We start from the raw sequence: 144179 nt of genomic DNA on the forward strand, positions 1-144179 counted from the left end.
GGTGGAAAGCATGGCCAGCCGTAGCAAAATGCTTGTTGAAATTCTCGATGATTGTAGATTTATCGGTGGTGATAGTGTTTCCTAGCCTCAGTGCAGTGGGCAGGTGGGAGGAAGTGCTCTTATTCTCCATGGACTTTACAGTGTCCCAAAACTTTTTGGAGTTAGTGCTACAGGATGCAAATTTCTGTTTGAAAAAGTTAGCCTTTGCTTTCCTAACTGCTTGTGTATATTGGTTCCTAACTTCCCTGAAAAGTTGCTTATCGCGGGGGCTATTTGATGCTAATGCAGTACGCCACAGGATGTTTTTGTGCTGGTCAAGGGCAGTCAAGTCTGAGGAGAACCAGGGGCTATATCTGTTCTTAGTTCTGTATTTTTGAATGGGGCATGTTTATTTAAGATTGAGAGGAAATTACTTTTAAAGAACAACCAGGCATCCTCTACTGACGGAATGAGATCTATATCCATCCAGGATACCTGGGCCAGGTCAATTAGGAAGGCCTGCTCGCTGAAGTGTTTTAGGGAGCGTTTGACAGTGATGAGGGGTGGTCGTTTGACCGCGGACCCGTTACGGACGCAGGCAATAAGGCAGTGATCGCTGAGATCCTGGTTGAAGACAGCGGAGGTGTATTTAGAGGGTAAGTTAGTCAGGATGATATCTATGAGGGTTCCCCATGTTTACGGATTTAGGGTTGTACCTGGTAGGTTCGTTGATAATTTGTGTGAGATTGAGGGCATCTAGTTTAGATTGTAGGATGGCCGGGGTGTTAAGCATATCCCAATTTAGGTCACCAAGCAGTACGAACTCTGAGGATAGATGGGGGGCAATACATTCACATATGGTGTCCAGGGCACAGCTGGGGGCTGAGGGGGGTCTGTAGCAAGCGGCAACAGTGAGAGACTTATTTCTGGAAAGGTGGATTTTAGAAGTAGAAGCTCAAACTGTTTGGGCACAGACCTGGATAGTATGATAGAGCTCTGCAGGAGATTGCAACTCCACCCCCTTTGGCAGTTCTATCTAGACGGAAAATGTTATAGTTGGGGATGGAAATTTCAGAATTTTTGGTGGCCTTCCTAAGCCAGGATTCAGACACTGCTAGAACATCAGGGTTGGCGGAGTGTGCTAACGCAGTGAATAACTCAAACTTAGGAAGGAGGCTTCTGATATTTACGTGCAGAAAACCAAGGCTTTTACGGTTACAGAAGTCAACAAATGATAGCTCCTGGGGAGTAGGAGTGATATTGGGGGCTGCAGGGCCTGGGTTAGCCTCTACATCACCAGAGGAACAGAGGAGGAGTAGAATAAGGATATGACTAAAGGCTTTAAGTACTGGTCTTCTAGCGCGTCCAAATATCATTGGATACTACTGTAAATCGAAAAACATTGCAATTACAATATATTTTCAGTAGTGGGAGCCACTTCACGCCTAACACAATATGTAAATCATTTTAGGCCACCAATAGAACACGCCTACATTTACAGACTGGTAGAGGAACCAATCACAATGCATTCTCTGATACTTGTAAAATGCCTAAGCCAATTAAATTGGAGAGGCACATGCTTTTCTTTGTACTGGGCGGAGCTAGTGTATTATCGACAGATTTTGGTCTGGGAATTTCAATTTTAGGAGGTTCGCCAGAGCACATTTTCACTGGACCACGTTGTAAAAGTGTTTCTTATTTCATCTGAACTGCATCAGGTAAGTTGATTATGGTGCTACCTAATTTGCACACAATTGGTAGATTGATAAGTGAGGTTAACAAATCAGTGCTTTTAAAACGCTATTTACATCATTGTAGCCTGCTAGATAGTTAGCAATGCTATGTGGTAAAGTCATAAAACATTTCAAAATGCTTTTCGCTGGTATGAATTAGTTAACTGGTAAGCTAGCAAGCCATGCAGCTAAAAAACTCAATTTATGTGGTAAGTATTGGAGCATCTCCATCTGTTCCTTGTCGAATAGGCATTTTTTCGGTTGCTTGTTAATGTTTATATAGTCCGACCCTTTCTGGAAGTTTATACTGGCCGTAACTGGAGTAAATTAAGATACTAGTTGTTGTCCAGCGAAACTGCATATAACGCGTGCAGAACTGGAGAATGGGAGTTTGAATCGGAACTTTCTTTCTGGGCGTTAGAGGTTTCATGCAGAGATACGTTACTGGTTCAGTTAGCTGGCTGATTTAAAATCAATGACTGTCAATTAGCTACTTGGTTCTCTCAAGTGCCACCTAACATTTTACAAAAGACAGCTGGCTTGCTCGCTAAATTTGACTCTGTGAAACATGCATGCCGTAACTATATAAACAAGGGGTAGCTAATCATCAACCCTTTTCTATAACCATGTGTGTGCGTGCATTGGCTGCAGGAGCTTCCATTTGTTGGAAGCTCCTGCAAGTTTCTCTAGTTAATGTTAGTTATCGACGTCATTAGCTATGTGTTTCAGGATATGCCCAGCTATATTTTGGTTTGCTAGGGTAAATTATACCAACTATATAGCTTGCAGAGAACACTAAAGCGAGAGAGTGCCAATGTTAGCAGCACAACTCACGAGCGAATACTGCACCATCGATAATTGATGAGATGGCTGATTGAGAATTGTTGTTAGCTAGCCAATGTTAACTACAATCATCGTAAAAAGTTGTCATTGTTAGACATACCGCAATGAATAAACTTATCTATCCGTTACTTGGCTTTCTTTACAGTGACTCACTCAAATCCTGATACAAGCTTTCGAAAGGAGTCATGAGTGCAGAAACGGCACGTGCGGTCAGCGACCCACTGCCACAGTTTGTTTGTTTGATTTCATTAGCAAAGCAGAAAGCTAGCGGATAACAAACGCTATGCTTTCTAAAATGTCCATGTGTTTTGTTTCAACATTGCTATACACGTTTGTGCCCCCTCCTGGCTCCATCTTTCTTTTGTTGTGGCTGTAGGATGGACGGTCACTAAAAATTAAAGTAGTAGCTATGATGTTTTGGAACTTGGTAAGGTCATGAATCTGGAACGTTGAGTATTATTTTCTCTCTCCCATCCCTCTCTGGTCTCTCTGTGTTGTATCTGTGTGACACTTCCAACCAAATCCATAGCATACAGATGGCTTGCCTTCACCTCAAGGGAACGCTTCACGTGTAGACTTGTGGCAGGACAAGCTGCATTGGAGGAGAGCCAAGTGTAATTAAAACTTCACCCAAAGCATAACTATAGTGGTAGCCCCCACCCGCCCCTCCCTTTAACCTAAACCATAATCCATGTGTTTGTCAATTCCTGCAGTAAAGAAATGGCATTGAGTTTTAAACTCCCTTGTAGCCCACACAGTTGCAACAACTTATATTTGAATACATTATATCATGGTCAGAAAACTATGCTAATGTTGCAGTTATTTAGTTATTCCCTGAATCATATTGGTTTAATTAGAGGCTGACATGTTGCCTATAGTTACCCATCCACATGACCAATCGTTTTAATTTGGATCCACTGAATGAAATGGATAAAACAATGGCAATCCTAACAATCCAGACTACGGGTAATCCGCTTTGAGATGTGCTGCCCATCAGTACATGTTGATGTGTCATCAGGTGACCAAGTGTACTCTGAGTCATACATTAAACTTTACGTGTTTGCAGGAGGAGAGTGTTGGATGTTAAATGGTGCTCTGTAATGCCAGCAAGCATTGGGCCTAAACATCATTTAGAGTATACTCATGACATTTATGATGAGATGCAATGCTAAGTTATGCTTCATGACTTGTCAATACTTCCGCCTGCAAATTACTTGCAAGTTCACTTGTTTGAAAGGATGAAAGTGAACACAGTGCCTCATTGTGGCTTGTTGTGTCAGACGGCCTAATGAGACATGGTTAATTGTTAGGGGGGTTGCTTATCACATAATTACAGACAGTGGGTAGCATGGCAGTACACTGGACAGTGAGTTATTGTGTGAAGCTACTGGTGCCTTGTCAGAGTGCAGTAGGTTTGGTAGTTGGCCTATTGAGTGTAGGTGGGTTCCCTGGTTGAATTGTTGAACAGCCAGCTATTCTAGTTTATTGTGCTTTATTAGTAAATGGGTCTAGGGATAGGCTAGGCCACTTTTACTAGAAAGAATGCTATGTTCCTGTGGCACAGAGTTGAACAAGGTCTTTAAGACACACTTAATTGTTAAATATTTCAGTGGGAAGTTATGGTACAACAAATCCTGGGTTTTGTGTCTGGGGCTTTTGGGCCACGCCGGACACACAATCTATGGGAATGACAGCCTTGCTTGAGATATCTTGGGCTCTAGTTTGAATCCCGGAGCCGACAAGGGAAACATCTGCCGATGTGCCCTTGAGCAAGGCACTTAACCCTAATTGCTCCAGGGTCACCGTTGATGATGGTAGACCCTGGCTGTGACCCCACTATCCAAGGGTGTCTCAGGGAGAGTTGGGATATGCAAAAAACAGATTTCCAATTCACACATGAATACACACTTGTACATGTGTGAAATAGGACAAATATAAGCGGCCACCATAGGGTATTCGTTAGGCTACTTCAGGCAAAAGCTGATGCTATCTCTTTCAAGTTACAACGAGGTGGCATGTGTCCCCTTTCCTCTGTTCAGGACCTCAGAAGTACTGGAAACTTGTTCCATCTTCTGTGTACTTTAGCATGAATGACATTGTGTGTAGTCCTCATATGTGCAGGCCTCTTCACCGACCCTGCCCCTCCCCCACATGTTAGTGGTGGTTGGACTTATCTGTGTTGTAGGCTTTCAACTTTACTTTCTCAGAGTAGACTCACTAACCATTAAAATGCTTCATATTGCCACCATTGCCAGCTGTCAGATCAAAAACTGATATGCCAATTCTAAATTGTTGCAAAGGAGGAAGAAATACCAGAGCTCTGAAATGTCAACCTCATACTGTCACTACAGGTAAGTACCTCAGATTGTGATTGGACAAAAGTGAGGTGGGGATTTACTCCAACATTGGGTCTTGTGGTGAGCTTACTGTTGGAACAGACCACTCTACGTGTCACTCAGTCTCCTAATTCTGCTGCTCACTGTGAGAGAGATTGCTTAACCATTCGGAAGGGTTATGGGAACATCCCGCTTTTAGAGTACTGTGTTCCCGACATCCTGCCTTGGCCACTGTTTTTCCACAGGGATTGTCACAATGGTTTAGGCTCTTATGGAATCACTCAACAAATAAAGATCACACACTCTGTGGAACACCAACTCTGTTGATTCTCAGTTTCATATTGAGCATTTTTCAAAGATGACCTTTCCAATCCAACACAAGGCTTTTGATTCAGTTACCTTCAAAACTCCACACAATTCTCTCAACTGAACTTGGTTGCAACAAGCTGGGTTCATTGCTGTAGCTAAACAAAAGTCAACCGTGACCAGAAATTACTTGCTCTAGTAGTAAGCCACCATGTCGAAGTGCAGCTTCTGAGAAAATCTATCAGCCCTTTGAATGGCACAATAAATGCCATTTTCTGCTCATTACTGGGGAAAGGGGGAGTTTGCCATCTCCTAGCAATTGTCCTGCTTTGAAACAGATAGGATGAAAAAGAGGTTGTTCCCCTTAGCTTGGGTTCCTGTGGCTTGGAACCTTCCCAAACATAGTTAAAAAGAGATTATCTGCAGGAGTCCGATTTTGCAGCAAGGGCTTTCCATGTCAATTAAAAGCAAAGTAATTACTTAATAAATCATACATGTTGTTTTCTAGGATTTTTGTTTTAGATTCCGTCTCTCACAGTTGAAGTGTACCTATGATAAAAATTACAGACCTCTACATGCTTTGTAAGTAGGAAAACCTGCAAAATCGGCAGTGTATCAAATACTTGTTCTCCCCACTGTACACAGAATGAGAAAATGGATACAAAAATGTAGATACGGAAAACATAGATCGCTGCAATATAACTGGAGGGATATTTAAGAGGAAACTAATGTGGATACTGATAGGGGAAAACAGTGTGTGGTCGAATAAACCAAGGCTAAATGGACCACTGGGAAAATATCTAAGAACAGGAGAGCAAGAGTGGTTCCTTAATGGGAGATGAAATAAGGGAACAAAGAATACAAATAATACTAAAAGAAACACAGGAGAAGTGGCCATATGTGGAGTAGGCCGGGATAGTAGGAAGGAACTGGAAAGTACAAAAAATTGGAAAAACTCTTGAAGAGCTAGCAGATCAAAAAGGGCTATACTTTCTAGTAATACCAATAGACAAGTTGAACCTTGGCTGGCATTGGGAGAAGAATATGGTTTTGAGAGAGGAAAGGACAGACAGGAAAAATTAGAGTAGTATTAAGAGAAGTCCAGTGGTTTATTCCAAAACGAGCAAAAATACTAAAAGAACAAACAGAAGAGAAAAACAAAGAAAATACTACTAAACCTTACATCCTGATAGGGACACTGAGACAAAATTGAGACTAGCGGTAGGAAGACCAAGAATAGAAGGAATAGAAATGGCAGGAACACCAATAGAAGTAATAAAGAAAAGGTTCTCATTGAATAAAGAAGAGATTGGAAAAATCTCTGGAAAATGGGGAAAGATAACCTGGCATCAAAATGGCCAAAAGAAGGGACGTTTGATGTGGCAGTGTGAGGAAATGGATACAGTAATAAACTATAAAGCAGGAGATGATAAAGGGAAGAAAAGAAAGAAGAGAGGAAAAAGAGATTTTGAAAATGTTTTGGGAGGAAGGCAAGGGGTGGAGAGAAAGCATGGCTAAAGTTAGAATGATATTAATAGAAAAAGAGAAGTAAAAATTAATTGCACCCCCACCATACATTCAAGGGGCACAATACCCTCAGGTTACAGGACTGGTGGAAATAAAATGAGATGTAAAGATGGAAGGAAATGTGAAGCAGCAGGCCTCCACCCCAATAGAAAAAAGAGAACAAAAACTAGATATGGACTGCTATGGAGAACTGAGGGGCATGTTAGCAGAACTGGAAAACTATGGAAAAAATGGACGAGATTATGACGGGCAAAGTGAGTGGGATGATGTAATGATGAAGAATTAAAAAATTGTGCTGCCTCTGAACAAGAGTAGAGGGGGCTAGAGAAACAATTAAAAAAGCAGGAAGAAAAAGCAGGGAACAAATCCATAGTGACAACTAAGCGAGGTAGTACTTGCTCACATGGAGAAATCAGAAAAAAGATTAAGGGACAGAGACAATAAAAAAACTGAAAGATACAAGGCTCAATACCCTATTTTGATAAAAGGGACAAAAGTGTGCCCTGGCCATTATGTGCCCTGGGGATCTCAGGACCTGGAAGGCTTGGTGACTAGACTGCCCAACATGCATGAAGGAGCAGAAAAATTGATTAGAATGTTTTGAAGAACAAACAATGGGGAAACTGCTGGCGACGGGAGACCTGAAGGCATTGTTGCCCAGGGTGGTGGGGGTGGCCAAAATGGAGGACATGATGTTTGCTGGGGGTGCAATCAATCAGGACATAGAAGAAGGAATTGTCCTACCAACCCGTTGCTGCCTAGGCTACCACAGCAGGACAATTGGCGAAGAAATGGCACCAGCTCAGATGCATGGCAGCAGTCTCAGACACAGGCTCCACAGGACCCAGTGAACCCATGGAGGACCGAATCAGGGATACTAAGGATGCCCAGGGATCTGATATTATACAGAACTGGTTTCAGATAATAGGAACAGAACCTCACATAACACTTCTAGTGACTGAGGGATATCAGGCAAAAGACCTAGGACCAATGATGAAAAAGGCTGAGAGTACAATGGGAAAATACAGAAAATCCATAGATTTTCCAGTCTGCTGACAACCTGATAAAAGTCCTCTGCTTTGCAGAAATGATGGGGGAACCACAAGTGGAAGTAACCGAAGAGAAACAAATGCAGGTAGTCAAGGAAGAGACAAAGCAGGAAAAGCTAAAGAGAGAAATGGAAAGTATGATCCCAGAACAAGTATCGTCAAAGCATGACACGGATGTGGGCTTGGGTAACATCAGCCAATCCGATTTGCATTAAAGTAAAAGCAAATAAAAAAAACCTCAGTGGAAACACCAATATCAGATGAAACTGGAATCAGGAATTCAGGCTACAATAAAGGGACTGATCGAGGCAGGAGTACTGGTTGAGACCCAGAGTGACTGTAATACACCACTACTACCAGTACTTAAAGCAGACAAACAGAAATGGAGGCTTGTCCACGACCTGAGAGCGGTTAATGAGGTCGTGCAGGACTACCAATCAGAGGTACCAAATCCACACACACTTAACCATTTGGCATCTGGTGGAATATTTGTTTTCAGTAATAGACTTATGTGGGGCATTTTTTAGTGTGCCCCTAGCAGAAGAAAGTAGGCATTTATTTGCGTTTACATACAAAAATCAGCAATATACGTATACACGAATTCCAGTGATTTAAGCACTAGCCTCATTTATTTAATCAGGTATTGCGAGCTGATCTAGAAGATCTAACACTGGAAGGAACACTGATACAGTATGTGGACGACCTACTGGTATGTGCAACCACGATAGAACAGTGTCATCAGGATACTGAAAAAACTAGCAGAAGGATTAAGTATTGCAGAAAAAACTTCAGTATTGCCAATCACAGGCGGAATACCTGGGAAGAACTATAGCCCAACAGACTAAAGCAATAGCGCCCTCACAACTGGAAGGGTTAAGTAAAGCCTCAATACCGCAGACAGTGGGACAAATGGTGACGTTTCTAGGAACGACAGAATTTAGTTTGGATTGGGTAGAAGCCTATGCAGAAAAACAGCCCCTTTTTTAAGAGGGAATAAGAGTTGAGGGCAAGGATAAAATGGAATGGTGATGCATTAGAAACAATTAAACAAGAAATGCAAATGGTCCCAGCATTAGAGACTCCAGACTATACGGAACCTTTATTTTTATATGCAGCCAACCGTTGTCAGGGATTTGCAACCACAGTACTAATACAAGAGACATGTAGGGTGGCGAAGGCAGCCAATAGCTTTTTATAGTACCAAATTAGATTCAGTAGCACAGGGTTACCCACCATGCTACCAAGGGTTGGCAGCTGTACAATATGCATATGATATAGCATCTACGATTACAATGGGATACCCGGTGGTAATCTATACTCATCATAAAATAACTGAATTAATCGAACAAGGCAAGTTTTGTGCTGACCAATGCCAGGCTATTCGAACATCTGACGCTGTTAACCTATCCAGACATAACCATAAAACGGTGTACTATAGTTAACCCGGCAGAAAGAATCCCAATAGAAACAGAAGGAGACCCACACGATTGTATAGCAGAATCCCTGACATTTACCAAATTACGACCAGATTTAATGTCAATTCCGATTTTGGGAGCTACAGAAGAATTGTTTATGGATGGATCCTGTTTCAGGGATTATGAATGCAATCATGCTGGTTATGCAATAGTAAGGAAAGGAGTAGATAACCAATTTTACACCATAGACAGTGAATGTTGTGACCAACCATGCTCTGCTCAACTAGCAGAACTAAAAGCACTAACGGCAGCATGCAACAAAGGGAAAGATAAAGAAGTAAAGATTTATACAGATTCAGCATATGCACACAGGGTATGCCACCTATTTTGAGCAGTATGGAATCAAAGGGGATTTAGAAAGACAGATGGTAGCCCAATTTTGCACTTTGAACAAATGCAAGAACTAATGAACGCGCTACTGTTGCCAAAACGAATAGCAATTGTTAAATTTCAATCACACAAGAAAGGGAATGATTATGTTACCAGAGGAAATAATGCGGCAGATGAAGCAGCAAAAATAGCATTCAAATGCAAGGTGGCAATCCAAACCCCACTCATTCTAATAGAAGCAGCCCCGGAAATAGATGATATAATCAAAATACAAGACAGAGCTGGATTATATGAGCACACCATGTGGGAGAAAAGAGGGGCTACGAAGACATACATAAATGATGGAGATCACATGATGGACAAATTGTGGCTCCCACCACCTTATTGAACTTACTTATAGCAAATGCGCATGGTTTTGACCATTGCGCAAGGGGGAAGTAATAAGAAAAATAAAATAAAAACAAGGTTTTTGGTCTCCATACATACATGCAAGCAACTGTAGACACAAGGCTAGCAGAGTGTGAAGCGTGCACAAAATAATATTAGGAAAGGAATAACGACAACAATAGGACACATCCCAGTACCAGAAGGACCATTTAAGCACCTAGTAATAGACTGTGGATATGATAAGACCAGTTAATAGTAAAAGATACATGTTAGTAGTAATATATTCAGCAGATGGGTGGAAGCAGTCCCGTCCAAGGACCATGGGTCAGGAACAGTAATAACAATTGATGAGAAGTAATGCCATGATTTGGAATTCCGACAGAGATCAGTTCAGAGAATGGTAAAACTAGTGATGCAACTGCTGCGCATAAAACAAAGACTGGGCTGTGTATATCATCCCCAGTCTCAGGGAATGGTAGAAAGAGTAAATTGGACTATAAAAGCAAACATTTGTAAAATATGTGCCAGCGCGAAATTGAACTGGGTAGATGCCCTACCTAAGGCACTAATGAGTTATCGCATGCATGCTAACAGAATAACGCACCTAACACCACATGAAATGCTTACGGGTTGACCTATGCCGGTACCCGTCCTTTAGAGGACCATATGGCGGCCCACCTCTAGGGCAATTAGAAATGGAGCTAAAAGAGTACATTAGACAACTAAGTGCTATACATGAAGTTACAGACAGCTGGTGTAACTGAGTCAGGTTTGTAGGACTCCTTGCTCGCACACGCCTTTTCAGTTCTGCCCCCACACATGTTCTATAGGATTGAGGTCAGGGCTTTGTGATGGCCACTCCAATACCTTGACTTTGTTGTCCTTATGCCATTTTGCCACAACTTTGGAAGTATGCTTGGGGTCATTGTTCATTTGGAAGACCCATTTGCGACCAAGCTTTAACTTCCTGACTGATGTCTAGAGATGTTGCTTCAATATATCCACATAATTTTCCTTCCTCATGATGCCATCTATTTTGTGAAGTGCACCAGTCCCTCCTGCAGCAAAGCACCCCCACAGCATGATGCTGCCACCCCCGTTCTTCACGGTTGGGATGGTGTTCTTCGGCTTGCAAGGCCCCCCTTTTTCCTCCAAACATAACGATGGTCATTATGGCCAAACAGTTCTATTTTAGTTTAATCAGACCAGAGGATATTTCTAAAAAAAAGTACCATCTTTGTCCCCATGTGCAGTTGCAAACCGTAGTCTGGCTTTTTATGGCAGTTTTGGAGCAGTGGCTTCTTCCTTGCTGAGCGGCCTTTCCGGTTATGTCGATATAGGACTCGTTTTACTGTGAATATAGATACTTTTGTACCTGTTTCCTCCAGCATCTTCACAAGGTCCTTTTGCTGTTGTTCTGGGATTGATTTGCACTTTTCGCACCAAAGTAAGTTCATCTCTAGGAGACAGAACGCGTCTCCTTCCTGAGCTGTATGATGGCTGCGTGGTCCCATGGTGTTTATACTTGCGTACTACTGTTTGTACAGATGAACGTGGTACGTTCAGGCATTTGGAATTTGCTCCCAAGGATGAACGAGACTTGTGGAGATCTACGATTTTTTTTCTGAGGTCTTGGCTGATTTCTTTTGATTTTCCCATGATGTCAAGCAAAGAGGCACTGAGTTTGAAGGTAGGCCTTGAAATACATCCACAGGTACACCTCCAATTGACTCAAATGATGTCAATTAGCCTATCAGAAGCTTCTAAAGCCATGACATTTTCTGGAATTTTCCAAGCTGTTTAAAGGCACAGTCAACTTAGTGTATGTAAACTTCTGATCCACTTGAATTGTGATACAGTGAATTATAAGTGAAATAATCTGTCTGTAAACAATTGTTTGAAAGAGTACTTGTGTCATGCACAAAGTAGATGTCCTAACTGACTTGCCAAAACTATAGTTTGTTAACAAGACATTTGTGGAGTGGTTGCAAAACGAGTTTTAATGACTCCAACCTAAATGAATGTAAACTTCCGACTTCAACTGTATCTATCAACAGGAGAAAAGCAGGGTTCCAGAACCAGAGGTGGACCCACCACGAGCAGTGGAACCAGGGGACAAGATCTACGTCAGGGTCTTCCGGAGAAAGTGGAACGAGCCAAGAGAAGAGGGGCCCTACACCGTCACCCAGGCCACACCAACAGCTGTACAGATAGAGGGAAGCACGACTTGGTACCACCTAAACCATTGCACCAGAGTACCACAAAGGGAACGGCGACTTGGAGATGAGGAAACTGAGGATGCTGAAACATCCGATAGGGAAGAAGAGGCAACAGGAACAGAAGGAGAGGGGATGGAAACTCAAAACAGAATCCCCACTCCCTGCTGAAGACAGCCAAAATCAAAGGGTGGAGGGAGGTGGCAGCGGGAATGCTGTTGATGAGTTACATGCTCTGGTTGATTCCCTTAGTCGAGGGACAGACCTTCCAAACCCCCAAGACCTTCCAGACCTCCAGAACCCCCAGACTTCCCCACGATTTACTTCTCTGCCTTTGACTGGATCCAGTAACGAGCACTGGAGGCCGGAGCAGAGAGAAGAGCCTCCCACCAGTATTAGCACACCAGCAGTGAAAAAGACGAGAAGGATCCTTTGCTGATGCTATGAATAAACTTAAAGGACTTAGACAGTTAAGGACAATGCTGGGCATGATGCTGACACCTGGGACTGGCTGGACTTAACTCTGGGAAAGTGTTTGCAAATATGGCAATCATAATGATAGGCGTAACACTGGTGGTAATGGGAATGGTCTTTTGCTGCATACTGCCTATGGTGAAATCACGCCTGATCGAAGCCACGATAAAAGAAATGACTGTGAGAAAAATGACTGTAAGGAACAGAACCGAATGTGGCAAGAACTTGACAGAGGTGATCCCAGTCCCAGGGAAACCAGGACATTATGCAAATGCTAGTGGGAAGCCCTGCAACATCAAAGGAGGACCACTTGACTGCCCTTATGAAAACCCAGAATGTCTATATCGGTTAGTGGCAGGAGGAGGATGGGCTTGTCATGACTACAAGGACCAGCAACAGCTGAAGGGAACAGGAGTAGGCGATATCAATCTCCCAGACTTACAGTGAGGGGGAAAAAAGTATTTGATCCCCTGCTGATTTTGTACATTTGCCCACTGACAAAGAAATTATCAGTCTATAATTTTAATGGTAGGTTTATTTGAACAGTGAGAGACAAAAGAACAACAAAAGAATCAAGAAAAACGCATGTCAAAAATGTTATTTTGCATTTTAATGAGGGAAATAAGTATTTGACCCCTCTGCAAAACATGACTTAGTACTTGGTGGCAAAACCCTTGTTGGCAATCACGGAGGTCAGACGTTTCTTGTAGTTGGCCAACAGGTTTGCACACATCTCAGGAGGGATTTTGTCCCACTCCTCTTTGCAGATCTTCTCCAAGTCATTAAGATTTCGAGGCTGACGTTTGGCAACTCGAACCTTCAGCTCCCTGCACAGATTTTCTATGGGATTAAGGTCTGGAGACTGGCTAGGCCACTCCAGGACCTTAATGTGCGTCTTCTTGAGCCACTCCTTTGTTGCCTTGGCCGTGTGTTTTGGGTCATTGTCATGCTGGAATACCCATCCACAACCCATTTTCAATGCCCTGGCTGAGGGAAGGAGGTTCTCACCCAAGAGTTGACGGTACATGGCCCTGTCCATCGTCCCTTTGATGCGGTGAAGTTATTCTGTCCCCTTATCAGAAAAACACCCCCAAAGCATAACGTTTCCACCTCCATGTTTGACGGTGGGGATGGTGTTCTTGGGGTCATAGGCAGCATTCCTCCTCTTCCAAACACGGCGAGTTGAGTTGATGCCAAAGAGCTCCATTTTGGTCTGATCTGACCACAACACTTTCACCCAGTTATCCTCTGAATCATTCAGATGTTCATTGACAAACCTTAAAAGGGCGTGTATATGTGCTTTCTTGAGCAGGGGGACCTTGCGGGCGCTGCAGGATTTCAGTCCTTCATGGCGTAGTGTTACCAATTGTTTTCTTGGTGACTATGGATGGTCCCAGCTGCCTTGAGATCATTGACAAGATCCTCCCGTGTAGTTCTGGGCTGATTCCTCACCGTTCTCATGATCATTGCAACTCCATAAGGTGAGATCTTGCATGGAGCCCCAGGCCGAGGGAGATTGACAGTTATTTTGTGTTTCTTCCATTTGCGAATAATCGCACCAACTGTTGTTACCTTCTCACCAAGCTGCTTGGCGATGGTCTTGTAGCCCATTCCAGCCTTGTGTAGGTCTACAATCTTGTCCCTGACATCCTTGGAGAGCTCTTTGGTCTTGTCCATGGTGGAGAGTTTGGAATCTGATTGATTGATTGCTTCTGTGGACAGGTGTCTTTTATACAGATAACAAGCTGAGATTAGGGGCACTCCCTTTAAGAGTGTGCTCCTAATCTCAGCTCATTACCTGTATAAAAGACACCTGGGAGCCAGAAATCTTTCTGATTGAGAGTGGGTCAAATACTTATTTCCCTCATTAAAATGCAAATCAATTTATAACATTTTTGACATGCGTTTTTCTGGATTTTTTTGTTGTTATTCTGTCTCTCACTGTTCAAATAAACCTACCATTTAAAATTATAGACTGATCATTTCTTTGTCAGTGGGCAAACGTACAAAATCAGCAGGGGATCAAATACTTTTTTCCCTCACTGTGTATCCTGTTCCATATTACATTAGTGATGATGAAGACCCTAGAGGTTCCAGTCTGCTAGAAAGACCAGTTTAAATAGGTTATGAAAACCAGATAACAATGGATAAGTGAAGTTAGGCCTCCCTATTGTATTACCTAAGTAGCATATGTATATAGCAGAGGGAGTCCGGTTACAAGTGTCTACGGACATGGCTCTTAATCCCCTAAACAGGTTCTGCTTTGACTCAGAAAAAGTTGTCAGGGAGGTGTCCGCAAGGGAGAGCACACATGGCTAGACCTAGTAAAACAGTAGGGATGGGGTATTAGGAATATAAATGGGAACAGCTACTTTTTGATAATATAATTTGACTGAATAGGGGCTATGGAAAGAAGATTTAAAACCTATTGAATCATATGTTAGTCACTATATACATCTGTGTGCCTGTATAATTTGTGTGTGTAATGATGTGGGACCTATAAAGTCCCAAACCAATTATATGAATCATGCATGCTGTAGAATGAAACGCCTATACACTACCGTTCAAAAGTTTGGGGTCACTTAGAAATGTCCTTGTTTTTGAAAGAAAAGCAATTTTTCTTGTCCATTTTTAAAATTACATCAAATTGATCAGAAATACAGTGTAGACATTGTTAATGTTGTAAATGGCTATTGTAGCTGGAAAAGACTGATATAAAAATAGGAATATCTACATAGGCGTACAGAGCCCCATTATCAGCAACCATCAGTCCTGTGTTCCAATGGCACGTTGTGTTTGCTAAGTTTATCATTTTAAAAGGCTAATTGATCATTAGAAAACCCTTTTGCAATTACGTTAGCACAGCTGAAAACTGTTGTGCTGATTTAAAGAAGCAATAAAACTGGCCTTCTTGACACTAGTTGAATATCTGGAGTATCAGCAATTGTGGGTTCGATTACAGGCTCAAAATGGCCAGATACAAATAACTTTCTTCTGAAACTCGTCAGTCTATTCTTTTTCTGAGAAATGAAGGCTATTCCATGCGAGAAATTGCCAAGAAACTGAAGATCTCGTACAACGCTGTGTACTACTCCCTTCACAGAACAGCGTAAACGGGCTCTAACCAGAATAGAAAGAGGAGTGGGAGGCCCCGGTGCACAACTGAGCAACAGGACAAATACATTAGTGTCTATATTGAGAATCATACGCCTCACAGGTCCTCAACTGGCAGCTTCATTAAATAGTACCCGCAAAACACCAGTCTCAACGTCAACAGTGAAAAGGCGACACCGGGATGCTGACCTTCTAGGCAGAGTTGCAAAGAAAAAGCCATATCTCAGACTGCCCATGTTAATCTTTTATTTTTATTGGCTAGTCTGAGATATGGCTTTTAAAAACCTCCAGACTACCCTCATAACTGTCAATTTATTGGGGAAAAAAGAATGAATTACAGGGGGCAGTTTCGAAAAAAACAAAACCCGTCCGAATCGTCTCCTGGAATAACGGACATTCTGGTGTAATAATTACATAACAAATGTTATCTCGTAATACTAGTCCAGTGCGAATAGGTCTTTGGTCACATGCATGCAATGCATACATGTGTCACGTAAAGACAGCAAGGGTTGAGGGAATAGGGAATGTTTTTCCTAAACAAATGAGGGATTTCGGTAACAGTACTTTTCAGTAATCATGTTTGTCTTCAGCAACACGGACAGCGCGATAAACACTTTGATGTTCTGTGGTGGTCGCTGCAGCAGGGAGGAGAGGGAGACAGAGCTGGTGCTAGTCAGTCACTCGCTGTCTTTTTGTTTTGCGCAGTAAGTCTGAGCCCGGCCTGGCACAATCAAATAAATTGCTGGTCGGACTCCCTCTAGTCATTTGTTTGTCTTTAATTATTTAATCAAACTGTGTGCTTAAAGCATCAGACAAGCTCAGCGAATATAGAAGATTTCCAGCCTTCCCAGAAGTGGAGGCTGTTGGTCATGCCCCTATATGTTGGTGTAGCCTACATGGTGGAGCAGTGATAAAACCCCAAGCTGTATTACATTTACATTTGAGTCATTTAGCAGACGCTCTTATCCAGAGCGACTTACAGTTAGTGAGTGCATACATTTTCATACAGGCACCCCGTGGGAAACGAACCCACAACCCTGGCGTTGCAAGCGCCATGCTCTACCAACTGAGCTACAGGGGACTACATCATGTCCAAATGTATCTCAAATTGATTTGAACATGATACTGTATAAACAAGATGTGTAGGCAGTGCAGCCCCTCTATTTACTGGAAAATCATGAATGCCCTGTGTCGCTTCCCACTTTTCCCATCAGGAAAATGTCTGCGCCACTGATTTCCACTTCCGTAGGGTGATGCCAGTGATGATCACCGCAAAGACTTTATCCTTCCGAGGGTCCTCTCTTGCTGGCTGAAATGTGTCCGTCCCCACTGTGGAATACTAATTGGAGCCGTGTTCAGAACCCCTTGTTGTATCCTCCACTGCTACAAGTAGCCTGTGCCAAACGGAGGGATCCTCAAGATCTTTAATCCACTATTAGGAGATCGCTTTAGTAAACCGAGGAGGCTATTGCCCCTAATCATCTCTTTTGGACCGCTATCTTTCTTAGCCCCAGCTAAAGAGAAATAGAAGGAAGTTCTTGACTGCTCTCATTTGCCCACAGATTTAGCTGGATTGATTCTTGTAAGGAACTTGATTAAGCTGCTGAAGGATTTCAGTTTGTGTAGTGTGGAAATGTGAGTTTGCGTGTCAAAAGATAAAGCTTTGAATTTCCTTCAAAAGGTTAACACAGCTTGGACTCCCCATAAGCCATGATAAAAGAAATCAAAGTAAATCACACCGTGAGGATGTTCTTTTGTAAACTGCATAGTTCTGGTTTCCATACCCTTTAGTGAGACAAAAAGGCCCTTGTGTTCATGCTGGAGAGGGAGAGATAAAGGGATGGGGATTAGTGGAGGAGACTGAGGAAACAGCCAGGCCTGAATGGGAAGGATGGAGTGTGTCACCACGTCAGACTTCCTGTTACCCCGGGCCTGCTCTGCGGGGGCAAAGGTCACGGGGCTGTTTAGGGCAGATTGCAGGAGGTGCTGATGGCTCCTTCTCTGGAAAACAAACATGGCCCCTAACTATCACGACTATGGCAGAGCTGGCCTGGCGGAACAGGCTGCTGCTCTGCTGCTGTCCTGTCTCCTCTCTCTCATACAGTCACACACTGAGTGTTATGAATGCTTACTTTGTGTCATGCCAAAAACAGGGATGTCCCGCAAAGACTGCTGGTGAAGAGCTAAGTGTATAGTAAAACAGATCATGGGAACATTTTCAGTTTGGTGATTTACTGTCATCAGAGCCAAGAACAAGTCTAAACACCTGATTTTTAAATGATTCATATCATTACTGTAGTAGTAGTGCTAGTTGGCATTACCTGCACTAAAACTCCAGTATTTTTCCTTCATAGCTCATTCTCCATTCTTCTTTTTAAAAATAGGGAGACAATTTTATTTCCATGACTGATCAAAACTTTTCTCATGGCTCTCTCTTGTCCTTTTGTAGCAGACATACAGTGCATTCGTAAAGTTTTCAGACCCCTTGACTTTTTCCAAATTTTGTTACCTTACAGCCTTATTCTAAAATGGATAAAATAAAATAAAAAATCTTCCTCAATCTACACATAATACCCCGTAATGACAAAGCGAAAACAGGTTTTTAGAAATACCCCCATAGTAGAAAAGTTAAGTGGGCTAGATCAGCTTTAATATTGCAGATTGTGTCTTCTATCAATGTAAAATGTAAACGCAACATGCAACAATTTTATTGATTTCATGACAGTGAAAACGTAAAAATTATTTTCAACTTTATTAAAAATGAAATACAGAAATATTTAATTTGCCTAAGTATTCACACCTCTTAGTTAATACCTTGTAGAAGAACCCTTGGCAGTGATTTAACGTTCCACACCTGGATTGTACAACATTTGCCCATTTTATTATTTTCAAAATTCTTCAAGCTATTTCAAATGGGTTGTTGATCATTGCTAGATAAGCATATTCAGGTCTTGCCATAGATTTTCAAGTAGATTTAAGTCAAAACTGTAACTCAGCCACTCAGGAACATTCACTGTCTTCTTGGTAAGCAACTCCAGTGTAGGTTTGGCCTTGTGTTAAGACTAACTACCATGTCCCATTGCTGCAACTCCCGTACGGACTCGGGAGAGGCGAAGATCGAGAGCCATGCGTCCTCTGAAACATGACCCTGCCAAGCCGCACTGCTTCTTACACACTGCTCGCTTAACCCGGAAGCCAGCCGCACCAATGTGTTGGAGGAAACGTCGTACAACTGGCGACCGAAGTCATCTTGCAAGCGCCCGGCTCACCACAACGAGTCGCTAGAGCGCGATGGGACAAGGACATCCCGGCCAGCCAAACCCTCCCCTAACCCGGACAATGCTGGGCCAATTGTGCGCCGCCGACTGGGTCTCCCTGTCACGGCCAGCTGTCACATAACCTTGGATCGAACCCGGGTCTGTAGTGCCGCCTCAAGCATTGCGATGCAGTGCCTTAGACCGCTGCGCCATTCAGGAGGCCAGTCCGTAATGATCATAAGCATACCCATAACATGATGCAGCCACCAAATATGCTTGAAAGTATGGAGAGTAGTTCTCAGTAATGTGTTGTGTTGGGAGAGCCGAAGGTCGAGAGCCATGTGTCCTCCGAAACACGACCCTGCCAAGCCGCACTGTTTCTTGACACACTGCTCGCAGCGGTCTAAGGCACTGCATCGCAGTGCTTGAGGTGGCACTACAGACCCGGGTTCGATCCAAGGTTGTGTGACAGACGGTGCCCCCTGTATATAGCCTCGCTATTGTTATTTTACTATTGTTATTTTACAGCTGCTCTTTAATGATTTGTTACTTGTATTTGTAAAAAAAAAAATAATAACGTATTCTTTCTTAAAACTGCATTGTTGGTTAAGGGCTTGAAAGTTTGCATTTCACTGTAAGGTCTACACCTGTTGTATTCGGCGCATGTGACAAATAACATTTGAACCTCTGGCTCCAGAATCCAGTCTGTTGTGGGTGGGTGGGACTCCGGGGCGGAACGTGGTCAGTGCTCTAGAACCCAGATGTGTTCCCTCAGGAGGTCCATTCCAGGGCTGGGCCCACGGAATAAAAGACATGACATCACCAGTCCGTCATTCCCCAGACTTTAATCCACAATAACAACTCCACCAGACTCAACAGCTGTCTGGATTAAATGGGTGTTATTCTGGGTTTGATTAAGCTGTATGATAATGCCTCTGTACTGTATGTAGTGTTGTTTTCTGTGTCATCAATATCAGAGGAATGTAAAAATCTGATGTCTGATGGAATTTGAGCCTAAATCTTTTGGCAGCATCTTTGTCAGTTTACAGAAAATGCTAGGAATTTTGACAGGCTCATTATAAAACTTTTAGTTTTCCTGCCCAGATTCTTTTACATGAGATTCCACAAAAAAAGTTATCATTCAAGCTAAGCACATCATGAAGAAGGGCTCAATATGAATCTGTTTTGCAATCCTTCTGGAGCGTTTGGTGTGGGCTCCCAGAGCAGGCTGACGAAATCCAGCCCTGGCTGGAGCAGGGGTTGAAGCTGGGACTGAGGCTGAAGCTAGCGCTCTGGACGGGGGTTAAGTGATATGCCCTGATTCTGGATTTCTGCCCCTCGCCACAGCAAAGTCTGCAGTGCTGCAGCCAAGAGCTTATTTTTATCTCTGGGAAGAAGAACAGTTGAGGACGCGAGGAAAAATAGGACTCTCACAATGCTATATTTGGCATGTGTCTAAGTCGGTCTTGATATCAGCATTATCAAGTCTGAACTTGGCGTTTCTGTGCTTTACCCCCTTGGCTCCCTTGGTTGTGTGCTCATGTCATGGGATAGGCTCTAGCTCATGTGTACTTACTACTGTCTATTTTACCTTTCTCTCTGATGTAATATGTAGATCCGACTAATATTAGCCTGAACCAACAGTAAACCCTATTGTCTCTGTACAGTTTGTGACATGATAAAGATCATCCCGTCATCAACAAACTGCTTTCACTTGCAAATCCTAGAGCCACATTTGATGCCCTTCATTTTTACTGTTAACTAGCTGCAGCATTCTCTGGTGTCCAAAGCAGGTAAAGAAGCATGGTTAGCTGCCTGTGTGTGTGTGTGGCTGGAGATGAACTGAATGCAATTTAGATCATGTAACTGATGGGAATGAGAGGAGTTAATCTAGGGGCCTAAATCTCTCCTTCAAAGACACTATCTAAACCAGTGACTCATGGATTCTCAGTTAAAAGAAACACAAGTTAACTCTAAGACTCCTATCTCTATATTATCTTTCCCTTCAAGCCACCATAAATGGCTTACCACTTAGTCCTTCAGTGCTCAACCAGGCCCTGTGAGAGCCAGACAGAAGGGCTGTTGTAGTGTGTGGTGAGTGTGTGTGAGGGAGATTGTTAGTGCTGGGCTGTTGGTGTAACAGTGGGGCACAGTAGCCCAGCGGCTGACAGTGATTGATCACGGGATTGTTGTGCACTCACAGGCAGCAGGTCATTGTAGAGGAGACTACGTTGGTCTCGCAGTCACTGCCTCAGGGATGGATGGTGACTATCGGAGGACTTCATAGACCACAAAGGAGATTACTATGCAAACAAGGATGTCGAGATGAGAGAGAATAGGAATTGAGGTTACGTTAGGTGTAGGTGGCTCAGTACGCATACAAGTGGGTTTTAACACATGGGATAAAGCTACTAGGTCTTGATAAACTCTAAATTCGCAACCTCATAAGTGAAGATATTTGAGTTTACTGGTATTGACCAACAAATCTTCTGCCTAAATATCCAAGTAAAATTGTTCCAGCATCTCATAACATGATTTTCTCATTTAACATCAACACTTTAATTAGAGCAATTTGTTCTACACCACGGAGTCTGAGGCACTGCACACTTAAAATTTCCCCATGTTGTGGAGTTTCTCAGCAGTGTCAGAACCAGTGTATGTGAGCAGAGTTGAGCGGTCAGAAATCCCGTTAATCGCTCAAGCACCATTTTAACCAACACCTATTTTTTCGGTGGGATCGATTAACCAAAATTGGAGGATCCTGCATCATTTATATCTCCAGTTCTATGAACATTTTGGCGTCACAGTCGATTACAACAGGGATGGACCAAGAGTTATACTGAAGAAAAATATAAATGCAACAATTTCATAGATTTTACTGAGTTACAGTTCATATAAGGAAATCTGTATTTTTTAAAAAATAAATTCATTAGGCCCTACCTACTTAATGGATTTCGCATGCCTGGGAATATAGATATGCATCTGTTGGTCACAAATACAGTTTAAAAAAAACTTTGCAGCCTCCTTGAATTGTGTACAGATCCTTGCGACATGGGGCCGTGCATTATCATACTGAAACATGAGGTGATGACGGCGGATGAATGGCATGACAATGGGCCTCAGCATCTCGTCACGGTATCTCTGTGCATTCAAATTGCTAACAATAAAATGCAATTGTGTTCATTGTCCGTAGCTTATGCCTGCCCATACCATAACCCCACTGCCACCATGTGGCACTTTGTTCACAACATTGACATCAGCAAACCACTCGCCCACACGACGCCATACATGTGGACTACAGTTGTGAGGCCGGTTGGACGTACTGTCAAATTCTCTAAAACAACTGAGGCGGCTTATGGTAGAGAAATGAACATTACATTTTCTGTAAACAGCTCTGGTAGACATTCCTGCAGTCAGCATGCCAATTGCACGCTCCCTCAACTTGAGACATCTGCGGTGTTGTGACAAAACAGCACATTTTAGAGTGGCCTTTTATTGTCCCCAGCACAAGGTGCACCTGTGTAATGATCATGCTGTGTAATCAGCTTCTTGATATGCCATACCTCTCAGGTGGATGGATTATCTTGGCAAAGGAGAAATGCTCACTAACAGGGATGTAAACAAATTTGTCCACTACATTTGAGAGAAATAAGCGTTTTGTTTGTATGGAACATTTCTGGGATCTTTTATTTCAGCTCATGAAACATGGGACCAACACTTGACATGTTGCGTTTATATTGTTCAGTGTAGTATGTTCGCCACTGCTCAACGAGGATAGCATATGCAGTGGCAAGCGTGTAGCTTGTTGTTGTCGGCCAATCACAAGTCACCAAAGCGCTAATACAGTCATAGAGCCTCCGTGTGGCAAAGTTAGGAGATTATCTAATCAATGGAAGATGGAATTGAAGGAATTGACAAGGGTCAACAGGTAGGCTGCTATTTAATAATCTGAATGGAGGTGTTATTTGTAACTGAAGGAAGTGCATGCAGACTCAATTAGCCTAGCTAACTGGCTAGCTAGCAATCTTAGCCAACTAGCTTCTCTCGGTTTGATGCAGTCAAGACAGGTACTACGTAATCATATTGGATGATAAATAACCTAGCTATGACAAGCTAGAAGTTAGTCTACTAGCGCAAGTCGGCTCGGTTGGTTGCTTCCTCTCCCTCCCTCCCTCCTTGGCCGTTCGGAACGGGTCTCTATTTAAAAAAATGTATTTGTCTGGGTGGGGAAGCCCCAGGTCCATTTTGGAACGGGTCCAACTTTTTAGACCTCTACTGTGACAATCCCTGTCACAACAGACAATGCCAGGAACATTGTGAATGGTGGACTGGATGGTGGACTTGGGCCACAAATAGGGTGCTTTTTGCGTATTTTGCCAAATAAACAACAAGTAACTACAGTAAATGTTGGAGTTTCATTTTTCCGCTGTACTGTAACTGAACCGTGACCCCAAACCCGCAATACGTACGGAACTGTGGGTTTGGTGAACCGTTACACCCCTACTGAATAGGTCAGGAGCCAGACGGGTAGCCTAAGAAGGAAGGAAAAGTAATTATTTAGGATATATTATTAGCCTATTATTTCAAGGCTCTAGCTTACAAATAAATACATTGTGAAGCATTTGCGAGTGCAACACACTAGGCTGGCAGGAACATTAAAACAAATAAGCCACTCCCAGAAATACCAATCTTAACTCCTGTCAATTTGGTGAACGCCTATGTTCTATCAGTGGGTAAAATAAAACGTTTCCCCATGATTTAACTTCTAAGTGGTGTCTGTGAAAATCAGGAAATTGTGTAGGAACGCGTCATAGCTACATAATTATCGTCACTGACGATAGGTAATCACATTTTAATAACGCTTTTACAACAATGACCTGCACTCCAGATCGACAAATCAACCAATAGATGGTATGGGCATACTTGTCTAGAACACATCCATCCGTTTTATATTGTCATGACAACGTGTATATATATATTGCTTAGATGTGCTCAACCTAAACAGTGTACTAAATTATTCAACTCCGTTTCTCCTTCAAGTACGATGTCGCAATGTGTGTCTGTGGGAAACAGATATTACTGAAAATAGGAGATGGGAATCCCATTGGGCAATGAATGGAGAAACTCCCCACCCAACTGACTGCGAACTCATTGCATTCACATTGTCATGCTGCGTCACGCTGTTGCTAAACTAATCGTCACGTTATCCCTTCTCAAAGTCAGGGTATGATTCAAGAAACCTGCCTAATTTCCTCTAGTACGCAATGTCCCAATTCCAAAGCTATGCAATATTACAGAGAACAAGTTAATTATCTCACATCTTGGAAAATATTTGCAATGTTGTTCTAATTGTTAATGACATTCATGCTAACATTCAGTTTTTGAGCTAGCGCCCAATTAATTCCCATTCACTCCTTGAAGGAGAGCACTCCTTGTCCCAGAATAGCCCACAATGCAGCGCGTGGCCCATTGACGACGCATGGGCAACGTACGCAACGTACATAATACGATTCTAATGGAGTTTCCCATCTCCTCAAAAGTATCTCTGTGGGAAATAAATGTACACTGGTCTCACTCTGGGCAGAGACGAACTGAAAGTTGAACTCTGTGAAATAGACTCCTAAATTGATAGTGCAGTTTGTTCACATGCAGATATTGACTTTGGTATTGTTGTGTGTACCTATGTTTTCTAGCTAGCTACCTAGCATTGCATTGTGGGTTTTGTAGTAGACTTGAGCTGCAACAGATTTCCCAAAACGTTTCTACCAACCTTGTTATAACAACAAAATGAAAGATTTGTTAACAATTTTTTTCTTCTTCACGTATTTAACACTGTTAATCATAGGAATTTGTGGTTTGGGGTGGATTATCCCTTTTAAGTGCTCAGCATTTAATCAACATTTTGTTGTATTAAATCATTATAGTCTATAAATTGCACATATAGGCTGTGACTTACTTAGAACCAAATACAAATTTAATGAAACAAAAGCCTTATTAGTGCCTTTTTGAATTCACTTTAAGAAACACTAGTCTGGCCAGAGTCTGTCTTCAGGCTCATGCGATGGTGCCTGGAGAGCAGGCCAGCAGCGGAGTATACCCTCTCCGTTCTTGCAGAGCCGCTGGGGATGCTAAACACCCTTCGGGCCACTCTTGCCAGGCTGGGTAGGGATGCAGTTGTTGTTTTAGTTTTTCTCTATAGGTAGGCCTAAACGTTTTTATGCAAAATAACCATATCAAAACAGAAAGCTCCTTGAAAGAGCTAATATGTCAGTCCTATTGGGCCAAAATCAATGATAGCCGATTGTATAGATAATGGAACGGAACTTTTAAGAGATCAGATTTTTATATATATATACACACACACACACACACACACACACACACACACACACACACACACACAGAGTCAAAAGTTTGGACACCTATTAATTCAAGGGTTTTTCTTTATTTTTACTTTTCTACATTGTAGAATAATAATGAAGACATCAAAACTATGAAATAACACATATGGAATCATGTAGTAACCAAAAAAGTGTTAAACAAATAAATTAATAAAACATATATTTGAGATTCTTCAAATAGCCACCCTTTGCCTTGATGACAGCTTTGCACACTCTTGGCATTCTCTTAACCAGCTTCACCTGGAATGCTTTTCCAACAGTCTTGAAGGTGTACCCACATATGCTTATCACTGGTTGGCTGCTTTTCCTTCACTCTGCGGTCCAACTCATCCCAAACCATCTCAATTGGGTTGAGGTCGGGGGCTTGTGGAGGCCAGGTCATCTGATGTAATACTCCATCACTCTCCTTCTTGGTAAAATAGCCCTTACACATCCAGGAGGTGTGTTGGGTCATTGTCCTGTTGAAAAACAAATGATAGTCCCACTAAGCCCAAACCAGATGGGATGGCGTACCGCTGCAGAATGCTGTGGTAGCCATGCTGGTTGAGTGTGCCTTGAATTGTAAATAAATCACAGACTGTGTCACCAGCAAAGCACCCCCACACCATAACACCACCTCCTCCATGCTTTACGGTGGGAACTACACATGCGGAGATCATCCGTTCACCCACACCGCGTCTCACAAAGACACAGCGGTTGTAACCAAGAATCTCAAATTTGGACTCCATACCAAAGGACACATTTCCAGCGGTCTAATGTCCATTGCTTGTGTTTCTTGGCCCAAGCAGGTCTCTTCTTCTTATTGGTGTCCTTTAGTAGTGGTTTCTTTGCAGCAATTCGACCATGAAGGCCTGATTCACACAGTCCCCTCTGAACAGTTGATGTTGAGATGTCTGTTACTTGAACTCTGTGAAGCATTTATTTGGGCTGCAATTTCTGAGGCTGGTAACTCTAATGAACTTATCCTCTGCAGCAAAGGTAACTCTGGGTCTTCTATTCCTGTGGCGGTCCTCATGAGAGCCAGTTTCATCATAGATGGTTTTTGCTACTGCACTTGAAGAAACGTTCAAATTTTCCAGGTTACTACCTCATGACGCTGGTTGAGAGAATGCCAAGAGTGTGCAAAGCTGTCATCAAGGCAAAGGGTGGGTGTTTAGAAATTTAAAATATATTTGTATTTGTTGAACACTTATTTGGTTACTACATGATTCCATATGTGTTATTTGATAGTTTTGATGTCTTCACTATTCTACAATGTAGAAAATAGTAAAAATAAAGAAAAACCCTTGAGTGAGTAGGTGTGTCCAAGCTTTTGACATGTACTGTATTTTATATATATATATATTTATAGTTATAGTTAGTCAGAAGTTTACATACTCTTAGGTTGGAGTTATTAAAACTTGTTTTTCAACCATGCCAAAACTAAAGTTTGTTAACAAGAAATTTGTGGAAAGTCTGTTAGGACATCTACTTTGTGCATGACACAAGTAATTTTTCCAACAATTGTTTACAGACAGATTATTTAACTTATAATTCACTGTTTCACAATTCCAGTGGGTCAGAAGTTTACATACACTAAGTTGACTGTGCCTTTTAAACAGCTTTTTTCATGGCTTTAGAAGCTTCTGATATGCTAATTGACATCATTTCAGGCAATTGGAGGTGTACCTGTGGATGTATTTCAAGGCCTACCTTCAAACTCAGTGCCTCTTTGCTTGACATGGGAAAATCAAAAGAAATCAGCCAAGACCTCAGAAAAAAAATTGTAGACCTCCACACGTCTGGTTCATCATTGGGAGCAATTTCCAAACGCCTGAAGGTACCACGTTCATCTGTACAAACAATAGTACGCAAGTATAAACACCATGGGACCACGCAGCCGTCATACCGCTCAGGAAGGAGACGCGTTCTGTCTCCTAGAGATGAACGTACTTTGGTGCGAAAAGTGCAAAAATCAATCCCAGAACAACAGCAAAGGACCTTGTGAAGATGCTGGAGGAAACGGGTACAAAAGTATCTATATCCACAGTAAAACGAGTCCTATATCGACATAACCTGAAAGGCCGCTCAGCAAGGATGAAGCCACTGCTCCAAAACCACTATTAAGAAAGCCAGACTACGGTTTGCAACTGCACATGGGGACAAAGATCGTACTTTTTGGAGAAATGTCCTCTGGTCTGATGAAACAAAAATAGAACTGTTTGGCCATAATGACTATCGTTATGTTTGGTGGAAAAAGGGGGTTGCTTGCACGCCGAAGAACAACATCCCAATCGTGAAGCACGGGGGTGGCAGCATCATGCTGTGGGGGTGCTTTGCTGCAGGAGGGCCTGGTGCACTTCACAAAATAGATGGCATCATGAGGAAGGAAAATTATGTGGATATATTGAAGCAATGTCTCAAGACATCAGTCAGGAAGTTAAAGCTTTGTCGTAAATGGGTCTTCCAAATGGACAATGACCCCAAGCATACTTCCAAAGTTGTGGCAAAATGGCTTAAGGACAACAAAGTCAAGGTATTGGAGTGGTCATCACAAAGCCCTGACCTCAATCCTATAGAAAATGTGTGGGCAGAACTGAAAAAGAGTGTGCGAACAAGGAGGCCTACAAACCTGACTCAGTTACACCAGCTCTGTCAGGAGGAATGTGCAAAAATTCACCCAACTTATTGTGGAAAGCTTGTGGAAGGCTACCCGAAACGTTTGACCGAAGTTAAACAATTTAAAGGCAACGCTACCAAATAGTAATTGAGTGTATGTAAACTTCTGACCCACTGGGAATGTGATGAAATAAATAAAAGCTGAAATAAATCATTCTCTACTATGATTCTGACATTTCATGTTCTTAAAATAAAGTGGTGATTATAACTGACCTAAAACAGGGAATTTTTACTAGGATTAAATGTCAGGAATTGTGAAAAACTGAGTTTAAATGTATTTGGCTAAGGTGTATGTGAACTTCCGACTTCAATTGTATATACTTTGCTACAATGACACACTCCTTTATGTTATGTGCACGTAGTACACCATCATGCTTTCGGGATATGTGTCTTCTCAGATTCCACAATGATTCTTTAGTTGTGGACACTACATCACCACACTCCCTCTCATGCTCTTGGTCCTCTTCATCTTTCTAAGTCACCTTGATGTGCTCCTGTGTGTTATCAGTTTTTTATAGAAAATATTTAACAAACTACATGACAATAGTTAAAGCAAGGGGCTATAGCAGCACACAAGTAGCCTACAAAAAAGCATGCTGGGCCGGGCATGCCCTGAGCTCATTAAATGAGCGGTATTGGAGTGAAATTGGAGCGGGTGAGAAGGCCGATGCTCCAGCCTTTGGGAAACTCGCTCCGATCTCCAGTCAAATTGGGCTTGCTCCGCTCACATACTCTGGTCTGAACTCTAGAGCGACACTGATTCAAACTGGCTTTTATCCTGCCATTGAGACCCTAGCTGCGTGTTACTGCCGAGGTAACAGTGTGTGCTGCATGCACAACTGGGAACTTCCTGTTGCTATAGCAACTCCTAAATCCCAGATGGGGCACATAAAGTTTGGTTTAGACGTGTTCCTCAGGAAAGTCTTGTGCTCTCGGCAGTGCTCTACACAGTGGAACAAATGAATGCTTCTGTTCCAACACTTGTGGCTTTTTGCTCTTCTCCGTATCCATTTAACAGCCAAACTTGTTGTTTGATCTCCAATAAAGGAATCCGTACTTGATGTGCTTCGATACACTAATTGTAAGTCGCTCTGGATAAGAGTGTCCGCTAAATGACCAAAAAAAAGACAGTCGCCGAAGGCTTCAGAGGAAAGAGAAAATGTACGTCTAGTGCCATGAGACCCGGGGACATGAACCCCTTTGTCTGTGGTCTTTTCATCCTTTGGGGCATCTGGACATTCCTCTTAGTTTAATCCTGCGGTGACCCTCCCAGTGATGGGGCTGTGGCTTCCCGACAGACACCCTCTTATCCCTCCCGCCTCCTCCCCTCTGCACGACACACAGCTTTGATCTCTCTTGGGGCACGCACCCCTTCGTAGGGCACACTTTGGGGATACCGACTCTTCTTCAGAGTGCCCCTCCCTAAAAAATGCAGAGCCCCCTTGCGCCATTCTCTGCTGTACAACTGTACCATGTTGGACACATGGCTGTTAACTCCCACTATCGTGTTTACTGTAGATCCATCTGTTTCACTGTACATTGACATGAGTTTAGTCTTTCCATCTGTCACCCAATGTTTCAAGTTTATTAGTCGTATGTACAGGATACACATGGTATACATCGTCCAACAAAATACTTACTTGCAGGTTCCTTCTCGACAATGCAACAACAATAAGAAATAATACAAGATAAGAATACGAACAAAGTAAATGGCAGTAGAATAGAAAAATACTTATTTGCATAAGTATAATTTAATATAAGTATAATGTGTGATGTTAGCACTAATACTGGGATAAAGATTTGGCCAAAAGGTAGTTTAGGGCAGCGCATGCTTATGCCATTAAATCAAATCAAATTATATTGGCCACATGCGCCGAATACAACAGGTGTAGACATTACAGTGAAATGCTTACTTACAGCCCTTAACCAACAGTGCATTTATTTTTTAAATAAAAAAGTAAAATAAAACAACAAAAAAGTGTTGAGAAAAAAAGAGCAGAAGTAAAGTAACAGTAGGGAGGCTATATACAGGGGGGGTACCGGTGCAGAGTCAATGTGCGGGGGCACCGGCTAGTTGAAGTAATATGTACATGTGGGTAGAGTTAAAGTGACTATGCATAAATAATTAACAGAGTAGCAGCAGCGTAAAAAGATTGGGTGGGGGGGGCCGTGCAAATAGTCCGGGTAGCCATCATTAGCTGTTCAAGAGTCTTATGGCTTGGGGGTAGAAGCTGTTGAGAAGTCTTTTGGACCTAGACTTGGCACTCCGGTACCACTTGCCGTGCGGTAGCAGAGAGAACAGTCTATGACTAGGGTGGCTGGAGTCTTTGACAATTTTGAGGACCTTCCTCTGACACCGCCTGGTATAGAGGTCCTGGATTGCAGGACTGAGCACGCACCCTTGAGGGGCCCCCGTGTTGAGGATCAGTGTGGCAGATGTGTTGTTACCTACCCTTACCACCTGGGGGGCGGCCCGTCAGGAAGTCCAGGATCCAGTTGCAGAGGGAGGTGTTTAGTCCCATGATCCTTAGCTTAGTGAGGAGCTTTGAGGGCACTATGGTGTTGAATGCTGAGCTGTAGTCAATGAATAGCATTCTCACGTAGGTGTTCCTCTTGTCCAGGTGGGAAAGGGCAGTGTGGAGTGCAATAGAGATTGCATCATCTGTGGATCTGTTGGGGCGGTATGCAAATTGGAGTGGGTCTAGGGTTTCTGGGATAATGGTGTTGATGTGAGCCATGACCAGCCTTTCAAAGCACTTCATGGCTACAGACGTCAGTGCTATGGGTCGGTAGTCATTTAGGCAGGTTATCTTAGTGTCCTTGGGCACGGGGACTATGGTGGTCTGCTTGAAACATGTTGGTATTATGTCTGGCCCTGCGGCCTTGTGAATGTTGACCTGCTTAAAAGTCTTACTCACATTGGCTACGGAGAGCGTGATCACATAGTCATCCGGAACAGCTGGTGCTCTCATGCATGCTTCAGTGTTGCTTGCCTCGAAACGAGCATAGAAGTGGTTTAGCTCGTCTGGTAGGCTTGTGCCACTGGGTAGCTCGCGGCTGTGCTTCCCTTTGTAGTCTGTAATAGTTTTCAAGCCCTGCCACATCCGACGAGCATCAGAGCCGGTGTAGTACGATTCAATCTTAGTCCTGTATTGACTCTTTGCCTGTTTGATGGTTCGTCAGAGGGCATAGCAGGATTTTTTATAAGCGTCCGGGTTAGAGTCCCGCTCCTTGAAAGCGGCAGCTCTACCCTTTAGCTCAGTGCGGATGTTGCCTGTAATCCATGGCTTCTGGTTGGGGTATGTACGTACGGTCACTGTGGGGACAACATCATCAATGCACTTGTTGATGAAGCCAGTGACTGATGTGGTGTACTCCTCAATGCTATCTGAAGAATCCCGGAACATGTTCGTCTGTGCTAGCAAAACAGTCCTGTAGCTTAGCATCTGCATCATCTGACCACTTTTTTATTAACCGAGTCACTGGTGCTTCCTGCTTTAGTTTTTGTTTATAAGCAGGAATCAGGAGGATAGAGTTATGGTCAGATTTGCCAAATGGAGAGCGAGGGAGAGCTTTGTATGTGTCTCTGTGTGTGGAGTAAAGGTGGACTAGAGTTTTTTTCTCCTCTGGTTTGCACATTTAACAAGCTGGTAGACATTAGGTAGAACGGATTTAAGTTTCCCTGCATTAAAGTCCCGACCACTAGGAGCGCTGCATCTGGATGAGCGTTTTCCTGTTGATTTATGGCCTTATACAGCTCATTCAGTGCAATCTTAATGCCAGCATTTGTTTGTGGTGGGAAATAGACAGCTATGAAAAATATAGATGAAAAGTCTCTTGGTAAATAGTGTGGTCTACAGCTTATCATAAGATACTCTACCTCAGGCGAGCAAAACCTCGAGACTTCCTAAGTATTTGATTTTGTGCACCAGCTGTTGTTTACAAATATACACAGACCGCCACCCCTTGTCTTACCGGAGTCAGCCGTTCTAGCTTGCCGATGTAGCGTATAGCCCGCTAGCTGTATGTTGTCCATGTCGTCGTTCAGCCACGACTCGGTGAAACATAAGATATTACCTTAGAGGACCAGGTTGATTCTTGTACTGTAAGTCTCTGTTCTGCTGAGAATAGGCCTACCTCTTGTCTACACTCTGGAATGGTGTGTAAAACTGGATCGTTTGAGGACCGGCTCCTCAGAGCTCTTTAAACTCCAGTCATTTAGGTTTAGATGGGAGCCAAACCACAGTGGTTAGCATGTTAAATCTTGTAGTTAGCTATCTACTGCCGCACAGAGCTGGTTTGAGACTGTTAAACTATAGCTTTGGATTGAAGTGTCCCCTGAGGAGACAGGAGAGGACACGACTGGCGGGGAGAGGGAGAGCAAGCACTTGGTCCCTGAACGCAAGTGTCCATTAACATCCCCTCTCTTGGCACATACACAGCAGGGGTGGGGTCTGCCTCCTTCGTTCACTCTATCCCTCCTCCCTCCCCGTTATCTCTCTCTCAGCCACGTTTGGCTCCCTCTCCTCACCCTTATTCTTCTCTCTGGCTCTGTCTGTCCCCCTGAGTTTGGTGCTGAGTGCGGTAATAACCGCAGCGTTTAGAGCAGGAAGCTGATCAGCTGGAATAGAGCACAGGAAGGTGACAGGAAAGGACAGTCTGAGTTGGCCATCAGAGGGGGAGAGATCACGGTAAGGCGCTGCTTAGTGCTCACACCCACACCCAGCCCTGCACCACAACTGTGCACTGGCTTACTGTACTGAGGCTACTTCTCTGAGGCTCACGCGGCTGGCTAATAGTCAATGCACTTCATCTACCGTTCACTTTCATAGAATGACAGGTCAGCTGATTTGAGTTTAGCGGGACACAAAGAGTGCTCAGGATGCAGCCATTCCAGGAACTTGTGGTTCAAGATTGAGTAGATATGGGGATAAACCGAATATTCTTCTTTTGGAATTTGGGAACAAAATACTGGCAATTTGACTTTAGCTAGTCAATGTCCCGCTGTTAATCAGTTGGACTAATCATTGAGGGGCGTTGTCTTGGTTGTTGTTGCAGTGACATCCTTGTTTTCCCAAGCACAACATTGTCATGCCTTGTGTGTGATTATAAGACGTGAGTATTCATTATGCATGTGTGCTCTGTTGGTGACATTGTGTGTGTGTGTGCGTGCAGACAAAATTCCACATGTGGTATTGTCACAAAGCGTGGAGATACAAGGGCGTTTCTTTCAATGGCTTGATACACAGAAACGCAACACCGTGCTACAATAAAACAGCTAACCTGTGTCTAAAGATGAAACAGAATGGCAGCTCTGCAGCAATGGAAGGAGCCATGGCAGCCTTTTCATAGTATTCTCCTGCCACTGTTGGGGGATGTGTGTGTTGTTTTTATTGGAGGGTAGTGTCGTGGGATAAGGGGGAAATGAAAGCCTGCTTGTCGCAGATCCTTTTGAAGCTGCAGCAATCCCTGTACGGTATGCCTCGTGGGGCGCAGACACTAAGCAAAACAATCCCCAGCCAGCCACACAGCACAGCAGCACACTTAGCTGCAGACTCTGCTCTCTGCACTACCTATGGTTCACATTAAGAGGAAGAGACACTATTGAACAGTACAATAACAACAAACACACCGCAGCCAATTGGGAATGACCAGAGTCATACAGTATTAAAATAAATCTCGACCGCTGTGATGGAAACAGGAAGTTCCTGTACAATTGTATAAATGCCGACAGATAATTTGTTTGTCCGACGTGGGATCTTTTTGTGTCGGTAAAATGTATTATGTGAGAAATCACAGTGCAAACTGTTTATGCGCAAATATTGATATAATAACCAATGATATGGTGTTAGGTCCTCCCACTATAACTCGGGAAACTATGCAGTTTATTAGGCTACAAATTAAATAAGTTATGATGAACTTCACAGGGTGGTGAAAGTGCACCGTGAGTAAGCTTGATGCTCCTTTCCAGTAAATACACATTCGGTGTATACTCTAATTGTCAAAATGTGCCTAATTAGTGTAATGAGGCGATATGCTGATGTGGTGTAGGGAGGTGAAGGGTTTGATACGACTGGAGATAAGCCAAGTCCCTCATCACTCAACACCTCCATGTAGCCTACACTTGAGCTGGATGTGTACAGCCAACACACACACACGCTTAAAATACCTCTGACTGTCACACCCACAGTTCTCCTAGCGTAACTGATGATTATATAGACAACATAAACCGAGACGCATGTTTTTACAAGCATAAACAATTAGGCTAACCATAACCCACCTCCAGGACCAGTGTGTATTTATGTATGTGTTGAGGCAATCTATGACTTCCGGTCTATTGTGTCTACTGGCTTATGTCTGTGATGATATTCGCTTCTTAAAGAAAATATCTGATGGCATGAGGTTAGAGCATGTCAGTCACGTCTCTCTATAGAGACACAATTTTGTTTTTTGCAGACAAGGATTGATTGGTTCTGATAGGCTGTGTTGTTTTACAAACTCCCATAATGTGCAAGCGTTTGCAGATTTGTGATTTTGCCTGCACTCTGCTGGGTTGGCCAGGCCATGATACCACTGAATGGCTGAGATAGTCGCTCCCCTGTTGCAAGGTTGGTAGAAATATGCTCTGGATTTCACTGTTGAGTTTTGAACCTGCAGGCTATAGTATTCAACATGGTATTCTATTTCATTTAATCTCTGTTGTGATTTCATATACCAGACTGAGCCTGCCCTATATTCAAGGGGCATTATTCAGTGTATTGATGTTTAAGTTCAAAATAGCATTTTCTTGATTAGATTAGGCCTAGATGTCACCTATTTCTTTAGAATAGATTGTGTGATTTATAGGTCGAATTTCAACCATTTGAGGTGTAGCCTAGGCCTACACAGCACGTCTTCATTTGTGATTTTGTACATGTGTCCTGAATGTAGCCCACACATCAGTGAGGAAGCAGTGTCCGTTATAATGCCATTCGTTGGGTTAAGTTGCTCACTGTTTTTGATGCGTGTCATCTACACAGTTTACTTTTTGGGCTCTGTCATTTTATTTGTTGCAACTTGATTAAGATGAATCTGAACTGAAGAAGCCCGGAATGTGTCCTCCTAGCCTGTTCTTTCGGTTACATTTGGCTACCGAAGTGTCCCTCACCCCTGTTAGTTCTTGATAGGATAATACTAGAATGTCCTTTTCTTGGTTACATTTTCAACCGTTCCCTGAGTCTTCTCAGTTGCTGCCTTCCTTAATTCCTCTGTCAACGTGTGTCACATGACCTGCTGTAAAATGTGCGGAACCCAAAAAATGACCATAAAATTGTTTTTTTCCTCCCTCAACCCAGTGGCCAGTCATGCGCGAGCGACCATTTTCTATTTATAAATCCCCCTGCATGCTGCCTAGTTCTGAATATTGTTCCATGAAGTGCGTGTGCTCCTCTCTCATTGATTGTGACAAAAGTAACTGCAGTGAACCATAGAATGCCAGGTACATTTAATTGATCAATTCTGACTTGATTCTAGAGGTAGCCAGCTAAGGTTAATCTCTTTTACAAAACAGATTTTCAATACAATCACATTTGTTTTCAGGAGAAAGGAAATAAATGGATTTAGTCAGGGTAGATAATTTGATTAAGTGAATTTGTCTCTATAGAGACTGGCTGAGTCATTGCTCTACCCTGCAGCACTTTGTCCATTTCATTTCACAGAGGGTATGTCCTCCTCTCTGGAACATGACACTTCCAACATGGATTCACATTCTCCAAGAAACTCAACACCATTATCCAGATACTCGGCTCTAATATCATTCCATGATTTTCTGTGAAACTGAGAGAGATGGGCGTGGCAAACCTGAATCTCTTACCTTTTGAGTCCTGTTGTCATGGTGAATAAGTGTAAGTGCGTTGTGCGGAGCCGCTCCCTTGTCACTGATATTTGGGTTGAAGCCTGGTTCTGCCTGGGGCCACTGCTCCTCTCTGGTGGGGGATGCAGTTAAGTTAGCTCCTTAGCAACCAGCCATTGATGGCCACTGCACATCCCTTATCTACATGCCATTTTAGTAAGCTCCAATTATATCATGTCAGCGAAATCTGCCAAAATGAATCATGGCTGACAAAAATACAGCTGGTATTATTGCGTCATCTTTGTTTTTCCAGTTGTGTTGCATGAGAAAGAAAATAACAGTGTAGACTAGAATTGATATACACTTTGACCTACCTGCAACATGACGACAACGACACCCATTTACTAATAGACTAGTATCATATGTACTCACATCACTAGCTATGTTATCTTCTCCTGGTTTAACTCTATTCCCTATCTCTCTTTCTCTGTGTGCAGTGTGACTGGGGACCATGACGACAGAGGTGGGATCTGAGACGGAGGTGAAAAAAGAGCCGGAGAAGGCGGAGGAGCAGCCTTCAGCACCTGAACCAGAACCACCAGCCACCACCCAGACAGACGAGGCCGCCGAGCAGTCCGCCAACGAAAGCCCCGCTCTGGCAACAGACTCAGCAGAAGCCCCTGCAGAGGCCAAGGAGAACCAGGAAGAGGCCCAGCCTGCCGACAACGCCACAGCACAGGAGGGAGAGGACTCCCCAGCCTCACCACCAGCTTCAGAGAAGAAAGGCATCTCCAGGTTCCTCCCTCCATGGCTTAAGAGGCAGAAGTCTCAAAGCACGGTGGGACCCAAAGAGAGCCAGGCGACGCCCAAGGAAGAGGGAGGTGTGGTCCCGGTGAAGGAGGAGGTTGAGAAGGCGGAACAGGCCGAGGCAGAGCAGACATCATCGCCCACAGCAGCTGAACCACAGGTTGAAGAAGAGAAAGTGAACGGAGAGGCGGAGCCAGAACAGAAAGAGGAAGTGAATTCAGAGGAAAAAGAAGAGGAGAATCATTCCACTGGCAGTGCAGAAACTCAGGTATACTAGCCTATATTGGCCATATAAATACTCTACACACACACCCCTAACTGTCTCTCCATTATCTTTGCAGTTGTTTTTCAATTCAACTATTGAATTGAGAACCCAGATTACTATGTTTACTGTAGCTTTACTTATCAAGATGGTCTGCTTCTTTGCTGGCTTGCTGACAGTAGCTATTAGGCTGCAGGATAACATCTCCTCGTTGTGCTTGTCGATATTCCAGCCAAACCCCAGCCCTTTTCCATGTTTCAATTTTTATCCACCCAATGACATCATCTGCAGTGATCAGGCCAATGGAAAACATGAGTTCTGCTGGTTAAAAGTGGTGTGTACTGCGATAAAAGTTATACTCATATGGTTCTCGCAGAGCTGTGCTGACAATCTATGGCACTAAGCAGAACTAGGCTACTCTTTGACAAATCACTGTTGACAAAATGGCCTGTGTTCTGTCTCTGATTCTCCTCTTGGTGATTTGTGTCTAGCCTGCTAAGGAGGAGAAAGCAGTAGAGGAATCTCAGGAGAAGAGTGCAGTGGAGGAGGAGAATAAAGAGACAGAGGAAGGAGGAGAGAAGAAGAAAGACGAGGAAGAGAGCTTGAAGCCTGAGGGAGGACATTATTTTATCAAGTCGCCGCTGAAACTGACCAAGAAGGTGAAGATGGTGATGTGTCATGTGACCATGCTTGATGGAAGCCAGTTCCCCTGCGAGGTGGAGGTGAGTGTCTTTAGTCTTTCCCATTGTTCTAAGAAAAGTAACACGCTCTATATCAAAGTCCAGATCACAGACGAGACCCTAAATATAGTAGTTTCTGATCACGTCAGATCATATGGTTGAACATTGGTGATAGAAGTCAGACCAGATGTTAAACTAGTATTTTAAGTGTTTACTATAGTGTATATTGTGAAGAGTCCCAAGGTTATTTTGAAGCTTGCGGTAATTGCCTTTTTGCTATCTTTCAGAGGAAAAAATTGGCTACCTTTTAATCCTGTGTTATGACAGATGAATAGCCTGTTCACATGTCCAACTCATTCCACAGAGGGCCGAGTGTCGGCGGGTTTTCACTCCTCCCTTATACTTGATTGATGAATTAAGGTCACTGATTAGTAAGGAACTCCCCTCATCTGGTTGTCTAGCTCAGGGGTTCCCAAACTTTTTTACTCAGGCCCCCCTTCCAGCATTGGAGAACATCCCGTGCCCTCCACATCTATTTCTATGGGCACAAGCACTGTTCATGACACAAACTGTTCACACACTTATTGTTGGTGGAGAGACAATTTTGCAGGTTTTACACTTATTTCCTGCAATTCTACACATTTTGTCAAGGGGTACAGAGAACTGTTTTAAAGTACATTTTATTTCAATTCTATACATTTTGCCATGTCTCGTGATATTTGAGCGACTCAAACATTACAACAAAATATGGGGAATTTCTTGGGGGGATGACATGGGCTAGTTGATCTGGACATTTCTGACAAGTTCTAAATAGCTCTCTAAGGTATGCAATGACTGCCATGACAAGAGGAAAACTGATGATGCACTACCCAATTACAACATTCAAGAGTAAGTTGAAAGCCGGACTGAGTTCCTCCGGGCGCGCCCCACAGTTTGGGAACCACTGGTCTAGATCTTAATTTAAAGGGAAAAAACTAAAACCAGCAGACACTAGGCCCTCCATGGAATGAGGTTGACACCCCTGGCCTAGTTGTGTATCTGCGCTAAGAAGATTCAGAACCATTGTCATGTTGTTGACATAGTATTGTCCCAGGAGAAAACATCCCTTGGCTGTACTGGAGCTGTCCACTGCAGCCTCTCCTAATTCGATGAACCTCATTACGATAATGTTGTTGTGTGCTGGAAGAGGAGGAGAGCGTTACGTATAATCCTGTTGAACAGATTGCCAGGTTTTCATGTCAGACCCATTGTTATTTCCTCCCATGCTACCGGTGGAGCCCGGGGCTATTTTTAGCTCCTCTGATGTGTACTACTACTGCTGCTGCTTCTGCAGATTATGATCTCAACAGGACATCAACCTCACGAAACTGGCACTTCACAACAACAACAAAAATATATACAGTGGGGGAAAAAAGTATTTAGTCAGCCACCAATTGTGCAAGTTCTCCCACTTAAAAAGACGAGAGAGGCCAGTAATTTTCATCATAGGTACACGTCAACTATGACAGACAAAATGAGATTTTTTTTCTCCAGAAAATCACATTGTAGGATTTTTTATGAATTTATTTGCAAATGATGGTGGAAAATAAGTATTTGGTCAATAACAAAAGTTTCTCAATACTTTGTTATATACCCTTTGTTGGCAATGACACAGGTCAAACGTTTTCTGTAAGTCGTCACAGGGTTTTCACACACTGTTGCTGGTATTTTGGCCCATTCCTCCATGCAGATCTCCTCTAGAGCAGTGACGTTTTGGGGCTGTCGCTGGGCAACACAGACTTTCAACTCCCTCCAAAGATTTTCTATGGGGTTGAGATCTGGAGACTGGCTAGGCCACTCCAGGACCTTGAAATGCTTCTTACGAAGCCACTCCTTCGTTGCCCGGGCGGTGTGTTTGGGATCATTGTCATGCTGAAAGACCCAGCCACGTTTCATCTTCAATGCCCTTGCTGATGGAAGGAGGTTTTCACTCAAAACCTCACGATACATGGCCCCATTCATTCTTTCCTTTACACGGATCAGTCGTCCTGGTCCCTTTGCAGAAAAACAGCCCCAAAGCATGATGTTTCCACCCCCATGCTTCACAGTAGGTATGGTGTTCTTTGGATGCAACTCAGCATTCTTTGTCCTCCGAACACCACGAGTTGAGTTTTTACCAAAAAGTTATATTTTGGTTTCATCTGACCATATGACATTCTCCCAATCCTCTTCTGGATCATCCAAATGCACTCTAGCAAACTTCAGACGGGCCTGGACATGTACTGGCTTAAGCAGGAGGACACGTCTGGCACTGCAGGATTTGAGTCCCTGGCGGCGTAGTGTGTTACTGATGGTAGGCTTTGTTACTTTGGTCCCAGCTCTCTGCAGGTCATTCACTAGGTCCCCCCGTGTGGTTCTGGGATTTTTGCTCACCGTTCTTGTGATCATTTTGACCCCACGAGGTGAGATCTTGCATGGAGCCCCAGATCGAGGGAGATTATCAGTGGTCTTGTATGTGTTCCATTTCCTAATAATTGCTCCCACAGTTGATTTCTTCAAACCAAGCTGATTACCTATTGCAGATTCAGTCTTCCCAGCCTGGTGCAGGTCTACAATTTTGTTTCTGGTGTCCTTTGACAGCTCTTTGGTCTTGGCCATAGTGGAGTTTGGAGTGTGACTGTTTGAGGTTGTGGACAGGTGTCTTTTATACTGATAACAAGTTCAAACAGGTGCCATTAATACAGGTAACAAGTGGAGGACAGAGGAGCCTCTTAAAGAAGAAGTTACAGGTCTGTGAGAGCCAGAAATCTTGCTTGTTTGTAGGTGACCAAATACTTATTTTCCACCATAATTTGCAAATAAATTCATTAAAAATCCTACAATGTGATTTTCTGGAGAAAAAAAATCTCGATTTGTCTGTCATAGTTGACGTGTACCTATGATGAAAATTACAGGCCTCTCTCATCTTTTTAAGTGGTAGAACTTGCACAATTGGTGGCTGACTAAATACTTTTTTTCCCCACTGTACAGTGAGGGAAAAAAGTATTTGATCCCCTGCTGATTTTGTACGTTTGCCCACTGACAAAAAAAATGATCAGTCTATAATTTTAATGGTAGGTTTATTTGAACAGTGAGAGACAGAATAACAACCAAAAAATCCAGAAAAACGCATGTCAAATGTTATAAATTGATTTGCATTTTAATGAGGGAAATAAGTATTTGACCCCCTCTCAATCAGAAAGATTTCTGGCTCCCAGGTGTCTTTTATACAGGTAACGAGCTGAGATTAGGAGCACACTCTTAAAGGGAGTGCTCCTAATCTCAGTTTGTTACCTGTATAAAAGACACCTGTCCACAGAAGCAATCAATCAATCAGATTCCAAACTCTCCACCATGGCCAAGACCAAAGAGCTCTCCAAGGATGTCAGGGACAAGATTGTAGACCTACACAAGGCTGGAATGGGCTACAAGACCATCGCCAAGCAGCTTGGTGAAAAGGTGACAACAGTTGGTGCGATTATTCGCAAATGGAAGAAACACAAAAGACCTGTCAATCTCCCTCGGCCTGGGGCTCCATGCAAGATCTCACCTCGTGGAGTTGCAATGATCATGAGAACGGTTAGGAATCAGCCCAGAACTACACGGGAGGATCTTGTCAAAGATCTCAAGGCAGCTGGGACCATAGTCACAAAGAAAACAATTGGTAACACACTATGCCGTGAAGGACTGAAATCCTGCAGCACCCGCAAGGTCCCCCTGCTCAAGAAAGCACGTATACATGCCCGTCTGAAGTTTGCCAATGAACATCTGAATGATTTAGAGGAGAACTGGGTGAAAGAGTTGTGGTCAGATGAGACCAAAATGGAGCTCTTTGGCATCAACTCAACTCGCAGGAGTTTGGAGGAGGAGGAATGCTGCCTATGACCCCAAGAACACCATCCCCACCGTCAGGTAGCTTAGTGGGTAAGAGCGTTGTGCCAGTAACCGAAAGGTCGCTGGTTCTAATCCTCGAGCCGACTAGGTGAAACATCTGTCGATGTGCCCTTAAGCAAGGCGCTTAACTCTAATTGCTCCTGTAAGTCGCTCTGGATAAGAGCGTCTGCTAAATGACTAAAATGTAAATGTAAAATGTCAAACATGGGGGTGGAAACATTATGCTTTGGGGGTGTTTTTCTGCTAAGGGGACAGGACAACTTCACCGCATCAAAGGGACGATGGACGGGGCCATGTACCGTCAAATCTTGGGTGAGAACCTCCTTCCGTCAGCCAGGGCATTGAAAATGGGTCGTGGGTGGGTATTCCAGCATGACATTGACCCAAAACACACGGCCAAGGCAACAAAGGAGTGGCTCAAGAAGACGCACATTAAGGTCCTGGAGTGGCCTAGCCAGTCTCCAGACCTTAATCCCATAGAAAATCTGTGGAGGGAGCTGAAGGTTCGAGTTGCCAAACGTCAGCCTCGAAACCTTAATGACTTGGAGAAGATCTGCAAAGAGGAGTGGGACAAAATCCCTCCTGAGATGTGTGCAAACCTGGTGGCCAACTACAAGAAACGTCTGACCTCCGTGATTGCCAACAAGGGTTTTGCCACCAAGTACTAAGTCATGTTTTGCAGAGGGGTCAAATACTTATTTCCCTCATTAAAATGCAAATCAATTCATAACATTTTTGACATGCATTTTTCTGGATTTTTTTGTTGTTATTCTGTCTCTCACTGTTCAAATAAACCTACCATTAAAATTATAGACTGATAATTTCTTTGTCAGTGGGCAAACGTACAAAATCAGCAGGGGATCAAAGCAGGGGATCAAATACTTTTTTCCCTCACTGTATATATTTATTTATTTATTTTAATCGTTTCCACCGTAATTACTCTTGAAGCACTAAGATTATGATCTGTATTTATCGGTTTCATAATTATTGTTTATTGATGAGATATTATGCATTTTACCACAATTTCGAAAAAATGATAATTACCGCAACAGTTTTTCGTCCCAAAAAGTTATAAACGAGTCAATTGCTAATAAAGCTTTTTTAGCTCACCTAATGAAAAGGACTGAGTTAAACTTAACACTGCAAACAAATATATAAAACATTTAATTATAAACATTTATTAAGGAATTTCTCATAACCTTTTCTGAATCTAGTTTTTTAGTCATAATTACATGTGTATTCATGTTATTTTGATGTACAAAAGGCACACTATCAGATTAAGCCAAAATTACTAAAGTATACATTTTGTTGTTCCTAATATCTCCTAAATATTGGTGCATTACGGTAATGATTTTGGAGGTGGAAAAAAGTAATTTCTCCATGGTCTTTACAGCCACTATTGGTGTATTAGGAAGTGAATATGAGTGGTTTTAAGGTATTTTAGATGTGAGTTCAGATGGGCCTTTGCGCTTCAGCAAACAAAGGAATGGAGGGGTGCTCAACAACAATGACAAAAGTCCTGAAGGGCTTACCAAGAAAAACATCCAAAGGACTAAATTGAGGTAGAAAGGAGTTGGAGCACTCAAATTTTTTTAGAAAATATTTATTTATTTTAGTTCACTTTAATCCATTGTACAGGATGCAAACAGGTGACTGACGTTTCGACGTCAAGCTGACGTCCTCCTCGAGACAGCAGGAAGACGTCAGATTAAAATTGAAATGTCAGTCACCTGTTCGCATCCTGTACAATGGATTGAAGTGAGAAAAAATAAATCAATCTCTGCTTCTTTTTGTTGTTCTTGAGTGCGCCAATCCTTTCTACCTCTAATTAGTTATTTTGATGTTTTTTTTTTGGTAAGCCCTTCTCATGTATTTGAGATGTATTTCTAAATTGAATGGTATCCTATGGGCAAGTGGCATAACATGATATGCCAATAAAGTATCTAAATAGGTGGGATATGGACCAAAAACTGTCTTGGGCTATCAAACTACAGTGTAGGTAAATGCTAAAACAGGTACACATGTCAAAATGGAGGATATCCTCCTTTAAGTTGCGGGGTTGCTCTTTATTGAAACACAAACTCCAGATGGGGGGTTTTAAGTAAATTATATCGGTAATGAGGCCCTTAGCTCAATCTGGAAGTAATAGGAGACCGCCATGACGAGTCGGCAAGCAATTGACCACATCACTAAAGCCCATTCATGCCTCCATGTTGTTAAGGTAATGGTTCTCTAAGTTTTTCCCAATTTGAGCTTTTTAGTCATTTAGGTAATGAGAAGGTCAAGCATCGTAAAGGGGGAATTTGAGAATAAGATCCTCGTTTTTGAAGGCATATAAGTGAAGAAATTAAATTAACTTGTGTTCATCTAAGGAGTACTCCTCTAGATGATGATTCGTGGGTGATTTTTTTGTTGTTACGATTTAGTTTTTACAGCAACTTCATAAAGTGTTAATGTAACGAGAAACACTATCGACAGATACTATTTTTATGGTTTATGGACAAACAACAGCAACATATCTGGTGTTTTATTCAAATAAGTTAGGTTTTTCTAAAGTAAAATTGTATAAAATGACCTGCGAATTTAATCCGGACACATTTCGGTAATGAGAATTTGGGTTGAAAATGTACAAAATTCAGATGAAAATGTAACATTTATTTAAAAGAAAACACTGTGCCAGTTGATTGTTGCAGATGCATCGTATTTTTCTAACTCAATTTGCTACTGCCATGGCAAAAACTGGTTTCATAAGAATCACCCGACTAACTAGGACACACAGCAGGGAGAGGAGAGTACCGAGAGAAGGGAACATCAGGGAGTTGAGATTAACCATTTAGCTGACTCTGCTTCTCTCAGGGACCATGACAACACAAGTGACGTTGCTAATACTGTGTTTGGTAGGTCTAAATCTCAGCCAGATTAAAGGATTTATTGTAGATTTAGGCCCATCTATGGAGTGCAATAGATTATTATTGTTGGTCTTGAGCCAGGTAATAATTAGCATGGTTGCTTATTAGATTCCGTTGTGCAAAGCAGGTGAATTAGCTTTCACTACATTGGACCATAGATCAAGTTCCTTAGTGTGTAATTTCCATGTTGTTACTCCCCCTCATCACTTCTGCCTTCAAGTTTATTTTCATTTGCGTACTAATGTACTGTCGGATGATGAGAAGTAAATAGCCTACATCATGTGTTTTTGCAGGCACCATCCCCTGCAGTGAATTCACTCTAAATGAACAATCTAAGAGAATTGCTGCTGGCGTTTTTAAGTCTGGCTCCGTTTGGGTTCTTCCATGGGTTTGAGTGATGTGGGTGGAATGACCGGTGTTGTGTATCTAGGACTGGGAGGTCATTGGACTGGACTGGGCCTGTGTCTGGTGGAGAGCTGGATGCCCTCGGATGCACGTGAAGCCTGAGTATGGGTGGGAGTAATGTGGTGTAATGCGCGGGTTCCCAAACTTTCCCCTTCCAGCATTGGGGAACATCTTGTGCACTGTACGTAACACAAGCAGTTCACACTCCTCTTGTTGGTGGAGAGAACATTTTGCAGTTTTAAAGCTAATTTTCTTGCAATTCCATACATTTTGCGATGTCTAATGTGTATTCCTGTTATATTTGAGTGACTCAAACATTACAACAAAATCAATGTGGGAAAAAACTAGCGAAAAAACATTAGCTGACATGGGCTAGTTGATCTGGAAATGTCTGACGCCCCACAGTTTGGGAACCACTGATGTAATGCACTACTGGGGTAAGCGCTCGTGCTGATGAAGGTGGGTAAACGATCAGCCAATGAGCTGATTGAGGGGGCCGACCCTTAACCCCTGACCAGGACATGATGGACGTTGGAGGGATTGGGGCGGGTGACACCCCTGCCCAAGCCCCAGGGCCTGGCTGGGGTAAAAGCAGGGTGCACGGCGGGGGCTTGTCTGGTGTTCTCGTCTGGTTCTCTGAAGCCCACCACCTCCACGGGCAGGGCAGATTAGCGGGGGGTCCTGAGCCCCCCACAGATTAAACCTGTAGCATCTGCTGTCCCCCCTCAGACAAATGGCAAACCAACCAACCCAGACTGCAAACTCATAACCAGTCATCATATCTTACAGTCAGTTAGCCAGTTATCTCTACATATAAAATACTAGAGGAAGGGAGAAGAGACAGAGAGAGGGCAGTGATCCAATGATCCACTCAGTTGGATGGATGGAGCTTCTCTATTCATAATTACAAGTCAAGTGTTAAAGCTAGTTGGTAGCGGTTGCTTAAGTCTACCTCACCAGGCTCCGATCTATTATGTTATTGCTTTTGACTGTCTCATTGGTTATTCATGTGTAGGCTAGTCATTTTACCATCTGAGGCTAGAGATGGTTGCACTGTGTGATAGACAGTGTTAATGGTGGATCCCAGGGCCGCTGAACATGCGTTTTGAGATTGAGGTTTAGTTTGTGAATGGGGCCCAACACTAATTGCTCAGTGCACAGTGATGTTTGAACAGGGACAGCTTTGTTCGCAGTTTCAGAAAAGCTGAGGCATCAGTAAATGCCATTGTTGGGGAGTATTCAGCCAGAAGACAGTGGCAAATTTATAATGAGATGTAATTCCTCCACTGCAGTCTATCTGGGAGCGTTTAGAAAATGAACGAGGACAACAAAGCGTTCCAGAGATGAACCTTCATTTTGGGGGGAGAAGCAACAGTATCCCTCAGTGGAAAACAATGACATCTCATGGTAACACACTAGGGCCACTTCGGACATTCTCAACGGTCTCCCTTTCTAAAAATGATTTATAGGTTTCTCTCATACTTGTTGTTTAGTTCCTTAATCTTCATGCAACTGATAGCTAGTGTCAATGCCAAATAAGGGCTATAACTCTTTAAAAAACTATAGCACAGCCTGAGTTTACTCTCTCTCTGATTGACTCCAAGGTACTCTCTATTATCTCTAACCTGAGAAGTTACACTGAAACCAGTGCAGAATGGTACCTGCTGGAACTCTCTCTGAGGCTATCTGGGTCTCTCTACCCGTCTCTCTGCTGGGCTGTGTAGCACCCAGGCCAGGCAGACCGAGCCCTTAGGACTCAGTGGGGCATTGAGGTGTCTCTGGGAGACTGCAGCCTGGGCGGCGCGCTCCTCTTCCCCCCCCTCTCTTCTCCTCCCTTCTCCTCTCTCCTTCTCCTCCCTCCCCTCTCCTCTTCCTCTCTCCTCCTCTTCTTCCTCATCCGTCTCTCTCCTCCTGCTCATCCAGGGGTCTGGGCTGCTGACTGTAGAGTGGATCCACTGATGGGATGGGCCTGTGATCCAGAGAGGGATCATCGTGTGTGTGTTGTTATGGGCATGAGGCGCCATTGGGCACTGGGCCACAGGTTAATGACTACGACGCTCTGATTATCCAATCCTTCATACTCCTGTCTCCTACTTTATTGATCTTCCATCAATCAACCCTTTCTGTAATGTCAGTGTACTGGAAAATAATATTGATGCATATCTAAAGAGGACTAGCCTATAAATCCATCTCCACTCACTCTGTAGTACCAGCAAGAGAGCTAGCGTCTATTGCATTAGCTGTCATAGAAACACACTACATAAAGCATGATTCTCATGCACTCTGACAAAGCCTTGCAACTCAAGGTACAGTACATCCTTGTCCTCACGCATACAGTATTTTCCCATGCTTTGTGAGTGCCTTGCAATATAAGAGTGATGAAACCGTAATATGTTGGTGTGTCAACAAACAGTAATGGCGTCTGGGGCTCATTAGAGATGAGGGGCACAGTCAGACAGTGCAGCAACATGGTCCTCTCCTCTTCAGCCAATGGCGTGGCTCTGTGCAGTACAATGTTGCCTCCACTGCACTCTGCTTGGCTACAGAGTCCTGCTGCATTATTTAGCCATCCAGCTCAGCGAGCATTAGGGCTCCAGTCCCCATGGACACGTTTGAGTCTAATCCACTGGAACAGCCGAGAGCTCTGGGGATCCAGAGAGACCAGCCTCACCATCACACCACACACACACACCTCTCTCTCTGCAGTGAATGCAGACACATTGTATTGGCAGATAGGAACCAAAAGGTTTTTAAGGGTGTTTGGGTTATTGTCTGTCACATTCTCTCCCCACCATTTTCTAGATTTTTCTGCGTGTGAATTTGATTCTCATCATGTTGGAGAAGAAGAGGTGGAGTGTTTCAAGCTGATTCTCTAAAAGCCTATGGGAAATTATAAAACTACGTCTGGATATTAGGATTCTTGAGTCACACTCCCCTCTGTCTCTTTCCCCACCCTGTCCCTCTCTCCCACCCTGTCTCTAATGCCCCAGAGACGGAACCGTCCCTTCTCTGATTGTAAAACAATATCCAGACCATCAGGAATGCTCCCATAAAGCCAAATGAGTAGAAGCAGTTTGGGTTTCCGTGTAGATTCCCAGTGTTTAATGAGGCCTAGATGTTTGGCCAAATCTGTCATTAGTTTGGTAGTAGGACAATGTGTAGGCCTACTTTGGGACTGTTTGTTTTTTTATGATGCAAATCTAAAAAAAGCCTTTTGAGGTATACCCTTTGAGTGTCCTTATAGGAATCATAGGGCTGGGAATTGCCAGGGATCTCACGATACGTACAGTTGAAATCGGAGGTTTACGTACACCTTAGCCAAATACATTTAAACTCAGTTTTTCACAATTCCTGACATTTAATCCTAGTAAAAATTCCCTGTCTTAGGTCAGTTAGGATCACCACTTTATTTTAAGAATGTGAAATGCTTTTATTTATTCCATCACATTCCCAGTGGGTCAGAAGTTTACATACACTCAATTAGTATTTGGTAGCATTGCCTTTATACCGTTTAACCATGTGCTCTGTTAAATCATTAGCAGACAGCCCAGGCCTTTTGCTTATTCCAACCCGCCAATTTCAATTAGGCTGCAGCCCTGCACCCAGCTCTAACCCATCTCCACTTGGCCTGCTAGTCCTCCTCACTGGGTGTATTGTTGGCTGTGCCACCATTTTACTCTGTGGGCTGGTTCAGCTTGGTTCAGTATGACAATTGAACATTGCACGGTATGCATCATCGCCTGCACCGCTGCATTATTGAACACACTTTGTGTGTTTTCAGGGCAACTCGCTAGCATTCATAATTCAACCACTCATTTACTGTAATGTGCCAAAGCATGACTTTATGTTCCCAAAGAAGATTTCTGGTGCTCTGTCTACACCATAAAGATAAAAAATACAGGTTAATCATCAAAACTTGTCAAGTCAAAGCTTGGCGCGCATGCATAGGGAATGTACACAGAAACACTGTCGTAAAACGTACGCAAACTCGCTTGGCATGTGATTGCAAATGAGGCAATACTATTGCTGTGGCCTCTACTCTTCGCTGCTTCCAAGGCTAAAGCTGACAGGGCAAAGCCCTTGGTCCTGAAGTGCCTTCTGTTAGCATGTTAATGACTGAGCTAATCGACCTGCACTGTAGAGCGCTGGCCAATGGAAGAATCCTAATGAGGCTAGCTAGTAGCTCGCTAGCGTAGCATAGGCCTAGCTCCACCTCTGTAACGGATGGCTTCAGTCCATAGAGACCCATAGTGGATGATCTGCCTCCCTTGCCAAAGTTTGTTTCCATGGAGCGTTGACCCGGTAACGACAGCCCTCAGGAAGGAGCATCTACCTCAACAACACCGTGGGGCTTTGGGTCATATGTGTTTACCTCACCTCCAGTTGAACATAGCGTAAATAACGTTGTGATGTTTTTGAAAAGGCTGTAAGAGACTGTGTTAGCCTATATGAATGGAATGTATAATACCTGACGTCTGTGACTCTGTACTTTTACAGCCACCAATGAGATTAGGTTGCTTTTCTCGTTCCAATGAGATGTAGCCATCAAACATTTTATTGGGAATTACATGACACGGAGCAGGAGACAGTAATTCATATCAAGACTATTCTGCTTGTGCTGCAGTCTCTCTCGGTCAGACACAATTATCAGCTAGGGCACAGACCTATTCCATTGCATTTGCACTGTAACCCAAGATTCAATTTGAAGCATCTGAAATCTCCTGCCTAATGAGCGAACTGACATTGTTTTTTATGTTGTTTGTTTTTTACAGTGCTGCCTAATGCACTCCAAGGCATGTCTTCCGCATTATCAATAGTAAACGTGTGTAAAATCAATTTTGCTGTGTGGCCACAATACTTATTCTGTTGACCAGTCAGCACTAAAGTGCTTTAGTAGTAGAAAGAGCTGGCCCTGAACATTTGTCCTCCCCATCAGCCTTCTGTTTATTTTATTTAACCTATATTTAACTAGGCAAGTCAATTAAGAACAAATTCTTATTTACAATGACGGTTCCCGTTCTGATTGGTCAATATGTAGCGCAGAGGGGCGTGCCATGGCGGAAGATGCAAGGTCATGTGTAAAGAGGTTTATTTGAAACCAAACAAAGGCAACACCTTAGACACACACAACTCAGAATCCACCTGGTGCCAAATCATGTCTCTCAGGGCTGCATTCCTCTGGCTACCAGGATGTTGCTGCCTCCCAGCTGATAAGATGTTGCTGCTTGCTGATGGTCTCTTTTTTCTCTCTAGCCCTCTCTTTTCTCCTCTCTCACTCTCTCTCTCTCTCTCTCTGTCCCTCTCTCTCTCTGTCCCTCTCTCTCTCTCTGTCCCTCTCTCGCTCTCCCTCTCTCTCTCTCTCTCTCTCTGTCTCTCTCTCTCTCTCTCTGTCCCTCTCTCTCCCTCTCTCTCTCTCTCTCTGTCCCTCTCTCTCTCTCTCTCTCTCTCTCTGTCCCTCGCTCTCTCTCGCTCTCTCTCTCTCTGCAGACTATCTCATGTAACAGTGTCTGTTGCCAGAGAGAGGAGAAAAGAGGCATTAAAAAAGCCTCAACAGTGTCTTTCTCTGGATACCAGCATACCTTAAATGTCTCAACTCTCCCAAGGAGGAGAAACACAAATGCACAGCCCTCTTTCTTTTTCCCTTCATCCCCCTCTGTCTAGAATGCAGTGTCATTGTCCTTTGTGGACTTTTTATGGTTATTGTCCCTCCGGCCGAGGCAATGTGTTACCCGGAGGAGGTAGTCTGTGGTAGAGTTTGTCCCTTTTGTCCACAATGCTATTCATCCCAAATTGCTCCTTCATTCCATGAGTGTCAAAGGACCAATATGCAGTGATCACGCAATCCATGGGCTTCTGTGGGGATTTTCCTGTAATGCCCATACTGTGTCTAGTTCTGCTTTGCAGGTGAATACAGGGCCAGCTGAAGAGAGCTGCCAAGCAGTCCCAAACTGCTGCATGTCTGTCTGTCTGTCTGCAGGGCAAATGTCAGCTCACACCCAAGAGATACCCCGGGGGAGTGCATTCTCTCGAGTTTATCTGACACTTTCCGCACACAACCATACAGCTGTTGTGTTCATGAGCCACATAAATGAACCCTGTCGTAACGAACTGTGAAAGATGAATTGTGTAATTTAAGGTTGTCATTTAAGTTTTGTAAGAGCGTTTTCCGTTAAATTAAATTCATGAGGAATGATGTTAGAAATATTTATCCCGAGCCCAGTTCTCTAAATAATCTGCCTCGCTGCTGTTGTATGTCGTTATATATAAATGTCAACTGTTCTTTATAATTTATGATTAGTGTCATGATTTTCATTCTCTTCTCTTTTTTTCTTCCGTCACTCTGCAGAAACGGGCGAAAGGCCAGTACCTGTTTTTCAAAGTGTGTGAAGCCCTGAACCTACTGGAGAAGGACTACTTTGGGTTGAGTTACAAAGACAACGCTGACCAGACGGTAAAGTCTTTTTTTTTTTTTTTTTTACATGTACAGTAAGATAGGCTTTTCCAGAACAGGGAACACATGACAAAAGCCTTCCAATCCATTTATTTTTTTCAAGTATGCTTTGTTTCTGAAGTACCAGTACTACTTTAGACCTAACTACTTCATAAAACAACATTCTCGCCTAATGGCACAGATGTTTTTGCATTTATGTCCTAAAACTTTTAATTGTTCCTCAATTAAATAATTAGCTAGACTTTTATTCTACTACAATGACTAATGGCTTGACTTGTAACTGCAACCGCATAATATCCCTCATGATCAATAGACATTCCAAACCTTTCAGCGGGCCTAATAGACCATATAATTGATTGTTTTAACAAAGGCCTGAATGAACCAACAGTGATTCTTGAAACTCAGATGGATGATAAAGTACTTCACTGTGTACTAAGTCCAGCCCATCCTCACAGGATGACTGAAGTGTGCAGTAAACCTCCAGAGAACCCAGATATGCTTCCAGGGAATAACATTAGTTCTTTTCCATATCTCTGTGGACACAGTTTATTGGGGAGCTCTGTAATATCACTGGTTGGAGACAAACGAGGCTCCGCTCACAAACTTCAGTCCAAAGTTCCTCTGCTCTCGCCCACTGCCAAGCAGGCCTGTTTCACAGAAGACCTGGGTTCAAATGAGTGTTGGGGTCAATTCCATTTCAATTCAGAAAGTAAACAAAATTCAAATTCAGAATGTTCCTAATTGAAAAGCATTGAGGATAGGCCTAAGTGTAATTTCAGTGTACTTCCTGAATTGATTGAAATTGAAATGGAATTGACCCCAACACTGGTTCAAATACTATTTGATTAGCACTTTTGGGACTTCTATTGGTTCCATTGCAACAGCCAATCAATCAAGCACACCTAAAGTATTTAAAATGATTTAAAATAGCAATTGAAACCAGGCCTTGTTCACAGACCGTATCCTCCTCACATCTTATGGCTTTGGGCCTGGATGTTAAACTCTCGCCTGCACACTGTAACTGGAGCATAATGACAGACAGTCAACACGCTCCACAGTCTGTCTGCAGGCTCCAGATCAGTCAGTGAGGGAGACTGTTGGGAGAGAATGCTGAGCTTAGTTCCACGTTGACACTGGAAACTGCAGGCTAGCCACAGGGGCGGGGGGTGGAGAGGAGGGAAGAGGCTAGACTGTAGTTTAGTGGAATGTGTTTTCATCATGTGTGTTCGTTTATATGAAAGTTGTGCACAGCAGTTCAGGGATCAGACCAGTAATGACAACCATGGCTAGTTTTGTTGTGTCTGTCTAGTGGTCTGGAGTCTGGATTGGTGCCAAATTGAGAGTTTAGCTCTTTACAGCAGCTCTGTGCCAAATGCTTCCTTCTGTGTCATGTTTAGGATTTTCTTGACATACCTGATATACTACAGTATTTGAGAAGGGAAATAAAAAAGGCCTAGTGTATTTAGATTAGTGTTCTATGTTTAGGTGGTATAGTCTTACCAAGTAGTTATTTGCAATATGAACGCTTTTACAATAAAAATATTGCCTGCATTTTTCTAACATGAGTTGTCAATCACCATGGTTACTCAACAGGGAAGATACTGTGTGTTAGAATTTCTGTATACTTGTTCAAACCAAAGCTAATATCTCCTTTGTTTCTCTTCTATAGTGCTGGCTTGACCCTACAAAGGAGATCAAACGTCAGATCCGCAGTAAGTTGTGGCTTTTTAACCTTTTGAAACATTCTGTATGAAGTGTCTCATTAAGTAACAGGGCCACCGGAGTTCACACTAATTGGCTTTACTGTACATACCAACCTAATGAAAGGCTTCCACACTATACCCTATAATTTCCCCTAGCTAAGCATCCCTATCATTCTATCCCCCAACTCTCTATTCCAATAGAACTAATGTTACTGTTGACATTTACTGGATCTTGAGCAGATACACGTTATTTTTCTTCTGCTGGGGTGACATGCTCTTTTCACATCTGGCCACTGGATTGCAGTAATTCTGGATGGGGCTGGGGGGATGCGTTTGGGATGACGTGTGTTGAGTGGAGGGAGGCTGCTCTCTGCTGAACCTCTCGGCCAGGGCAGAGAGAAGGGGGATGCTCGCCCCCCCATCGCCAGTCTGATACGTCCAGAGCACTTAGCACTGGCAGTAACACCGACCAGGCGTTTACACACACACACACACACACACACAGTATGCCCCGGAGGGAATTCACTCTAGCCATGGGAACGGCAGCTCCGAGCGGAGGTACTTTCCTGTCCAGGGCCTGGGATGCGTTACCCTGCTGTTAAAGTCTACAGCGGCCCAAAACTGGCCTCTTTCTCTCTCTTTAGCTTGATGTATCCGTTTACATCATGATCAGGGTCTCTGGGCTGGGCTGGGCCCTCCTTCAGGGGCGAGAAAGGGAATGGGATCCTCCCTCTGAAAGATGCAGCAGTCAGAAGGCTGCTTCATGTGTTGGACCCCTGCCTGGTGCAAAAAAGACCCAGAGTGCTGCCTGATGGTGATTCAGGTGTTATTGTCGAACATTTAAGAGCAGATGACCCGTGAGCAAAGAAATCCCCATTCTACCTGGCTGTCCAGCAGCCAAAGCTATGTCTATTTTCTAGCCTTATCTCTGTCTTGTTTGAACTGCTTTAACACCTTGGGTCAATGAGTGAGGAACAGATGCCCTATACCTGACTGTCAGCCACAGTTTGCTCTCTGTGAGATAAAGACAAAGGATCTGGAGCACTTGCTGATAAGTGAGACCACTGTTATACTGACTTGACTGATTCAGGTCTGTGGGCAGGCAGAGTTCACTACCAGGTCTGTAACTGAGATCACTAGGGGTTTATGGTCACTGCCTGCCTGTGGGATCCAGTGAAATGGTAGATATTGGCACACTCCATTTTCTTTAAAGGCAGTGTAGCACCTATTTCTCAATGCCAGAAACGTATATAATAGTAACCTAGAGCACCCCAAGAAAACATTCCCAAATTACAAACTTAAATCAATTGTTATAATGTTGTTCTAAATGTTGGGTTTGAGGTTTTCTCCAACTCATCTCTAACTTGGTAAAAATAATCCCACAATGCCCTGTGGTCAGTGTCACATGGTGAATTGAAAACATATACAAAGTAGGATACGTTTTAAAATTAGGTGGGCTAATTGGGCGTCTACTCGTCAGTCTGTGGGGGCACATTTCATCCCATTGTTGACTTCCAGGGCTATCAACAATGGAAGGATGACTTCAACAAGAAGTTGCTTCTCAAAGTGGATGCTGTCCCTACCATTAATGTGGCTTCTAAAGCATCTCAAACAGCCATGAGCATTATCACTGGCATAGAAGTGAACTGGGTAAATGAAAGCGCTAGCTATGCCAGGGATGGGCAACTTTGATGGGGGTGGTGCCACAATTAAATAATCATAAGGGGCCGCAGGGGCTCGCACACACTGCAAGCAAAACATTTTAGTTTTAGCAATTTTGTAAGTAATTTCATGCAATTCTACTCATTTTGCCATGGGGTGGAGAGGAATGTTTCCCGTTTTTAATATGATATCTGAGTGTGACTGACTAAGAAAATCAATGGGGGCCCCCCAGCCAGTAATTTCACCATGATAACAAGTTTAGATTACTGGCCGCAAAACGAATGTAACAATCCCACATTGTTTTTGCTGGACTATCAGTGACTGACATAACAAGAGAAACTGCTGATGCACAACCAAACTTTGAAATTGCACCTTGTGTATTCTACTATTGTAACTCACAACAGTACCCCGACTGAATTGATCCGAGGGCCTGCGTCCCGCGGACCGCCAATTGCCCATCCCTGCTCTATGCTAATGTTAGCTAGCTATACCTTTAGCTCATGTCTTCCATCCAAATAACACTGATAAAACGAACAAAATGTTAACATGTCTGCCAGCTGTTGGTAGCTAACTGCTGATGTTGTCATAGATGGTACAAGCCTGTGGGAAAGTGTGTTTTTCAAGCTGTTTGTGGGGGCTGCAATTTGGTTGTTCTGTGGCTCTGGCTTTGGTCATGGATCCGATCGGGTGGCGTTGCTTTCTTTTGGAGGGGTGGATTGTGGATTTTTAGTTTATTTAAAGTTTACTTTGGGATCTTAGGATCAATGTGGTCACAGTTGCTTCTTGTTGAAGTGGCAGCAGCTAACGTTAGCTTGCTATAGCTAGCTATCCTCTTCCTCCATTTCTGAATGAATTTGTGGCTATTTCTTTCTAGCTGGCAAAATAAGTGAGCTAGATTTTGTGGACTGCCACATGTCGATAACATAGCTAGGTTTGTCACTGGTATGAGCTAGTTAATGTCCTATGGGAGCCACAGTACCTGCCTCCTGTTATGTTGGAGAGTTATGTTATGTTATGTGAGGAGAGTTGTAGCTAATACACCCTAGCAGTTTATAAAGAATTGAGCTAGTCTCGTTCTTTCCACATAACAATATTCTCTCTTGAACGGAGTTCATCGAGTTTCCCAGCCATAGCCTGCCTAGGCTATATGCCTGTTCTTGAAATCAACAAAGGAAGGCATAAAGTTATTGTTTTCAAATATGTATTATTGGCACTGGCAGCTAAACTTATAAACACTAAATATACAATTGTTTACTATACTTGTCACAATTCCAGATGTAACATGCACAAACTGGCAATTTATCAGCTCACTTTATCAGCATTGCTTCGCGTAAACGCAAGAAAAATAGACTTGCTTTTTACTTTGAAGTGCTTGATGGCGTTGACACTCGCGGGCTGTCTGTTTTCTCTCATTTACTACCGCGCATTCTAATTCCAGCGTGTTCACGCTTGTTCACTTGCGTAATTGGGCATTTAGCAAGCGCTCTTATCCAGAGCGATTTACAGGAGCAATTAGGTTAAGTGCCTTGCTCAAGGGCACATCGACATATTTTTTTTTTTTCAACTACTCACCTCAGGGATTTGAACCAGCGATCTTTCGGTTACTGACCCAACGCTCTTAACCGCGTTGGTACCTGCCACCCTACACACACTCAAATACGTTTTTCCACATGTAATTTATAAAATTAGATTTTTTATTGTATAAAGACTGTAGTTGTCTATGTTGTCAATATTTCAGAAAAATCCTCACATTTTCTATACTAAAAAGTGAAGTGCTACTTAGTGCGCACCAGCTTACCATGTACAGTAGGCTACAGGCAATATGTTCCTCCACTGTGAGTCATAGAAATTACGATCTTGCTTTCACTGCTTTCCGGCAGTCGTCGTGGTTTTTATATGTGGGGAGCATAAATTGTATAATTGTAAACTAAGTAATAATTTTGAGTTGGAGCCCTCGGAAACTATTCAGACCCCTTGACTTTTTCCACATTTTGTTACGTTACAGCCTTATTCTTAAATGGATTAAATAAATACAAATTCTCAGGAATCTACACACAATACCCCATAATGACAAAGTTTGAAAACATTTTTTCACATTTATTAAAAATAAAAAACAGAAACCTTATTTACAAAAGTTTTCAGACCCTTTGCTATGAGACTCGAAATTGAGCTCAGATGCATCCTGTTTCCATTGATCATCCTTGAGATGTTTCTACAACTTGATTGGAGTCCACCTGTGGTAAATTAAATTGATTGGACATGATTTGGAAAGGCTCACACCTATTTATATAAGGTCCCACAGTTGACAGTGCATGTCAGAGCAAAAACCAAGCCATGAGTTCGAAGGAATTATCCGTAGCGGTCAGAGACAGGATTGTGTCGAGGCACAGAGCTGGGGAAGGGTACCAAAAAATGTCTGCAGGATTGAAGGTCCCCAAGAACACAGTGGCCTCCATTCTTTAATGGAAGCAGTTTGGAACCACCAAGACTCTTCCTAGAGCTATCGGGGGAGAAGGGCCTTGGTCAGGGAGGTGACCAAGAACCCGATGGTCACTCTGACAGAGCTATAGAGTTCCTCTGTGGAGATGGGAGAACCTTCCAGAAGGACAACTATCTCTGCAGCACTCTACCAATCAGGCCTTTATGATAAAGTGGCCAGACGGAAGCCACTCCTCAGTAAAAGGCACATGACAGCCCGCTTGGAGTTTGCCAAAAGTCACCTAAAGATTCTCTGGTCTGATGAAACCAAGCTTGAACTTTTTGGCCTGAATGCCAAGCGTCACGCCTGGAGGAATTCTGGCACCATCCCTACCGTAAAGCATAGTGGTGGCAGCATCATGCTGTGGGGATGTTTTTCAGCGGCAGGGACTGGGAGACTAGTCAGGATCAAGGCAAAGATGAATGGAGCAAAGTACAGAGAGATCCTTGATGAAAACCTGCTCCAGAGTGCTCAGGACCTCAGACTGGGGCAAAGGTTCACCTTCCAACAGGACAATGACCCTAAGCACACAGCCAAGACTTCACAGGAGTGGCTTCGGGACAAGTCTCTGAATGTCCTTGAGTGGCCCAGCCAGAGCCCAGACTTGAACCCGATCGAACATCTCTGGAGAGACCTGAAAATAGCTGTGCAGCAACGCTCCCCATCTAACCTGACAGAGCTTGAGAGGATCTGCAGAGAAGAATGGGAGAAACTCCCCAAATACAGGTGTGACAAGCTTGTAGCATCATACCCAAGAAGACTCGATGCTGTAATCGCTGCCAAAGGTGCTTCAACAAAGTACTGAGTAAAGGGTCTGGATACTTATGTAAATATGATATTTCAGTTATTTTTTATAAATTAGTAAAGATTTCTAAAAACCTGCTTTTGCTTTGTCATTATGGTGTATTGTGTGTAGATTGAGGGGGGGGAAACAATGTAATCCATTTTAGAATAAGGCTGTAATGTAACAAAATGTGGAAAAAGTCAAGGGGTCTGAATACTTTCTGATGAATATCAGATAACGTCCATTATCTGCTACCTGGCCTTTAACATATGCGGTAAATCCATATTTATTAAGATGATGGCCTGTGCTGTGCTCTGTCTGGTTGGGGTTTGAGCTCCCTGGCCTCATCCTCTGGGACAGATAAAAAGACATGGAGCGCAGCAGCGGGGAGGAAATTGCCCTGACAGTCATTATTTTTCCAAAGAAATGCGGTGTAGCTTGACTACGGATGGACCTGATGTCACACGCGTGTGGGTGGATGTGATATGAGAGAGAGACACGGAGAAGGTTTTTATTTGTTTCACTTACTGAACCTATTGTGTATGATTTCACAGACCAGTGGTGTATTGCTGCCGGTGGATATGATTCTATGATATGGCACTCCCCTCCCTATGCCTGTGTGCCCTGTAATAGTACTCTATGGTGTGTGACTGGGGAATGGAGGCTAGCCTATCACATGAATTGAGGCCTCAGCTCAGACCCATTTATCTGCAGCCTGTGACTCAGACTGGAACGTTTCAAGGATAATTGAAAATTGAAAAACAGGCCAGAGATGAGGGGGAGACTGAAATCCCTTGTGCCCCTGTCACACCACCACAGCTGAGTTTTTGAAGGTCATCTTTTGTAAAAACGCTTACTTTGTATGCGTCTGCCCATGAATGCTCACTTAGAAAATGACCCTGATTTCCCAAGCTGCTTCTGTGCTAGATGACACCAGTTTTTTGCTCTCGATTTTTGTCCTCTTTCACACCTGAAATACTACACCTAATGGGACCATTGAAGCTACTGTTCTGCACAGTTTCTCTACCCCCCCACACACACACACACACACACACACCAAGAAAGTACAATGTTCTTGGACAGATCAAGTGGTATTAGGCCCTATGATTGAGACAGTCATGTGTTTAGCTCCCCCATCCCAGTAGCACCAGTGACTTAACCGTCCTCTCATTCATTGTGAAGTGTGATCAACCAAACATGTGACTTGCTGTGTCTGACTCTGAGACAGCTGCCTCACATTCCAGTGTATCAGTCTTTAAACTGCCCCTAGCTTCCTCAAATGGTCACTGACCTCTCTGCTCGGTCTGGCCAAAGGACAACAGCTACAATATGACCACTGTTGTAACAGGAGAGGAACAGTGCCACTTTAGTGTGTGGGGTAATTTTTTGAATTCCTCTTTAATGACACATCCTGTATCCCATGCCCGCGCTAAGCATGTGTGAATTTGGCATGGTTTTCCTTCTCGTGTTTTGTGGATGTTTTTTAAGAGAGCATGTTTTGTATGATTTTCTATGATGTTGTGCGGACTTGAAAAGAGAGGAAGTGAATTCCTCCCCAAATTTAATGTAATTTTCTCCGCACAGTCAATGTAATTCCTTCCTTCCCTGGCTCTTCTTCCCTTCTGTTCCTTCTCACAAGGACTGGGGTTCTGGGAAGAATGAAAGCGAATCCCTGTATGATTACTGTTCCAGCATACTGTCCAGACCAGACCAGAGACACTCACTCGCCTGCAGCTACACAAAAAGGACATTACTATTTCTCTCCACTGATGAGCAGACACAGAACACCACATCTTATTATTTCATTATCCCTTTTCTGGATGAAAAAGCCAGAATTCCTAATACGTTTCGGACCATACATTTCAGGGAAAGAGAGTGGGAAGACCATTAAGACATGTCAGGACACGGTGGAAATTTGTTGTAAATTGAGCTGTTGCATAACATGTCTCCCACCCAGATGAGAGGGAGGGAGAGAGACTGTCATCATCCATCTCTTCTCTCACCGAGTGAAATCAGGCTAGTGCTACCCCCCCTCTCAGCTAGCGGTTGCTAGGTGACAGCCAGCCCTAGCCTATTGCTGACGTGGCTCTAGGCATCGCCACATCAAGCCAGTGGTCTGTGACTGGACACACACACAGAGATGAGGAGGTAGTGTGTATTAGCACTGCTAATCCTGTCTCATCTCACATGGCGGCTCTCTTATCGCTGACAACAGGAAGTATAACATGGAGCCCTGCAAAGGGCTCTTAAGCCCATCTGGGCCCCATCTGACCCCAACTCTATCATTCTCTCTAAAAAGTAGGTTGCTAATGTAAAAGTGAATCCATATCATGATTTAGTGTTGAAGATTTGAAGTTGATTAAAAACCCTTTGTGGGATTTGTTGAACGTGTGGTTCTGAAATGTTCTCTGCTAGCTGGTTGAATCCAAATGTAGTCTATTTTACTGAGAAAATCTCCTCGGCGTGTCCAATGATGAATACTCAAAACAGAGATGGAGTGCAATTTTTAAAGGCCTTGTTTCTACTCTGCCATTTTAGATTAGTCTTTGTGCAGGACCAAATCAAAATGACTCTCCCCAGGCTGGCCCATGTCTTTCCAGGCTTGATCAAACTTCCACTTCAAAGCCTCTCCTCGTGGGTCTTAGCTGTTGTGTAATTGCTTACAGCTGCTCCTTCCTTCCCAGTGTGTTCTCTTCCTCTTTCCATCTCTTTGCCCCTCTCTCCCACCACACCCACACTCTCCTTACGGACAGTCGATGAGCACAGCTGTTGGAGCAGTGATGTGTTCTTCTTAGCACATCTGGCTCAGGAGGCTTCCGCCATCGCTTGTTTTTCTGTGTTGGTTATTTGACACTAAACGCAAAATTGCCTTCCTCTACATACAAACGCTCACCCAAATGCTTAGCCGGAGACACTTCATCTAGGCTTGAACACATGTGGCCTGGCGCCTCAGAGAAATTTATAATATGTTCTCTTGTGTTATGATAATAAATAATGTATTTCCTTTAGTCTTTTAATCAGACGAGTCCTGTTCTCTCTGTTCTCTCTCCACAGATGCCTCCTGGCAGTTAGCGTTCAATGTCAAGTTCTACCCTCCTGATCCATCCCAGCTGACCGAGGATATTACCAGGTACTGTACTGTCTCTTTCATCAGGAAACAGAGGTCAAACAGCCACACACCACATCTGTTCCCCCAGTGTCTCATCACACTCTGCTCTGAGCCCTCACCTGGATCACTCCCGTGCACTCCCTAATCTAGCGTAGAAATGCCCTCTTTGATCTGCGCCCGTCAAAAGGTTGCAGCAGTATCGAATGCAGTGGAGCTGTCTTCAGCCTCCAGAGTTTAGTTTCAGCACAGCCCCAGATCCAAGGTCACAGGCAGTCGAGGGCAACCATCTGCACACACACCTACCTTTTCTCTCCGTGTGCCGTTACCACACACACGTTATTTCTGCTGTTGTGAGTGCAGGCTGCTGCCGTACTGTAAGGCACAGGAAAACGCCCCCACACACACCACACTCACAACCCACAGTGTTCCCGTGCATGTTATGTCAGATCTGAAGTAGTGGGTTAGTGTCAAGAGAAACGTACAGACCAAATGTACAAAATCTATTTCATGCCTCAATGAAATGTCATGCCTCGTCTGGTCCCGTGTAGTTCAGTTGGTAGAGCATGGCACTTGCAACACCAGGGTTGTGGGTTCGATTCCCACGGGGGACCAGTACGAAAATGTATGCACTCACTAACTGTAAGTCGCTCTGGATAAGATTGTCTGCTAAATGACTTAAATGTAAATGTGGTTATAGACTGTAAATCTGTCTTTCTCTCCCTCCCCCACCCCTTTCTCCCATCTCTCTCTTTTCTTTCTTTATTTCTCTCTCTCTCTTTTTTTCTATCTTTTCTATCTTTTCTAACTTTTCTATCTTTCTTTCTATCTTTCTTTCTTTCTCCCTGTAGATATCTCCTGTGCCTTCAGCTCCGGCAGGACATAGCTTCGGGGCGTCTGCCCTGCTCCTTCGTCACCCACTCTCTGCTGGGTTCCTACTCCCTGCAGGCCGAGCTGGGAGACCACGACCCCGATGAGCAACGCCTCGACTACATCAGCGACTTACAGTTTGCCCCCTCACAGACCAAAGAGATGGAGGAGAAGGTTGTCGAGCTCCACAAAACTCACAGGTCAGGGCTTTGTGGTGTTAAAGGGATAGTTCAGCGATAACTATCCCTTTAATGCAAGCAAGAGGAAGTGACACTGACATTGAAGTCATAGCTGAAGGGGCCTCTTTAAACCCACCCGGCTGTGGGGACTGGGGAAAGACACCTGTATAGAAATTAGATTGGAAATGACCCCTGGCCTTACTAAACCCTGTGATTATCATATTTTGAATTCCCTGTTTTCAGCACCTGCCATTTATCTATTTATTTATTATTGACTTTAACTTTTCACCGCTGTGTTTGTTTATATGGGATTGTTCTATGTTTTGTCTACCATTCTAGGGGGATGACTCCTGCTCAAGCAGACACCCAGTTCTTAGAAAACGCCAAGAAGTTGTCGATGTATGGCGTCGATCTCCACCATGCCAAGGTGACTGACACACGGCACCGGGTTTTGAAATGTCCAAGCAGAAATTTTAAAGAAATCATTCCTGTATACATTTTTGGGGAAATACTAGGAAATACATTTGTGATGTTTATAAAATGCCCTGCGATGAGAAAATGTCAACCTCATAACCGTAAAAAATATGATTGAACTGTAAGCTCTTAACAAGGAGGCATAGCCTACTGGTCAGTATCCAAACTTAGTCATTAGTCGAGGAACTGTTCTACTACGCTCCATTATTTGTGTATGGAAAGTCTGTTGAAACGCCTTTGAGAGCACACAAGACTCATGGAGGCTCCTTTGATGTGGTGCGCAGTGAGTGGAAGAAAGAGGCAGGCGGAAAACACAAAGCTAAAGCAGAGAGCGGGCCGATCACCGCATCAGCTGTACAAACACATTTGGTGGAGCCGGAGCTCTTTTCACTGGGCCATCGGCATGGGAACAGCCCTGTGGAATGAAACCTTCTCTCTCCCGGTGGACTGGACATGGGTTGAAAATACTCCCAGAAATGTTCTGCTGGTCAGAGAGAGAGAGAGAGAGAGAGAGAGAGAGAGAGAGAGAGAGAGAGAGAGAGAGAGAGAGAGAGAGAGAGAGAGAGAGAGAGAGAGAGAGAGAGAGAGAGAGAGAGAGAGAGAGAGAGAGAGAGAGAGAGAGAGAGAGAGAGAGAGAGAGAGAGAGAGAGAGAGAGAGAGAGAGAGAGAGAGAGAGAGAGAGAGAGAGAGAGAGAGAGAGAGAGAGAGAGAGAGAGAGAGAGAGAGAGAGAGAGAGAGAGAGAGAGAGAGAGAGAGAGAGAGAGAGAGAGAGAGAGAGAGAGAGAGAGAGAGAGAGAGAGAGAGAGAGAGAGAGAGAGAGAGAGAGAGAGAGAGAGAGAGAGAGAGAGAGAGAGAGAGAGAGAGAGAGAGAGAGAGAGAGAGAGAGAGAGAGAGAGAGAGAGAGAGAGAGAGAGAGAGAGAGAGAGAGAGAGAGAGAGAGAGAGAGAGAGAGAGAGAGAGAGAGAGAGAGAGAGAGAGAGAGAGAGAGAGAGAGAGAGAGAGAGAGAGAGAGAGAGAGAGAGAGAGAGAGAGAGAGAGAGAGAGAGAGAGAGAGGGGGGAGATAAGAGAATGGGGGAGAGCTCTTAGTTCATATCCCAACCATCAGTAATCAGTGAGAAAGGTGCATTTCAGGCCCTCATGTCCTCTCTCTCTTTCGGTAGGTAGGCAGACAGGCAGGGAGGGAAAAAGGTTGTGTGGAAAAGCATGTCAAGGCCATGGGGAGTGAGAGGGGTGCGGTGGTTAAAAGCCATGCATTGGTGTCTAATAGTCACCATTCCCATCAGTGGCGATGGATTTTCCTCCTCGTTTTACAGTTGAAACACAAATCAATAGTCCCTCAGTATCGAACTATCCATACGTCCTGGACTTAAAAGGCCCTTTATGGCGTCATGCAAGTTCGATAACAACTTTAGCATTGAGTTATGGTGGGATGATTGAATATCCGTCCTTATTCAATTGTATGTAATATGTAATCTAATTCCATTGTGAGCTTTGGCGATATTAAAAATCTTCTGAACTGAAATCTGATAATGTTGTCTGTTCTCTATCCATGTTGTCTGTACTGCTGCATACGTGACTGTGTTTTCTGTTCATTGTACTTTGCTGAACTGTTGCTTTGGCTGTTGTCTTCGTGTCTGCAGGACTCTGAGGGAGTGGACATCATGTTGGGAGTGTGTGCCAATGGCCTGCTGATCTACAAAGACCGACTCCGGATAAACCGCTTTGCCTGGCCCAAAATCCTCAAGATCTCCTATAAACGCAGCAACTTCTATATCAAAATCAGGCCGGGAGAGGTATGGAACAGCACCGCTCTCAGAGGAAAAACAAGACATTTCCACATTTTACTGTTGTCCTTTCGAAAACCCTCTCCAGAGATCAGCCGTAGGAAAGAGACTCCATCATTGAGCAAAATACTGACAATGTTAGGAGATGGTTTGATTGTGGAGATGAAAATGCTGACATTTAGGTATTTCTTTCTCAAGGCCCAATTCAAACTAGTTTTGTGGAAGGAGAGGTGGTTTTATGGGGTTTGGCCCATATCTCGTCTTTTGTGGAGCATATGTTTTCTAACTTGGCTAGTTCTAGTACTCAGGGGAACTCAGCTCTATACTCTGATGTCTTCCAGACGGAGCTGTTTGAGAGCACCGTGGGCTTCAAGCTGCCCAACCACCGCTCTGCCAAGAGGGTCTGGAAGGTCTGCGTGGAGAATCACACCTTCTTCAGGTAACGATCACACTCAGCTCCCATGTCAACGACCCCTACATCGGTTTAACCTAATCCTGTTCACCTCGAACGCACTGTCTGAACCAGGAAGAACTCGTGTGTTAGGTCCTCTGAAGTCTGTTGTTTTTGAAAGATTGCACCTTTCATTAAAGTGTTCTGTTCCACATTGCAACTTTATCTATAGGCCCTGTCTAACCTGTTGACTCCGTGAAATGTGTCTATGCTAACACAGACAGTCCAAGCCCATGTCAGTGGACAGCGTTAAATGGTTTCCCCCTCCCACACTGTGAAGTGTGTACCAACTGGAGTGTGTAATTGGACGGTCTCTAGGGAGCAGTAGGTTCCTTCGATACTTCCTGTCCAATGAAAAGACAGAGGGGAGAATGAGCACAGTTGAGTGGAACAGCCGTTATGCACTTTGTTCAGGCAGCTTCTCCGTCCGAAGCCTAAAGCCATGGCAGTTATCATGCGCTTAAACTGTCTCCTTAGCTTCCACTCTGCAGGGCTGTATCATTAAGGAAGCAATTGTCCCCAGTTTTAGCCTCAGCCAGCACCATCTTCAGATGAACCTTTTCGTCGGTAGCCCTGCCACCTGGTAAATAATATACGCTCGCTGGATGATTATCTTTAAGTCAAATATTGCGGGTAATGGAGTCGCCAATGACTAAGGTTTTCAATTTGTCCGAGATAATGGTGGGAGGCTTCAGCGGCTCAGACCCCATAACGGGTGGAGGAGAGAGCTGAGAGTGCTTGGACTCTGACTCCGACTCGTTGCTTAGTGGCGAAAACCGGTTAAAAGTTTCTATCAGATGAATGATCGACACCGGTTGAGTATGCAAACAGTATTTCTTTCCTGAAGCCATGAGAAAATGTTCAGCTGTGGGGACTGTGCAGGGGGATTAACACTACCTGTATTTACTGGTGGCACGGACGCTGTATCATCCTTTCCTACACTTAAATTGCCCTTGCCTAACGATTGCATCTCAAGCCCGGCTTGCAACTCAGCTATCCTCACCATAAGGCGATAGTTCTCCTGTATATTAAGAGTACAGCGACTGCAATGAGAAGGCATCATGTTAATTCGTTTTGTTTTCGGCTGGAGGAGGTCCTGCAGATCTATGACCAGATAAAGCGTCCGGGGTGAAAAAGTACAGCAGTATGGAGACAATGCGGAAGTGCGTTGCGTCACCAGTCATGTAATAAATCCCACCTGCTGCGCCTCGCATTATTTGACAGTTCGTAAGAGGGGTGTCGGCACGCGCCAAATTGAAACCAGATATGGCATGAAGATCCTCGGCTGTTTGATCGAGCTGTTTTGTTCTTGGCACGGACAACGAGGAGGGGAGAGACAAGCCTCAACAAACACAAAGCAAAAATGACGCACTGGCTTGCCTTCAACCCAACCACTAATATCTAAAAGCCCTGTAGCACCCCTCTCTTCCTGCTCTTCTCTCCTGTCATTCAGATCCTCTGTGTACTAAAGCAACTCCTAGTAATGACTCTCCTTATACTGTCAAGTTTGAATTACAAACCCTGCCATCCACTTTAATGGTCTTGTACACTGATATAAATCGCCCCGCTTATTAGCTATTTGGGCCAAAGAGCGGCTTTTCTTGAACTGTGTTGTGAGGTCATGATGTCATGACAGGCCCTGGCTGGGCTGGAACGGAGAAGTCGTGCCGGGCTGTTGAGATCATGATGGGATCCACAGACACCCTGACACCCCAGCAGCACGCCCAGGGCCAGCGTGTTTAAATTGGGTTGAAATCAGCCCTGGCCTACATGCCCCTGGGTTAAACAACAGAACAGACCCCGTCCTACTGTGCCTTATTTGTGGAGACAACCCTAGTATGGCTTAACCTGACACCACTAGAAAGATGGACTTAAGTGCCCCCCCCGGCCCCTCAGGCTGGGCAAAGACCTGTTAGGTTAGTGTGTGTGAGAGAGAGAGAAAATGTCTGAGTGAGGGGCCCTGCAAAGCGAATGGGGGGGTGGAGATGGGCGGACAGGAAAGCCCTGTCGCCATGGGAGATTAAGGATAGGGGCAGGGAGGATTTCGACCACCGCTCCCCCACCACCCTTGTCTCCCAATAATATCTAGTCCCAAACACAGCTGTTACAAAGAGCAGAGCCAGCGACGGAGAATAGGAGATAGCTTACTCTTCGACGCCCAGACTTTGACTGGTTTCACAGCTCATGTTCACTTACGGTCACTGACAAACAATGAGACTGTTGAATGGATCCCTTTTACCTGGGTCTTCATGAGTCATCCATAATCTCTCTATTTACACACAGAGATAGCTAGGTTTATCACTTCCGTCTCAGCGGTTAGCCTAGGTCACAGGCAGGACATTTTCATTTTTTTTCTCGTGAGAATAGATAGTACTCTTTATCTATATACTCTCACTGTCATCCAGTAAACTGAAATAACATATCCACATGGATTTTACACACTGTATATGATACGGTATTTGTTTTGTTTTCAGAATAGTTTTATCTTATTTTGGTCATGTTCTCGCTCCAGGTTGATGACTCCAGAAGCGCCCACTAAAGCCAAGTTCCTCACGCTGGGCTCCAAGTTCCGCTATAGTGGGCGCACACAGGCCCAGACACGACAAGCCAGCACCCTCATCGACAGGCCGGCACCCTACTTCGAGCGCACTTCCAGCAAGCGCATCTCACGAAGCCTGGATGGAGGTAGGCAGTGGCACTAGACGACACACACACACAGTTGGGATTTGGGTTGACGTATTCTTATGCACAGTGCCCACTACCTTGAACTATGGGCAGCGCTGGTATTCTGGTAATGAGTGTGAGTCGGTCCATAGCTAAGTCTGCAGGCGAGGAGATGAGTGTCTCAAGCAGCCGGTCTCTTTGTGACCATGAGAGTTCTCATTCAGTCAGCTCAGTGCAGACACAGTAGGGGGGCCGTCACAGAACCACAGGCTACCTCAGCCCTGCCATCAAAGAGACATTTAGATGAACTGCTGGGGAGACACTCCAAAACGGAGAGAGAGAGAAGTAGAGAAAGTAACAATGGACCCGCAGGATCAGAGGAAAACCATTACCGTGAGATGTACAGAAATAGCCCTGTTCAGATGTTCCGTGTGACAGCAATCATCAACATACCTCAGCATGCATCCTGTTCCCATGCCAACCATTAAAATTTAGAGGGAACGCACCACTATCCTCCTAGTTTTACAGTCAGCTCAAACTGTCTTGTGAGCTGAACTATGCTGGTGTTATATACCATGTAGGCTAGTGGTTTTGCATTTAGTCAAACATGTTGCAATGACTGGGGATGATCATTCCTATAGCCTACTATTTGTCTCTCTTCCAAGTGTTTTTAGAATAACCATTTTGCAGTGTCCTGTACAATGTCAGCCAGTGTTTAGCTGTAGGCATGACATATTCCTTCACTATCATTGCTATTGGCTATATACAGGAAATGGCTCCAACATCTGTTTCCCTTTGTTGGAACTTTGGGAAGGACTGTGGATGAAACTGGACTCATTCTTGACCAGGGGATTTTAATGTGTTTCTTTGACTGGACCCGGGCTGTATACATTACATTGCACATTTAACATGGGAAAGAAACAGTGCCACTAAAGCATTAACAAGCATGAAGGATGTTGTCATTCCAAGGCTCACATAAGTTATTAGGCCTATTTCCCACCATAAAATAATAATAATAATAATAATAATATGCCATTTAGCAGACGCTTTTATCCAAAGCGACTTACAGTCATGCGTGCATACATTTTTGTGTATGGGTGGTCCCGGGGATCGAACCCACTACCTTGGCGTTACAAGCGCCGTGCTCTACCAGCTGAGCTACAGAGGACCATAAAAGCATTCTAGAAATTGCTCTGAGCAAAACCTTTGCTTGATTTGGGGAATTAGACTAAAATACAGTAATACAGGACTGGCCGGCTGCTATGCAGATTGAATGCAGGTGACGCTGTAGCTGAAAGTGAAGTAGTAATTATATGGTGAAGCTTGAACATGTACAGTGCCTCGTCTGACAGAAAGATTAGTGTGTCATATTGACTGGTCAGTGTTTTGCGTCCAACTTCAGCAGCACTAATCTAGGAGGAGAATCCTAGAGGAACATGAATCACCAAAGGAATGCCGATAACTCGATACTCTACGTTTCCATGAATAGCCTACAATAACATTTAGCAAGACCAGGGCTTTCACCTTTATTCCCTCTCTGTCTAGCTTGTAAATCTAGGATAACTAAATCAACAGTCCCAAATACCCCATGTGCACTAGAGCCGGGCCATTCATTATTTAAGGGTTACTCTACTCACTCCAGCTGTGAGTTAACCTGGGCCTGCTCTGGAATATCCTTTCTTTGCTTCCTTCACTCCTCCTTTCCCCTCCTGTATGTAGGGCCTCTCTGTTGAGCCTCTTGATCATTTATCATCAGCCCAATTCACTGTGCTATTAATTCCCTCACGTTCCTCTGTAGTAGAGGGATAGATAAGAAGAGGGCGGGAGGGAACCATTTTGTTTTCCATCTGGCCAGCCGTGGAGACCTCTCTCTCTGCTCTGGCCCCTGACTAGGGCCCCCAGAGCTTCAGATACAGTCACAGCAGGTGTGGGACTGGGACTCTGAATGAGACAGGGCTAGCTGAAGAGAATTTGGTTCTGGTCTCTGGAGAAATCCCACTCTCCCCTCCCAACACATTGCACATCAATACAGGGAGTGGCGGCTGTGCTGTGGGTGGCACGGTCGGTTACTGACGATATCAGGTTATGTATCACACCACCATATCAAACCCTCACTACTAAACCCCAAAAATCCACGACTACACCGCACCGCTCAGTCTGGTCTGCTTGAATCAGTGTGTGTGTTGGCACTGCTAAATACACTACTGTACACTACTGTACACCACTGCTAGCATGACAATTGTAGTTTGAAAAATGGATGCACTCACTAACTGTAAGTCGCTCTGGATAAGAGCATCTGCTAAATGACTAAAATGTAAAATGTAGTTTTACCCCTTTCCATCTGAATAGCTATTGGACATAGGCATTTACTATACCAAAACAAATAGCCATGTCTGGTATGTACTATGAATCCATGCAATCTTGGTCTTATCTCATCCACAAAAGGCGTGGTAAGAAATCGTTCATATGGACCTGATTAAACTGTGCTCTGGGGTTAGAGCACCTTCTGCTGGCCAGGCGTTGACATTAGCATGGTGTGCTGATTTGAAGAGCTCTCTGAAGTATGCATAAATGAATGGAGAATATTAATATTATATAAAGCTTGAATATGTGTTGTCTTGTCTGTGCTCCTTCAGCTCCAGTGATTAACGTGATCGAGGCCCAGGACTCAGCCCCCACCTCTGTGGAGAACGGCAGGGAGCCTGGCCTGGAACTCTCCTCTGACTCCAAGGTAAGAGAGGAGGGAGGGGGATGATCTAACTCAATCTCTTCTCTTTCAAGGAAGAACCAGACATCCTGTTGGATTGGAAATGAATTGTCTATGTCTGTGACTGATGCCTAATGATTTTATCTTAAAGAAATGCCCCCAAGGTTTCACTACAGGAAACTCAATTAATTATGTCTACGGTCTAGCTATAGGATGACATTCTGAACTGTCTCCTTCGTGCCGTGCTAACTCCTGTATAAAGGATCATAGTCATCCTTACTTAACAGTGACTTGGCCATAAAAGCCATGTAATTAGTTCATTATGTAACCTGTGGTACTGAGAGGAAAAGATTCAGAGGCTCATCTCTTCAGTGATAAAGGCTCAGCTCATTGGGGGCACTGTCTTAGTTGTACTAGGGCTAATGTACACCAAGAGGACCCCCTCTCCCCCTCCTACCATTGTGATATTAATCGAGACTCCACTAACTGCATTCTTGTCCGGGGGATGTTGTCATGGAATATTTATGGTTCTCTGGGGGTTTACCTGGAAGTTAATATTAAGGAGACAGAGCTGAAAGCTGACAGAGCTGAAAGTAATAGAGTTTTGAATTCAAGTTGAATGAGAACAACCAGAGTATGACTGTGCTGTATCTCAATCTCTAACTCAATCGCAAAGACCTACCTGCTTTTGGGTCGCTTTAGTTTCTTCCTACTCCTGTTATCTACTCTGACTCTCTGCCTCTGTCCACTAGTGTTGTCAGTTCTGATCCTGTTGTTGTACAGATGTAGAATGTGCTTAACCCTCCTCCCCCAGCACCTCCTGGACCACCCCCTTACCTTTGACCCCTGACCTCTCACACTGCCCCCTCGTCTTCACCCGTGTCACTCTGCTGCACCCCTGACCTGACACGTCTCACTGACTAATGGTGTGTTTCTTTCTCCCCTCTCCTCTCTCTTCCTGCACACTCTTTCCTGTTAACGTTTATCATTTTTCACACATTTGTTTCTTCTCTCGGTTGTGATTATTGCTTGTGTTTTTCCCCCTCACCCTTTCCTTCCCTGCATGGTGTCTACATGTGGGGGGAAACGACGGGTCAATCACTGTGCAGTCAATCTTCATGTTCCCCCTGTCCTTCTCCTCCTCCTCAAACTCATCCCTCCCTCCCATCCTCGACACCATCTCTGAGCTGGACGTTCTGTCTGACATCTCGGAGGACGACCCCCTATCCTGGGGCCAGCTAGATGGGGATGGGGACTACCCGGGTATTTGGGTTCCTGATTTTACCCCCCAGCAGCATGCAGACAGCTTGGCTGCAGCAGAGCACTACCATCACCAGCCTCTAGAGGCCTCTCCTCCCCCCTCCCCCCTAACCTGTAGCTCAGAGCCCCAGGAAGGGTCACCCGTCCAGGCCAAGGATGCGGCTCAGTCCAGGCTGGGCTTCTCCCTGCTGGGGATGTTGACGGGCCTGCGCCTGGGCCTCCTGCCCTTCTCTCTGCTGGACGAGGACGGCTACCTCTGCTTCCCCAGCCTGCCCCAGGACTGTGCTGCCTGCTTGGTCCCCGCGGGGCTGCAGCACTACCTGCCCCTCTCCTCCCCCTCTGTGGTGCCCTCATTCATGTTCATCTTGGCTTTGCTGCTGTCTGCCTCCCAGTCCCTGGCTCTGGCCTTCCTCCTGGCCATGCCCCTGGCCCTGTCGATCTGCTACCTGGAGCCTAAGGCACCTGTCCCCGCTCATGCCCCCGTGGCCACGCCCTGCTTAGACACACACACCGACACCCACACTTTCCTGCTGCAGGAAGAGCTGTGTGACCAGCTGTGTGACCCCGCTGCCTAAATGTCACCCCCCCGGCTTCTGTCAGCTCCTCCCACCCCTCACCTCAGCCAGAGGTCTGTGTGTTCTGCCTCCCCTCCCTCCCCGTCAGCTCCTTCCACCCCTCACCTCGGCCAGAGGTCTGTGTGTTCTGCCTCCCTCCCTCCCCCTGTCAGCTCCTCCCTCCCCCTGTCAGCTCCTCCCTCCCCGTTACGTTTCACTCTCCCGTTTCCTTTCTTCTTAAAACCCTTGATTTTCTGTCTAAAATTACTAAATAGAATTTAAATTTTTCGCCATTCTTCAGAGATTTTAAATGAGTTCTTAAGACAATCATTGTTATTGTACCAGTATTGGCTGCTCTGTCATAAATCGTTTGTGTTAAATGAATACGAGCAAAATAATTTACACCTTTTTAGTGTTGTAAAATAATAATAATTAATCCTGTTTCCCCATCTGTTTGGCTGTACATGCCTTGTTCATATACAGGTAGATTTACAGTGTACAGTTGAAGTCGGAAGTTTACATACACTTAGGTTGGAGTCATTAAAACTAGTTTTTCAACCACTCCACAAATTACTTGTTAACAAACTATAGTTTTGGCAAGTCGGTTAGGACATCTACTTTTTGCATGACACAAGTAATTTTTCCAACAATTGTTTACAGACAGATTATTTCACTTATAATTCACTATATCACAATTCCAGTGGGTCAGAAGTTTACATACACTAAGTTGACTGTGCATTTAAACAGCTTGGAAAATTGATGTCATGGCTTTAGAAGCTTCTGATAGGCTAATTGACATCATTTGAGTCAATTGGAGGTGTACCTGTGGATGTATTTCAAGGCCTACCTTCAAACTCAGTGCCTCTTTGCTTGACATCATGGGAAAATCAAAAGAAATCAGCCACACAGCCGTCATACCGCTCAGGACGGAGACGCGTTCTGTCTCCTAGAGATGAACGTACTTTGGTGCGAAAAGTGCAAATCAATCCCAGAACAACAGCAAAAGACCTTGTGAAGATGCTGGAGGAAACAGGTACAAAAGTATCTATATCCACAGTAAAACGAGTCCTATATCGACATAACCTGAAAGGCCGCTCAGCAAGGAAGAAGCCACTGCTCCAAAACCGCCATTAAAAAAGCCAGACTACGGTTTGCAACTGCACATGGGGACGAAGATCGTACTTTTTGGAGAAATGTCCTCTGGTCTGATGAAACAAAAATAGAACTGTTTGGCCATAAAGACAATCGTTATGTTTGGAGGAAAAAGGGGGATGCTTGCATGCCGAAGAACACCATCCCAACCGTGAAGCACGGGGGTGGCAGCATCATGCTGTGGGGGGTGCTTTGCCGCAGAAGGGACTGGTGCACTTCACAAAATAGATGGCATCATGAGGAAGGAAAATTATGTGGATATATTGACGCAACATCTCAAGACATCAATCAGGAAGTTAAAGCTTTGTCGCAAATGAGTCTTCCAAATGGACAATGACCCCAAGCATACTTCCAAAGTTGTGGCAAAATGGCTTAAGGACAACAAAGTCAAGGTTTTGGAGTGGCCATCACAAAGCCCTGACCTCAATCCTATATAAAATGTGTGGGCAGAACAGGGAGGCCTACAAACCTGACTCAGTTACTCCAGCTCTGTCAGGAGGAATGGGCCAAAATTCACCCAACTTTTTGTGGGAAGCTTGTGGAAGGCTACCCGCAACGTTTGACCCAAGTTAAACAATTTAAAGGCAATGCTACCAAATACTAATTGAGTGTATGTAAACTTCTGACCCACTGGGAATGTGATTAAAGAAATAAAAGCTGAAATAAATCATTCTCTCTACTATTATTCTGACATTTCACATTCTTAAAATAAAGTGGTGATCCTAACTGACCTAAGACAGGGAATTTTTACTAGGATTAAATGTCAGGAATTGTGAAAAACTGAGTTTAAATGTATTTGGCTAAGGTGTATGTAAACTTCCGACTTCAACTGTATATATAGCTCTGTTATCAAGTTAGTTTTGCCCTATAAGGACGTTATTGCAGTGTTGCACCCCCTGTCCCTGTCCTGTTCACTGTTATTAGTCGCCATTTAATACACTACAGTTTCTGACATTTAATACACCACAGTTTCTGACATTTAATACACCACAGTTTCTGACATTTAATACACTACAGTTTCTGACATTTAATACACCACAGTTTCTGACATTTAATACACCACAGTTTCTGACATTTAATACACTACAGTTTCTGACATTTAATACACTACAGTTTCTGACATTTAATACACCACAGTTTCTGACATTTAGGCAACAATAAGAAACATAAATTAGGAAATGACAGATGACACAATGGTTGAATCAGCTCTACACAGAAAAATGACCAATATCCCGAGGCCAGCATGTGCACCCCCCCCATCCCATCATGCCTCACTCTCATGTGGGCAGAGCCTGGGCGCTCCTCCCTCAGTCACATGACGTTGTACCGTTAGGTGGTGCTGCTTGGAATCAAGCTTTTCCATCATCCATTTCACCTTTTCTTTCTCCCCGACAAAAAAACATTCCCACTACAAAGACCACACAGGTAGAGGAGGAGCCTAGCGAAGGGGCGGCGGCCACACCTACTGAAGGCACTGAGGTCTGTGAGGGCAGTGGCCATCTTTACCATCATACTGCACCTTTAAGATTATTTGTAATACAGTATAAACATGGAGCTCTGGGCAGTGCAGGTGTCAAACTAACATGTCCTTTTCTCCTGGGCACTCACAGATGAAAAGAGATGAGCCAGACTCCTCCCAGCAGGTTGATTGATTGATTAACTGTGATTGGTTGTTTGATGGTGAATTTGTCTATAGATCATCTTGGTTTTTTCACATCCTCTCTGCTCTTTATTTTGTATGCTGGGTTTCACTTTTGCGGCAGGAATGTAGGCTTTGTTTTTGGTTTCTTTGTGCTGGTGCCACTGTGATGCTCTGTGACACGTGTATGGTTTTTTTCTCATGCTTACAAAAGGAGCACAACACACTGCTGTTCAACCACACGCCACCACAGCTGAACATGATGAGGATAGGACATTGTTCTGGATAGGCTTGCCTTAGCTGCAGCATTCTAAGGATGAACACCCAAATAAGCTCTACATTGTGAGGAGTAAATATTCTCTATCTCTACATATTAGTATTAGAGTTGATCACTACACAGCTAAGGTGACGTGTGGTTTGGAGAGGGTCCATTGTGGTCTGCTCTGACCAGTAGTGGACGTCCAGTGTAGTTGTGTCCCAGTCTCCACAGCCTCTGCTCTGTACTGGAACTGTCCCGACTGCACAGGTTCTCACCTCTGGCTGCTTGGGCATTTTATTTCATTTTTTATGTATTTTTCACAAATGCGTCTTCATTTTTTGATTCCACAGAGCGGAAAGTTGAGAGTGCAGGGGGAAAATATATATGTCAGACATAGCAATTTAATGTTGGAGGTTGGTATGACTGTGATAACTATTGGCCCCTAACTAAAGGGAATCAAAGCCCATGCCTGTGACCTCTCTCTTGGCTCCTGTCCCAGACTGTCTACTCCAGTTTAGCTCTCACTCTCAGGCTCTGTGTGTAGCTCTGTGTGTGTGTGTGTGTGTGTGTGTGTGTGTGTGTGTGTGTGTGTGTGTGTGTGTGTTTGAACACCAATGCATGATTTTGCATGTTGGATGGGGTGCATGTCCGACCAAACAGGGTTTGGGGTTTATTGGGGCGAGGGTGACCGCTGATGAGCGCTTACCCTCTCCTGTTATTGATTTGAAAATTGTTTTGGATATTTAGTATTTTCCAGTGGTGTGTTTTTAACAGGACTAATGTTGTTTCCCTAACCCATATAGGGATTTTCCTGCTCTGGTTGGCTTGATTTGAGTTGTGAATTTGTAATGGTGTAATAACAAACTAAACCTACCCAGAGTGTTCTCTAATCTCACACATTAGAAACGTGGAACTGTCATTAGTGCCCTTTAAAATCGTGTGATTACCAGAATGGCTTTTTACAGTATTTAACCCCCTAGATTCGACGTCTGCGCCCCTGCGGAAATCTAATTAGCATAAAAATCCATCAGTTTAAGCTAGAGATGTTTTTTTGCATTGGATGTGTCTCAATCCACCTCATCCAGAACATGAGACATCACAAAGATCATATTGTTATGACCCCTCTGGATCATATTGTTATGACCCCTCTATGGATCATATTGTTATGACCCCTCTGGATCATATTGTTATGACCCCTCTGTGGATCATATTGTTATGACCCCTCTGTGGATCATATTGTTATGACCCCTCTATGGATCATATTGTTATGACCCCTCTATGGATCATATTGTTATGACCCCTCTGTGGATCATATTGGTATGACCCCTCTATGGATCATATTGTTATGACCCCTCTATGGATCATATTGTTATGACCCCTCTATGGATCATATTGTTATGACCCCTCTGTGGATCATATTGTTATGACCCCTCTATGGATCATATTGTTATGACCCCTCTGTGGATCATATTGTTATGACCCCTCTATGGATCATATTGTTATGACCCCTCTGGATCATATTGTTATGACCCCTCTGTGGAAAGATGAGAACACGATTTTGTCCTCCGTTTTGCTCTACGACCCCCACACGCGTCTTGGGACTCGTCTGAAGTCGGCACAGCCGATCTGCCAACTTCGGTCTGTTTGGGCTACAAACTTCCCCTCTGTGGAAAGGTGAGACTCTCACGAACACGTACATGTCGGTTGTTTTGCTCTAGGACGCCCACAGGCCTCACAAGACTCGTCTGAAGGTCCCCTTGTACCAGTTGAAAAAATTAATGGAAGTATATATGGAGACTGTTTTGTGGCAAAAATAAGGGTTTAAATACATGTAAAAAAAAATATATATATATATATATATATATATATATATATATATATATATGTATGTATATATATGTGTGTGTGTGTGTGTGTGTGTGTGTAACAAATGTTTCCTGATCTTTCTTATATCTCTCATATATAGGACAGACACTTCAGATCAAACTTCCTTTAGATTTATTTTGGGGATTATCTGTTGTTCCATGTAGTGAATCGGTTATTCAATTCGTTTGTATTGGCTAATAGCAATAAGGTCAAAAGTAATTTTTCATCCAATTATTTTATGTTTTTTTGATACTTCAAGGGGTCTAAAAATTCTAAATCAAATGGCTAAATGAGCCTTGGTATGACCTTAAAACATTTCCATATAGCTTAGTAGAACCATGCGATGTATAATTTCACACCTGCTGACTTGTGTTACAACAAGACTAACGCAGTTCAAAGTCCTTGTTCAACAGTCTCATAAAGGGAAAATGTATCCCTCTGGTTGGGTTCCACTGGCAGTTCCACGTTTTGATGTTCACTACTGAACTAAAGGGTAAAACTCATAAAGCCTCGCCTCACTGATGCCTCTCTCATCACAACCCTTGATCAGTGTGGATGTTTTCTACATCCTCTTCTCTAAAAGGGGTCACAACAAGTTGAACCCAGAGTGCTTTAAATTGGATATTGTTACCTGCTAGTTAGAGTGAGGTCAGGATTGGGACAGTGTGCATGACCATTTGAAATAAGTAGTACCCACTAATACCCTGTACATTCTGTGGAGTGATATTGCCTCCTGGTGGCTCCTTAGGAAATGCACTCTTTACTCTGAGCTAGGTCTAAAACGGTTCACCCATACACACACTAAAATGAACCATAAACGGGCAGTCAGTGAGGCTTGGCGTCCATCCTGTTACTATCATGGTTTACAGACTAATGCACATGTTGTCTGTTGTTCCCCCATTTTGTCCTCTCCACCATGGCTATGTGTGGCGTCCTCCTGACACCGCTAGGACCTGGATAAGACTCAGGAGGATGTTTTGAAACATCAGGCTAGCATTAGTGAGTTAAAGCGCAGTTTTATGGAGGCCACCCCTGAACCGCGTCCCAGTCAGTGGGAAAAGCGCCTCACTGCCAGCCCGGCTACCAGCCTGCGTCTGCAGGCCCAAGGGGTACGTGTCCAGCCGTGTCCTCCTGTCCCACCAGCCTGCCTGCATGTCCTCTACTCTCCTCCCTGTCTCCACCTCTCTCTGATCTGTCTCCAGTCTGCAGGGAGGCCCTGGCTCCAACCTCTATCCCCTGGTTCTGACTCTCTATGTTTGATTATGATGTGACAGTTGGATATAGAAGTATCACCCCTTCTCCCTCTTCCCCTTCTCTCTGTGGTCCTAATTCCACAAACTCTCAGCAGCACTCCATACCTCCCCTCCACTAGTCCCCTGAACAGACGAGTAGATCACTCTCTAAGAATATCACTTGTCGGTCCTCTCCACACGTCACTGGAGTGCATTGCTGCTCTCTCTCGCTCTCGCTGTCTCGCTCTCCCATCTCTCTGACTGACTGTGTTAAGTGGATTTAAAGATATTACCCATTATCCCAACTGTCACACGAGGGCCGCTGTCTGTGGGCTCCTTAATCTACCTGTAGATACTATTCTTCTCTCAGCCAATGGCTGAGCTAGCTTCTCTTCTCCCTCAGCCAATGGCTGGCTGAGCTTCTCTCTCTACTGTACTTCACCCTGTGGCTGTTATGAACCGTCAGCCTCCAATCTAATTAATTCTGACTGTCCTTTTGCTCTGAGAGTTTAGTGACTGACTGTCCAGATCTTAAGCACTGTGGTCTCTTTTATTTCTGTTCTGAGCTGTAGCTACACATTATATTTCAATATGTCACGCTGCACCAACCAATGTTCTTTTGCGCTTGTTTTTCTGTGCTGTTCACAATTTTCTCTGCCTCTTACGTTTTGAATTTACACAGAACATAAGGGCTTATTTGCACTACTGTTGAAAATTCCATTCTTTCTGAGCTTTAATTTTCACTGCTGTATTATTTCAAAACGGTATGCTTCATTCACGTGCACTTGTGCGTCGGTGTAAACGCTCCTCCTCCTTTCAGCTGGACAAGCCTCACTTTTGAGTTCCTACTTCAAGTGTCTCCTCTTGTGATTTCCCACCCTGTGTTTCAGACCTGTGTTTGACTGTGTTGAGTGACGTACTGCATGCCTCTTGTCACTCTGTGTCTACACCCAACAAGAAAGGTGATAGTGTTCACACACAGGCCTTGGCCGGGTCCTGGACCTGTGTGATAAACAGTGTGTGTGTGTGTGTGTGTGGCATGTCTGTGTTACAGATGTGCTGCCTCATTCTTAGAACACAAACCTCCATCATCCCCGTCTCTCTCTGTGTTTCAGAGCTGAACATTTCTACTCTGTCACCTTTTCCAGCTTTCCTCTCTCCAGTTTCTCTGTGATGTCACTCTGCCGCCGTTAGCCACTGTATAGTTTTAAGGGCACTTCTATGTCTTCTGTTGTGTTTTTGTACTGTGTAGACTAGCTTGTGAAAGTGACAACTATTCTTCTTCTCTTCTCTCCATAAGTGTGTCTGTCCGTCCTCTGACCTCTTTGCTTTGTCATTCTCTAACCCGTGTAGAGCTTAGAAGAGGAAATTACCTCCATTTTATTCAGTACATTTGCCTGTGAGTCTGGTCTGGTTGACCCCGGCTGTAGCACCATTAAGAACAGCAGAGGGCGCTGGCGCTGTATTCTCTGGCCCAATGGCCTCAGCTCCACTCACTGCCCAGGTGCTCCTCAGTACAGATCAAATAAAACCAACAAAACATCAGTGTCGTTACCATGCCACAACTAATGTATTGTCCATTGTTCCATCTCTCTGCTGCTATAGCAAGTTCATGACCAGTCCAGACCACCACACACAATCAAAGTAATGGCCGCATTTACAGTGTATACACATTATTGTGACAAGATGTGTCATTGGCTTGGCGATGCACAGTATGATGCAATTCTAAGTATTTGCAGATAACCTTATTCGCAGATGACATACTAATTTTGTACACAAGCTGTAAGAGATTATAGAGCAAACAAGGCTGGCCATAAACTTCGGCGTGAATATTTTCTTGACATTTCATTATCTTCTGTCATTCGCCACTTCTTTCTCTGAATGCTCATGTTCTGACTTCTTTAAGTGTTCTGTGTGTTACTACACTATATGTTTTTATGTAGAACTGTTAAAGGTTCTATTCCTACAAATGGGTAATGAGATGGTAATGTTTGTGCATGGCAGAGAGAGAGAGTCTCTTCCTCCTAACCTGCTCAGAGGGGAACCTGTACAGTGCTATGGTAACTAACCCTAGTGATTCCTGATGCCATGCTGATGTGTGTGAGTGACCGCTGCCTGTTGGTTGCCTTTGTTCCACAGAGGAGCCCCCCACCCAGAACCCAGGAGCCTCTCCCTGACCTCACAGTGGACACGGTCGCTAAGGTGGTCCCCCCCATCTAACACCCCCACCTTCTGCTATCTCTCCCCCACACATACTCTTAACCACCAGCTCATCTATCTTTTTTTATTCCAGATATCTCTTCTTCCAGCCATTCATCCATCTATCTCTCTGTTTGCTGTTTGCCATTATGCTGGCTGTTCTCCATCTGTTGCCATTTCCATCCATCCTTATGTTTGTTACGTTGGGTTTTTTAGTTGGTTGTTGTTGTTGTTGTCCTTTGTTGGGTTGTGTGGTCATCTTTTACGTTATTGTTGTTCTCTCTCCATCCCGTTTGTTGGTTTTGTTCTCTGGTGTAGAGTTCAGATGACAAACAGAAATCAGACGAGGCGACGTGGCAGGCAGCAGAGGTTGAGATAGAAGAGACAGTAGTCGTCGAGGAGATCAGGGTGGCCCCCAAAGGCTCCGTCACCATCACCACCCCCGAGGTGGTGGTCACCCCTGTCGCCGTGGAGACAGAGGTCGAGAAGCCCAAAGACGAAGTGATAGAGGAAGTGAAGGAGGAAGTGAAGGAGGAGCAGAAGAGGCCTGTGAGCGTGTCCTCGGACAGCCACAGTGAGAGCGAGGAGGAGGAGGCGGGGGAGTACCACCCCCAGGTCACTGTCAGCGCCTCAGTGGACCAGATCAAAGAAGAGCCTGAGGAAGAGGAGAAGGAGGAAGCGAAAGACCATGAGGAACCAGAGCAAGTTGCAGAGCCAGTTGCAGAGCCAGAACCACTCCCAGAGGTCGAGGAAGAGGCCAAGCCTGCCCCTGCAGTAGTGGAAGAAACCCCTGTGGCAGAGACAGAGACGGCCCCTGTGGCCGAAGCCCCCGAGGAGGAGGAGGAGAGCACAGAGGACATCCTGGTCACCCCTCACGAGGCCCCTTACGGGCACGCCGAGGCCCCTGAGGACCAGCCTAGCCTGGTGGCCCTAGAAGAAGAGGAAGAGGAGGAGCCCAGAGTCAACGGGGACGCGTCTCACACTGAGACGGAGCGCCTCCCCCAGGTTATTTGTTGCTCTGAGGTAAATGAATGCCTGCTGTCTCCCAGAGCTGCGTAGTGCTGAGCCGTGCACACGCACTTCTGACCTTGAACACCACCCACCTCCCCGCCTACCTACCTACTACATACCTAGCTTCCTACTGTACCTACACACCTACCTGCTGCTTCTCTACTCTGTCTGTCCATGCTTCTCTCGCTTAGCACCTGAGCGTCACAGCAATGAACGGCTATCTGAAGGCCTTTCACCTGCACAGCGATCGCTTGGGCTATTTTTCGAAGGAAGTTAAATGTTGATAAGTGATAATCGTAAGAAATAATGGCTAATATCCCCCAGCAGCAGCACCTTCCGTTGTGGATCTGTGCCAAAGTGCTGCCCTCCTCTGTCAATCTGTACCCCCCAGACTACTTCACTGTAATCATTACCACCTCAGTGCACCACGTTTCTGTTGGTGTTTTATTTTTACTCTACGTACTGTACTGTGTCCCTTCATACATTATACATACTGTGAGCACTATGTATCGGTCGCCCCTGGGCCCTGTGTTTGTGAACGCACTGGCAGAGATGGCGCCGAGAATTGCATGGGAGTGGAGGCGTTGTTGTTGTGCACTGCATGTTGTGTGTGTTACAGCATGGGGAGAGTGTCTCCTCCCCTGTATAGGGTCTTTGTTTGTCTAAGTGCTTGGGAGAGATGTTATTGCCTGGTCGTTGGCATTCATTGGATTTAGGCACCACCGTGACTGTCTTCAAGGACTCGTCCTCCCAACCACTTAAATGTCACAACGTTCATTTGTGGGAACGTCAATGCATGTCTGTGTCGTGCTGTTGGTCGCCTGTGCCAAAGATCAAAGCAAAAATGCATTGTGCAGTTACATCATAATTACTTAAATTTATTTAATTTGCCTTTTTGCATTTTCAGTTGGTAACTTAGCTTGCATGTGCTTGGTTGCATGGTTACGCCAAAGAGATTGTAGTTTATAGTTATGTGAAACGTCCATTTGCAGCCTGTGCGTGAGTTCTGTTCCTTCTACTTTAGAGGTTGTGCTGTGTTTGCTTTGCCCTTGCATGTGTTATTTGCGTAGTGAAGTGGACCAGCTTGGGTGTGTGTCTGTCCTGACTCTCCCTCCCTGCCCTCCAGCCTCCTGTGGTGAAGACAGAGATGGTGACCATCTCAGACACGTTTGCGGCCCAGAAGATGGAGATTGCCACTAAGGAAGTTCCCATCGTGCACACAGAGACCAAGACCATTACGTACGAGGCTGCACAGGTAGGACCACTCTTTAGATAGCCCACCACAACTATATTGCTAGTGTTCAGACGGGTAATATGATGCTCAAACTGGCTCTGTGTGTTTGTTCTCCAGCTGGACGGCAGTGGAGACGGTGAACCAGGCGTTCTTATGACAGCCCAAACCATTACATCTGAGTCGCTGTGCACAACCACCACCACACACATCACCAAGGTAACTACATGTAACCACACACATCGCCATGGTAACCACACAACCAAACACACCGCAAAGGTAACCACATGTCGTCATGGCAACCACACACATTGCCATGGTAACCTCAAAGCCACATCCATCTCCAAGGTAACGGCCCAGCTCTCCCTGGTCCATTGTGTAAACACCATGGTATGAAAACTGTTTTGCTGGGAGGACTGGATTCCAATCTGGCAGCATTAGTCAGTGTAATCTTTGTGCAAATGAAGAGCAGCCAACTCTGTAGTGTCGATGCTTGGGGCTGGCACCTACCCAGCCCAGGCAGCATTCCTCTGTTGTGACTTGATGCAGACTCCTAGATGCCAAACACCAGCCCCCGTACCTGGCTTAAGCAGACGCCTAACAGCAGTGGTGCACCTGCACTGCTGGACAGTGTTGCTAGCAGGCGCCTGAAGATCTCTGGTTTTCCTATGCTCTCTTGCTGGTGGCACCAAACTCATTTATACACATAGCTGGGGATGTTTTCTCTTTAAATACTCCTCCATGGGAGCACACATGTCCACAAGGAGATACTCAGGATACTTCTAAATGAAATTTCATGAAAATCAGCTCAGTGCATAATTTAAGCCTCCTGATGGATTTGTTGTTTTACTAGTACAGTATGTCTGTGCACTTATCCTGGACATCTGGCTGTTTGCAGACATTAAAAGGTGGTCTCTCAGAAACCAGGATCGAGAAGCGCATTGTTATCACCGGTGACTCAGACATCGACCACGATCAGGTGAGCGTCAGTCAGTCACACCAATCAGACACGTCCTCTGGTGGGAACCAATTACACAGTATACCACAGCAGCTTGTACTACTGAATGGAAGTTGTCGGCCTAATACAATTCTGTCACATTTGTTCATTTAGTGAACATTTATACTTAATTATGGAAATATGATATGAGAATCTATCATATGCCATACTACCAACTGCAATCAATCAATCCCTCGCTCATATTATGTGTAGTGAATATCTCAGCTGAAAGAGATGCATTGATTCCTGTGACAAGACCCAGCTCTCTGATTTATAGTGTCAAGAGTTTATTTTACCTCTGTATGAGAGAGAGCTCTGCTAATTTATCTGTTCTCTGGTCATTAAACTAAAGAGTACAGCAGACTGATACACTCCACACAGAGGTCCCTGTAGAACGGACAAATATTCACAACAACATATGTTTCCACAGTAGAAGTTCACCCCAAACCCCAAAGGGACAAGCATGGGCAGACGTCCAAGCCATTCCATTTGTACGTCCCTCCCCCTCCCCAACCCCTCCCATCCTTTGTCCTCTCATTTTATGTTTTGCAGATTTTTGTTGTTGTTGCCACCACTACTTTTCTCATCTGTGTCCATAATGCCTCCATTTTGTTTGTTTTCTGTTATTTTGTGCTCCATTATTTCCGTTAATGCCATCGTCTCCCTTTCCTTTTGGGTGTGTTGTTGCCGGGTCGTGCTGCCACCCCGGGCAGGCCTTGGCCCAGGCTATAAAGGAAGCCAAAGAGCAGCACCCTGACATGTCAGTGACCCGGGTGGTGGTCCACAAAGAGACAGAGCTGGCAGAGGAGGGCGAGGACTGAGGCACCAGGTAAGGAACAGAAGCCACCAGGAGGCTCCGGGGTGTGGTGATTAGATGGGTTAGTCCCTCTGCTCTGACTCTACAGTAGCCCTACTAGCCCAAACCGACAGCACATCAGAGGCATCAGCTGGAAATAAGTCCCCCACAGGGTGGAACTAACTGTCTCTGTGTCTTTTTCTTTGAGTTCTTCATCTTCTCTGTTAACTCCCCGGTTGCTCTGTCTGCATTTATGACTGAGCTATTTTGGGATGAATTGTCATAATTCATACAAAATGTCAGCAAACCAAAACATCTGCAGATGTATCATTTTGTCTGAGCAAAATGTTTTGTTTTACTGGCTTCACTAACCTTGTGACATCACTGTCTGTATTCTAACATGCACAGTGCTGGCAGACTGTGGCAGCACACTCTACACTAGACAGATGACACTTCATACACAGTGGAACAGCAGATTAATGACTATGCTAATTAATTGGTGTAAGGGAGGAGAAGAGAAAACAAATATTCCCTGTAGGTGGTTAGCTTGAAATGCCCTTCACAATAGCTCTTTCATCAGTCACTCGACCTTGTCAACCTTTGGACATGGAACCATTACAATCCATTGAGGTCTCATAAAGCTTGGATCAAGCCCAGAGAATTGTTTTGAAAACACCTCAATTACTTCAGTCACAAAGCAGTATCTATGGGCTCATCAAATATGAGCCAGAAGTGGGTCCATACAATAGGATAAAATGTACCCACAGCAAAGATGAGGCTCCGAGCCAATTGTTAGGGACAGCGGATCCATGGGTGCTGGGTGGATCATATGCCTTCATTACTTTGGTATTACTCTGTATAAACTAGCTCATTGCTCTGCCTCCACCCTGTCCATATAGCGGTATATGCATGGGTCGTTTGGCAAGCTCAGACAGTCCCGGACAGCCCATCATGGCAGTTGTCCGATGCACAGGGACTTGTTTACATTATAGTAAAGCTTTGGTTTGCAATCCATCTCCATGCGGAGCCTGCTCTGCACTTCAGCAATGCAATAACTGCCAAGAGGAAAGTGGACTGAATAAAGTTGTCAATTTATTTCCACCATTTCCATTTCAGAGGTGGCCCAGATAGAGCCCCATCCAGAGCCAGCCCAGCCCGAGTGTTAGTTCTGTCATGCCTCTCCAGTTCTGCTGAATTCTGGGGAAAATGAGCATGTCTGCAGCGGCTGCTGAGAATAGAGTAACACTTTGATTGGTGAAGCAGCGTGTGTACCCTTCAATGAGAATGCTGCGGCAGCTCTTGTCAGATCATCAAGTACTTTTGTCTCGCTGTAGTCTCCCTCCTCACTACCTACCTGGCATGACGTGAGAGATACCTCTCTCATCAATATACTTTGAAGCAGGCTATGGAGTACTAGCTGGTTTGGGTTTGCCCCAAGGAGATGGTGGCTTTTAATCCAATAGGCTAGTATCTAATGAAAATCAAATGTATGCTGTATAAGCACTAAAGCTCAGGATTTGGCCACTTTCACTGAAGCAGATGAATTCTTCCTAATTAAATTAGAAAAGAGTAGATATGATCAACTGTATAATCACTGTTAATCAGTGCAAGGCAGTTGCATTACCATACCGAGTTATTTTAGGTGATTTCAATTAGAGCTCTAGACACTTCATATTTGGACCTTACCTTTAAATTACTCCAGTTGGTGGTACTCCTTCAGGCTGAATATAATATTCATTCCTCTCTCCTTCTGTCTTTCTCAGAGCTGAAGAGCCTGTGAAGTTCATACATGGATCTTTGAGAAACTCCTGTAATTTCCCAAACCAAGAGTCAACCTGGTGAGAAGACAAGGTGAAGACAACCCAGAGGCTGAACTCCTATGTGTCTGTGTTTCATCGCACACCTTCCTTTTTTTATCACTCAGAAGATAACCACTTAGCTAACATTTGTAGCATGTTTTTATTCTTTTGTGCTTTTTGCTAAAAGAAGAAAAAATGTCTCATTATTAAAACCAGGTAGGATTTATCAAGTGGTAATTTTTATTGTTGAGCAGTATTCACATTCCTAGTATGTACAGACAGCTGATGTTATGAGAAAGTACATTTCAATATCTATCTTCCTGGATTCATGCAGCTGCATGTCGACAGGTAGTTAGACTAAGTGGGTATATTAGCTTCGGACCTGGTCTTGTTCCATGTTGTCTTGGAGTCAAAATTGTATCCGTTTTTTTGGGGGGGAAAGGAAGAACAGCAAATTCATTTAATTGGGTGAGTTTCCAAGGGACCAGCAAAGGGCGAAGTACTGTGTCATTTTATACATTGTAATACAGTGCCAACACATTTTCTTCTCTATGCAGTCAAAACCGAAGCATTCCATTAAAGTGCAGGTGCTTTTCCAATACCTCCCTAAAAAAAAAAATATTTGGAAACTTTTTATTTTCCGTAACTTTCCGGCATCAATAATCAGAAATATATTTGTAGAAAATGTTATTTTTGTTTTGCAATCTTTTAAACTTTTTTGTATTTATCTGTAAACTGATTTACTGTAGATGTTGATGAGGTGGGTTTGTTTTTTGACAACTAAAAGAAACACAATTGCCACCATTTTAATATTTTACCTGTAGATAAAGGAGATGGCTGCCTCATGCCTAGCGCTCTCTGCAATCTGACCAACCCCAACAAACCCAATGACGGTGTCAATTTGCTCTTTGGACCCTGTGTATAGCAGATCATCTTAGATTTTCAGCAGCTTGAACATTTTGTTGTGTTTTCCCCCTCTCCACCACAGCCACCTCACCCTCTGTGTAACACTGTTTAAATAAACGTTTGTTATTCTCTAATTGGACGACTTTGGTTCCTTTTCACACCAAATCCTTCAGCTGCAAAAAATCTTTGCATTCTTGCTTTCATTCTAGTTGAAGCACAAAAAATACAGACCATTTTCAGACAAGTTTTCATCAGTGCTTTAGAGGAGGCTCAGATAATGAAAAAAAATGTGCAGAAGCTTATTGTGGACTTTTGGGTTCCGTGACCTTTCAACCATATGGAATCATCCGAAAAGAACTTGAAGCATTCTTAGAATTTAATACTGATGGTACAATAAACACGATCATTTTAGTAATAAAAAATGCACATTGTCTCTGCATTCCAACAGTTTGTAAACAGTGATTTGGAATTCCATATTCTAGTCCTTTGCAGGTTGCTGCTTCACTCTGTGGCTTAGCTGGTGTTTTATCCATGATCTGGCGGTGGATAGTACTCAGTACTTATATTCAGCATCTCCATCCACTGTGCTCTCCAAGAAACACTATTGTGTCTGCATGTCCTGTGAGTTTTCAGAGGGCTGTACTGTACCCAGCAGGGCAATATCCAGTAGGGGGCCATCAACAGTTCCCCTTCTCAGGTGTACATCCTCCCCCCAGCCCGTCATCTCTGCCTGTGTGATGTTTTATTTTATTTTTATTTCACCTTTATTTAACCAGGTAAGCCAGTTGAGAACACGTTCTCATTTACAACTGCGACCTGGCCAAGATAAAGCAAAGCAGTGCGATAAAAACAACAACACAGAGTTACATATGGGGTAAACAAAACATCAAGTCAAAAATACAACAGAAAATATATATACAGTGTGTGCGAATGTAGTAAGTTATGGAGGTAAGGCAATAAATAGGCCATAGTGCAAAATAGCTACAATTTCGTATTAACACTGGAATAATAGATGTGCAAAAGATGATGTGCAAATAGAGATACTGGGGTGCAAATTAGCAAAATAAATAACAATATGGGGATGAGGTAGTTGGGTGGGCTAATTTCAGAATGGCTGTGTACAGGTGCAGTGATCGGTAAGCTGCTCTGACAACTGATGCTTAAAGTTAGTGAGGGAGATAAGTGTCTCCAGCTTCAGAGATTTTTGCAGTTTGTTCCAGTCATTGGCAGCAGAGAACTGGAAGGAATGGCGGCCAAAGGAGGTGTTGGCTTTGGGGATGACCAGTGAGATATACCTGCTGGAGCGCATACTACGGGTGGGTGTTGCTATGGTGACCAGTGAGCTAAGATAAGACAGGGATTTGCCTAGCAGTGATTTATAGATGACCTGGACCAGTGGGTTTGGCAACGAATATGTAGTGAGGGCCAGCCAACGAGCATACAGGTCACAATGGTGGGTAGTATATGGGGCTTTGGTGACAAAACGGATGGCACAGTGATAGACTACATCCAATTTGCTGAGTAGAGTGTTGGAAGCTATTTTATAAATGACATTGCCGAAGTCAGTTTTACGAGGGCATGTTTGGCAGCATGAGTGAAGGAGGCTTTGTTGCGAAATAGGAAGCCGGTTCTAGATCTGACTTTTGATTGGAGATGCTTAATGTGAGTCTGGAAGGAGAGTTTACAGTCTAACCAGACACCTAGGTATTTGTAGTTGTCCACATACTCTAGGTCAGACCCGCCGAGAGTAGTGATTCTAGTCGGGTGGGCGGGTGCAAGCAGCGTTCGGTTGAAGAGCATGCATTTAGTTTTACTAGTGTTTAAGAGCAGTTGGAGGCTACGGAAGGAGTGTTGTATGGTGTTGAAGCTCGTTTGGAGGTTTGTTAACAGTGTCCAATGAAGGGCCAGATGTATACAAAATGGTGTCGTCCGCATAGAGGTGGATCCGAGCGTCACCAGCAGCAAGAGCGACATCATTGATATACACAGAGAATAGAGTCGGCCTGAGAATTGAACCCTGTGGCACCCCTATAGAGACTGCCAGAGGTCCAGACAACAGGCCCTCCGATTTGACACATTGAACTCTATCTGAGAAGTAGTTGGTGAACCAGGCCAGGCAGTCATTTGAGAAACCAAGGCTATTTAATCTGCCAATAAGAATGGGGTGGTTGACAGAGTCGAAAGCCTTGGCCAGGTCGATGAAGACGGCTGCGCAGTACTGTCTTTTATCGATCACGGTTATAATATCGTTTAGGACCTTGAGCGTGGCTGAGGTGCACCCATGACCAGCTCGGAAACCGGATTGCATAGCGGAGAAGGTACGGTGGGATTCGAAATGGTCAGTAATCTGTTTGTTAACTTGGCTTTCTAGTACTTTCGAAGGGCAGGGCAGGATGGATATAGGTCTGTAACAGTTTGGATCTAGAGTGTCACCCCCTTTGAAGAGGGGGATGACCGCGGCAGCTTTCCAATCTCTGGGGATCTCAGACTTTATGAAAGAGAGGTTGAACAGGCTAGTAATAGGGGTTGCGTAAATTTCGGCGGCTAATTTTAGAAAGAAAGGGTACAGATTTTCTAGGCCAGCTGATTTGTAGGGGTCCAGATTTTTCAGCTTTTTCAGAACATAAGCTGTCTGAATTTGTGTGAAGGAGAAGCGGGGGGGGGGGGGCATGGGCAAGTTGCAGTGGAGGGTTCAGAGCTGGTGGCCGGGGTAGTGGTAGCCAGGTGGAAAGCATGGCCAGAAGTAGCAAAATGCTTGTTGAAATTCTCGATTATTGTAGATTTATCAGTGGTGACAGTGTTTCCTAGCCTCAGTGCAGTGGGCAGTTGGGAGGAGGTGCTGTTATTCTCCATGGACTTTACAGTGTCCCAAAACTTTTTGGAGTTAGTGCTACAGGATGCACATTTCTGTTTGAAAAAGCTAGCCTTTGCTTTCCTAACTGATTGTGTATATTGGTTCCTGACTTCCCTGAAAAGTTGCATATCGCGGGGGGCTGTTCGATGCTAATGCAGTACGCCACAGGATGTTTTTGTGCTGGTCAAGGGCAGTCAAGTCTGAGGAGAACCAGGGGCTATATCTGTTCTAGTTCTGAATTTTTTGAATGGGGCATGCTTATTTAAGATTGAGAGGAAACACTTTTAAAGAATGTGGTTCTGTAGCTCAGCCTGGAGGCCATCTCCCTGGGGTGAGGGGCTGAAGACAACTGCCTCTACTGATATAAAGGAAGGAGAGTGTCTCTTTGTGTGTGTGTGTGTGGTCACATCCTCTGTCTGCAGCCAGCACTGTTTGAAAGCTGTGAGGTCTGATCCCTGCTGAGGCAGAGCTCCGTCAGTAATACCATCAGTAATGAAGAAGTGGAGAAAATATTGACCAGTGACTGAGCCTTTAAGGCCAGCTCCACACTAAGCCGCTTTCCAAAGACTGTTACAGTTCTCTCAGACGGGAAATGTTCTCAAAATTGTTAAAATGATGGTGGTTTTGTTTGTTTGAAAAGTAGAGCTGTTTCTATGCTAATGCAGCTGTAATTCAGTAATATGCAGCAGGTCAAATCCTACCAGGTTTACACAGGCTGGTTGTCCAGTAACTATGCTACAAGTAAGGTGTTACAGACAAGTTACAGATATTGACAATCTTTATATCATCTAATTGTATATTGTCTAATTTTAGATCACTGACATTGTCCAGAATTACTAATTTGTTCATTGTTATTACAGACCAAACAGAGTGCAGTTTAATTACCTTCCTTCAGCTTCCAGTTCAGGTAAACAATCATCTTTATCAGCAGCAGAGTGACAGGCAGGAAGACCACAACCCACAGTAGCCATCCAGGGACCTCCCTGAGAACCTCTCTGAGAAACAACACCAAGCTGGACATACTGATGGTTGGAGCTGGTGATGGTGAGACTGAGGCCTTTGGTCCTGTGACACGCTGCTGTAGAAATACCACTGGTGATTTAGACTTTGTTCTGTTGTTTAAACAACCCCGTGTTTACTAAGATGATTTACTGCTGCCTGGTTAATAGTTTACCCAGCCCTGGCCCCAGTGCTGGGGGGCAATCCAGACGTTAGCCCCTGTTATCCTGCTATGATGTCGTAAACATACAGAGAGTCTCCATCACTTTGTATAATTATCATTTCTCTGAGAAAGTATGATGGGTTTGATGGAAACGTCTGGTCTGTTGAAGTAAACTGGATATTTGAGAGAGTGTAATTGGCCAACAGAGATTTTGAGTGAAGCTGTTGTTGAAAGGTTATCTGTGTGAATGTCTATTGATTGGTTTGTTTAGTTGTAGTACATGTGATAGAAAATAGATTGACTTTGCTATTATACTGACCTCTGACTGTATTGTTGTGGAAGTCTCTATACTTCTCCCAAACAGTTACTTATTCAGAATACAATTGAAATCAGAATTGATAATAGATCACTGTCGTTTGTCTTCCAAATCCCCGAGCTATTTCCAGTTGTTCATATATAGGATTTAAAAGGATTAAGACTTACTTATTATTTACATTTTAGTCATTTAGCAGACGCTCTTATCCAGAGCGACTTAAAGTTAGTGAGTGCATTATTTATTTATTTATTTATTTTCATACTGGAATCGAACCCACAACCCTGGCGTTGCAAATGCCATGCTCTACCAACTGAGCTACATCCCTGCCGGCCATTCCCTCCCCTACCCTGGACGACACTGGGCCAATTGTGCGCCGCCCCATGGGTCTATAAACAGGTGATGTTCCCTAACTTTCATTATTGGCACGATAAGCACTGTTTGATTCAAAACATAGGCTTTACTCTCCACTGCGTCTTTGAACTTAATTAAGTTCAGCTATCGCATGCTGTCAATATACAGTGTTTGTTAAATAAACATGAGAGAATATTCCCTGCACACTAAAGATATAAAGACTCTGCCTGATATGATTAGAGGAGGGATTTACAACACTTAATGAGCAATTCTGAACCCCCCCCCCCATTGGGATACTGCGATTAAAAAGCCATTTTTTCAATCATCTCCATATCAGGCCATTTCTGAGGCTCTCTTGTTTTCGTAGTTTCTTGTTCATTTGCATAGATGGAGAAATCCATCGGATAAAACTTTGATGTGCTTAGTGTGATTAATCCCTCGACCCTAGCAACTACCGTCACCGCTCAGCTATCAGATTGTGGGACAAACACTTTGACCACTAATGATGACTTCCAACCATCATGATCAATGAATTAGAATGTATCCTCTTCTCCCATTGATTAGCTTATTTTGGCAACAAAGACATTTTGCACTGCCAGGCATCATGGTTTCTTGGCGATTTCTGTAGCAACTGAAGATAGAATCCTTGGTTGCTACATCCATTTTTGGACTTCTAAATTAATGATATATACCCATTGATTCTTGAAGATGCCTCATGAAATATACCCATTGATTCTTGAAAATGCCTCATGAGCTTAGTTCAGCTGTCGTACCCCATCATAACCCAAAATATTAGTTTTATTTACCCCAAAGTTTGTAATCATCTCAACATGATTTAAAACTATCATTTTGATATCATGGATGGTTAGTCCTTGCATCCATTGCTCTATCTATGAATTTGAGTTTGAATTTCTCCAGGCCCATCCCTCAGCTTTTTCCCAAAACAGAGTGGCTGCTTTATTTTTTCAATTAAGGATTCTAGCTTTAAGGAATTTTCTCTATATCACTGGCTCTCATGTTCTCCGGAGAGAGATTGTGCTTAACATCAAACGATCACTGTGCTTATTATTGGATACAGATGTAGGCTATTCAATGGCATTCAGCATTGTAGGTGGCTATTCTATGGGTCCTAGGTCTTGCTGTACCATAGTAAGAGAATACACCTCCTGCTTGGCTTTAGACAACACAAAACCCTGAAGCTCTGTCAAGCTCAGTTCCAGACAGATAGAGCTGTGTGTGTGTGATCAAACTCCATGTGCACAGTGTCACTGTCTGGATGAGTTGAGCCCTCTCTCATAATGGAATCAGCTGGTATAATTGTCTCTTCCATCAGGCCGTGTGTCTCTTACTCTGCCTACTCGGCCATACTGCTTCACAGGAATTAGTCATGACTGACATTTCCACAGCTCGCTTGCGTCCCGTTACATTGGCACACTAACTGGGGTTTTGAATGGGTATCATGCGCTCTGGTTTGTGGGGCGGTCACAGGTTTAAGTGTGTGGTTAGGCTGGGTTTTGAAAGAGTGTAGGGGCCAGGGTGTGCTGCTTTTATATGAATAGTCGTATAGGCCTCCATGGTGCCAGAAACAACTAATATTTTGAAAGGAGGATTTGTGTCTACTAGCATGTAATTAGGATTAATCTATGATCTAAACCAGTGGTTCTCAACTGGTTTTGCCTCGGGACCCAGATTGGACCAGGTCGTCTCAGTCGCGCCCCAATATTCAGATCCCAATATTTTTTGGGGTGAAAATGCAATGTGGAAAACAATGTTTTAATGCTGTATTGATAGTAAATGTAGCAATTACAGTTGAAGTCGGAAGTTTACATACACCTTAGCCAAATACATTTAAACTCAGTTTTTCACAATTCCTGACATTTAATCCTAGTAAAAATTCCCTGTCTTAGGTCAGTTAGGATCACCACTTTATTTTAAGAATGTGAAATGTCAGAATAATAGTAGAGAGAATTATTTATTTCAGCTTTTATTTCTTTCATCACATTCCCAGTGGGTCAGAAGTTTACATACACTCAATTAGTATTTGGTAGCATTGCCTTTAAATTGTTTAACTTGGGTCAAATGTTTCGGTTAGCCTTCCACAAGCTTCCCACAATAAGTTGGGTGAATTATGGCCCATTCCTCCTGACAGAGCTGGTGTAAGTCAGGTTTGTAGGCCTCCTTGATCGCACACACTTTTTCAGTTCTGCCCACACATTTTCTATAGGATTGAGGTCAGGGCTTTGTGATGGCCACTCCAATACCTTGACTTTGTTGTCCTTAAGCCATTTTGCCACAACTTTGGAAGTATGCTTGGGGTCATTGTCCATTTGGAAGACCCATTTGCGACCAAGCTTTAACTTCCTGACTGATGTCTTGAGATGTTGCTTCAATATATCCACATAAGTTTTCTTCCTCATGATGCCATCTATTTTGTGAAGTGCACCAGTCCCTCCTGCAGCAAAGCACCCCCACAGCATGATGCTGCCACCCCCATGCTTCACGGTTGGGATGGTGTTCTTCGGCTTGCAAGCATCCCCCTTTTTCCTCCAAACATAATGATGGTCATTATGGCCAAACAGTTCTATTTTTGTTTCATCAGACCAGAGGACATTTCTCAAAAAAGTACGATCTTTGTCCCCATGTGCAGTTGCAAACCGTAGTCTGGCTTTTTTATGGCGGTTTTGGAGCAGTGGCTTCTTTCTTGCTGAGCGGCCTTTCCGGTTATGTCGATATAGGACTCATTTTACTGTGGATATAGATACTTTTGTACCTGTTTCCTCCAGCATCTTCACAAGGTCCTTTGCTGTTGTTCTGGGATTGATTTGCACTTTTCGCACCAAAGTAAGTTCATCTCTAGGAGACAGAACGCGTCTCCTTCCTGAGCGGTATGACGGCTGCGTGGTCCCATGGTGTTTATACTTGCGTACTATTGTTTGTACAGATGAACGTGGTACCTTCAGGCGTTTGAAAATTATTCCCAAGGATGAACCAGACTTGTGAAGGTCTACAATTATTTTTCTGAGGTCTTGGCTGATTTCTTTTGATTTTCCTATGATGTCAAGCAAAGAGGCACTGAGTTTGAAGGTAGGCCTTGAAATACATCCACAGGTACACCTCCAATTGACTCAAATGATGTCAATTAGCCTATCAGAAGCTTCTAAATCCATGACATAATTTTCTGGAATTTTCCAAGCTGTTTAAAGGCACAGTCAACTTAGTGTATCTAAACTTCTGACCCACTGGAATTGTGATACAGTGAATTATAAGTTAAATTATCTGTCTGTAAACAATTGTTGGAAAAAGTACTTGTGTCATGCACAAAGTAGATGTCCTAACCGACTTGCCAAACCTATAGTTTGTAAACAAGAAATTTGTGGAGTGGTTGCAAAACGAGTTTTAATAACTCCAACCTAAGTGAATGTTAACTTCCGACTACAACTGTAATTACCTAGCCCCAACCCAGAAGAGACGGGATTAATTAGGCAGTCATGTTTAGACCTCCTCAGACTTTAGTGGCTAAAACCATGATACTAAACCATGATTGAGGAGAGACCGTACAGATGTAGGATCTTAATTTGATCACCCTGTTGCAGGGGAACTTTCCTGCAATGCTGGAGATTTTAAACTTGTAGTGTATTTGAGGTTTAAAAAGGCTTCTGAAGTTTGTAATTTCAATTTTGTAATTTCAGACTTGATTTTCCCTCAAATTTCCTGCTGCTGCACGGTTATTTTCCTGCTGTAGCAAACTGGCTCAAATTTAAGATCCTACATCTGTAAGTGGATGTGCCCCTACATTGATCAGGTCTGGGCCCACTCTCATTGCCCCACCATCACACTTCTATTATATGCATTCAATCACATGCCTGTCAATCATATTGACGGTCACTGGACGAGACATAAGGGAGGGGCTTCTAATAGTGTGGTTAATCAAGGTTAAATTGGTCATTGGCGTTATCATTACTGTTGATGCTGACAGTCATGGGGAGCATACTGTATAGTCACAATTTTTTCTCTCCTAGATAGGAAATGAGCATATAACATCCATTTGTATGTTGGTGAGACTACAAAAGCATTTTCAATTCCTTTCTGGAGTTTTGTTATGTATTCATCCAGAGTTGCCAATGTTCTATGCATGCCATCAGGCTTCATTTGAAACCAGCGGACTATTTCTAGTCACCAGCACTCAGCATCAACACAAGGTTATTTCAGTTTTCAAGATCACACGTTCTCAGTAATTTCTCTCTCTCTCTCTCTCTCTCTCTCTCTCTCTCTCTTCCTCCTCTTCCACCTATTGATTCTGCTCATCTCTGAAAAGATTGTTTGACCCCCTGTGTTGACCATAGTAAATATAGGACTGCTGTCTACAGAAAGTCAGTACTGTGGGAAGTGGACCCACTACCTTTCATTGATTTGAAGATGGGATGAGATGGTCTTAACCTTTCTCCTAAACCCACACTCTGACCAGCCCAAACACATGGAACTGCTGTAGCTAATGTACTATATCAACAGATCGTTTTTATTTTTTTACCAGCTTTTTATTTCGTTTTGTCATAATTTTTTCAGAGGGTGGGGGTTACAGGCAAAAAACAATCAAATAAATGCTTACCGAAGAAAGCAAGCCTCCCACCCCTTCCCATCCCACCCAGCAACAGAGGTTGCTTATCAGTGGTGTTATACAGTCTGTGAACAAATGTAAAAAGTTGATGGTTCGGATTAAGGGATGCCAAGGTCATATTTTTTCATATTCTTTTTCCAGTTAAAGGGTTGTTCAGATTCAATTAGATCTGTGGACCATACTTTTTTAATGGCTAGCTCAGAGTATGCGCTTTCCAAAAGTTGTTTATATATTATAGAGATCTGTCCTTTTGGGAACCCAGATAATTTATTTATAAATCCCATAATTGGATTGTTCGGTAGTTGGTTTCCCAAGGGACTCGATAGGCCAGCATAGCTGACCTAAGTTGTAAGTATAGAAAAAAGCAGTTGCCTGGTAAAATGTCCGTATGTTTCAAATCTTGAAATGTTCTCAAACCATTACTGTCCATGATATCGGTAAGGGTACGGATTCCACATTTTAACATTTGGGGGGATGCAAAAGGCCGCCCTCCAGATATCAAGGCATTATTTTTAAATGTTGGAGTATGGGCATGCCATTTTGATTCCCAGTTATATTGTTTTTCAATTTTGCGCCAAAATATAAATTGTGTGAGCAATAATAGGACCAAAGCGTAGTTTACATTATTTAAGAGATATATCAGTGAAGACCACCTCTTCCAGGGCAATAGGATACACCATATTTCTCTCTATACTCAGCCAGGGGGCAGAAGAATCATGCCTAAACCAATTTAGGATGTGGCGAAATGCTAGTGCCTGGAAATTCAATTTAAAGGATGGTCCTTCTACGGCTTTCCCTCTTTGTAAATGTGTTCATTTTATCCGTGATCGTTTACCTTGCCATATACGTTTTGAAACTAATAATTTTATCCTAATAACCAGAATGGGAAGCATTGAACTACAGAAATTCAGCCGTTGCAATATATTCATTTTGACACTGAGGTCAGATTGAATTGATTTGAGCGTTCTGTTAAAGTTTCTGGAAATGGTTTTATCTAAGAAGGAAATATATCTATTCCCATATATTTAAAATGGGAAACTATTGGGATTCCATAAGTAGAGATGGAGTCCTCCATCGGGGGCTGGAGAAGATTAATTGTATAACTTGTGATGAAGCTGAATTTATCTATGATCTTCAATGTGTTTGGGAGCGATTCAAATACATTGTCTAGATATAGTAAAATATCGTCTGCATATAATGAGATTAAGTGAAAAGTAGAGTTTAGGGAAGTTGGTGTTATTTCCTTCGATTGACGAATTGCTTGGGCCAGGGGTTCATGGATAATAAGAATAGCAAAGGGGAAATTGGATCGCCTTGTTCTGATGCTTCTAGTGATTCTGAATAGAGCAGAACCAATATTGCCTGTTACAACTATGGCTGAGGTATTGGCCTATGGTATTTTAATCATATTAATGAAATTGCAGCCAATTCTCATATGTTCTAAGACAGACCAGAGATATGACCATTCTAGTCTATCAAAAACTTTATCTGTATCGAGAGATAATATAGTCCAAGGAGCTGTTGTTTCTGATGAAGCATCTAAGATATGTAATAGTTGACGGAGGTTATCCAAGGATAAAAGTTTTTTAACAAACCCTGTTTTGGTCATTTTGGACCAATTTGGGTAAGTAAGTCTCGAGATGGGACGGCAACATTTTGGAAAACCGTTGAATATCTGTGTTTATCAGGGCCGCAACTTTGGTTTTAGAAGTGGGGGGGACATAATAATAATATAAATAAATAAATACATATATATATTTATTTATTTTACAGGGTAGATCATCTTTAATATTGCAGATTGTGGCTTCCATCAATGTAATTGTCTGCATAATTTCCAATCCTCCATGTAATATTTTGTAAATATATACAGTATTTATTTTTTTACATATATTTTCCTTTATTATTTTCCCCTAACCCTACCATCCCTCCCCTAATTGGAGTAAACTAATGGACAACAACACTTAGGCTTCTACTTCCAGCTTATACAGTGAGCGAAAAAAGTATTTGATCCCCTGCTGATTTTGTACGTTTGCCCACTGACAAAGAAATGATCAGTCTATAATTTTAATGGTAGGTTTATTTGAACAGTGAGAGACAGAATAACAACAAAAAAATCCAGAAAAACGCATGTCGAAAATGTTATAAACTGATTTGCATTTTAATTAGGGAAATAAATATTTGACCCCCTCTCAATCAGAAAGATTTCTGGCTCCCAGGTGTCTTTTATACAGGTAACGAGCTGATATTAGGAGCACACTCTTATAGGGAGTGCTCCTAATCTCAGTTTGTTACCTGTATAAAAGACGCCTGTCCACAGAAGCAATCAATCAATCAGATTCCAAACTCTCCACCATGGCCAAGACCAAAGAGCTCTCCAAGGATGTCAGGGACAAGATTGTAGACCTACACAAGGCTGGAATGGGCTACAAGGCCATCGCCAAGCAGCTTGGTGAGAAGGTGACAACAGTTGGTGCAATTATTCGCAAATGGAAGAACACAAAAGAACTGTCAATCTCCCTCGGCCTGGGGCTCCATGCAAGATCTCACCTCGTGGAGTTGCAATGATCATGAGAATGGTAAGGAATCAGCCCAGAACTACACGGGAGGATCTTGTCAATGATCTCAAAGCAGCTGGGACCATAGTCACCAAGAAAATAATTGGTAACACACTACGCCGTGAAGGACTGAAATCCTGCAGCGCCCGCAAGGTCCCCCTGCTCAAGAAAGCACATATACAGGGCCGTCTGAAGTTTGCCAATGAACATCTGAATGATTCAGAGGAGAACTGGGTGACAGTGTTGTGGTCAGATGAGACCAAAATCGAGCTCTTTGGCATCAACTCAACTCGCCGTGTTTGAGGGAGATTGAATGTTGCCTATGACCCCAAGAACACCATCCCCACCGTCAAACATGGAGGTGGAAACATTATGCTTTGGGGGTGTTTTTCTGCTAAGGGGACAGGACAACTTCACCGCATCAAAGGGACGATGGTCAGGGCCATGTACCGTCAAATCTTGGGTGAGAACCCTCAGCCAGGGCATTGAAAATGCGTTGTGGATGTGTATTCCAGCATGACAATGATCCAAAACACACGGCCAAGGCAACAAAGGAGTGGCTCAAGAAGAAGCACATTAAGGTCCTGGAGTGGCCTAGCAAGTCTCCAGACCTTAATCCCATAGAAAATCTGTGGAGGGAGCTGAATGTTCGAGTTGCCAAACGTCAGCCTCAAAACCTTAATGACTTGGAGAAGATCTGCAAAGAGGAGTGGGACAAAATCCCTCCTGAGATGTGTGCAAACCTGGTGGCCAGCTACAAGAAACATCTGACCTCTGTGATTGCCAACAAGGATTTTGCCACCCAGTACTAAGTCATGTTTTGCAGAGGGGTCAAATACTTATTTCCCTCATTAAAATGCAAATCAATTCATAACATTTTTGACATGCGTTTTTCTGGATTTTTTTGTTGTTATTCTGTCTCTCACTGTTCAAATAAACCTACCATTAAAATTATAGACTGATCATGTCTTTGTCAGTGGGCAAACGTACAAAATCAGCAGGGGATCAAATCATTTTTTTCCCTCACTGTACATACTATATACATTTAATGGACACAGTATATTTGACAATAGTTATCATTTGTTTGTTTTTAGTCCCATCCTTCAACTCCACTCAACCCCTCCCATCTATCTCTGAACAGTTTTGAACCTTTCTATTTGCCATATATTTTTCAACTGTGCTGTGATGTTTCACAAAAGTTCTGAACCTTTCTATTCTCATAGATTCTACATATTGTAAATTAAAAAACATTTTTGCTAAGAGTATTATTATATTATTGATTGATTGACTGACTTTTTAAATCCCCCAGCAGTGCTATTTGCAGAGGAGGACATAACTTGGCTGGGGGTGTCGGGGCCCTCCCATTTTGGGGGGCATCTAAAGCACATTTCCTGCATTTCTACACAATCTAATATGACCCATGGCCCTTCTAGCTGTCTCTATTTAGATCAATAAAAAGTAGGGAAAATTGCCCAGTCATCAAGCAAGGTAAGATATTATTAAATATGTTTTAAGTGATTGATAAGACTGTACTAGATCCATGATAATTCAATAAATACATATTGTGTTGCACCTTTAACCAATAGCCTAACAAATGAACAACTCTTACAAATGAAGTACAAAGACAACTTTTGATTGTCTTTAAGACATCCTCTATATCAAATTCCAGCCAGACCACCTAGCCAACCCGAGCCACCACCAGTCTAGTCAATAACTCAACTCTCTCCCCAACACAACTTCCTTCCCATCTTTTTTTTTATGTCTCAAGGGAATTGTTTGGAAAACAAAAATTGAATGAAAACACACCTACACAGAAACAGTACACCTACATTAAAACACAGAAACAGTACACCTTCCATATAATAAGATTGGACACACCTACTCATTCAAGGGTTGTTCTTTATTTTTACTATTTTTTACATTGTAGAATAATAGTGAAGACATCAAAACTATGAAATAACACATGGAATCATGTAGTAACCCAAAAAGTGTTTAAAAAAATCAAAATATATTTTATATTTGAGATTCTTCAAAGTAGCCACCCTTTGCCTTCATGACAGCTTTGCACACTCTTGGCATTCTCTCAACCAGCTTCACCTGGAATGCTTTTCCAACAGTCTTGAAGGAGTTCCCACATATGCTGAGCACTTGTTTGCGGCTTTTTCTTCACTCTGCCATCCGACTCATCCCAAACCATCTTAACTGGGTTGAGGTCGGGGGATTATGGAGGCCAGGTCATCTGATGCAGCACTCCATCACTCTCCTTCTTGGTCAAATTGCCCATACACAGCCTGGAGGTGTGTTGGGTCATTGTCCTGTTGAAAAACAAATGATAGTCCCACTAAGCCCAAACCAGATGGGATGGCGTATCACTGCAGAATGCTGTGGTAGCCATGCTGGTTAAGTGTGCCTTGAATTCTAAATAAATCACAGACAGTGTCACCAGCAAAGCACCCCCACACCATAACACCTCCTCCTCCATGCTTTACGGTGGGAACTACACATGCAGAGATCATCCGTTCTCCCACACCGTGTCTCACAAAGACACGGCTGTTTGAACCAAAACTATCCAATTTGGACTCCAGACCAAAGGACACATTTCCAGTGTTCTAATGTCCATTGCTCGTGTTTCTTGGCCCAAACAGGTCTCTTCTTATTATTAGTGTCTTTTAGTAGTGGTTCCTTTGCAGCAATTCGACCATGAAGGCCTGATTCACACGGCCCCTCTGAACAGTTGATGTTGAGATGTCTGTTACTTGAACTCTGTGAAGTATTTATTTGGGCTGCAATTTCTGAGGCTGGTAACTCTAATGAACTTATCATCTGCAGCAGAAGTAACTCTGGCTCTTCCATTCTTGTGGCGGTCCTCATGAGAGCCAGTTTCATCATAGCGCTTGATGGATTTTGCAACTGCACAACGTTTTTGAAATGTTCAGTATTGACTGACCTTCATGTCTTAAAGTAACGATGGACTGTCATTTCTTTGCTTATTTGAGCTGTTCTTGCCATAATATGGATTTGTTCTTTTATCAAATAGGGCTATCTTCTGTATACCCCCCCTACCTTGTCACAACACAACTGATTGGCTCAAACGCATTAAGAAGGAAGTAAAGTCCACAAATTAACTTTAAGAAGGCACATCTGTTAATTGAAATGCATTCCAGGTGACTACCTCATGAAGCACGTTTCATCTTCAATGCCCTTGCTGATGGAAGGAGGTTTTCACTCAAAATCTCACGATACATGGCCCCATTCATTCTTTCCTTTACACGGATCAGTCGTCCTGGTCCCTTTGCAGAAAAACTGCCCCAAAGCATGATGTTTCCACCCCCATGCTTCACAGTAGGTATGGTGTTCTTTGGATGCAACTCAGCATTCTTTGTCCTCCAAACACGACGAGTTGAGTTTTTACCAAAAAGTTCTATTTTGGTTTCATCTGACCATATGACATTCTCCCAATCCTCTTCTGGATCATCCAAATGCACTCTAGCAAACTTCAGACGGGCCTGGACATGTACTGGCTTAAGCAGGGGGACACGTCTGCCACTGCAGGATTTGAGTCCCTGGCGGCGTAGTGTGTTACTGATGGTAGGCTTTGTTACTTTGGTCCCAGCTCTCTGCAGGTCATTCACTAGGTCCCCCCCGTGTGGTTCTGGGATTTTTGCTCACCGTTCTTGTGATCATTTTGACTCCCACGGGGTGAGATCTTGCTTGGAGCCCCAGATCGAGGGGAGATTATCAGTGGTTTTGTATGTCTTCCATTTCCTAATAATTGCTCCCACAGTTGATTTCTTCAAACCAAGCTGCTTACCTATTGCAGATTCAGTCTTCCCAGCCTGGTGCAGGTCTACAATTTTGTTTCTGGTGTCCTTTGACAGCTCTTTGGTCTTGGCCATAGTGGAGTTTGGAGTGTGACTGTTTGAGGTTGTGGACAGGTGTCTTTAATACTGATAACAAGTTCAAACAGGTGCCATTAATATAGGTAACAAGTCGAGGACAGAGGAGCCTCTTAAAGAAGAAGTTACAGGTCTGTGAGAGCCAGAAATCTTGCTTGTTTGTAGGTGACCAAATACTTATTTTCCACCATAATTTGCAAATAAATTCATAAAAAATCCTACAATGTGATTTTCTGGATATTTTTTCTCAATTTGTCTGTCATAGTTGACGTGTACCTATGATGAAAATTACAGGCCTCTCTCATCTTTTTAAGTGGGAGAACTTGCACAATTGGTGGCTGACTAAATACTTTTTTCCCCCACTGTATATATACAGTGGGGAGAACAAGTATTTGATACACTGCTGATTTTGCAGGTTTTCCTATTTACAAAGCATGTAGAGGTCTGTAATTTTCTGGATTTTTGTTTTAGATTCCGTCTCTCACAGTTGAAGTGTACCTATGATAAAAATTACAGACCTCTACATGCTTTGTAAGTAGGAAAACCTGCAAAATCAGCAGTGTATCAAATACTTGTTCTCCCCACTGTATATATATATATTATTTGTATTTTATTTTAGGTATTAATAAAAAAAAGTACAACACAAAATAAGTAACCATTTACCCCTTCAGAACTTTGCATTTAAGTTAGTATACTTGATGAGTTAGGGTGGTTTAATTAAAGAAAATGAAAAAAGTAGGCTAGATATAACAGAAATGCAAGCCTAGACAGTAAAATAGGATGGCTGTAGGAATAATAGCTCTTCATCCATTATCCTCATGATTATTATTATTATTAGCAATATGGTTTAAATGGCCTTAAACATAAATGTACCGTCAATTTGTATTAAGCATTTCGGTTCTCTACTAAGCAATAACAACACCTAAAAAAGGACAGGGTATGTGCAAGAAATGCAGTCTATAATTTAGATCTGTAGGCCAAGTACTTCCTGGGAGCTTAATTCAGCAGAGTAAACTGAAAGGGACAGCCATCAACAGGAAGATTTTTTTTTTTAAACGAACAAAAAAGGAATTGTGTGGTAGCCCATATAGGACTGGCCATCTATTCTCAAACAGTAGGACAATAAAAAATAGGGGAATAGTTTCCCATTTATATTGCCATAATTAGCCCATATAGGGATGCAATGCGCTGTATCCCCACACAAGGAAGCAGCTCCAGTCTGTATGACACTTCAGTATATTGTCCATTGTTCATTAATTGCCATGGAGTCATCATTTTCTTAATGTCCTGGACCATAGGCAATACAATAATAATGAAGTCCAATGTTCAGCAATAATAGTTTTTTTTTTTACCCTATTGTGGGGGTGTCCTCATCATTGTCTTATGCCGAGTTCAGCATCACAGCCATAGCCTAGGCTGCATGATTGTGCGTGTATGACATACCTGAATATTGAGCCAGTCAAATTGGGGTTAGCCTAAATCTATCGGCTCGTCCCCTTGTGTATTGGGCTTGATGTGCTTCTCGAAGAAGTCTTGAGCCTCCTTGGCAGTGGAAAACGTGTGTGTTGTATTCTGGAAGGTCAAGATGAGTTTTGCCGGGTGGATGAAGCCGCATCTCAGGTTTAGCTTGTGTAGCTGGGATCTCACCTCGTTGTAGGTCGCCCTCCGTTTCAGCAGCTCGGCACTCAGATCTGGGTAGATGCTGATCCTCTTCTCAGCATAGGTCAGAGTCCCCGATTCTGCTGCGAGGCGAACAACTTGCCCTTTGACTTCTAAACTGTGGATTCGTACAATCATACAGAGGGATCCGTTACAGAGAGGACCCGTGCGGTACGCAATGTTTATCAGTGGCATGGGACCCAGCTTCTCCTGCCCAAACAGTTCATAGAAAAGATTGGTCATGAAGGAAGTTGGGTTGCCTGCTTCCACACCAGTTTCAAGTCCTGTGACCCGCACATTGAATTTACAGAAAAGGTGTTCGAGTGATTCCTATTTCTTCTTTAGGAGATAGATTTTCCCCCTCTGACTTAGTTTGTGCTGTTTCCAGGTCATGGAGTCGCCCCTCTGTCACATTGGCCACTGTCTCCAAACTTTCCACTTTAGTTCAGTAGGTTTCCACTTTAGAAGTGAGTAGTGCAAGAGATTAATTTACCTGTTTTAATTGCAAGTCGAGGGCAGAGGTAATTTCCTCACGAACAATCTCTCGAATAGTACTCTTTCTGTTGTTGGGTGTTGAGAGCCGCCATGTTCCCACAGGTGAATTGTGAACGGACAGATTATGCTAGCTGCTGGAGTGAAATAGACCTGCTAGTTGTTCCTTGTAATACAGTGAATATACCTTAATATAGTGTTATATGTTGACAATTATTAGAAAAGTCTGTTAATTCATAGTTATTTTGCACACACAAAACACGAAGGGCACACGTTTCAATGAATGCCACCGGAACCGGATAGAGTGCTTTCTGTTTCTACACATAAATTGATATCTGTTGATCCCACTACACAGCATAATGCTTCTTCAAGGTTAAATCAGGAGTTGTCTTTCATACATACCAATATGTACATTATATACACTACCAGTCAGTTTTAGAACACCTACTCATTAAAGGGTTTTTCTTTATTTTTACTATTTTCTACATTGTAGAATAATGGTGAAGACATCAAAACTATGAAATAACAAAAGTGTTAAACAAATCAAAATATATTTTATATTTGAGATTCTTCAAATAGCCACCCTTTGCCTTGATGACAGCTTTGCACACTCTTGGCATTCTCTCAACCAGCTTCATGAGGTAGTCACCTGGAATGCATTTCAATTAACAGGTGTGCCTTCTTAAAAGTTAATTTGTGCAATTTCTTTCCTTCTTAATGCGTTTGAGTCAATATACAGAAGGGGTATACAGAAGATAGCCCTATTTGGTAAAAGACCAAGTCCATATTATGTCAAGAACAGCTCAAATTAGCAAAGAGAAATGCCAGTCCATCATTACTTTAAGACATGAAGGTCAGTCAATCCGGAACATTTCAAGAACTTTGAAAGTTTCATCAAGTGCAGTCGCAAAAACCAGCAAGCGCTATGATGAAACTGGCTCTCATGTGGACCGCCACAGGAATGGATGACCCAAAGTTACGCCTGCTGCAGAGGTTAAGTTCATTAGAGTTACCAGCCTCAGAAACTGCAGCCCAAATAAATGCTTCACAGAGTTCAAGTAACAGACATCTCAACATCAACTGTTCAGAGGACACTATGTGAATCAGGCCTTCATGGTCGAATTGCTGCAATGAAACCACTACTAAAGGACACCAATAAGAAGGAGAGACTTGCTTGGGCCAAGAAACACGAGCAATGGACATTAGACCGGTGGAAATTTGTCCTTTGGTCTGGAGTCCAAATTGGAGATTTTTGGTTCCAACTGCCGTGTCTTTGTGAGACGCAGTGTGGGTGAACGGATGATCTCTGCATGTGTATTTCCCACCGTAAAGCATGGAGGAGGTATTATGGTGTGGGGGTGCTTTGCTGGTGACACTGTCTGTGATTGATTTAGAATTCAAGGCACACTCAACCAGCATGGCTACCACAGCATTCTGCAGCGATACGCCATCCCATCTGGTTTGGACTTAGTGGGACTATCATTTGTTTTTCAACAGGACAATGACCCAACACACCTTCATGCTGTGTAAGGGCTATTTAACCAAGAAGGAGAGTGATGTAGTGTTGCATCAGATGACCTGGCCTCCACAATCCCCCGACCTCAACCAAATTGAGATGGTTTGGGATGAGTCGGACCGCAGAGTGAAGAAAAAGCAGCCAACAAGTGCTCAGCATATGTGGGAACTCCTTCAAGACTGTTGGAAAAGCATTACAGGTGAAGCATTCTTGTACAATATATTTAATATTCTTCAAGCTCTGTCAAATTGGTCATTGCTAGACAGCCATTTTCAAGTCTTGCCATAGATTTTCAAGCCGATTGAAGTCAAAACTGTAACGAGGCTACTCAGGAACATTCAATGCCGTCTTGGTAAGCAACTCCAATGTAGATTTGGCCTTGTGTTTTAGGTTATTGTCCTGCTGAAAGGTTAATTTGTCTGTGTCTGTTGGATGCAGACTGAACCAGGTTTTCCTCTAGGATTTTGCCTGTGCTTAGCTCTATTCTGTTTTTTTTTTGTCCTAAAAAACTCCCTAGTACTTGATGATGACAAGCATACCCATAACATGATGCAGCCACCAAAATGCTTGAAAATATGAAGAGTGGTACTCAGAGATGTGTTGTGTTGGATTTGCCCCAAACATAATGCTTTGTATTTAGTACATAAAGTTCATTTCTTTGCCACATTTTCTGCAGTTTTACTTTAGTGCCTTATTGGAAACATGATGAATGTTTTGGAATATTTTTTATTCTGTACTGACTTCCTTCTTTTCACTCTGTCATTTAGGTTAGTATTGTGAGTAACTACAATGTTGTTGATCCATCCTCAGTTTTCTCCTATCACAACCATTCAACTCTGTAACTGTTGTAAAGTCACATATGTATAATTAATAACTTCACCATGCTCAAAGGGATATTCAATGTCTTCTTTTTTTATTTTTACCCCTCTACCAATAGGTACCCTTCTTTGCGAGGCATTGGAATAACTCCCTGGTCTTTGTGGTTGAATCTGTGTTTGAAATTCACTGCTTGACTGAGGTACCTTACAGAAAATTGTACTGTATAAGTGGGGTACAGAGATGAGGTAGTCATTCCAAAATCATGTTAAACACTATTATTGCACACAGAGTGAGTCCATGCAATTTATTAAGCGCATTTTGCTCCTTAACTTATTTAGGCTTACCATAAGAAAGGGGTTGAATAATTATTGACGCATTAAGACATTTTTAGCTTTTCATTTGTTATTAATTTATACAAATTTCGACTTTGACGTTATTGGGTGTAGGCCAGTGATACAAAATCTAAATTTAATCCATTTGGAATTCAGGCTGTAACACAACAAAATATGGAAAAAGTCATGGGATGTGAATACTTTCTGAAGGCACTGTATAGGCATTGCAGTGGAGGACTGCAGAGCTGATGATGTGTTCATATTTACCGGGGTGTCTTGGAGACATTGTTATAAAGTACATCTGTCTGTGAGGAGCTGTTTTAGGCCAGGGTTGGAAGGGCTGGGAGTTGAGATTTGGTTCTAATTAGTAGGCTGCTCTTTTGCATTGAGCAGGGTGTTATTGCTGCAATTTTATATTATGGCTTGTTTGAAACCTTTGTGTAAACGGTGTTCCTGAAAACAAGGCTGTGCTGCCAGCTGCTTCAATAGGGTTTGAATGACGCACATTTTTCCATTCTTTCAGGGTGGCAATTAGCCAGGCCCTGAAAGGTTTTTGAGCACGACAAGCTGGGTTTCTGTTCTGTCCATCAGTCCTGCTGTCTGTCTCATCTTTGTGGACTCTCCCGATCTCTCCCAAATGGAGCACAGCCAGACACTGGAAGAAGACAGAATCTGATAGGGCACTGAAAATCTAGGATGAAGCACAACTTCATATCTGACTATCATAACATGTTTATCTATTAACTGGTTACTTTGGTAGTACTGCTGGCTTGTTCTCGTTTACCAGAGCCTGCAGCTCTCTGCCATTTATATTACATATAAAGGTGGCTGAGTGTTTACACAGCTGCTTGTGTGGCTATACATCCATTTGCAAGAGAGAGGAGGAAAGGAGGGAGAGGGATTCATTAGGGAGAAATATAGTTACAGCAGGTGTTCTTCTCTGAAGCAGAATGTTTGAGTATAAGCATTTGACCTCTGCCCTCTGTGTTATCACTCCTCACAGCGAGCCTCTGTACCTTGTTGAGGGTGTGTGTCTGTGTGTCTGTGTGTCTGTGTGTCTGTCTGTGTGTGTGTGTGTGTGTGGCTGTGTAAACGGCTCTTCTAACCTGTCCCTGATAAACATGTACCAGACACCCTTTCCTTTATCTCTCCCCTGAGGTCTCATTAGTTTACTGGATGCATTTAAACCTGTTTTTCATTCTATAGAAGCTGCCAAGTGTATATACCAGAATATAAAATATACCAGAATACAAACATGGATGTAAAATACAGTTGTTAAAAGATGAGTTTGATGTTTTGTGTTGGACACAGGGGACAGTAGGAGTGATAATGATTTCTTCTTTCATCACTTTGAGTGTCGGTGAGTAACGGCTTGGACCCAAACACTGAATGCTTATCAACCAACATTTGAAATAATTTTAGTATTCTGTTAATGGATTGTGCCTCAGGGGGGACTTCCCGTTTTTCCACTTCTGTAAACACTGTTGTATGAGTGAAGAACACAGATACAGTAGGCTTGCGTCTTGACTATTCCCTCCCACGTGGGTTATGGTAAAACTATTGTGTATTTCATTGTGATTTGTCTTTAATCCATCTTGTGGTACATCTTTCTGAATGTGATTATGGAACAGTAATATATTCTGGCCATCACAATCAATGTAGTATAGCTGTTATCTCAGGACATTTTACAATATACAGCACCAGTCAAAGGTTTGGACACACCTACTCATTCAAGGGTTTTTCTTTATTTTTACTATTTTCTACATTGTAGAATAATAGTGAAGACATCAAAACTATGACATAACACATATGGAATCATGTAGTAACCAAAAAAGTGTTAAACAAATCAAAATATATTTATATTTGAGATTCTTCCAATAGCCACCCTTTGCCTTGATGACAGCTTTGCACACTCTTGGCATTCTTTCAACCAGATTCACCTGGAATGCTTTCCAACAATCTTGAAGGAGTTCCCACATATGCTGAGCACTTGTTGGCTGCTTTTCCTTCACTCTGCGGTCCGACTCATCCCAAACCATCTCAATTGGGTTGAGGTTGGGGGATTGTAGAGGCCAGGTCATCTGATGCAGCACTCCATCACTCTCCTTCTTGGTAAAATAGCCCTTACACAGCCTGGAGGTGTGTTGGGTCATTGTCCTGTTGAAAAACAAATGATAGTCCCACTAAGCCCAAACCAGATGGGATGGCATATCGCTGCATAATTCTGTGGTAGCCATGCTGGTTAAGTGTGCCTTGAATTCTAAATAAATCACAGACAGTCTCATCAGCAAAGCACCCCCACACCATAACACCTCCTCCTCCATGATTTACGGTAGGAAATACACATGCGGCGATCATCCGTTCACCCACACCGCGTCTCACAAAGACACAACGGTTGGAACCAGTGTGTAACAGCAAAATGTTTTGCATAAGCATGGCATATGCTGTAGATTTAGTGACATACAGCTTGACCTCTGTGTAATTGCTATTGCTGACTCCTTTTCTCCTCCTCTTCTCCAAAAAAGAAAGGGGATGGTTTCTTTAATACGGCCCATCTGCCATCATATCTGGGACAACATGGGAAGTTGTTTGCCTGCTTTGAGGTGAAATACAGTCAGGTCCATAAGTATTTGGACAGTGACACAATTTGCATAATTTGGGCTCTGTACGCCACCACAATGGATTTGAAAGGAAACAATCAAGATGTGCTTTAAGTGTAGACTTTAATTTTTAATTGAAGGGTTTTGTCAAAATTATTGTATGAACCGTGTAGGAATTACAACTGTTCTTATACATAGCCCCCCAATTTTAGGGGCTCAAAAGTAATTGGACAAACTAACATAATCATAAATTTTATTGTGAGTTTTAATACCTGGTTGCAAATCCTTTGCAGTCAATGACTGCCTAAAGTCTGGAATCCATAGACATCACCAGATGCTGGGTTTCTTCCCTGGTGATGCTCTGCCAGGCCTTTACTGCAGCTGTCTTCAGTTCCTGCTTATTCATGGGGCGTTTTTCCTTCAGTTTTGCCTTCAGCAAGTGAAATGCATGCTCAATTGGATTCAGGTCAGGTGATTGACTTGGCCATTGCAGAACATTCCACTTCTTTGTCTTAAAAAGGTATTGGGTTGCTTTCGCAGTATGCTTTGGGTCATTGTCCATCTGCACTGTGAAGCGCTGTCCGATGAGGTTTGAAGCATTTGGCTGAATCTGAGCAGATAATATAGCCCTAAACACTTCAGAATTCATCCTGCTGCTTTTGTCAGCAGTCACAGCAGTCACATCATCAAGCCATACATGCCCACGCTATAACACTACCTACACCATGCTTCACAGATGAGGTAGTATGCTTCGGATCATGAGCAGTTCCTTCCCTTCTCCATACTCTTCTCATCATTCTGGTACAAGTTGATCTTTATCTCATCTGTCCATAGGATGTTGTTCCAGAACTGTACAGGCTTTTTTAGATGTTTTTTGGCAAACTCTAATCTGGTCTTCCTGTTTTTGAGGCTTACCAATGGTTTACATCTTGTGGTAAACCTTCTGTATTTACTCTAGTGAAGTCTTCTTTTGATTGTTGACTTTGACAAAGATACACCTACATCCTGGAGGGTGTTCTTGATCTGTCCAACTGTTGTGAAGGGGTTTTTCTTCACCAGGGAAATAATTATTCTGTCATCCACCACAGTTGTTTTCTGTGGTCTTCCGGGCCTTTTGGTGTTCCTGAGCTCACCAGTGCGTTCTTTCTTTTTAAGAATGTACCAAATAGATGATTTGGCCACACCTAATGTTTTTGCTATCTCTCTGATGGATTTGTTTAGATTTTTCAGCCTAATGATGGCTTGCTTCACTGGCAGTGACAGCTCTTTGGACTTCATATTGAGGGTTAACAGCAACAGATTCCAAATGCAAATGTCAAACTTGAAATCAACTCTAGACCTTTTATCTGCTTACTTGTAAATTAACTAATGAGGGAATAACACACACCTGGCCATGGAACAGCTGAGCAGCCAATTACTTTTGGTCCCTTAAAAAGGGTGGGACCACATATAAAAAGTGCTGTAATTCCTTCACCGTTCACCCGATTTGGATGTAAATACTCTCAAATTAGCTTATATTCATTATTTAATTTCATCTCCAATATGCTGTGGTAGACCGCTAAAATAATAATAACTTGGTCAATGTCCAAAAATATATGGACCTGACTGTATGTTTTATTTACATTTTACATTTTAGTCATTTAGCAGACGCTCTTATCCAGAGCGATTTACAATTAGTGAGTGCATACATTTTTCATACTGGCCACCCGTGGGAAACGAACCCACAACCCTGGTGTTGCAAGCGCCATGCTCTACCAACTGAGCTACAGGGGACCCCTAAAAAAATAAAGGTATGTGGCGAACCCCAACTCGCTGCAGTACAGATATCACATTTTTACATTTACATTTTAGTTACACTCCACAAGTTCACTGTAACATGAATTGAGAGAGCCATGTATTTTAACACGTAGCTACAGTAGAGATCCTAGCTGTCAGAAGGGGATTATTTGGAAAGTATTGTCAAGTTTGGAAACAGCATTACAGAGCTATGTTGTGAAGTTAAAGGCTCTATGGACCACATTTACAGTACAAAACCTTTCTCACTGATTCCAAGTTCACATCTGGGATTTTCAGAAGGGGATAAAACAGAAGATGTTGAACACAAAAGTACAGTATATAACGGTGAAGGTAAGGAGCCGTAATGGAGACGACTTTATAGTGAATAAAAAAAGCTTCAAGGTCATACTTGATTACAAACTCTTAGCACGTCTTAATGTAAATAATGTATGTCTGTTCTGTGTTTATTCTGCTTGTAGAGAACAGTCTTGTCAAATTGTAACTTTCCTTTGAATGCGGTTTTTGACTGTGTACTTTATACCAGTCATTGCCAGGGAACAGCATTTAGTGGTTAGAACGCAGCAGATCCCACAGGACTGAAGTGTTTTTGGCTGTCTGTTCCAGGCTGGAGTCTGGGGCTGCTAGGGCAAAGCTGTGGAGAATGTTCCTATTAGTAGTAGCAGCAGAACATATTCCCTTACTGACTCTACCTGACATGTAAAAGCCTAACCCAGATACAGCCTGTCTTTAGGATCTGTCTCAATCTTTGACTTCAAATCTAAGATTAATTAGTTAAGTATACTATATCCCTCAACTTCTGTCTGAAATGTCTGAATATGCATTGGGATTGTCAATGAAAAGATGTTAGGTAACTTAATGTCTTCACTGTGAATGTAACATCACACTTTTTCTTGTGCTCTTTTGTAGATTTGAGTTCCTTCCTAATTGGCAGTGTTTTGTGTTGCTGTTTGATTGGCGTCAAGGATTACAATGAGATTCCAGCCTCTCTGTAGAAACATGTTTTTCCATGGTTGGCATAGCAACCCAATAAATTCATCAGCATGTAATGTGTGTGTGTGTGTGAGGTTGATTAGGATTCCATCATTGGTCCTGCAATAACATGTGAACTGAAAATACTGTATTCTCAAATTAACAATGTCCTCAACTTATTCCTGTGTACTACAATATCCAGTGTCATGCATCCCATACTGGTGTACTGACAGGCTCCATTGTCACAACATCACCAGCTGTGTTGAGTGGCATGTCTACTGTATGTTGTACTGTATGTAAGTAAGCATTTCACTGTAATGTCTGCACCTGTTGTATTCGGCGCATGTGACCAATAAAATTTGATTTTGATTTGATTTGATGTTTGTTCACAATGAAATATGGTTGTCCTTATCTGTCCTGTATGTGGCCCAGCAGGTTGATGAGCTGGCCACATAGGGGGCTCCAGACTCCACACACTACCCTCAAATAGCTCAAACCAAGTCCAAGGGAGCACACCTTGGTATCATTGCCTTGTTTGGTTTGCAGACTCATCTGTCTTTCATCTGAATCCTACAGGCAGAGGAGTGTAGCGGCACTTCACTCTGGATGGGAATTACCTTTTCATTAAAGCAGATAGCAGTGAAGTCCCCACAGCTATTTCTCCTGTCAGAAACGTTTGTGTTTGGATTTTTGTATTGTACTGTACTTGAAGTTATAAAAGGTGTGAAGTGGATGGGTTGGTATGTCAGCATTGTGAACTACACTTTGAAAATGTTTGAGACACTGAGAGCTACAGTAGTTGGGTGCTACACCTTTTCTGTCATAGACAAGCGGATTATTTTCTGACGTTGTTCTAGATTGATATCAACATTAATGAATTACAGTTGATTAGATGTTTATGGAAACGGTATAACAACTAACTGTCAGTGATTCACCACTTGCTTGACACTTGCCCTTTGTGGGGGTAGAATAACAATAGCACCTGATGACTCCCCTGTCTATTGTTCTATTGAGATGGTATTTTCCCAGAGTGGCATAGAAGTACAGGCTGGAAGCTTCATTCCCTCTAGAGCCCATGACTCATTAAAACGTCCCCTGGGAGCGCTGATCTGTAACGTATAAACTCTAGACTGAAATAGATCCAGTAGCTCCTGCTGCTTCGCCCCTCCCTCTTCTTATGGTTGTAGCCCACACATCGGTCCTAATGACTCCAGAGCCAGGCCAGATTACTACCTGTCACCACTATAGGCTTTAATTACAGTGTATTTCCTGGTGAGACGAGGGAACTGACACCCCGAAGGTGAAGATTGGTTTAGGGCCGGGGGTCTCATTCTCAACAGCCTCAATCAACACTCAGCTTCATTCTCACTCAGTGCAAAGATCCATCTTGTTAGATATCATCCATCCAAAATCCAAGATCTTTGGTTTGTTGTTTTGTAAGTTGGTGACATTTTCACTCTAACGAGTATTCATGCACACGTTAAGATAGATTTTCACATGGATTGCAGACAATGAATACCCTCTTCGATAGGCATCAACCTATTGATACAGTACTGCATTTTTAACATTGTACATTTAATTAAAAATACATGGGAAAGGTGCTCTATAATATCAAATCATGAATCAAGGAAATCTAAGACTAAAGGGATGTTGGATCATGAGGTCAACAATGTTCCTACTAAATGATGGGACAGACCAGATGGTTGAAGACTAGAGCTGTGTTCGAATATGCTTTTAGGGTCCATAATGCAATTCTTCAGAAAAAAGGTGTGGCTTCACAACATTTTCAGATTTGAAGTCCGACGAGAGCGGATACAAATGTAAGTACAAAAAGTAAATATTCATTCCTTTAACTAATTATGACAAATGTTTAAAAAATGTTGAGCAATGTAATAAAAAAGTAATGACTTTTCAAATAAGTTGTTAGCTACGCTACTAGCCTTACGAACCGCATAGCATATCATTACAGCAGTTGCTTATATGTACCGGTATGTTAGCTAGCTACATAACGTTAGTTGGCTACTAATACATCGAACTTGCCAGTATATTAACTATTACATAGTTGTGTGAGGTATGTCTGTCTCGAGCCGCATCCAGTGCATCGCTTGTCGAGTTGAGCCATATAGGTTTTAACATAGGAATGGACACAAATAATGAAACATCAAATATAGATGGAGGGAAAAATTTATTGACTTGATTATTCACGTCATTCTTAGCTTAGGGAAGTGGTATAGTCGTTGTGCTTTCTCAATGGACATTGTTAAGGAAGTCATAAGATGTCTAGCTAGTAATTTGTTATGCTAGCAAGAAGTTGCATATCAACAGCAACTTCCGGTAGACAGGCAAAGCGCTAGTACACTCAACTGAAAGGATACCGTTCATTTACAGTATACTGAAAAATGAACAAATAGTATGTAGTATATACTCATTAAGTATGTAGTATACAGTATGTTAGTATGGGTATTCGAACACAGCTTAGGCATTAGGAGTGAGGGGAAGACTGTACCTACTAAGATACTACCTCCAAGCTTTTAGTTCAGGTGTTCTGAGACTGAGACAGCTTGTCTCAGCTGAGAGAGAGGAAGAGTTGATTGTATTATCAAGGGGAGAATCTCAATTGCATACTCCTCGCATCCTCTCTCCTCACCTCCTTCTCAAAACCCATTAGAGGAGAAGGTCAGAGGGGTGGACCAATGACTTTCTCATCCAATGGGTTTTGAGATGGCGGCTAGGAGAGAGGACACGAGGAGTATACAATTGAGATTCTCCCTGTGTCAGTGCAGCCATGGTATTGCCTGTGTTTATCAGAGTTCACAGCAAAGGCTGTCTAAGATGCAGGACACTGATCTATATCGCCAAGAGATTCCCTTTGTTCTGACCTGACAACCTTTAATAATGCTATAAATAACCAATGCTATTCAATCTGACTGGAAGTGATTATTGTAAAACATACATATGTTTTTAATCTATATCCAATAACCAATGTTCAGTGATCAGTAATAATAAATGCATGTGAAAACTCAGTGTATTCTCTGTGTAATGGAACAAAGACTTGTTCAGACAGAATAAGATACTGTATCACCCTGGTGCCACAGTGCAGCAGAGTACGGCAATCAGACACACATGACTTCAGTAATTTCTACCTTTATTTCCTGATGTTATGCTGGACAGGATGAGGACATTCCTGCCAGCGGTCTGTAATATGCTTAAAAATGTATGAAGCAAAATCTGACATTATTATTGTATGAAATGGGGAGATAAAAAATATCCAGGAAAATTGGCAATTAATCTGCTGTTTGCGTGTGATGGAGGGGCTTTTAGCTGACACTATTTCTATGGAGACGGAGGATGCATCGGGCAGGGGTGTGTACTTTGGCTGTCTGGCATAAAGTGGCCAGTCAGTATCAATCCTCCGTATGTACCTCAGGTTTAGGGACTACAAAGGGAAACCCCCACAGGTGGCAGCCAATCTCAGTTTCTGCAGAAATCCAATGGTACCCACTCAGAGATCCATTGGGTGTTTGTGACGTTAATGTCTGATTGTGTAGTGGTGTTTCCTGTTATCACACTGCTGCCTGCAGGGCCTGTATGTTAAAACCATTTCTATTCTCTATTATGAATTTGACATCTTGAAATATCACATCAAACTGGCAGTGTTTAAGACCACAGCAGAATATACTGCTACAGCATGTACTGTACAGACAACGTGACTGTGAATCACACGATTAGGCAGATGCACCTCTCTGATTCAGAGGGGTTGGGTTGAATGTGGAAGACACATTTCATTTGAATGCATTCAGTTGTACAACTGACTAGGTATCCCCTTTCCCTTTTTTCCCTTCATATGCACATCTCTGTGTTAGCCGAGTTGATTTGCCTAATGCCAGTACACACATTAAATCATTAATGGTGACTGCAGCACTTTACAGTATCACCTCTTATTACATTTAGTAATAAATCAATACCCATTTTTTGTGACCAAACCTAAGATGATGAGTTCAGATACCCTGAACGAATTATGATGAATCACATTAGTATTGTAACTGTGCCTATTTTTCTCTTAATTGAATGATCATTGCCATTAAAAATGCATTGTGATTAAAATCAGCTCTGCCTTGCCTCTTGCTCCAGAGGCATGGCTACATGATGAATGCAGAAGAAGATGGATACTAAAAACACTGTCTGAGCAAATAATCCTCCATTTGCTCTATCCTGGCATTGTGATGGGAATCTAATGAAATACACATTCTTCCACGATTGCAAACTCCATTTCCAACAGAGAAACTGGGAATGAACGAAAATGAATTTACCAGAAGGGTGACCTGAAAACAAATGCAATGACACACATAACAGAGCCAATGAAGCTTTTCATGTGACAGTCATTGAAATGTGTTAAGAGCATATCAAATCTCTGTATTCCACTGGAGGAGGTGAGGATTGGAACTGGAATAATCACTTGGGGATTCTCATGTGGTGAATCTCATTAGGGAAAGAGGGCTGGTTGAATATAATGAGAAACTATTGGTTTCAACATATTCAACCAAATAATCATTCCATACTACCTCCATAGAGAGGCGCTATATGTGACCTTGTGATGCAACAGTATGAAGTGCAATGTCTTCCGTCAGATGGTGTCATTCTAATGGGACACGCAGTTGCAGATGGCCGTCGCACATTCTGACGTGAGACAATGGTATGTAGTGTCTATTATCTAAGTGTTGCCCATCACTTTAGTTTTACATTGTTTACATAGAGTAAAGGTCAGCCTGTCAGGATGTTTGTTAGACCTGATCTGTAGCCCGCTCCACTTCTCAAACCTCCAGCTGTTTTTGCATTACCACAGCACACTCAGTACTCTCCATTACTACTGTACAGTACATACCATGAATGAGGTAGATCTACCACCGTTTTTACTGTAACTGTAACTGAATATCATGTAACCATCTTCTAGAAGATAGAAAATATTTCAGAACAACAGCAGGCCTATTAGCACCAGCTCTGACACTCTAGAGGTGAGATCAAACATGGTTGAGGAATGTACTAGCAGAGACTACGAGGACAATGTTGAGGAGCAGGTTGCCATGGGGATATAGTCTCTCCAGCTCTCAGAAGGAAATCAGTGCATTTTTTCACAACAGTCCTTCACCTTCTTTTCAGACATCTGGCCTGCTGGCCTTACTGTGTGAAGTTACACAGCTGTTAATTACATTTTTATTACATGTCTCTTATTCGATGAGTGGGAGGATATCTCTGCACTCTGGGAAACCCTGGTTTATTATTTAAAATGTAAAATGTAGTCTTCATCTGAATGTAATAGCAACAACAACATCTATTTTAACATCTGCTTATTGTAACCTTATTACTGGTTCATACTTAGTCTCCCAAGCCAAATCAAATAAAATGTTATTGGTCGTGTACACATATTTTCCAGATGTTATAGCAGGTGCAGCGAACGCTTATAAGAAATCACGTTACGCCCTCCGACGAACCATCAAAACAGGCAAAGTGTCAGTACAGGACCAAGATAGAATCCTACTACACCGACTCTGGCGCTCGTCGGATGTGTCAGGCCTTGCAAACTATCACGGATTACAAAGGGAAACCCAGCCGCGAGCTGTCTAGTGACGCGAGCCCACCAGACGAGCTAAATACCTTCTATCCTCGCTTCGAGGCTAGCAACACTGAACCATGCATGAGAGCACCAGCTGTTCTGGACGACTGTGTGATCACACTCTCTGTAGCCGATTTGAGTAAAACATTTAAACAGGTTAACATTCACAAGGCCGCAGGGCCAGACGGATTACAGCTGGCAAGTGTCTTCACTGACATTTTCAAGCTCTCCCTGACCCAGTCTGTAATACCTACAGTGAGGGAAAAAAGTATTTGATCCCTTGCTGATTTTGTACGTTTGCCCACTGACAAAGAAATGATCAGTCTATAATTTGAATGGTAGGTTTATTTGAACAGTGAGAGACAGAATAACAAAAAAAAATCCAGAAAAACGCATGTCAAAAATGTTATAAATTGATTTGCATTTTAATGAGGGAAATAAGTATTTGACACCCTCTCAATCAGAAAGATTTCTGGCTCCCAGGTGTCTTTTATACAGGTAACGAGTGTCACGATCGTTGAACGGAGTAGACCAAGTCGCAGCGTTGAAGGCAAACATACTTTATTTTCCAAAGTGATAACACGAACAAAACAATAAACGATAACGTGACGTCCTAGGTTAAACACAACCAACACGGAACAAACCAAAAGGAACAAGATCCCACAACTACTGTGGGTAAACTGGCTGCTTAAGTATGGCTCCCAATCAGAGACAACAAGCAACAGCTGATACTCGTTGCCTCTGATTGAGAACCATACTGGCCAACATAGAAAACACAACTCTAGAATACCGACATAGAACAAGAACACATAGAAACTACACACCCTGGCTCAACATATAGAGTCCCCAGAGCCAGGGTGTGACAGTACCCAAAGGCGCGGACTGCGACCGCGCCTCAACATAAACCAAACAGGGGAGGGCTGGGTGGGCATTCCTCCTCGGAGGCGGTTCCGGCTCCGGGCTTGCCCACCACCCTCCAATAATCCCCCCGTAGCGCCCCTGGTCCGGTCTGGCCCCGCTGGCTGGAGCTGGACTGCACATCGTAGGAGCGGATTGCTTAAGCTCCGGTGTGGAGCAGCTGACCGGTACCTGACCAGGCACCGGTGACCCAGGCACGGGTTGTGCCGGACAGACGACGCGCACCCCTGGCTTGGTGCGTGGAGCAGGAACGGACCGGACCGGGCTGACGATGCGCACCCCTGGCTTGGTGCGTGGAGCAGCAACGGGCCGGACCGGGCTGACGATGCGCACCCCTGGCTTGGTGCGTGGAGCAGGAACGGGCCTTACCGGGCTGACGACTCGCACCGTAGGCTTGGTGCGAGTGGCAGGAACAGGCCGGGCCGGGCTGGCGACGCGCACCGTAGGCTTGGTGCGAGTGGCAGGAACAGGCCAGGCCGGGCTAGCGACGCACACCCTTAGCTTGGTGCGTGGAGCAGGAACAGGCCGGGCTGGGCTGGCGATGCGCACCGTAGGCTTGGTGTGAGTGGCAGGAACAGGCCGGGCCGGGCTGGCGACGCGCACCGTAGGCTTGGTGCGAGTGGCAGGAACAGGCCGGGCCGGGCTGGCGACGCGCACCCTTAGCTTGGTGCGTGGAGCAGGAACAGGCTGGGCTGGCGATGCGCACCGTAGGCTTGGTGCGAAGGGCAGGAACAGGCCGGGCCGGGCTGGCGACGCACACCGTAGGCTTGGTGCGAGGGGCAGGAACAGGCCGGGCCGGGCTGGCGACGCACACCGTAGGCTTGGTGCGAGGGGCAGGAACAGGCCGGGCCGGGCTGGCGACGCACACCGTAGGCTTGGTGCGAGTGGCAGGAACAGGCCGGGCCGGGCTGGCGATGCGCACCGTAGGCTTGGTGCGAGTGGCAGGAACAGGCCGGGCTGGGCTGGCGACGCGCACCGGAGGCTTGGTGCGAGGAGCAGGAACAGGCCGGGCCGGGCTTTGAAGACGGATAGGAGGCCTGGAGTGAAGAGCTGCCACAACCCGTCCTGGCTGAATGCCTAGCTTCACACACTCTGTGTGAGGCATCAGCACAGGACGTACAGGGCTGTGTACCCGTACTGGCATAACAGCACGTGACACTGGCGCAGGATATCCGGGACCGAGGAGAGGCACTGGAGGCCACGAGCGCTGAGCCGGCACACTCTGTCCTGGCTGCATGCCCACCTTCGCACGACACGTGCGGGGTGCTCGCACAGGACGTACCGGACTATGCCGGACCACTTGTGGCACAGTACGCAGCTCCGCATACCCCGGAACCTGCCCAGTCTCATGCTGCCATGCCTGAGTACGGGGAGTTGGCTCTGCTCTCCATCCAGGCTCCGCCAACCTGCCTTCTGGCCCCCCAAACCCGGTGGCCTCCTCTCCTAATCTCCCATTTCGCCCTGTGGCAGCCTCCTGCTGCCCAGTCGCCCATGCCTTGTGCCCCCCCTAAAAATGTTCTGGGGTTGCCTCTCGTCCGTCCGACGACGACACTGTTGACGCCGTTGCTCCTCTCTCGCCAGGGCCTTAACCTTAGCCCATGGCCCTTTTCCCCCAAGCATGTCCTCCCAGGACCACAATTTGCCCACCTGGGCCATCGCCAACCTCTCCAGCTCCTTACCCGGCGCTTCACCCATGTCCAGGCTGCCTGCTCCTGGACACGCTGCTTGGTCCTGGTATGGTGGGATCTTCTGTCACGAACGTTGAACGGAGTAGACCAAGTCGCAGCGTTGAAGGCAAACATACTTTATTTTCCAAAGTGATAACACGAACAAAACAATAAACGATAACATGACGTCCTAGGTTAAACACAACCAACACGGAACAAACCAAAAGGAACAAGATCCCACAACTACTGTGGGTAAACTGGCTGCTTAAGTATGGCTCCCAATCAGAGACAACAAGCAACAGCTGATACTCGTTGCCTCTGATTGAGAACCATACTGGCCAACATAGAAAACACAACTCTAGAATACCGACATAGAACAAGAACACATAGAAACTACACACCCTGGCTCAACATATAGAGTCCCCAGAGCCAGGGTGTGACAACGAGCTGAGATTAGGAGCACACTCTTAAAGGGAGTGCTCCTAATCTCAGCTTGTTACCTGTATAAAAGGCACCTGTCCACAGAAGCAATCAATCAATCAGATTCCAAACTCTCCACCATGGCCAAGACCAAAGAGCTCTCCAAGGATGTCAGGGACAAGATTGTAGACCTACACAAGGCTGGAATGGGCTACAAGACCATCGCCAAGCAGCTTGGTGAGAAGGTGACAACAGTTGGTGCGATTATTCGCAAATGGAAGAAACACAAAATAACTGTCAATCTCCCTCGGCCTGGGGCTCCATGCAAGATCTCACCTTGTGGAGTTGCAATGATCATGAGAACGGTGAGGAGTCAGCCCAGAACTACACGGGAGGATCTTGTCAATGATCTCAAGGCAGCTGGGACCATAGTCACCAAGAAAACAATTGGTAACACACTACGCCGTGAAGGACTGAAATCCTGCAGCGCTCGCAAGGTCCACCTGCTCAAGAAAGTACATATACAGGCCCGTCTGAAGTTTGCCAATGAACATCTGAATGATTCAGAGGAGAACTGGGTGAAAGTGTTGTGGTCAGATGAGACCAAAATCGAGCTCTTTGGCATCAACTCAACTCGCCGTGTTTGGAGGAGGAGGAATGCTGCCTATGACCCCAAGAACACCATCCCCACCATCAAACATAGAGGTGGAAACATTATGCCTTGGGGGTGTTTTTCTGCAAAGGGGACAGGACATCTTCACCGCATCAAAGGGACGATGGACGGGGCCATGTACCGTCAAATCTTGGGTGAGAACCACCTTCCCTCAGCCAGGGCATTGAAAATGGGTCGTGGATGGGTATTCCAGCATGACAATGATCCAAAACACACAGCCAAGGCAACAAAGGAGTGGCTCAAGAAGAAGTGCATTAAGGTCCTGGAGTGGCCTAGCCAGTCTCCAGACCTTAATCCCATAGAAAATCTGTGGAGGGAGCTGAAGGTTCGAGTTGCCAAACGTCAGCCTCGAAACCTTAATGACTTGGAGAAGATCTGCAAAGAGGAGTGGGACAAAATCCCTCCTGAGATGTGTGCAAACCTGGTGGCCAACTACAAGAAACGTCTGACCTCTGTGATTGCCAACAAGGGTTTTGCCACCAAGTACTAAGTCATGTTTTGCAGAGGGATCAAATACTTATTTCCGTCATTAAAATGCAAATCAATTTATAACATTTTTGACATGCGTTTTTCTGGATTTTTTTGTTGTTATTCTGTCTCTCACTGTTCAAATAAACCTACCATTAAAATTATAGACTGGTCTTTGTCAGTGGGCAAACATTCAAAATCAGCAGGGGATCAAATACTTTTTTCCCTCACTGTACATGTTTCAAGCAGACTACCATAGTCCCTGTGCCCAAGAACACAAAGCTAACTTGTCTAAATGACTATCGCCCCGTAGCACTCACATCTGTAGCCATGAAATGCTTTGAAAGGCTGTTCTTAGCTCACATCAACACCATCATTCCAGACACCCTGGACCCACTACAATTTGCATACTGCCCCAACAGATCCACAGATGACGCAATCTCTATTGCACTCCACACTGCCCTTTCCCATCTGGAAAAAAAGGAACACCTACGTGAGAATGCTATTCATTGACTACAGCTCAGCATTCAACACCATATAGCCCTCCAAGCTCATCACTAAGCTAAGGACTCTGGGATTAAACATCTCCCTCTGCAACTCGATCCTGGACTTCCTGACGGGCCGCCCCCATGTGGTGAGGGTAGGCAACAACACATCCGCCACACTGAGCCTCAACACGGGGGCCCCTCAGGGGTGCGTGCTTAGTCCCCTCCTGTACTCCCTGTAAACCCAGAACTCTGTGGCTGCGCACAACTCCAACACCACCATTAAGTTTGCAGACGACACAACGGTAGTAGGTCTGATCACCGACAACGATTAGACTGCCTACAGGGAGGAGGTCAGAGACCTGGCAGTGTGGTGCCAGGACAACAACCTCTCCCTCAACGTCAGCAAAACAAAGGAGCTGATCGTGGACTACAGGATACGGCGGGCCAAGCACGTGTCCATCCTCATCGACAGGGCTGTAGTGGAGCAGGTCGAGAGCTTCAAGTTTCTCTGTGTCCACATCACTAAGGAATTATCATGGTCCACACACACCAACACAGTCATGAAGAGGGCACGACAACACCTCTTCTCCCTCAGGAGGCTGAAAAGATTTACAGCTGCACCATTGAGAGCATCTTGACTAGCTGGATCACCGCTTGGTATGGGAACTGCTTGGCATCCGACCGTAAGGCGCTACAGAGGGTAGTGCGTACGGCCCAGTACATCACTGGGGCCGAGCTCCCTGCCATCCAGGACATCTATACCAGTTGTGTAAAGTACTTAAGTAAAACTACTTGAAAGTACTACTTAAGTAGGTTTTTTGGGTATCTGAACTTAATTGTTAATATTTTTGACAACTTTTACTTTTACTTCACTACATTCCTAAAGAAAATGATGTACTTTTTACTCCATTCTCCATTCGTTATATTTTGAATGCTTAGCAGGACAGGAAAATTGCCTAATTCACACACTTATCAAGAGAACATCCCTGGTCATCCCTGCTGCCTCTGATTTGGCAGACTCACTAAACACATGCTGTGTTTGTAAATTATGTCTGAGTGTGGGAGTATGCCCCTGGCTATCCATCCTTTTTTTTTTTACAAGAAAATGACACCGTCTGGTTTGCTTTATATATGGAATTTGAAATGATTTATACTTTTACTTTTGATACTTAAGTATATTTTAGCAATGACATTTACTTTTGATACTTAAGTATATTTAAAACCAAATACTTTTAGACTTTTACTCAAGTAGTATTTTACTGGGTGACTTTCACTTTTCCTTGAGTCATGTTCTATTAAGGTATCTTTACTTTTACTCAAGTATGACAATTGGGTACTTTTTACACCACTCCTCTATACCAGGCAGTGTCAGAAGAAGGCCCTAAAAATTGTCAGATTCAAGCCACCCAAGTCATAGACTGTTCTCTCTGCCACCACACGGCAAGCGGTACACAGAGCCTGGAACCAACAGGAATCTGAACAGCTTCTACCCCCAAGCCATAAGCCTGGTAAACAGTTAGTCCGGGTAGCTATTGGTTAACTATTTAACTATCTGCATTGACCCTTTTTGCACTAACTGTTTTGACTCATCACATGCGCTGCTGTTACTGTTGATTATCTATCATGTTGCCAAGTCACTTTATCCCTACCTATAAGTACATATCTACCTCAATTACCTCGTACCCCAGCATATCGGATTGGTACTGGTACTTCCTGTATATAGCCAAGTTAGCGTTACTCATTGTGTTTTTATTCCTCTTGTTATTATTTCTCTCTTTTTTTCTCTCTCTCTGCATTGTTGTGAAGGGCCCGCAAGTAAGCATTTCACTTTTAGTCTACACCTGTTGTTTACAAAGCTTGTAACACATTTATTTTATTTTATTTGCTTATCTTTCTAGCTCCAACAGTGTAGTAATACCTAACAATACAAAACAATACACACAAATCCCCCAAAGAAATAAGAATTAAGAAATATCAGAACGAGCAATGTCAGAATTCGGAATATAAATATATATGTATATGATGGTGGTGTGTATAGACATTATGGACAGTATATGAATAGAAAAAGTGTGTACAGCAGTAGTTATATAGTAGTTATATATATAATAGTTATAGTAGTTATATAGTAGTTATAGCCAGTCTTAGTACTTAGTCTATCAGCCTCCCCATATTAAGCTTGGAGTCTGTGATTTGACATACTGAGCAACCTACATGTGGCCTGACAGACATGTTTATCACCGCTATCCTTCTCCACACCCAGCATTCAATGCAGCCAGCCAGGGAGTAAAGGGAGTTAGGAGGGCTGGGGCTGAGCAGCCTGGCCTAAAAAGGACAGCTTTCGCTATTCGGCCAAGTCATAGTCCAGAAGAAATAGTTACCCAGGCCACGTCGTCCCTCATAATAAGGATGAGTCAACCCCGATCAAAATACATAAAGAGAAAACAACGTAAATACATTTTATTACTTTTGATTTGTATGCTCATATGTACTGTATTTTAATGGAAAGCTGTAAAGGGGATTTTCAGGTGAACAAAAAGGAGAACGGTCATTGATAATATCATTTAAAAAATGTATGCAGTTTATTACAAGAATTCAGGGAGAACACCTCCAGAGCAGAAGCAGAGGAAATGTCTAACCACACGGCACCGAATGTTCTGTAAACACCAGCCTGAGAGGCTTGTTGGAAGTCACAACATCAGCTGCTAAAGAATCACACAGTGTCACAGATACATTATCAGTGTGACTTCGGCCCAGCCTGGCGTCAACTTTAACCACAACATTCAATATTGGCAGACAATTGATAATGACAGTTAAACAGGTCAAAGGTAGGAACATCAATACTTAGTTACAACAGATAATTATAGACTCAAATAAAGGAAAATAATTAAACAAATAATTTCCCATTTGTTTCTCCTTAAAGATGTTTTACATGTCTTCATTATTGTGGGGAACCGCAGAGGGACACTAAATGTTATCATTATGTTCAAATACAAGAAAGCATTGCACAGTGCAGAGCACTTGTGCTTTAAGGAGGTCCTTGTACAGTTCTTTACAGTTATCATCCCAGACTTGCACCATGTTGCCTGTACCTTTTTTTGTGGATATAGAGGGTTTTTATTCGGTGGCAGTACTGAAGGCCATGATACCAGTCAAATGTTGTTTCATAGCTGTTGTTTTGTGATATTTATAGATGGCCTCATCTTACACACCACCAGCCCCTAGTTGGAGTTGAATAACTGACTCATGACATGCAGTATAACACCCCCTAGTTGGAGTTGAATAACTGACTCATGACATACAGTATAACAGAAAGCTGTGTGTGTGGGTGCGTGCGTGCGTGCGTCTCTGTGTGTATGTGTGTGTGTGTGTGTGCGTCTATGTGTGTGTGTGTGTGTGTGTGTGTGTGTGTTTAGACCACATGTTATCAAAACCCACACACTGTGTGTGTGCTGTCCTTTTCACTAGTGGGGGCTTCAACCTTTGAGAGGGACTAACAAAGAGAATTAGTGGTACACCCATCAGGATTATATATTTTTAATTTAGTTCAATTAGCGACATCTTTTTGGAGGACACTACCAAAGTCCAGTCCTCTTGATCCAAACCATTGTAAGCCAAATAATAATAACGTGTCATGATTGATTCCAACCTTTGGATATTGGTCTCTGAGGCTTGATAAATACTCCCATAAAGTCCTTATAGGTGGTTTGACTTTAAAGGGACAGCAATTGTATCAATCACAGTGGGCTGCATTCATGACTAATCAGGAATAAGTCATGCAGGGAAAATAAATTGGAGAAGTTTCTGGCTTTTAGGATTTAATGGTCCAAAATGTTTTTACTTCATACGAACCTGTGCTGTTGCATAAATCTTGCTGTTTGCCACTCTGACCTCGGCAACATTGTTGCAAAATACAAATTTGATGTCCCCCCTGTCATGAATTAACAGTGTCACTAGCCATGTTTCTGACCAGACGAAATCATGCAGCAGCATCATTAATATATCAAATTAGTAAAGGGTTGTTTAATATCATCTAAATAACCAAAAGGTTCTATATAGAAGCACAAATAATCTTTTTTCTAAGAGTGAAGAGCAATTATAATTTCAACAGACAATACATGTGGGAGATAATTTGATAAATTGAAGAAATGCAATATTAATATCTAACCCCCAGTGGCAGCCTGCTTCTCTTTATTCAGTTCTCATTGTCACATTTGATGCATTAGAATAAGAACTATACAAACATTAATTTAAATATGAATTGCACCTTGCCACAGTTATATGAAAAGATTTGTAATAGCTTTTGATACCAAGAACCCGGTGTAATTTCAATGTAGGGTGTCTGTAGAACGTTGACAAAGCACACCTCGCAGAGCTCGTGAGGGCACATGAGGATTGACTTCATTGTTTTTTTTTTTTTTTTTTTAAACAAATGGACAAAAACTGGAGACTTTAATCTTGATGCACCCAGATATTTTAAACATGCTTTTAAGAGTTGTACTTTCACCCCAAGTAAACAACTGTACATACTTGCTCAAGGTAAACAAACTGTCACGAATTCAGCCGAGGCTGCCCCTCCTCCTTGCTCGGGCAGGTTTTGGCGTTCGTCGTCACCGGCTTACTAGCCACTACCGCTCCATTTATCATCACTCCATATGCCTTGTCTTGTCTTGTCAATCACACACACCTGGTACTCATTCCCTCATTAGTCTGTGTATAAGTGTTCCCTCTGCCCCCTTGTCCTTTGTGAGTGATTGTTCATTGTGAGAGTGAGTAGCTCGGTTGAGCTACTCTTTCCTTGTATGTAGCCAAGGTGGATTTTCCCTTGTGCTAGTTTCGTTTTGACGCTTGCTGCGCTTTATTCATGTAAACTGAATAAACTCTGGATTTCGGTGTTTTACCTCCTGCGCCTGACTCCGTCATTCACACCTCATCACACAAACATAAAACACAGTGTTTCTATCCTCAATACTCAAATGAGAATGTGTCTGGTCAAATTAGAATTGTTCAACTTCCCCCTGCTCTTACAGAAACACACCAGAAAACGTGTTTGTGTTTGGCTGATGGATTCAGGGAATGAGAGAGATAGGAACGCAATGGTTGAGAGATATTGGTAAAGTCTCTTTCTGAGTAAATCATTTTAGTCACTGGCTAGTGTACATAATTCATTAATTTGAGGTGGAAACATCTATTGAAATATTAATTACATTATGATGCACAGCTGAATTCATAAAGAAGAGAGGACAGTTGTAAAGCTGCCAAATCCAACAGTGGGAGGTTTAAACTAAACTGTGCTCTCTCTCTCTCTCTCTCTCTCTCTCTCTCTCTCTCTCTCTCTCTCTCTCTCTCTCTCTCTGTCTCTCTCTCTCTGTCTCTCTCTCTCAACAGGATTGACTGTTTAATTCTGTATTGTGTTGAATATATACATTTAAATGGATTGTAGAGGCCAATTTATTCTATGGTTTAAAAGCTTGCTTTGTTTTCTCAAGCTCTCCTCTATGAAAGCGTTAAGTCTTGATGACGTAGCTGTAAGTAAATAGTTGAAATGAGGACATTTTCTGAGGGCGTAAATAAGGAGTTAATTATGCACTATTATGTACTAAATGTTTGTTTATTATTGGAATGAATCACACTGAAAAATAATTGTATATATAGTGTGTCTCCTAGGTGCCAAGGGTCTAGTGGGTGAGATATTCAGGGTCAGGGACTTATTTTAGGGTGTTTGAGTAAGTGATTGTGTGTTGATCTCCACTTAATTAATGAGAGGGACCTAAGTCTTGCTGTGAGTAATTCAGAGATTTCACGTTGAAATAAAGTATTACAACAAGCACCACTTACAGGAGGCTGATTTGCCATCTGGTTTATCCTTGAGGGATAACACTGCTGTCAAAGTGGACAAATGATGGCAATCAGTGACAACAATGGAACAGTTACCATGAGAGCTGTGTCAGGCCATTCTCTCTAAATGTTCACAAACAGTTTCACAAATATGTCCATCATGACCAGACACTTTAAAATGTGCATGTCTTTCTCAGCCACTTAAAGGTGACTAAAAAAGCCTTTGCTGTATAATGCAGCCATTCTTATTTAGCCTAATCCACCTTGTTTTAGCCACCTTCTCAAATGACATAAAATAGATGTTAAATAGCAGGGTCTGTGCTTGTACAAGAGGGATTGAGGTTAACCAATAGGACCTCTGAAACGCTCCGTGTTGACGTGCACAGTAAGGCCTATTTCTTTAATAAGGAAGATTAATGGAATGACAGGGAGGGATGATGAAAGCTAGGGATGGAGGAGGAGTAGGAGGAGGGGCTTGTAGCTGGAGAGAGATGCTCTGGGTGCCATTCGGTTGTTCCCTTCAAGCAGGAATAATTTAATTGGCTGATTAAGAGGGATTGGCGGAGGGGAGTCGAAGCATGGCTCCCGTGTGGCCTCAGCAGACGTCATTATATTCATATGATGGGCTGAGGCTGGTATAGGACCACTTTTCACAGGCCCCATTAACTGTGGCTGTTCTAAAAGTATCCCTTTGAAGAATGACTAGGTACAGAATGCCGGCGAAAATTGTTCTGTCAATAGACGTGCTCCTTGAAGCTTCTCTTGAATAATGCAAAATGAACACACACTCCATATTTGTTCAGCCATCCATTTCTCCCCATATTCTCTCTCGGATGTGTCTGCATGTCCCCTGTAGCTCAGTTGGTAGAGCATGGCGCTTGTAACGCCAGGGTTGTGGGTTCGTTTCCCACGGGGGGCCAGTATGAAAATGTATGCACTCACTAACTGTAAGTTGCTCTGGATAAGAGCGTCTGCTAAATGACTAAAATTTAAATTAATAAGTATGTGGAGCATGAGTAGTTGGCCCCCTTCTGATAACCAGGTGGCGAATCGCATCTCTGCATGTCTGGCCGACATATCAGTATGGATGACGGATCACCACCTCAAGCTGAACCCTGGCAAGACGGAGCTGCTCTTCCTCCCGGGGAAGGACTGCCCGTTCCATGATCTCGCCATCACGGTTGACAACTCCGTTGTGTCCTCCTCCCAGAGTGCGAAGAGCCTTGGCGTGACCCTGGACAACACCCTGTCGTTCTCCGCTAACATCAAGGCGGTGACCCGATCCTGCAGGTTCATGCTCTACAACATTCGGAGAGTACGACCCTGCCTTACACAGGAAGCGGCACAGGTCCTAATCCAGGCACTTGTCATCTCCCGTCTGGATTACTGCAACTCGCTGTTGGCTGGGCTCCCTGCCTGTGCCATTAAACCCCTACAACTCATCCAGAATGCCGCAGCCCGTCTGGTGTTCAACTTTCCCATGTTCTCTCACGTCACCCCCCTCCTCCGCACACTCCACTGGCTTCCAGTTGAAGCTCGCATCCGTTACAAGACCATGGTGCTTGCCTATGGAGCAGTGAGGGGAACGGCACCTCCGTACCTTCAGGCTCTGATCAGTCCCTACACCCAAACGAGGGCATTGCGTTCATCCACCTCTGGCCTGCTGGCTCCCCTTCCTCTGCGGAAGCATAGTTCCCGCTCAGCCCAGTCAAAACTGTTCGCTGCTCTGGCACCCCAATGGTGGAACAAGCTCCCTCACGACACCAGGTCAGCGGAGTCACTCACCACCTTCCGGAGACATTTGAAACCCCACCTCTTTAAGGAATACCTGGGATAGGATGAAGTAATCCGTCTAGCCCCCCCCCAAAAAAAATAAAAAAATAAAAAAATAAATAAAAAATAAAAAATTTTGTAAAGTGGTTAACCCACTGGCTATAGGGTGAATGCACCCATTTGTAAGTCGCTCTGGATAAGAGCGTCTACTAAATGACTTAAATGTAAATGTAAAAATGAAGTCTTTCCTCTTGAATGAACAACAAACACTATCTCACTCTAATTCACTCGCTGTGGGGGGGAATGAGCCAATTGGAAGCTTTAGGAACCTTAGATACAATGATATTTCAGTTAAACAAGTGAGCATCACACTCATTTCACAGATAGTGTTGTAGACAACGTTACCATCCCACATCACATCACACACTGTGCAGAGGTCTGAGCATACAGTGGTATGTGATGGGGTTGACTGTGTGCAGCTCAGACCTTAGTGAGGGACTGATTCAGCTTCACTGTTTCAGACGCTACCCACATGCCCCCTCTACCAGTGATCACAATGCCTTAATTTCCCAGAGGGCTAGGAGGGTGATGCGTTCTACCCTTTAATGGACTGCTCGGAGGATATTCAGGATTAAGATAAGTATTTCATTCTCATTCTGACATTGGTGACGGCAGACACACTATGCATTCATTTCCTTCTTACAGACACACTATGCATTCATTTCCCTCTTACAGACACAGTATGCATTCATTTCCCTCTTACAGACACACTATGCATTAATTTCCCTCTTACAGACACACTATGCATTCATTTCCCTCTTACAGACACACTAGAGATTTTTGAACCAGGTTACTATTTATGTATTCCATACTGTAGAGAGTATAACTTTACTGACATGGGCCCTGACCTTACAACCAAACTTTTGAACCTTTCAAACTATCACTGGACAACTGCCACTGTAAGTGGCAAATGTTACACAAATAAATATTTCAAACTTTTTACCACTAATACCAAATACTTATTTTCAATTTATAGGACAAGAAAAGTTTTGTTGCATTCCAAATTAGGCTCACTTACATGACTATTATTCCATCCTAGTAAATCACATTCAGTCTTTGAATCAGGAAAAGGAACTGTTTCTAATGTAGCCTACCCTTTCTACTTTAATTGCGTCTCCATTTTATCCTGATTCAAAAGATGACATGAAAACCAACCTACTACAAAGCCAGACAGGTCCTGAAATAGTACATTGTTTTACACCAATATTACTGACTTGATTTTTTAAGTTGCAGAAAGCATAGACTATGTGCAATAAAGCAAAAAGAAGGTAACAGAGAGAAGCTATTTCCAGAACAAACATATGTACCCATTACGTCAAAAAAGCTGACAGGGGGATTGAAGATAGGGAATGTAAACAGAGATGTCTACATACCTTTTGTTGCTGTGAAGAATACATACTGGAAGATCTCTGAAACATTAATGTAACCCACTTACTGTGCAACAGTTTCATAAAGTGCATGCTGGCACACCGTTTATATCATGCCTTCACATCCTCAGATAGAAGTGACATCACACACTTGGCTTTAAACTTGAAAGGACACAAGTTATTTGTTGTTATTGATTGTCATTGTTACCGGGCCCATGCATAACAATATGAGCACATCAGTGGTCACTGACAAAGAAGTCACTCAAGCCTCCATTAAGGCCATTATGTTGTCAAACTGTGCTCTTACAGACCTTTTCTCAATCAATACAGTATTTAAAAGCAGTATGAAATATCATTTTGCCTATAATAATGATAATTCTCTTGGCTCGATCAAGCACTCGTTATGAAACACGACTTGACCTCTGAACTTAGAGGTGCCTTTAGAATGGGACAGGAGGATGGGTCAAACTGTATGTCACTGCAGAAGTGGGCAGAGCTTGGATAGTCGAACGCCAAACTCTTCATTGAGACCATGCAGAAACATCAATCCATGGGCGAGTCAGTGCCACATTAGAATTTTTGCCAAAATCAAAATGAAAGAAAAGTTACCCTGCAAATTCAGCAGGATATGGTATGGTATGATATGGGCTATTATAAGTGCCATCTTTCTTACGCAAATCAGTTCTTTGGTGTGCTTCTGCACAACTCAATTTTTCTCCCCTCCTATCGATACAATTACTTTTATTAAGTCATACGAAAGTTTTAGTGCGTGTGCAGTTTCAAATGCATCCTGTCATTACTAAATGTGTTGTGTGATTTGAATATTACTATTTTTAACACACAACAACATTTGATCAATAAAATATTTAGTCAGTTGTCTTCCTCAAATATGGTCCGGAGAATGAAGGGATGATGACGCACTCTTTGTGAGAGGGAGGGAATTTAATTTGATTGGTCCTTAACCTGAATTCATGGCTCAAATACTTCATTCAAGATAAGTGAAGTTAGCCCGGAGCAGGTTAGTTCTGAAGGACTTGTTGCCATAGAAATGTACCTGGCTAAAAGGTGAGCCACTTTCGTGTCATCAGTTATCCCGAGTTGAACTCTGAGTTGATCAAAAACACCTCTATTTAGATTTGTAGTACACCACTGTTCACACTCTGATTTACCAACACACCTCCTGGATAATGAGGATGGGGAATAATAGTCTGTGTGACTCAGTAGAGACATCTCTAATAAGAGTGGGATGCCCCTGTGTGACCTTGAATGGTGCATAATGGTGAAGTTTCCAATAGCAGGTCATGAAAGACAATAACAAGGTGCTGAAGGTCACGGAAGGTCAGCCAATTAGTAAACACAGCCTTAGCTTCTCATTAGTTTGGGTAACTAGCAGTTTATATAAAAATTTGACATTTTATGTATAACTGAACAGAGGAGACATCCTCATCTTACTGTATAAATGAAAATAAACCAGATATGTCATTTTAAGAAATCTCATCATATTAATGTTTTCTCTTGTTTTGACCCATGAGCCTTTGCAGCTCTCCTTTGTCAAATGTAGCAGCTGCCTAGCTGACGTCGGGGTCAAATACTGAGGGTGCCGTTGTTGACATGACAGTCAGAGGGGGTCCCGGACCCCTGCATAAACTGTGATGGAGATTGACGCCCCTAATGAGCTAGAATACCAGCTAGAATAGCATCCCGAAGGCCTGGGTCTCACCCAAAGCTCCCATTCCCCTAGTGAGTGAGTGAGGTCTAAACCCCAAGGCATCTCTCAGCTCCTAACAATTAACCCAGCCCTGGCCTGCCCTGCTCCACCAAGGAAATTAGCCATCTGTACCCAAGGAGCACCAGTGGGAGGATCTAGCAATGAGGCAGAAGAAACACAGAGACTTGACCAGGAAATTAAAATGTAAAAGTAGTTTTTGTCTATTGATGTAAAATGTATGATAGAAATACATTTTTAGGTTTGTTGATTGTTGTCTGACACCATTGTGATAAATCACTTTTACCCTCCATTCTATTGGAGAACGTGCAATCACTGGAGAAAAAACTGGATGAGCTCCATTCGAGACTCTCGTAACAACGTGATCAGAATGTAATGTAAATGTAATAACTGTAATATCCTATGTTTCTCAGAGTCGTGGCTGAAAATTGTAAATATAAATCTAGCAGGTTTTTCTATACATCGACAGGACAGAACAGCTGCATCAGGGAAGCTCAAAGGAGGGGGTGTGTGTTTCTTTGTTAACAACAACTGGTGCGCAGTGTCTAATATTAAGGAAGTCTCAAGGTTCTGCTCGCCTGAGTTAGAATACCTCATGATAAGCTGCAGACCACACTATTTACTAAGAGAGTTTTCATCTATATTTTGTCATTGATGTCTATTTACCACCACAAACCGATGCTGGCACTAAGACCGCACTCAACGAGCTGTATAGGGCCATAAGCAAACAAGAAAATATTCAACCAGAGGCGGTGTTCCTAGTGGCCGGTGACTTTAATGCAGGAAAACTGAAATCCTTTTTACCTAATTTCTACCAGCATGTCACCTGTGTAACTAGAGGTGAAAAAACTCTAGATCATCTTTACTCCAAACACAGAGACGCATACAAAGCTCTCCCTCGCCCCCCATTTGGCAAATCTGACCATAGCACTATCCTCCTGATTCCTGCTTACAAGCCAAAACTCAAACAGGAAGTAACAGTGATGCTCTCAATATGGAAGTGGTCCGATGAAGTGGATGCTAAGCTACAGGACTATTTCACTAGCACAGACTGGAATATGTTCCGGGATTCATCCAATTACATTCAGGAGTACACCACATCAGTCACCGGCTTCATTAATAAGTGCATCGACGACGTTGTCCCCACAGTGACCGTACGTACATATCCCAACCAGAAGCCATGGATTACAGGCAACATCTGCACTGAGCTAAAGGCTAGAGCTTCTGCTTTCAATGAGCGGGACACTAATCTGGACGCTTATAAGAAATCCCCCTACGCCCTCCTACGAACCATCAAACAGGCTTAGTGTAAATACATTACCAAGATGGAATCCTACTACACAGGCTCTAATGCTCGTCAGATGTGGCAGGGCTTGCAAACTATCCCGGATTACAAAGGGAAACCCAGCCGCGAGCTGTCCAGTGACGCAATCCTACAAGACGAGCTAAATACCTTCTATACGCACTTCGAGGCTAGCAACACTGAACTATAAATAACAACACCAGCTGTTCGGGACGACTACGCTCTCCGTAGCCGATGTGAGTAAGACCTTTAAACAGGTTAACATTCACAAGGCCGCAGGGCCAGACAGACTACCAGGACACATACTCAGAGCATGCGCTGACCAGCTGCCAAGTGTCTTCACTGACATTTTCAACCTCTCCCTGACCCAGTCTGTAATACCTACGTTTCAAGCAGACCACCATAGTCCCTGTGCCCAAGAACACCAAGGTAACCTGTCTAAATGACGATCGCTCCGTAGCACTCACATCTGTAACCATGAAATGCTTTGAAAGGCTAGTCATGGCTCACATCAACGACACCCTGGACCACTCCAATTCGCATACCGCCCCAACAGATCCACAGATGACGCCATCTCTATTGCACTCAACACTGCCCTTTCCCATCTGGAAAAAAGGAACACCTACGTGAGAATGCTGTTCATTGACTACAGCTCAGCGACCAACACCATTGTGCCCTTCATGCCTTTACTAAGCTAAAGACCCTGGGATTAAACACTTCCCTCTGCAACTGGATCCTGTACTTCCTGACGGGCCGCCCCAGGTGGTGAGGGTAGGCAACAACACATCCGCCACACTGACCCTCAACACGGGGACACCTCAGGGGTGCGTGCTTAGTCCCCTCCTGTACTCCCTGTTCACCCACGACTTTGTGGCTGCGCACGACTCCAACACCATTATTACGTTTTCAGATGACACGACGGTGGAAGGCTTGATCACCGACGACGATGAGACAGTCTACAGGGAGGAGGTCAGAGACCTGGCAGTGTGGTGCCAGGACAACAACCTCTCCCTCAACGTCAGCAAGGCAAAGGAGCTGATAGTGGATTACAGGAAACGGAGGGCCGAGCACGCCCCCATCCACATCGATGGGGCTGTTGTGGAACAGGTCGAGAGCTTCAAGTGTCCAAATCACTAAGGAACTATCATGGTCCACACACATCAACACATTCGTGAAGAGGGCACGACAACTCCTCCTCCCCCTGAGGAGGCTGAAAAGATGTGGCATGGGCCCTCAGATCCTCAAAAACGTATACAGTTGCACCATTGAGAACATCTTGACTAGCTGAGTCACCGGTTGGTATGACAACTGCTTGGCATCCGACCGCAAGAAGCTACAATCTACACACAATACCCCATAATGACAAAGAACAAACAGGTTTTTTGAAATGTTTGCAAATGTATTACAAATAAAAAACAGAAATACAGAAAGTGAGCTCAGGTGCATCCTGTTTCCATTGATCATCCTTGAGATGTTTCTACAACTTGATTGGAGTCCACCATGTCAGAACAAAAACCAAGCCATGAGGTCGAAGGAATTGTCCGTAGAGCTCCTAGACAGGATTGTGTCAAGGAACAGATCTGGGGAAGGGTACCAAAAAATGTCTGCAGCATTGAAGGTCCCCAAGAACACAATGGACTCCATTATTCTTAAATGGAAGAAGTTTAGTACCACCAAGACTGTTCCTAGAGCTGGCCGCCCGGCCAAACTGAGCAATCGGGGGAGAAGGGCCTTGGTCAGGGAGGTGACCAAGAACCCGATGGTCACTCTGACAGAGCTCCAGAGTTCCTCTGTGGAGATGGGAGAACCTTCCAGAAGGACAACCATCTCTGCAGCACTCCACCAATCAGACCTTTATGGTAAAGTGCCAGACGGAAGCCACTCTTCAGTAAAAGGCACATGACAGCCCGCTTGGAGTTTGCCAAAAGGCACCTAAAGGACCCTCAGAGCCCAAAAGGACTCTCAGAACATGACAAACAAGATTATCTGGTCTGATTTAACAAAGATTGGACTCTTTGGCCTGAATGCCAAGCGTCAAGTCTGGGGGAAACCAGGCACCGCTCATCACTGGCTTTTTTTGTTACTTTTTAATTTTTATTTAACCTTTATTTAACCAGGTAAGCCAGTTGAGAACAAGTTCTTATTTACAACTGCGACCTGGCCAAGATAAAGCAAAGCAGTGCGATAAAACAACAACAACACAGAGTTACATATGGAACAAACAAAATGTACAGTCAATGACACAATAGAAAATCTATATACAGTGTGTGCAAATGTAGTAAGTTATGGAGGTAATGCAATAAATAGGCCATAGTGCAAAATAATTACAATTTAGTATTAACACTGGAGTGATAGATGTGCAGAAGATGATGTGCAAATAGAGAAACTGGGGTGCAAATGAGCAAAATAAATAACAATGTAAATAACAATATGGGGATGAAGTAGTTGGGTGGGCTAATTACAGATGGGCTGTGTACAGGTGCAGTGATTGGTAAGCTGCTCTGACAACTGATGCTTAAAGTTAGTGAGGGAGATAAGTGTCTCCAGCTTCAGAGATTTTTGCAGTTCGTTCCAGTCACTTGCAGCAGAGAACTGGAAGGAATGGCGGCCAAAGGAGGTGTTGGCTTTGGGGATGACCAGTGAGATATACCTGCTGGAACGCATAATACGGGTGGGTGTTGCTATGGTGACCAATGATCTAAGATAAGGCGGGGATTTGCCTAGAATTGATTTATAGATAACCTGGAGCCAGTGGGTTTGGCAACGAATATGTAGTGAGGGCCAGCCAACGAGAGCGTACAGGTCACAATGGTGGGTAGTATATGGGGCTTTGGTGACAAAACGGATGGCACTGTGATAGACTACATCCAATTTGCTGAGTAGAGTGTTGGAAGCTATTTTGTAAATGACATCGCCGAAGTCAAGGATCAGTAGGATAGTCCGTTTTACGAGGGCATGTTTAGCAGCATGAGTGAAGGAGGCTTTGTTGTGAAATAGGAAGCAGATTCTAGATTTAACTTTGGATTGGAGATGCTTAATGTGAGTCTGGAAGGAGAGTTTACGGTCTAACCAGACACCTAGGTACAGTGGGGAGAACAAGTATTTGATACACTGCCGATTTTGCAGGTTTTCCTACTTACAAAGCATGTAGAGGTCTGTAATTTTTATCATAGGTACACTTCAACTGTGAGAGACGGACTCTAAAACAAAAATCCAGAAAATCACATTGTATGATTTTTAAGTAATTCATTTGCATTTTATTGCATGACATAAGTATTTGATACATCAGAAAAGCAGAACTTAATATTTGGTACAGAAACCTTTGTTTGCAATTACAGAGATCATACGTTTCCTGTCGGTCTTGACCAGGTTTGCACACACTGCAGCAGGGATTTTGGCCCACTCCTCCATACAGACCTTCTCCACATCCTTCAGGTTTCGGGGCTGTCGCTGGGCAATACGGACTTTCAGCTCCCTTCAAAGATTTTCTATTGGGTTCAGGTCTGGAGACTGGCTAGGCCACTCCAGGACCTTGAGATGCTTCTTACGGAGCCACTCCTTAGTTGCCCTGGCTGTGTGTTTCGGGTCGTTGTCATGCTGGAAGACCCAGCCACGACCCATCTTCAATGCTCTTACTGAGGGAAGGAGGTTGTTGGCCAAGATCTCGCGATACATGGCCCCATCCATCCTCCCCTCAATACGGTGCAGTCGTCCTGTCCCCTTTGCAGAAAAGCATCCCCAAAGAATGATGTTTCCACCTCCATGCTTCACGGTTGGGATGGTGTTCTTGGAGTTGTACTCATCCTTCTTCTTCCTCCAAACACGGCGAGTGGAGTTTAGACCAAAAAGCTCTATTTTTGTCTCATCAGACCACATGACCTTCTCCCATTCCTCCTCTGGATCATCCAGATGGTCATTGGCAAACTTCAGACGGGCCTGGACATGCCCTGGCTTGAGCAGGGGGACCTTGCGTGCGCTGCAGGATTTTCATCCATGATGGCGTAGTGTGTTACTAATGGTTTTCTTTGAGACTGTGGTCCCAGCTCTCTTCAGGTCATTGACCAGGTCCTGCCGTGTAGTTCTGGGCTGATCCCTCACCTTCCTCATGATCATTGATGCCCCATGAGGTGAGATCTTGCATGGAGCCCCAGACCGAGGGTGATTGACCGTCATCTTGAACTTCTTCCATTTTCTAATAATTGCACCAACAGTTGTTGCCTTCTCACCAAGATGCTTGCCTATTGTCCTGTAGCCCATCCCAGCCTTGTGCAGGTCTACAATTTTATCCCTGATGTCCTTACACAGCTCTCTGGTCTTGGCCAATGTGGAGAGGTTGGAGTCTGTTTGATTGAGTGTGTGGACAGGTGTCTTTTATACAGGTAACGAGTTCAAACAGGTGCAGTTAATACTGGTAATGAGTGGAGAACAGGAGGGCTTCTTAAAGAAAAACTAACAGGTCTGTGAGAGCCGGAATTCTTACTGGTTGGTAGGTGTTCAAATACTTATGTCATTCAATTAAATGCAAATTAATTACTTAAAAATCATACAATGAATTTTCTGGATTTTTGTTTTAGATTCCGTCTCTCACAGTTGAAGTGTACCTATGATAAAAACTACAGACCTCTACATGCTTTGTAAGTAGGAAAACTTGCAAAATCGGCAGTGTATCAAATACTTGTTCTCCCCACTGTATTTGTAGTTGTCCACATATTCTAAGTCAGACCGGCCGAGAGTAGTGATTCTAGTCGGGCGGGCAGGTGCAAGCAACGTTCAATTGAAGAGCACGCATTTTGTTTTACTAGTGTTTAAGAGCAGTTGGAGGCCACGGAAGGAGTGTTGTATGGCATTGAAGCTCGTTTGGAGGTTTGTTAACACAGTGTCCAATGAAGGGCCAGATGTATACAAAATGGTGTCGTCTGCGTAGAGGTGGATCTGAGAGTCACCAGCAGCAAGAGCGACATCATTGATATACACAGAGAATAGAGTCGGCCCGAGAATTGAACCCTGTGGCACCCCCATAGAGACTGCCAGAGGTCCAGACAACAGGCCCTCCGATTTGACACATTGATCTCTATCTGAGAAGTAGTTGGTGAACCAGGCCAGGCAGTCATTTGAAAAAACAAGGCTATTTAGTCTGCCAATAAGAATGCAGTGATTGACAGAGTCAAAAGCCTTGGCCAGGTCGATGAAGACGGCTGTACAGTACTGTCTTTTATCGATCGCGGATATTATATTGTTTAGGACCTTGAGTGTGGCTGACGTGCACCCATGACCAGCTCGGAAACCAGATTGCATAGCGGAGAAGGTACGGTGGGATTCAAAATGGTCGGTGATCTGTTTGTTAACTTGGCTTTCAAATAATTTCGAAAGGCAGGGCAGGATGGATATAGGTCTTTAACAGTTTGGATCTAGAGTGTCACCCCCTTTGAAGAGGGGGATGACCGCGGCAGCTTTCCAATCTCTGGGGATTTCAGACGATACGAAAGAAAGGTTGAACAGGCTAGTAATAGGGGTTGCGACAATTTCGGCGGCTAATTTTAGAAAGAAAGTGTCCAGATTGTCTAGTCCAGCTGATTTGTAGGGGTCCAGATTTAGCAGCTCTTTCAGGACATCAGCTATCTGAATTTGGGTGAAGGAGAAGCGGGGTGGGGGGGGGGGGGCATGTGCAAGTTGCAGCGGAGGGTGCAGAGCTGGTGGGTGGGGTAGCCAGGTGGAAAGCATGGCCAGCCGTAGCAAAATACCTATTGAAATTCTCGATTATCGTAGATTTATCGGTGGTGACAGTGTTTCCTAGCCTCAGTGCAGTGGGTAGCTGGGAGGAGGTGCTCTTATTCTCCATGGACTTTACAGTGTCCCAAAACTTTTTGGAGTTAGTGCTACAGGATGCACATTTCTGTTTGAAAAAGCTAGCCTTTGCTTTCCTAACTGATTGTGTATATTGGTTCCTGACTTCCCTGAAAAGTTGCATATCGCGGGGGCTGTTCGATGCTAATGCAGTACGCCACAGGATGTTTTTGTGCTGGTCAAGGGCAGTCAAGTCTGGGGTGAACCAGGGGCTATATCTGTTCTTAGTTCTAAATTTTTTGAATGGGGCATGCTTATTTAAGATGGAGAGGAAAGCTCTTTTGAAGAACATCCAGGCATCCTCTACTGACGGAATGAGGTCAATATCCATCCAGGATACCCGGGCCAGGTCAAATAGAAAGGCCTGCTCGCTGAAGTGTTTTAGGGAGCGTTTGACAGTGATGAGGGTTGGTCGTTTGACCACGGACCCATTACGGACGCATGCAATGAGGCACTGATCGCTGAGATCCTGGTTGAAGACAGCGGATGTGTATTTAGAGGGTAAATTAGTCAGGATGATATCTATGAGGGTGCCCATGTTTATGGATTTAGGGTTGCACCTGGTAGGTTCTTTGATAATTTGTGTGAGATTGAGGGCATCTAGTTTAGATTGTAGGATGGCCGGGGTGTTAAGCATATCCCAGTTTAGGTCACCAAGCAGTACAAACTCTGAGGATAGATGGGGGGCAAGCAATTCACATATGGTGTCCAGGACACAACTGTAGCAAGCGGCAACAGTGAGAGACTTATTTCTGGAAAGGTGGATTTTTAGAAGTAGAAGCTCAAACTGTTTGGGCACAGACCTGGATAGTATGATAGAGCTCTGCAGGCTATCTCTACAGTAGATTGCAACTCCGCCCCCTTTGGCAGTTCTATCTAGACGGAAAATGTTGTAGTTTGGAATGGACATTTCTGAATTTTTGGTGGCCTTCCTACGCCAAGATTCAGACACTGCTAGAACATCAGGGTTGGCAGAGCGTGCTAACGCAGTGAATAACTCAAACTTGGGGAGGAGACTTCTGATGTTAACATGCAAGAAACCAAGGCTTTTACGGTTACAGAAGTCTCAATAACCTCATACCCCTGCACATCGACTCAGTACTGGCTCCCCGTGTATATAGCCAAGTTATCATTACTCATTGTGTATTTATTCCTTGTGTTATAACTACTATTTATAACATCTACTATTTCAATTTTTTTCTCTACATGATTTCATATGTGTTATTTTATAGTTTTGATGTCTTCACTATTATTCTACAATGTCAAAAATTGTAAGTAAAAATTAAGAAAAATCCATGAATGAGTAGGTGTGTCCAAACTTTTGACTGGTAGTGTATGTAAATGTGATATCAGTTTTTTTTATTTTATAAATTTGCAAAAAATTCTAAACCTGTTTTTGCTTTGTCATTATGGGTTATTGTGTGTAGAGTGATGAGGGGAAAAAACAATTTAATCAATTTTAGAATAAGGCTGTAATGTAACAAAATGTGGAAAAAGTTAAGGGGTCTGAATACTTTCCAAATGCACTGTATATGTACATATCTATCTCAATAACCTCGTACCCCTGCACATCGACTCAGTACTGGCTCCCCGTGTATATAGCCAAGTTTTCGTTACTCATTGTGTATTTATTCCTTGTGTCCATTTTTTCAATTTATTCTACTATTTCAATTTCTTTCTCTCTGCATTGTTGGGAAGGGACTGTACGTATTTGTATTTGTATTTATTGTGGATCCCCATTAGCTGCTGCCTTGGCAGCAGCTACTCTTCCTGGGGTCCAGCAAAATTAAGGCAGTTCATACAAAAAAAAAAAAAAAAAGACAATACATTCACAGATTTCACAACACACTGTCTGCCCTCAGGCCCCTACTCCACCACAACCACATATGTACAGTACACAAATCCATGTGTACTTGTGTGTATAGTGCGTATGTTATCATGTGTGTGTATGCATGTGTCTGCGCCTATGTTTGTGTTGCTTTACAGTCCCCACTGTAAAGGTGTTTTTTCATCTGTTTTTTAAATCTAATGTTATTACTTGCATCAGTTACTTGATGTAGTCATACTTCTCCCCATTTTAGCTACTGTTGTATCAATATGTTTTGACCATGACAGTTTACAATCCAGGGTTACTCCAAGCAATTTAGTCACCTCAATTTGCTCAATTTCCACATTATTTATTACAAGATTTAGTTGAGGTTTAGGGTTTAGTGAATGATTTGTCCCAAACACAATGCTTTTAGTTTTTGAAATATTTAGGACTAACTTATTCCTTGCCACCCACTCTGAAACTAACTGCAACTCTTTGTTAAGTGTTGCAGTCATTTCAGTCGCTGTAGTAGCTGACATGTATAGTGTTGAGTCATCCGCATACATAGACACTCTGGCTTTACTCAAAGCCAGTGGCATGTCATTAGTAAAGATTGAAAAAAGTAATGGGCCTAGACAGCTGCCCTGGGGAATTCCTGATTCTACCTGGATTATGTTGGAGAGGCTTTAAAATCCAGTATCAACTGTCAGAGCTTCCCTTCATAATGTCATTAAAACCCACATGGACTACGATAGAATCGATTTCCATGTCCTGACTTAGTACATTCGGGAGCAGCTTAGTAATATCATTTACTCGAGTCTCCGGGATAGGGCATTGTTTTTGCACCAGGAACGGTCACATTTCTTACCATGGAGCTGCCCAAAATCATGGCTGGCGAGAAGGACGAGGAAATCCGCCCACTCCCACGCTTCACAGGATGCAGGCCTCCGACAGATGGAGAAGCCACGCTCGATCCAGAGCAGGGACGGAAGGTTGCCAACGTCGATTTCGAAATCGAAGTAGTAGGCACTGCAGCCGCAGACATAGTCACCCCCAATAACGAAGGTGCAGGAAGATCAGGTTCCAGGACGGCGAAACTATTTGTTGTTTGTATCCGCTCCGGGCCTCTCGTTGGGAGTGTAGACTGCTTTGTGGGAGGTCGCTGTCTTCGGCTTC

General features: G+C 43.5%; 1 protein-coding gene and 1 long non-coding RNA gene across 13 annotated transcripts; one reads left to right on the forward strand and one right to left on the reverse strand.

Moving 5' to 3' along the window:
• The first annotated feature begins 1614 nt into the window (after window positions 1-1614).
• Window positions 1615-87241, forward strand: LOC121552329 (protein 4.1). Of its 12 annotated transcripts, none has more exons than XM_041865149.2 (22): window positions 1615-1697; window positions 36414-36991; window positions 37477-37707; window positions 51238-51342; window positions 53012-53054; window positions 61025-61100; window positions 61928-62146; window positions 62465-62552; window positions 64241-64393; window positions 64726-64823; window positions 67348-67520; window positions 70136-70230; window positions 74589-74651; window positions 74783-74815; window positions 77887-78045; window positions 80308-80370; window positions 80686-81390; window positions 82505-82633; window positions 82730-82828; window positions 83508-83588; window positions 84320-84435; window positions 86166-87241. In XM_041865149.2, the coding sequence occupies exons 2-21, from the start codon at window positions 36428-36430 to the stop codon at window positions 84425-84427; spliced, it is 3285 nt and encodes a 1094-aa protein (XP_041721083.2). In that variant the 5' UTR covers window positions 1615-1697; window positions 36414-36427; the 3' UTR covers window positions 84428-84435; window positions 86166-87241. The 12 variants fall into 12 exon arrangements, with proteins under 12 accessions (XP_041721083.2, XP_041721092.2, XP_041721095.2 ...); XM_041865152.2 differs by lacking the exon at window positions 1615-1697 and adding an exon at window positions 22851-22954; XM_041865151.2 differs by lacking the exon at window positions 1615-1697 and adding an exon at window positions 32593-32776.
• Window positions 87242-87465: 224 nt separating this feature from the next.
• Window positions 87466-91023, reverse strand: LOC121552331. The gene is made up of 2 exons (XR_005997188.1): window positions 90847-91023; window positions 87466-87923 (listed from the first exon to the last, which is right to left on the reverse strand). It is a non-coding gene; the product is annotated as an uncharacterized LOC121552331 (long non-coding RNA).
• Between the last annotated feature and the right edge of the window lie 53156 nt (window positions 91024-144179).

The sequence above is a fragment of the Coregonus clupeaformis genome, chromosome 36 (genome assembly GCF_020615455.1).
Source record: "Coregonus clupeaformis isolate EN_2021a chromosome 36, ASM2061545v1, whole genome shotgun sequence".
Lineage (NCBI taxonomy): Eukaryota > Metazoa > Chordata > Actinopteri > Salmoniformes > Salmonidae > Coregonus > Coregonus clupeaformis.

Excerpts from the sequence above, each read along its gene's own strand:
- LOC121552329 (XM_041865149.2), top strand. The coding sequence starts at position 36,428 with ATGACGACAGAGGTGGGATCTGAGACGGAGGTGAAAAAAGAGCCGGAG. Across the intron at positions 61,101-61,927 it reads CTGACCGAGGATATTACCAG|ATATCTCCTGTGCCTTCAGC; the intron begins GTACTGTACTGT and ends TTCTCCCTGTAG. Across the intron at positions 82,829-83,507 it reads CCACCACACACATCACCAAG|ACATTAAAAGGTGGTCTCTC; the intron begins GTAACTACATGT and ends GGCTGTTTGCAG.